We start from the raw sequence: 144,179 nt of genomic DNA, 5'->3' as shown, positions 1-144,179 counted from the left end.
GCGGTTCACATGTCTGTAGGCTGTGCTACGAGTTATTTTTAACAGTTTACAATTAGCAAGCGTGTGTCTAGAACATTATAAATGAGTTATGTATTAGTGTTTTTCAGGTCTGTATGATGTGGGACATGTTGGTGTGATACATATACTCCATTCCTAAATAATGTAAATTCGTTCCTGCATCCATGGACCCAGTGCAGGGTGAGTCCATTTACCGGAAATGTGTACGAAGAGGTTGAGTGCTGGTGGCTTAGTTTGAAACAGTTTTCTTAGGTTGGTGGTGGAAGCGCAAGTGAGCTTTGTTTATTGGCAGATTTCAAACTTGGCGCTGGTTCCTAGGAGGAGGAGGTGGCGGTCTGGTCCTCGAAAAGTAGTTGAAATTAGGGAGTTGAACACGTTTGCATACGTATATGATATTGTAAATTCAATTATTTAATATAGCGGGGTGGTGAGAGTGTAGTAGCGAGCATTTCACGACGAGCAAACGCACTGTTATACGGTCATGGTGGAGTCCACTGTTGGTCAAACTCTAGCGCCAAACGTATCCTTTGTCTGGCACGCGGTCGACAGGTTCCATCGTTCCGGCGTTAAGTGCTCGCGGTCGCAGAAAGATGTTTACGTAGTCGGACTCTTGAGACGAGCGCAGCTGACCGTTTGTGGCTGGACCCTGAGGCGCTGCTCGTCACCTACCTTTCGCGCTGGCCAAGGGGGTGTGCGGGCACCGCTGGTCGCTTGACGTCAGCCGGCCAGGGAGCTGCCGATGGAGTGGGCTCAGCCTGCTGCGTGTACGTCAGCTGCGCTCTGGAGTTTCGGTTTGGAGCATGGAGAAGTCAGTTGGAACACACCTGTATGACCATAATGTCTGAAATAGTCATTTTCCAGATATTTACAGAAGGCTATGTCCGTCACATGTATGGAGCATGTGTGACGTAAGCGGGGCGGTGGAACAGCAATTGTACAGTTATTACGCACGTGCGAGAGTGAGTCATTTAGCAGGCATTCTAGTGCGATCCAGACGTGCTGTTATATAGTCATGGCAGATTCCACTGTCGAGCAAACTTTGCTGCCGAAAGTGTAGCACTGCGTTCTCGCTCGCACAGGGACACGTGGTGGATGGTGAGCGGTCGACATCGACGGGTTCGAACATGCCGCCAAAGGTGTGGCAGCGAACGGACGACCGTTGTGTGATTCAGCTCAAACAATTTTGGCGGGAAACATGCGGAGACAACGAATACACGTGTTGAGCGGACAAGGGGCCGCTGTGACGTCAAACTCGGCAAGTTCCAGCGTGTCCAGCGAAAACATGTTCACGACGTGGGAGCGATCGCTGGGCTCGCCACCCGCGCTAGTGGCCGACCGCCTCACGTGACAGGCGTAGGCAGTGTCTCCGCGCGCTGGCCAAGGGGTGGCAAGGATTTGAACTAATTCACTTGGAGCGCAGACGTCGTGGTGACTGCACTGCGATATCAAAGATGTGTGTGCTGACTGTGTTGGAGAACAAGTGATGACCATACTGCTTGAAATAAAGTCTTCAGTCCCTTCCCCCCTGCAAAATCAAAGGACGTGACTTATGTTACTACAAGAGCAGTTTATTATTTGATGTGATTATGATAGGCTACCAGTGGAAAAAGATAAGTGAGGGAGAAAGTTCGTACCTGTGATCAATTATGGTGTTGGGATTTGAACTTGTGATAGATTTTTGTTATGGATGTAAGGAAAATGGCTTTCTCGCCAAGAAAATCGGACATCTTGAATAAATAATAAATGATAATAATAGATAGAAGCGCAGTTTTCGAGACATTATCGTGTTGGAATTTGAATTTGGCGTAATTTTCTGGTGGATGTAGGCCTATAATAAATAATAATAATAATAATAATACAATGATAATGAATGTTAATAAACAATAATGAATAATAATGAACAAAAGTAAGGTTTTGCAGCCATCATCAAGTTGGAATTTGAATTTGGAGGGAATTTTCTAGTGGAGGCAGGTCAATAATATTAAATAATAATAATAAATGATAATAAATAATAATAAACGATAATAAATGATAATAAATGACATTGAATGATAATGAATGTTAATATATGATAATCAATAATAATAAAGATGAGTACGGTCTTTGCATGCATTATCCTGCTGGAATTCAAACTTCCCGCCATTTTTTCTTCTGGAGGCTTAGGTTAGTAGACGTAGCACAACTGGCCTATTTTCCCGCCAAAATTCAAACTTCCCACCATTTTTTCTTGAGGTTAGGTTAGTGGACGTAGCACAATTGGACTATTTTCCCGCCAAAAGCCGCCATCTTGGATGACATCATGTGATGTTGCCAAGTCTACATGCCGCCATCTTGGATGACGTCATCGCCGCCATCTTGAAAAATTTGGCAACAATGGAGAGTGGGGTGGCACAGACTTTGTCCCCCTACTCTTGCTTTAGTCATAACAGGCTCACTAAAAGCAATATTTACCATTTCTAAAAAATTCATACACTTTATTCCATTCTTATAACAAAATTTAATATGGATTCTCTAACTTATTTTTATACAAACAAATAATCGCTGATGCTACCAAAACACATGTAAACTTTCTGACAGCTGACAACAGAGCAAATACCTAATATGCATAACATTGAACACACTTTTGAGGCTTGTTTACGAGGACAGTGACAAAAAAGTAGTAAAGTTGGACTAATGCAACACACATAATTATAAATTTCTGCTTGCTTGTTAAACACTCTCTGTGTTGCAAGAATCGTTAAGTTTCAATGCAGTCCATCAAAGAAAACTTCTACCTTTTAGTAGAAACTCAAAATAAGAACAAGCCTTATATTCTACACACTGATTGCATTATATGTGGTTCGTTTTAGAAATAACAATAGAGGAACATACATTCGCATGAACAGGCATTTGGTTCTATGTTTGTAGTAGAATCCTGACTTCCGTTCTTATGTTGATATTATTTACTCTATAATGTTGTGTTTCGGAAGAAGCTATCGTTTTCTGTATTCGTTATGGTCTTAATGCATTTGTATAAAAATAAACGCAGCTGAGACATATCTGTACACGGCTTCACCACAGATTTGAAGTGCCCTCTGCGGCAGGGTCGGTACTGCATTGTGGAACAGCCTGCAGAAGAGCCCCGTGAAGTAGCTGGGTTGGCAGAGTGGGGACTCGCTCGCTCTTCCGTTTATCGACAGACTATACCTCACGTCAATCACGTATACGAGCACTGCTGGCTGCACTCCATCTCCCCGGGTAGGAACAAGTCACCGCCGCATAAAGGTTTACAAAGTATACATAGTCGCTTTTCGAAGCCTCCATCAGACGTTTCCACTGGATTTTTGGGTAGGGCATTGCAACACCAAGAGCAAAGCGGTACCATTTCCACATAAATCGGAAAACATATGAGATTCACTGTCAGTTCTTGAAACACGTGACTGGATGTTGAATAGCATATTGAATACAACACAAAGTCGATTCTCTGTTATACAATGATGAAATCAACGAATAATATATCGAAATCAATGTTGTTCTTGTTGTGGTCTTCACTCCAGAGATTGGTTTGATGCAGCTTCCCATGCTACTCTATCCTGTGCAAGCCTCTTCATCTCCAAATAACTACTGCAACCTACAGCCTTCTGAATCTGCTTAGTGTATTCATCTCTTGGTCTCCCTCTACGATTTTTACTCTCCCCACTTCCCTCCAATGCTAAATTGGTGATCCCTTGATGCCTCAGATCGTGTCCTGCCAACCGATCCCTTCTTATAGTGCCACAACTTCCTCTTCTCCTCAATCCTATTCAATACCTCCTCATTAGTTATGTGATCTACCGGTCCAATCTTCACCATTCTTATGTAGCATCAGAATTCAAAAGCTTCTATTCTCTTCTTATCTACATTAGCTACCGTCCATGTTTCACTTCCATACATGGCTGCACTCCCCACAAATACTTTCAATAAAGACTTCGTGACACTTAAATGTATATCAATGTTAACAAATTCAGCTCCTCAGAAAGGCTTTCCTTGCCATAGCCAGTTTACATTTTATATCCTCCCTACTCGACAGTCTTTAGTTATTTTGCTTCCAAAATAATAAAATTCATTTACTACTTCAAGAGCCTCATTTCCAAATCTAATTTCCTCAGCATCACTTGATTTAATTCGACTACATTCCACTATCCTCGTTTTGCTTTTGTTGATCTTCATCTTATATTCTGTTCAGTTGCTCTTCCAGGTCCTTTGCTGTCTCTGGCAGAATTACAATGTCCTCAAAGTTTTTATTTCTTCTCCATGAATTTTAACTCCTACTCCAAATTTTCTTTTGTTTCCTTTACTGCTTGCTCAGTAAACAGATCGAATAACATCTGACATAGGCTGCAATTCTGTCTCACACTCTTCTCAGCCACTGCTTCCCTTTCGTGCCTCTTGACTCTTATAACTGCCATCTAGTTTCTGTACAAATTGTAAACAGCCGTTCCTGTATTTTACCCCTGCCATCTTCAGAATTTAAAAAAGATTATTCCAGTCAATATTGCTAAAAGCTTCTCCTAATCCACAAATGCTAGAAACATGGATTTGCCTTTCCTTAACCTGTCCTCTAAGGTAAGTCGTACTGTCAGTACTGTTTCACGTTTTCCAACATTTCTATGGAATCCAAACTGATACTTCGGCAATTTTCACATCTGTCAGCACCTGCTTTCTTTGGGATTGGAATTATTATATCCTTCTTGAAGTCTGAGGGTATATCGCCTTCCTCGTGCATCTTGCTCACCAGATGGAAGAGTTTTGCCGTGGCTGCCTCTCCCAAGGCTATCAGTAGTTCTAATGGAATGTTGTCTACTCCCAGGACCTTATTATTACTTAAGTCTCTCAGTACTCTGCCAAATTCTTCACCCAGTATCATATCTTCCATTTCATTTTCTACATCCTCTTCCATTTCAATAATATTGCTCTCAAGTACATAGCCCTTGTATAGACACTCTACACAGTGTGTTACAAAAAGGACATGTGTCCAAAAACGCTTAATTTCCATGTTAGAGCTCATTTTAGTTTCTTCCACCTACGCTTAATGGAGCACGTTATCATGATTTCATACGGGAACTGTACCTGTGCTGCTAGAACATGTGCCTTTACAAGTACGACACAACATGTGGTTCATGCACGATGGAGCTCCTGCACATTTCAGTAGAAGTGTTCGTATGCTCCTCAACAACAGATTCGGTTACCGATGGATTGGTAGAGGCGGACCAATTCCATGGCCTCCACGCTCTTCTGACCTCAACCCTCTTGACTTTCGTTAATGGGACCATTTGAAAACTCTTGTCTACGCAACCCCGGTACCAAATGTAGAGACCCTTTGTGCTCGTATTGTGGACAGCTGTGATACAATACGCCATTCTCCAGGGCTGCATCAGCGCATCAGGGATTCCATGCGATGGAGGGTGGATGCATGTATCCTCGCTAATGGAGGACATTTTGAACATTTCTGTAACAAAGTGTTTGAAGTCACGCTGGTACGTTCTGTTGCTGTGTGTTTCCATTCCATGATTAATGTGATTTTAAGAGATGTAATAAAATGAGCTCTAACATGGAAAGTAAGCTTTTCCGGACACATGTCCACGTAACACATTTTCTTTCTTTGTGTGTGAGGATGTTTCCTGAAAGTTTGGCCGTACCTTTTTGTAACACTTTGTATACTCCTTCCATCTTTCTGCTTTCCCTTCTTTGTGTAGGAGTGGTTTTCCATCTGAGCTCTTGATATTCATACAGGTCTTTTCTCCAAAGGTCTCTAATTTTCTTGCAGTTTCTATCTTACCCCTAGTGATACATGCCTCTACATGTGGTCTATCGGCTAATAGTCATCAAAAGGTCAAGACAAACTGCAAAACGAATTAGAAGAAACATCGGTGTGGTGCGAAAAGTGGCAGTTGACCCTAAATAACGAAAAGCGTGAGGTGATGCACATGAGTGCTAAAAGGAACTCGTTAAACTTCGGTTACATGATAAATCAGTCTAATCTAAAAGCCGTAAATTCAACTAAATACCTAGATATTACAGTAACGAATAACTTAAATTGGAAGGAACACATAGAAAATGTTGTGGGGAAGGCTAACAAAAGACTACGTTTTATTGGCAGGACACTTAGAAAATGTAACAGACCTACTAAGGAGACTGCCTACACTACACTTGTCTGTCCTCTTTTAGAATAGTGCTGCACGGTGTGGAAACCTTACCAGATAGGTCTGGCGGAGTACATCGAAAAAGTTCAAAGAAGGGCAACATGAGAATGAGATTTTCACTCTGCAGCGGAGTGTGCGCTGATATGAAACTTCCTGGCAGATTAAAACTGTGTGCCCGACCGAGACTCGAACTCGGGACCCTTGCCTTTCGCGGGCAAGTGCTCTACCAACTGAGCCACCGAAGCACGACCCACGCCCGGTACCCACAGCTTTACTTCTGCCAGTATCTCGTCTCCTACCTTCCAAACTTTACAGAAGCTCTCCTGCAAACCTTTCAGAACTAGCAACTTGCTAGTTCTGCAAGGTTCGCAGGAGAGCTTCTGTAAAGTTTGGAAGGTAGGAGACGAGATACTGGCAGAAGTAAAGCTGTGGGTACCGGGCGTGGGTCGTGCTTCGGTGGCTCAGTTGGTAGAGCACTTGCCCGCGAAAGGCAAGGGTCCCGAGTTCGAGTCTCGGTCGGGCACACAGTTTTAATCTGCCAGGAAGTTTCAAGGGCAACACGTTTTGTGTTATCGCGAAATATGGGAGAGAGTGTCACAGAGATGATACAGGATTTGGGCTGCACGTCATTAAAAGAAAGACGTTTTTCGTTGCGACGGAATCTTCTCACGAAATTCAAATCACAATCTTTCTCCTCCGAATGGGAAAATATTTTGTTGACACCGACCTACATAGGGAGGAACAATCACCACGATAAAATAAGGAAAATCAGAGCTTGTACAGAAAGATATAGATGTTTGTTCTTTCCGCGCGCTATACGAGATTGAAATAATAGAGGATTGTAACAGTGGTTCGATGAACCCTCTCCCAGGCACTTAAATGTGATTTGCAGAGTATCCCTGTAGATGTACATGATTACATTTGTCCTCCAGCCATCCCCGCTTACCCATTTTGCACTACCTGTCGATCTCATTTTTCAGACATTTGTATTCCTCTTCGCCTGCTTCATTTACTGCATTTTTCACATTTTCTCCTTTCATCAGTTGAATTCAATGTGTCTTCTGTTACCCATGAATTTCTACTATCACTCGTCTCTTTACTTACTTTATACTCTGCTGCCTTCACTTTTTCATCTCTCAAAGCTACCCATTCTTCTTCTATTGTTTCTCTTTCCCCCCTTCTTGTCAATCGTTCACTAATGCTTTCTCTGAAACTCGCTATACCTTCTGGTTCTTTTAGTTTATCCAGATCCCATGTCCTTAAATTCCTACCTTTTTGCAGTTTCTTCAGTTTTAGTCTACAGTTCATAACCAATAAATTGCGGTCAAATGTCTTAAAATTTAAAACCTGGTTCCTAAATCTCTGTCTTACCATTACATAATCTATCTAAAACCTTCCAGTGTCTCCAGGCCTCTTCCACGTACACAATCTTCTTTCACTGCTCTTAAACCAAGTGTTAACTATGATTAAGTTACGATCTGTGCAAAATTCGATCAGGTGGCTTCCTCTTTCATTCCTTACCTCCAGCCCAAATTCACCTACTTTTCCTTCTCTTCCTTTTCTTGCCGTCAAATTGCATTCCCTCATGACTATTAAATTTTCGTCTCCCTTACTATCTGAATAATTCCTTTTATCGCATTATACACTAACGGAAAAAACTCACAACACAAGGAATGAGTTGTGCGACATAAACGAAAGTTGGTAAGCGTGGTTCTATATCTGAAACAGTGTGTCAAATTTCGCGACAGTCACATAAGAGTGAAGCTAGTAGCCCCACTATAAGGATGCAAATCAAGTTTGCATTAAAGATACATTGTAACGGTTATAAGCGTTAGTTACCTTTGAGACTGTGTAGTGGTGAGTTGATGTTAGTCAAGAATGCCTTTAAGGGGATAAATATGCCATTATCAGCACCTCACTGAGGTTGGACGCGGTCATTTAATAGGGCTACAACCTGCTGAATGATCCTTCTGTGATATTTCAGGAAGACTTTGGAGGAATGTAGTCACCGTACATGATTGCTGGCAGCGGTTGTCACGATAGCAGCAGTTGGGGTGTTGTTTTTTTTGTTTTTTTGTTTTTTTTTTAGGTTGGAAAATTACCCAATTACTATATCCAAAAATTCATCTAATGAGTAGAAGGAGTTGTCATTAAGAAATTCTTTTAATTTCCTTTTAAATGCTATATGGCTATCTGTCAGACTTTTAATGCTATTAGGTAAGTGACCAAAGACTTTTGTGGCAGCATAATTTACCCCCTTCTGAGCCAAAGTTAGATTTAACCTTGAGTAGTGAAGATCATCCTTTCTCCTAGTGTTGTAGCCATGTGTGTACATGGCTATTACTTTTGAATTCGTTCGGATTGTTAATAACAAATTTCATAAGAGAATATATATATTGTGAGGCTACAGTGAAGATTTCTAGCTCTTTAAATAAGTGTCTGTAGGATGATCTTGAATGAGCTCCAGCAATTATTCTGATTACACGCTTTTGTGCAATGAACACTCTTTTACTCAATGATGAGTTACCTGAGAATATGATGCCATACGAAAGCAGAGAATGAAAATAGCCGTGGTAAGCTAATTTACTCAGATGTATATCGCCAAAATTTGCAATGATCCTAATAGCATAAGTAGCTGAACTCAAACGCTTCAGCAGATCCTCAGTGTGTTCTTTCCAGTTCAACCCCTCATCAATGCATACACCTAGAAATTTTGAATATTCTACCTTAGCTACCGATTTCTGATCGAAGTCTATATTTATTAAAGGGGTCATTCCATTTACTGTGTGGAACTGTATGTACTGTGTTTTGTCAAAGTTTAATGAGAGCCCATTTGCAGAGAACCACTTAATGATTTTCTGAAAAACATCGTTTACAGTTTCACCAGTTACTTCTTGTCTGTCGGGTGTGATAGCTATACTTGTATCATCGGCTAAAAGTACCAGCTTTGCATCTTCGTGAATATAGAATGGCAAGTCATTAATATATATTAAGAACAGCAGAGGACCCAAAACCGAACCTTGCGGCACCCCATACTTGATTGTTCCCCAGTTTGAGAAATCACCAGTTTTTTGCATATTATGTGAACTGTTTATTTAAACTTTCTGCACTCTTTCAGTTAGGTATGATTTAAACCATTTGAGCACTGTCCCATTCATACCATAGTACTTGAGCTTATCTAGAAGTATTCCATGATTTACTCAATGAAAAGCTGTTGATAGATCACAAAAAATCCCAATGGGTGACTTCCGGTTACTCAGAGCATTTAATATTTCATTAGTGAAAGTATATATAGCATTTTCCGTTGAAAAACCCTTCTGGAAACCAAACTGACATTTTGTTAAAACTTTATTCATACAAAGGTGTGAAGCTACTCTACAATACATTACTTTTCAAGAATTTTTGATAAGGCAGTCAGAAGAGAGATTGGGCAGTAGTTGTTGACATCAGACGTATCCCCTTTTTTATGCAGTGGTTTAACACTGGCATACTTCAGCCTATCTGGGAAAATACCCTGCTTCAGAGAGCTATTGCATATGTGGCTAAGAATCCCACTTATTTCTTGGGAACAAGCTTTTATTATCCTGCTGGAAATGCCATCAATCCCATGCAAGCTTTTATTCTTGAGAGAGTTTATTATCTTCCTAATTTCAGCTGGAGAGGTGGGTGGAATTTCAATTGTATCAAATGGTGTGGTAAGGCCTCTTCCATTAACTGCCTTGCTTCTTCTAATGAACATTTTGATCCTATTTTCTGTACAACATTTAAAAAATGATTATTCAAAATGTTTTCGACTTCCGGCTTGTTGTTTATCAAGTTTCCATTTGCTTTGATGGTGATGCCGTCATCCTGTACTCTTGGTTGTCCTGTCTCCCTTGTAATAATATTCCAAATTGTTTTGATTTTGTTATCAGATTGCTGGCAGTGGTTGTCACGATAGCAGCAGTTGGCATAGTAACACAACGAACCGTTACAAATCAGTTACTTCAAGGACAGCTTCGAGCCGAGCACTGACCCCAAATCACCACCATTTGCAACTTCAGTGATGTCAAGTGAGAGCACATTGGAGGGCAGAGTGAAGGTCTGTTATGTTTTCTGGTGAAAGCTGGTTCTGCCTCGGTGCCAGTGATGGCCGTGTGTTGGTTAGAAGGAGGCGACTTGAGGGCCTGCAAACAACTTGTCTGAGTGCCGGACACTCTGGAGCTACAACTGGAGTCACGGTCTGTGACAGCAAGAGCCCGCTGCTGGTTATCTCTCACACCCTGACTGCAAATTTGTACATCAGTCTGATGATTCGACCTGTTGTGCTGCCATTCACGAACAGTATTCCAGGCGGTATTTCCCAACAGGATAACGCTCGCCCACATACTGCTGTTGTAAACCTATGTGCTCCACTGAGTGTCAACATGTTGCCTTGGCCTGCTCGATTACCAGACCTGTCTCCAATCGACTGCATATGGGACATCATCAGACAACATGTCAGCATCATCCACAACCAGCATTAAACTGCCCCTGTACTGACCAGCCAAGTGCAACAGGGATGTAACACCATCCCACAAACTGACATCTGGCACCTGTACAACACAATGCCTGCAGGTTTTCATGCTTCCATTAAACATTTTGGTGCTTTTACCGGTTATTAATGTATCAGCATTTCACATTTGCAGTGGCTTACCTCACATTTACATTAACCTGTAATCTTGTAATGTTAATCACTTAAATATGTTGCCTAGACAAACTTATTCCTGAAATTGTATTACTCTACATCAATTATTTTTGCTGTTGCGATTTTTTCCTGACAGTACAGTTTGTACATAAACGTCACTTCCATTTCCAGGTGTTGTCTTACGCTTTTAAAACGAATGTTGTACCCACAATACTTAATTTAGCCATACTGGTCCACCTCTTTTCGTGCCCAGTACAGCGTCATGATTCTGTGTTACATCGACAAGTTCTCGATAGGTTGAAAGGTGTGGAATACTTGTTGTTGTTATTCTGCCTCCTAAAAGAGCATTGGACGTTTTCTAAAAATGAGCTGCCGACTGGTGATATACCTAGACCTTTAGTTGTGTCCGCCAATTCAATGATACTTTGCACAGTATATTTTACATTCCTACTACATCTTTGAAACCAAAGAACATTTGGTAGTGCTATCCATTGAGTTAGCATGTAAAGATACTTGCATTTCTGCCACAGTCCCGAAACTACTATAATTTGGAAGGTGAATGTTTCACACACATTTCTGATGAGTAGTGCAATTTTTTAGTTGGTGGACCATTTTTCATCTCTCTTCAGAGTCAGACGTATGCACACAAGGTTGGAGTATAGAACACACACAATGTCTACATGCTGATGGTGATTTAAAACCATCCAAAAGTCCATAAACATACATTCAGCTTGCAGGTTCTACTCACTATGGTCAAAAACTGTAAGATTATTAAGTTACTACCTTTGACACGAAATTCAACATTTATCAAGTCTGACACAAGCCATTTACAGATTTCTGGATGTGTATAACATCAACTTTCTACACAGAATGTATTCCACACAATCCAGTGGGAGCATTACTAGTCTTGAGAATGCCATCCGCAAACTCTGCTTGTATGGAATTTCTGGTTATAGGAGTAATATTAGCAGACTTAGGTATAGCAGACATATACACACCTATACACACATCTAACCCATCGTCTTCATTACAAACTTCATGTTCCAATAGATACCTGCCAGTGTGATTGAACAGTGGTTTAACATCTCTTTACCACAGATCAAGTCTCTGTACAGTGATCTGTATTGCATTCTACAGGTTTGGGCCACTTGGATGTTTAAATATACATATTGTGTCAGATCTTGAGATGTGAACTCCATCATCTCACCCTCAAACATGTTGATGATAGGTGCACTGTTGTTGCTGAAGATACTAATCTCTCGAGATACTGATGTAGAACGTACTCAGTTGTCGTGTAATCCTCGACATATTTCAGCTTAATGCACAGTTAGTAGATTCCGTGCCACATCGCTGAACTGCACCTTCATAGCCCCCTGGACATTCTCCATTTCCAATATAACTTCAAAACCTGTATCAGGTGTTAAACAAACATTAACACACTTTGATCCATTGACAATCAACTGATAAGTAGTGTTGAATAACAGCATTCTGCAATGACACAGCTGAGTCTGGAAACAATTCTGTGTCTTGGTCCAATATGTCAGATGCACTTCTCTATATTCTGGCTTACTGGTGCCAGTGATGGATATAGTGGAAACCCAAAGTCTGGAAACAGTTCTCCACGCTGACTTGATTTACACTCCAGTATGCCAGGATCTGCATCAGGGAGCTTGTCTGCATGCTGATTTGACTTCTGCTTCTTCTGCTGCTCAAATACTCCTTGTTTTGTACTCCAATGTGTCGGGAGCTGGAAGGGGAAGAATGCTAGCTTCATATCTGCTGCTGCTACTGCTACTCGTCACATGTATCAGGCACTGCATAGTCCGCATCATGGAGCTGTTGATCTGAGGGAGAAATAAAAGAAAACTGTGAAAAACAAATACATACACACATACAGCTAACAAATAATAAACAATGAGAGAGAGAGGAATGGTTTAATAATTACAATCCAGTGTGCGAGTCAGTTTCAGAAGGTGGTAGATTTTTGTTGACGCTGCAATATGATGATGATCAGTGGCCTTTCTCTATGGAGTACAGAGCACAAGTCATCGGTTCAGCCGCCTGCACTGCGGATGAGTGGTAGTGGTGGACAACTGTAGTGCCAAGGGAATTGGAACAACTATTTTGGACTGCATATTGGAGTCTGACATCATCAAAGACATTGTGGATTCCGAACTTAAGAACCGTGCAAGTTAGTACCTGCAGGGTGACATGATAGAAATAGCATTAACCAGCTCAGTAGTTTACTGTGTTAAAAAGTCAGATGTGAATATAATAGAAATTCATAGCAGAGGTTTCATTCTCAACTGGTATTAAGCCTGGATGCTACAGGCAAGTAGTGGATAGAAGTCTGCCGGAAATCTCACATGTCCTATGTAGAACACAGTGAAAATAAGTGTTAGTTAAATAGTTATACTGCTATCCATCAAAAGATTGTGTGGGTCGCAGTGTGTGTCTCGATGGGAATCATGTAGTTGCAATGGAATTCGCCATGGGGCCAACTGTTTGAATCTATTGAATCTTCTACTGTTACTACTACAAACGGTAGTACTGCACTGTACCAACTGAGCCAAAGTGACTCACAAATCTGTACGAACTATTATAGCGCATTCTCTTGTACAAACACCAGTACAGTTCATCAGAAATGAGAGGTGTGTGTTTTATGTGGTGTTAAAGACTTCAATGCCACTTCTGTTAAGCCTCAGCCTTAGGAAGACAATTACGTATACTATGCAACCCTGGACACAACACATAGAGGAGAATAGCTTATATCACTGATAGTCGATCCATTTTGTTATTCGAACTGTATTTGAAGCAGTGGAAGAACAAATATGTGTCTCTGTCAAGTGACTTCAAGCATTCAAGTGTGCTGAACCCATGCAACCCGTACACTGCAATATGGGTCACTGTGCAGAGAGTACCTATGGCAGACATTCCTTAACTACTCCTCGATTGTGTTGTCAAATATTTGTTGGAATGCAAAGCTAGCGACCCTGGCCTCTGGTTGGTGTCAAATACAGAGACCACTGTGGTCCAGCATCTGGCACTGATGGCTGTCATGTTGAAATGTAGTGTATAAGAAGGGAACAGGGTCACCATCAAGAGGATGAATGAGCATCTCTTGATTTTCTTTACATGCACATTGAGAGAGACAGAGAAAGGAGGGGGGGGGGCGGCAAGTGAGGGAGGGAGGGAGGGAGGGAGGGTGGAAGGGTGAATGGTTTGGCCCCTTTTGCTCTTCCACCTGCATATGGAGCAATGGAGGAATGATTATCTGCGTATGACAAGTAACTTTAAGCATTCAATTATGGTGAACCTGTATGAGTTGGACTCTGCAATATGGTGAGAGTCAGTCTCTGGTGGGCATATCAAAAACTACTCTTCGATTTTGTTGTCAAGTATGTGCTGGAATATAAAGTTAGTGTTCCTGACACCTAAATGGTGTTAAATACAACATGCACTGCATGGTGATCTCAACATGCAGTGTTTGTTTGGATAAATAAATGTTCCTACTCTGTTCTGTCCTACAACATGCTGATGAATGGTCTAACACATCACACAGCAAAGTGGATGTTCTCATCATTTGAATCGATGGTAGCTGTGTGGAGTAGTAAATTGTTTCAACTGTACTGTCAGAGGGAGTGTGGAGAGTTGTTGCAGCACAGCACAAGTAAACTAGGGGTGGGGGAAGCTTGTTGGCATGTGTACTGAAACTTATGCTGGTTTACCTATATAGTTATATGTTTTTTCTGTCTATTTTCATCCATTCATTCCCCTAAGTAAGGCAAAAATTAAAAAATGGTATGCCAGAGCAATAAAGTCTCTGCCACTAGTGAGGAAAGATGAGGAACTAATTAAGTGATATAAAACAAGTGTAACATTGTATTGCACTAATTGTTTTTTATTTGTTTTGTTTCATGATTGGAATAACATTTCCAGTAGAAAACCAAGGGCAAACACCACATGGTATGCATAAATTACAAATGGTTAACTGGAGAACTGTGCCAACAACATTTAAAAAGATCATATATAAGGTGGAAAAAAAAACTCCAACTTATAGCTCGCATGGCTCCACTTGGTAACACCCCTATCAATAGTAGTATCAGTACCTCAACCTGTTAGTCACAAATTTAAAGAATTTTTTTAAGCATCAGAGATATGGGTTAACATTATTTTGGTTTTTTGGAAAGTGGATACAAAAATTGTAAATGACAACAATAAGCTAAAATATTGGTATAGAATATATCATGTACTGATTGGGAAAATTCTTGCAATAGGTTTTGAGATTAAAATTTAATTTTATTTCATATTTACAACTATAAAAAACATTTACAAAATGGAACCAGTTAAAAATGTTGTGCCGACTAATGAAAATAGTGTAGATGCCCCTGCAATGGGCACGAAGACATATGACAGTGATACTGAAAATGTCGATCATATCGACAACAGCTGAGATATTACACAAATTCAATTTATGCTGATGACATCATGATGGTACCACACTCATGGTAGAACAAGGCTAATTCCAAAATCTCACCGAGAAGCATTTACTCACATGAGACCAGTGAAAGACATGCTAGTGTGGAATCAGTAAATTTCAGTTTCTCCATGTCACGAAAACTTGTTTAAAACATGATGGAACAAGACAGTAAGTATACTATATGCTAATGAATCGTTAATGCATTCAATGCAGGACACATATAAAGGTCTCAATGACCTAATGTCCACTTCCATACCTGAGTGGTCAGCGCGGCAGAATGACATGCGTGGGGCCCGGGTTTGATTCTGGCTGGGTCAGAGATTTTCTCCATTCTGGGACTGGATGATGTGTTATCATCATCATATCATCCTCATTGACATGCAAGTCACCGAAGTGGCATCAACGGAAAAGACATGCACCAGACGACCGATCTACCTGACAGGAGACCCTTGCCACACATTTCATTTCGCTGACCTAATGAGGAATTTATGTAACAATTTTTCTACACGACAAACCAAAGAACTTGATGAAAAATTTCGTGATTTTAAAAATAAACAAGAAAAAACGTTTGATGATTTTAAAAATGACCTATCACGGAGGTTCGATAATTTAAGCCAAAATCTATGCACTGACCTTTCTAATGATTTAACCCGCAAACTTGCAGATACGGAGAAGAAAATAAAGGTGGAATTATTCACTGATTTGTATCAGAAGTTAAACAGCCTAGATCAAAAGGAGTCATCTTTAAATGAGGCACGAGAGGAAATGGCAGGTAAGCTAAGGATCGTCACTGATGTTCAGATTCAGATGCAAGGGGCTCAGTTGGAAATTTGCAAAATTTAGAAAGTATGACAGGTACTGTTAATGAGTTGCAATCTTTATGTAAAGATTTGCTGGAAGAAGTACAGGAGTTGTCAGTAAAATTGAGTGTTTAGATTTAGGCACTAAGTCCATAAAGCCCAACAAAAAATCAAAAAGGAGGTACAGAATTTAAAGGACAAAGCTGAAGTAGGAATGCTAAATAAGGGTCCAATCCTTGCACAGAGGGTCATACGAGAGCATAAGACCTATGTCAAAGCAGTTGAAGAGGTAGTAAAGGAAAGGGTGAACAAATTGATTGCTAGGATTGAGCTAGGCTTAAAGGCACAAGAAGAGAAGTTGCATAGCAGTCTAATTAGTGTTGCAGGTTTCACAAGAGAGACACAAATAGCAATAATCAGGTGTCAGGCAGGATAGATAGAGGTAGTACTTACCGACCATTTGCTACCAACACTTCAAATGGAGAAGAAAGGAATTACAAAATGCAACACGCGCTGCCAATGTCAATACCAGTTGCGCAAACATATGCAGAGAATAATCATCTGCATCCAAACAATGCCATGGCAGCAACAGACAAACTGCATGTTTGTCTACTTTATTAGCAGATGAGGGTCTGTTCCGTCATAGACAATTTCGGATTTTTTCAACAGAGGGTAAGAGAATGAACCCCATAGTGTTTATGAGAGCTTTTTGCAACATGTTACCCCACAACTGGACAGAAACACAGAATATTTGGTTCACTTGGGGTACGCACAGAACGATGTTTTATTGTGGGCAACAGCCATGGCTGAGAAATGTCATACCTATGAGCAATTTGAACAGACATTCTTGGACAAATATTGATCAACAGCAGTCCAAAACAAGCTACATTGAGAGGTGTTCTATCCATCACCATTCAGTAGAAAACGTGGGGGACTGAAGTAGTATTTTGAAAATTCTTAAACAAAACAAGGTATTGGACAAACCTAGTTCCCCAAGTGACTGTACTGAAAACACTGATAAGTCGTCGGCTCACTTGTATCAGGGAAAAGCTGATCACTACAACATACTGCACCAAAACTTGAATAGTTTTCTATCAGGTACAGAATTATATCAGTCAACTTCAAACCAAATTTGAAATACTTGCTGGGTAGTAATCACAGAACCACCATTACGAATACGCTCCTCCACAACAAACTCATGATCTCGCCTACCCGAGACATTGTGCCTACTCAAAATGGCAGGTATGCCACTATTGATCAATATCCCCTCCACATTAGTATCCCCACCACAACTCACACAGCAGCTTCTTCAAATACAAGAGGTATTTTGGCCAAACCCTGTACTATCCTAAAGTTCATACTGGTTGCATTGTACAATATCATCACTGCAAATTCTAGGTTATTTAATTTATTTGCCAGGAACTGTGTTCCTGAGATCTATGATCAGTTTTTATCCAAGTGTATTTCTAGGTATTTCACACAGAATTTCCTGCAAATTCTGGTTTTTGTGATGCATTAGAACATCATTTACCTTTGCTTCTTCTGTTTATCCAATTTAAATGCTTGCAAGAAGTGGCTCACACTATCAAACACCTGAATTAAGGGAGGTTAACAATACAATGTGTGATGTATGCCCACCCCCTCCCCCATTAACAATGGGCTTCATCAAGGTTGAGTGGCCCAAGTGCCTCAATGATACTGATGGTGATACTGTTGATGCAACCACAATAGAGGGGTATCTGTGGAGAAAACATAGAAACATGTGATTCCTCAAGAGTGGCAGATTTTTCAGTAGATGGTGGCACAACAGTCTGGATGGCTGATTGATATGGTTTTGTAATGTTAGCCCACATGGCCTTGCTGTGCTGGTATTGTGAATGGCTGAAAGCAAGGCGAAACTGCAGTAATTACTTTCCCCTGAGGGTAAGCCGCTCTTCTGTATGGTTAAATAATGGCATCCTCTAGGGCAAAATATTCTGAAGGAAAAGTGGGTGTCCAGGAAAAACAAAACTAGCATGCTACAGGTTGTAGTATCGAATGTTAGGTCTCTTAACTGGGCAGTGAGGTATGAGAATTTAAAAAGAGAAATGAGTGTGTTTGAAATTAGATATAATGCAGTGTTGTGGCAGGAAGAAAAGGACTCTTAGTCAGTTGAGTGCAGGGTTATAATTACAAAATGAAATATTTGTAATGCCAGAGTATATCTAATAATGAATATGAAAACAAGAATGCAGTAATCTACTATGAACAGCATTGTGAATGTATTATCATAGCCAAAACAGACATGATGCCAATATCCACCACATAGTACAAGTCTATTTGCCAAATAGCCCTGCAGATGATGAAGAAATTGAAGGAATGTACAGGTATGATGAGATAAAAGAAATTGTTCGTACAGTTAAAGGAGATGAAATTTTAATTGTGATGAGTGTATGGAATTTGACTGGGAGGAGAGGAAAAAATAGTAAGACAACGTGGACTGGGGGAAAGGCATAAAATTGCCTGGTAGAATTTTGGTTTAGTAATCATAAAAGAGGTATATGTGAAAACATTTGGAAGATTTGAGATAAATTATACATTGGTAAGACAGAATTTTGAAACCAGATTTCAAACTGCAAAATATTTCTGGGAGCAGGTGTGGACTTGGCATGTAATGTAATGGTTATAACCTGTAAGCCAAACTTAAGAAATTGCAGACATGTAGGAAATTAAGGAGATGGGATCTGGAGAAGTTGAAAGAACTAGAGATTATTGATGGTTTCAGACAGATCAGTATGCAACATTTGACTGGAACAGGGGAAAGGAATACTGAAAAAGTATGTGTGTATCTTTGAGAGATAAAATAGTGAAGGCAGCACAGTATGAAATAGGTAAAGAGACAAGGCCAAACAGAAATCCTTGGATAACATAGGGGATATTGAATTCAATCAACGAATTTTTAAAATGCAGCAAATGAAGCAGGTGAATGGGGTTACAGATGTCTAAATAATGTAATTGGCAGAAAGTGCTAAACAGCTCTGCAGGAATGGCTACAGGACAAATTCACACCTGTAGAAGCTTGTATAGCAAGGGGGAACATAGATACCATCTATAAAAAGATTAAAGTGACCTTTGGAAAAAAATGAAACAACTGTACAAATGTCAAGGCTCAGATGGAAAACCAATATTAAGCAAAGAAGGAAAAGCTGAAAGGAGGAGGTAGTGTATTGAAGGACTCTAAATGAGAAATGAGCTTGAAAGCAGTATTATAGAAATGGGGGAGGAAGTATATGAACATGAGATAGGAAATATAATGTGAACAAAGAGATAGAGGGGCTGGCCAGTACTTACCTCAGCTCAGTACAGCCGATAGATACACATAAAACAGAACCGAAAATTTACATTCCTAGCTTTCGGAACAAATGTTCCTTCATCAGGGAGGAGAGAGGGGAAAGAAAGGGAAGAAGGGAAAGGAGATTCAGTTACTCACAACCTAGGCTATGAAGCAACAGGGAAAGGAAAATAGGGAGGGTAGCAAGGATGGAGGCATGGTTGTCAGAGGGAAGCCAAAGATATTCTACTGTAAGTACTGTGCCAGCTTCAAACCAAAGAGGATGCATACAGAAGTAAAGAGGTATATAGTATAAAGATAAACACAACTATGTAGGATGAAAAGATGCGTGAATGGCTAAAGAGGAAAGGGAAAGAGGAGAAGACTGAAGAGTAAATGGGAGTGAGGTTGTTTAACGTAGGTTCAGTCCAGGGGGATGGCGGGATGAAAGGATGTGTTGGAGTGCAAGTTCCCATCTCCGCAGTTCAGAGGGACTGGTGTTGGGTGGGAGAAGCCAAATGGCACATACGGTGTAGCAGGTTCCTAGGTCCCTAGAATTATGCTGGAGGGCATGCTCTGCTACTGGGTATTGGGCATCTCCTAGGCGGACAGTTCGTCTGTGTCCGTTCATGCGCTCAGCCAGTTTAGTTGTTGTCATGCCGATGTAAAAGGCTGTGCAGTGCAGGCATGTCAGTTGATAAATGACATGTGTAGTTTCACACGTGGCCCTGCCTTGAATTGTGTATGTTTTACCAGTAGCGGGGCTGGAGTAGGTGGTTGTGGGGGGATGCATGGGGCAGGTTTTGCAGCGGGGTCGGTTACAGGGGTAGGAACCGCTGGGTAGAGACGGTAGTCTGGGAATATTGTAGGGTTTAACAAGGATGTTACGGAGGTTAGGGGGGCAACGAAAGGCAACTCTGGGTGGTGTGGGGAGAATTTTGTCAAGGGATGATCTCATTTCAGGGGTTGACTTGAGAAAGTCATATCCCTGGCGGAGTAATTTGTTGATGTTTTCGAGGCCAGGATAATATTGGGTGACAAGGGGGATGCTCCTGTGTGGTCTGGGGCTAGGAACATTGTTGTTGGACGGGGAGGAATGTATTGTTCGGGAGATCTGTTTGTGGACAAGGTCTGCAGGATAGTTGCGGGAGAGGAAAGCACTGGTCAGGTTATTGGTGTAATTGTTGAGGGATTCATCACTGGAGCAGATGCGTTTGCCACGAATACCTAGGCTGTAGGGAAGGGAGCGTTTGATGTGGTTCTCTTTGTGGATTTTGGGTCCCATTGGCCGTCCCATTGTAGCAGGCTTCAAAGCCCCAACCGAACGTATCTCAGCTCTGGTAGACCAGCACCTCCAACCTATCACCCGCAGACTCCCATCCTACATGAAAGACACAAACCACTTCCTAGAACGCCTCAAATCCATTCCCACTCCTCTCCCACCTGAAACCTTTCTTGTCACCATAGATGCTACATCCCTTTACACAAACATCCCACATACCCATGGTCTCTCTGCCCTTGAGCACTACCTCTCCCAACGCCCACCTGAAGATCTTCCAAAAACCTCGTTCCTTATCACACTTACCAACTTCATCCTCACCCATAACTACTTCACTTTTGAAGGCCAGACCTACAAACAAATCAGGGGAACGGCCATGGGAACCAGGATGGCTCCGTCCTATGCCAACCTCTTCATGGGCCGCATGGAGGAGGCTTTCCTGAAGACCCAACAGCTGCTTCCCCTGGCCTGGTATAGGTTTATAGATGACATCTTTGTGGTCTGGACTCATGGTGAAGAAACACTCCTTAATTTCCTCCATAACCTCAACTCCTTTTCGAATCTGAATTTCACCTGGTCCTTCTCCAAAACCCAAGCCACCTTCCTGGATGTTGACCTTCATCTTGTTGAAGCTCACATCCACACCTCTGTCCATATCAAACCCACAAACAAACAACAGTACCTTCACTTCGATAGCTGCCATCCATTCCACATCAAACGCTCCCTTCCCTACAGCCTAGGTATTCGTGGCAAACGCATCTGCTCCAGTGATGAATCCCTCAACAATTACACCAATAACCTGACCAGTGCTTTCCTCTCCCGCAACTATCCTGCAGACCTTGTCCACAAACAGATCTCCCGAACAATACATTCCTCCCCGTCCAACAACAATGTTCCTAGCCCCAGACCACACAGGAGCATCCCCCTTGTCACCCAATATTATCCTGGCCTCGAAAACATCAACAAATTACTCCGCCAGGGATATGACTTTCTCAAGTCAACCCCTGAAATGAGATCATCCCTTGACAAAATTCTCCCCACACCACCCAGAGTTGCCTTTCGTTGCCCCCCTAACCTCCGTAACATCCTTGTTAAACCCTACAATATTCCCAGACTACCGTCTCTACCCAGCGGTTCCTACCCCTGTAACCGACCCCGCTGCAAAACCTGCCCCATGCATCCCCCCACAACCACCTACTCCAGCCCCGCTACTGGTAAAACATACACAATTCAAGGCAGGGCCACGTGTGAAACTACACATGTCATTTATCAACTGACATGCCTGCACTGCACAGCCTTTTACATCGGCATGACAACAACTAAACTGGCTGAGCGCATGAACGGACACAGACGAACTGTCCGCCTAGGAGATGCCCAATACCCAGTAGCAGAGCATGCCCTCCAGCATAATTCTAGGGACCTAGGAACCTGCTACACCGTATGTGCCATTTGGCTTCTCCCACCCAACACCAGTCCCTCTGAACTGCGGAGATGGGAACTTGCACTCCAACACATCCTTTCATCCCGCCATCCCCCTGGACTGAACCTACGTTAAACAACCTCACTCCCATTTACTCTTCAGTCTTCTCCTCTTTCCCTTTCCTCTTTAGCCATTCACGCATCTTTTCATCCTACATAGTTGTGTTTATCTTTATACTATATACCTCTTTACTTCTGTATGCATCCTCTTTGGTTTGAAGCTGGCACAGTACTTACAGTAGAATATCTTTGGCTTCCCTCTGACAACCATGCCTCCATCCTTGCTACCCTCCCTATTTTCCTTTCCCTGTTGCTTCATAGCCTAGGTTGTGAGTAACTGAATCTCCTTTCCCTTCTTCCCTTTCTTTCCCCTCTCTCCTCCCTGATGAAGGAACATTTGTTCCGAAAGCTAGGAATGTAAATTTTCGGTTCTGTTTTATGTGTATCTATCGGCTGTACTGAGCTGAGGTAAGTACTGGCCAGCCCCTCTATCTCTTTGTTAGTATTTGTTTCACATCTTTATATGAGATTTTCCATTAATCATTGAAATATAATGTGAGAAGAATTTGATAGAGCACTGAAAAATCTAAGTCAAACCAAGGCCTATGGAGTTGGCAATTCTATCAGAATTGTTGACACCCATAGGAGAGCCAGCCATGACACAACTGTGCATGATATCTGAGACACGTGAGATACCCTCACACTTGAAGAAGAATATATTAATTCCAATTACAAAGAAACAGGTGCTGACTGCTGTGAACATTACTGAATTATCAGTTTACTACACCATAGTTGCAAAATAATGGCATGAATTATTTACAGATGAATGGAAAAATGCCAGAAGCCCACCTTTGGAAAGATCAGTTTGGATTCTGGAGTAGTGTAGTAACAAACAAGGTAATAGTGACCCTATGACTCATCTTAGAAGGTAAGTTTAAAAAATTTAAACCTATATTTATAACATTTGTAGACTAACAGAAGCTATTGACAATGGTGAATTGATATGTCTTTGAAATTCTGAGAGCAGCAGGAATAAAATACCAGGAGCAAAAGGTTATATACATCTTACACAGAAACAAGAATGCAATTGTAACATTCAATGAACATGAAGAGAAAGTAGTAGTTGAGAAGGGAGTGAGATGGGGTTGTAGCCCATCTCAACATTATTCAATACATTGAGCAAGCTGTAAGGGACACCAGACAAAAATTTGGAGAAGGAATTAAAGTTCAGAGAGAAGAAACCAAAATAAGTCACACTGCAAAGGGCTGAGAAGAGGAGTTGAATAGAACTGATAGTGGCCTGTAAAGAGGTTACAAGTGCCAACAAAAGTAAAACAAAGGTAATGGAATGCAGTTGAATTAAATCAGGTGATTATCAAGGAATGAGATTAGGAAATCAGACACTTAAAGTTGCAGATCAGTTTTGCTATTTTGGTAGCGAAGTAACTGATGATGCCCAAAGAACAGAAGACTGAGTATAACAAGGAAAGCATATCTGAAGAAAGAGGAATTTGTTAAAACCGAATATAAATTTAAGTGTTAGGGAGATTTTTCAGAAGGTATTTGTCTGGAGAGTAGCCTTGTATCAAAGTGACACTTGGATGCTAAGCAGTTTATATAAGAAGAGAACACAAGTTTTTGAAACGTGGTGCTATAGTAGTATGCTGAAGACTAAAAGGGTGGATCATGTAACTAATGAGAAGGTACTGAATCAAACTGTAGAAAAAAGGAAATTTATGGTACAACCTGAGTAAAAGAAGGAATCAGTTGATAGAACACATTCTGAGACATCAAGGAACTGTCAATTTGACAATGGCAGGAAGTGTGGAGAGTAAAACTTGTAACAACAGATCAGGAGATAAATATAGGAAGCAGGTTCAAGTATATCTAGGTTGCAGTAGTTATTCAGAGTTGAAGAGGCCTGCACAGGATAGAATACTGCAAGTTGCATCAAACCAGTCTTTGGACTAAAGACCACAACAACGATATTATTGATTTCCATTATCACTTCATCATTTTATTGAACAACTAGCAAACCCAGTAATGCATCATGATTGCTAAATATTTACAGGAATTGCATATACATCCTAAATTCCTTGCCCCCCCCTCCCCCAATCTCTCTCTGCCCAACTCCTCACCCCCCCCCCTTTCTCCCTGTACATCTCCTTCTCCCCTAGTTTTCTGTGCATCTCCTTCTAGCCCCTCCCTACGTTCATTTCCATCTGAATGTTCATTAGAGCCTCATGTAAAAATTTGAAGTAAATCAGTCCAGAAGTTTTCGACATTTGTGGCAACTACACTTCCCCTTTATATCTTACATATAAATCTATGAGGGTGGTTTGAAAAGTTCTCGGAATAAAATATAAAAAAGATACTTACATCACAGAAACTTTTTTATTTTTCAATGTAGTGTTCTTGTAGATCAGAGCACTTGGTCCAACGATTTTCCAGTGCCTTGATCCCTTATTGAGAATGAGTTTCCTCCAGGCCAGCAAAATAGTTCTCAACTCCAGCTATCAATACTTCGTTTGAAGTGAATCTTTCTCCACCAAGAAAAATTTTTAGTTTTGGAAAGAGAAGGAAGTCTGATGGAGCCATATCAGGTGAATAGGGTGGGTGTGGCAACAACTCATACCTTAGTTCATGCAATTTTGCCATGGCGACGGCACATGTGTGCGGGTACGCATTGTCTTGATGGGAGCTGACTTCCTTCCTTGTTAAACCTAGCCTTTCTTTCGTTGTAGTTTGACTAAGAGTTTAGCATAGTATTCTCCAGTAATTGTTTGAGGGGTATAATCTACAAACAGTATCACCTTCACATCCCAGAACACTGAGGCCATGGCCTTTCCCACCGAAGGAATTGTCTTTGCTTTCTTTGGTGGCAGAGAATCAGCATGTTTCCACTGCTTTGACTGTTGTTTTGTCTCTGGGGTATAGTAGTGCACCCAATTTTCATCTGTGGCCACAAACTGGTGCAAAAAAATCTTGTTTGTTTCTCCTAAATCGGGCCAAACATTGTTCTGATACATCGATTTTCATGCATTTCTGATCCAGCATCAAGAGTCGCAGCACCCATCTTGTAGATAACTTTTTCATTCCTAATACTTCAGTTAAAATATGATACATCCTTTCAGAAAACATCTGGCAAGCTTGAGCAATTTCACGCACTTTCAATCCGTGATAATCCATGAGCATTTTGTGCACTTTTGCAATGATTTCTGGAGTAGTGAAACACCTTGGCCGACCACTACGTGGATCATCATCTAAGCTCTCACGACCAAATTTAAATTCATTTGTCCACTTGGCAACATTTGAATACGAAGGAGCAGAGTGCCCCAGTCTATTCTGGAAATCGGCATGAATGTCCTTTGCTTTCATACCTTTCTTAACGAAGTACTTAATCACTGCTCGAATCTTGATTTTTTTCCATCTTAACAAAACACTATGCAGGAACAACATCAGAGCCACATCAGAGTACTGACATGGCATGTGTTTACAGGCAACAGTCCAATGAATATCACATGAACAATTCGTTGTACTAGCACTGACCTCATGTGGTGATTCTGAGAACTTTTCAAACCATCCTCATATATATTACACAAATTACAATAACATAGAGCCTATGTCCATTTGAACGTTCATTAGAGTGTTTTGTTAAAATCTGTAGTAAATAAGTCAGGAATTTTTGAGATTTTTGGTAAAAATGTTGCCTCTTCATATTTTACATTACATGTATACATAACCCTCAAATTATTATTTTTTTTTTATGAAAATATGTGACAGTAGAACAGTCAAACTGAACGCATTTTTTTATTTCCTTTCATACCCAAAATACCATTACCATCCACAATCATGAAAACGAGAAAAATCATATATATCGGTCGAGCCATTCTCAAGTGATGATCTTTCACAAATCATTTTAACTTCTGAATTTTTCCTGTTGATTCCCCAAAAATTTTCTTTCATACAAACCTTGTCCTGACAATAACTAACACAAAAATTAAAAAATCAACTAAATTGGTCTTGCCATTCTCAGGTGATGTGGCAATTGATTTTTATTTATATAGATGAGTATAAATGAAAATAAATTACTTAAAAATAACTGATATATAAAAATAGTAATGCAAGACTGAAAAACGAAATAAAGTTTAAAAGATAAAAAAACAAATATGAAACAAACATGTCTATTGTGTTTTTTATTTATTGTTTGTATCATATTCATCAGTACCATGCAACATTGGCAGCAACACTACAAGTCTTTCTGTCCGAGATAACTCATCATGTTAGAGCTCAGAATATGTCCTGAAATTCTACCAACTGGTGGGTGTCAATAATACTGGATAATAGTTCTGTGAAAGACTTTTACTATCCTTCATGTAGATGGATGAGACCTGTAAATTCTTCCAACTATTGGGCAAGTTATTTGTCCAAGGGATCTACGAAATTTTGTAAATAAAAGAAGGTCTAAGTGAGTTACAAATTCTGTTAAGAATGTGGTACAGATTCCATCAGATTCTTGTTCAGTTTTAATAATTTCAGTTGTTAATCAACACCACTCACTCTAGTATCTACAGCACACATATTTTCAGTGGTGCACGAATTGAACTGAGGCAGTACTCCTGTTCCTTCTTTTGTAAAGAAACATTTTAAAATGGAGTTCAGTGCTTCTGCTTTTGCTTTGTTACCATGAATTTTAGTTCTTGTATCATCCATAATAGTCTGGACATTTACCATTAGTGACAATGACAGCCCTTTGCTTTGCTCTACATCTACTGTATGGTAGTCACTGCACCTCCAGATTTACTGTGTATGGACGGTTTCTTTCATCATGAACTGTTCTACTAAGTACACATTGTGAGCTCGGTCTGATATTTTTCTACACTTCACCATAGGTGCTACACATGCTCAAGCCTAGAGCTAAGAGTATGGTGTTCTTCATTTTTCAGTCTTTCAGGAAAGGCATCTATTTCAATTATATTGTTGACAGCTGGTGCATAAAGTTACACAAATACTTTTTAAGATGTTACTGCAGAGAGAGATTATTTTAAAGGTCAAATGATGTTTCTCTGCTATGGGTGGAAAAACTGTATATGCTGTGCTCAGCTGGATTGCCTTGAAACCATACGGAAAATTTTTATATATTTCACTGATAATGTTACCAACTGAGGAGAAACTGCCACTGAAAATATTAAGAGTTTTACATTGTTCACGTTTACATTTCCCATTATGATTAATGATGAAGTTACTACAGCATTTGTTATTTGTTGATGTGAAGCTGTTACTTGCGTATCATATACAAATAGCTCAGTTATTTGCATTTTGGAGCTCGCAAGCAGCACAATTGCTTCTGGTTTATTTTTAAAAATCCTTTATATTACAGTACAAACCAAAGGCAGCATTATGTCTGAGATTCTTCTTTTATGGTCATAGCATGTAGTTAAAGGCTCTTAGACACAGCTGCCCCAAAAGATACATTAAAATACTCAATAAGTAATGCATCACTTTTTTTCTGAAAGCAGGTTGGTTTTATTCAGAATTCCAATACACCATATGCTTTGGTTATAAAAACCTATTTTTCAACGCAATCTCCATTCAATGCACTGGCGTTACGCCACCTTACTGGGAGTGCCCGTATGCCTGCAAGGTACCACTTTACTGGTTGACATCGCAGGCAAAGTCTTTCTGCATTAATAATCTCCCCATCACCCACGTACTGCTTTCCACGGAGTTCATCCTTCAGTCGATCGAGCAGACGGAAGTCGGAAGTCGGAAGGTGCAAGAATCCGGCTGTAGGTTATACGAGGAAGAACAGTCCGATGAAGTTTTGGGAGCTCCTCTCTGGTGTGCAGCATTGTATGTGAGGCCTCGCATTGTCATGGAGAAGGAGAAGTTTGCTAGCATTTTTGTGGCAACAAATTGCTGAAGTAGTTTCTTCAATTTCTTATGGGTGTCACAACACACTTCAGATTTGATAGTTGCAGCACGTGGGAGGAGATCAAACAGAATAACCCCTTCAGAGCCACAGAAGACCATTCTCATTACTTCACCAGCTTTGAACTTTTTCATTAGAGACATGGAATGGCACCACTCCACAGATAGTCATTTTGTTTCCGGTATGAAGTGAGGAACCCACGTTTCATCACCTGTGACAAGGTTCGACAAAAAACTGTCACGGTCAGCTTTGTAATGTGCAAGAAATTCTGCACGAGGTCCTTCGAGCTCTTTACAGTCTTCTGCTAGAACGCGAGAAACCCAGTTGGCTCACACCTTTGATTACCCTAACCAGTGGACAAGTATGTCAGCGCTACTGACAGAGATGTCCTGTTGTGCAGCTAAGTGTTTGCTTGTGTTCCATCGATCACCTCAAACGAGAGTCTCCACACGTTATAACATTGCAGGAGTCACAGCTGACTGTTGCCAGCTGGCACACAGGTGATCAGACAGGTTCGTGCAACCTCGCCGTGATGATGACGACATGCCTCGCCCAATGACTCCCTGTACTTTTGTTCACTGCCAGGTCTCCATAGACATTCTGCAAGCACCTGTGAATATCTACGATGCTCTGGTTTTCTGCCAAAATAAACTCAATGACAGTTCTCCGCTCAGAATGTGCCTATGTTACAGGTGCTGTTTTGAAGGCTATGTATAGCGCCTCCACGTATCGAAACTTCATGAAACTATAGGGGCTGAAATGGGAATATTCCATGATTACCCACAACACATTCAGCATTTTTCAACTAAGATTGGCTGAGAAATATGTGTTGCATTACTTACTGCGTATTTTCAGAAATGTAGTATGAAATTTAAATTATCAGAAAGTATTTCAGTTATTTCCCACACAGATTTAGATCATTACAGTCATCTTGATTTATAACTGTTGATATCAAATGATGTTTTCTTAAACAGATAGTGTCTGCCCCTGGTAGCTGAGTGGTCAGCGTGACGGAATGTTGTACCTAACGGCCCGAGTTCGATTCCAGGCTGCGTCAGAGATTTTCTCCGCTCAGGGACTGGGTGTCGTGTTGTCCTTATTGGCGTCATTTCATCCCCATTGACACGCAAGTCACCAAAGTGGCGTCAACTTGAAAGACTTGCACCAGGCGAACAGTCTACCCGACAGGAGGCCCTATCCACACAGAAAACAGCTAGTAGCATGTCCTGAGGCTGTACCCCGAGATGTTGAAATGCCAGTTTGCAGTCTGGCTTCTGCAGAATTCAGCTCTTGTTGATTGCCAGAAGTTTCAACCAACTCAGCGTAGGGGAGTCATGCCAGCCACCACACGGTTTTCACATTCCACTGATTACAATGAAAGGGAATCACTAGAGTGGCCAAACTTTCACTCTCATACCCTTGTCTTTGTATCTTTCTATTATACTTTGTTGGATCATTAATCAATGTGTAATATTAATATTTTGATATTGTTAATTATATGTTTTGATTCCTGGCATTAGAAATTCTACCCACTATGATAAACAGATACTAAGTTCATAAATGTTGTACTTCAGTGGACTACAATGTGCTGACATAATTGTCACCACCTAGCAAGAGCTTCACAAATGAATAGACAAACCAAGAGCATGTAATATGTGTCATTCCTTTCAGTTGCTAACAAATCCCTTGCCGACACTTCCTTGATAAAGTGCATCTTTTGCAAGTTTCTTTTGTTACTTGGAGGTGCCTTTGCTTATTTTTCACTAAGTGTATCTTTGGTAGATTGGTGGAAAACAAATATTTTGAGACATATTTGAAGGAGACAAAGATATCAGTAAGACTCTCTGAAAGTTCATAATTTAACCTCAATGGTAACAGACACAGAGCCTTCCCTAGTACTGAAACCGATAACTGTCTAGTCTCTTTACAATTGCAGTCTGGAATAATAGTAGCACCCCTCCTGAGAAATAATGCAGTTGTTTATCCAGCTACCTTTCTCCATGTGACTTACAATTGTAACTTCTGTTGTTGTTGTAGTTGTGGTCTTCCTGTTCTGAGGCAGCTCTCCATGCCCCTCTATCCTGTGCATGCAACTTCATCTCTGTGCTACTACTGAAACCTACATCCATTTGAATGTGCTTACTGTAGTCAAGGCTAGGTGTCCCTCAACAATTTTATTTCATTGCTCAAATAACAAACTCATCTACAACTTTTAGAGTGTCTCTTTCTAACGTATTTCTGTCAGCATCAACTTCTGTAGCCACTAGGAGAGTGACATCAAAGCTCTAACAGAAATCAGTGCCATAGTTGTTACATGCAGAACAGTCTTGGTAAACCATGATGAGGATTCTAACACGATCTTACAGCTATTTGTGCTATGATTACACACACTGACAAGCCAAAACATTATGACCACCTGTTTAATAGTGTGTTATTCCACTTTTCAAATACAGTACAACAGAGATTCTGGGTGGTATGGATTCTAAAAGTCCTTGACAGGATTCCAGAAATGTGAAAAGATTAGTAAGTAGCTCTTGTAGAAGAAACAAGTCACGTGGAGGCTCAAGTATACTTCTACATAATGATATAAATTATAAGACCAGAAACTGTTTTAATTATTTAAATGAAGAATGTGTGTTCAAGAGCTGTTGTGTAGAAATAGTGGACTCACTAGCAAATGTTATAATAATCTCAATATACAGAATTCCAGGGACATCAACAACAGGACTATTCTTATCTAAGCTTCAAATTATGCTGGAAGACCTTTGCAGAGAAAAAAAGAAAAAAGTAGTAATAGCTGCTGATTTAGTATTGATATCACATGTGATAGTAGCCATGCTTCAAGTTTCATTGACTTAGTAAAGAAATATGGTTTCAAATTGAATTTTTTTGAATCTACCAGTGACAATGGGCAATCAGCAACATGCATTGACAATATTCTAACTAATTATGTATATGAATATGTGTATACATTTTGTCTAGATCTAGGTATTTCAGATCATTGTGCATTATTCATTGAGCTGTCACAGACAGACAGGAACATTTCATGTATGAGTACCCTTATGAGCAGGAACTTTAGCAACGAAAGCTTGCTAACATTTAGTGAGAAGCTAAGAGATAAAACATGACATTTTGATTATTGTAACTCAAGTGACAAAAACTCTGAGAAATTCCTAAATAGTTTTCTTGGAGACTTTAATGAAACATTTCCACCTAGACTCTGCACAGCAGTAAAACAACAAATACAGTAAAGTGGATTAACCAGGGCATAAAAATTTCCAGTGTAAGGAAAAGGCAACTGCACAGAGAACTAAAATATTATAAAAATATTGATTTCATTAAATATGTTAGACTCTATAAAACCATATTTAAGAGTTGTCAAGGCAGCAAAACAACTGGCAAATAACAGGCTAATTTTAAATCTTAAAAATAAGACAAATGCTGTGTGGTCTGTCATTAAATTTGAGTTAGGTGTCAAAGCCTGTAACCAAGAAATTCCAAAAGTTGACATTGAAGGAAATACTATTGCAAATCCAACTCAAATACCAGAGTACTTTAATGAATTTGAGGGAATATGGAATAGTTGTAGGTAAACAACTAGAATTCTCTCAGATACAGATTTATTCACACTTAGCTTCTACACAGATACCAGTCCGGAGGCTAACTGCCGTTAGTGTCCAAAATCCTGCCCCAAAGCCCTCTCCTCAAAGATAGCACACTTACGCACAGAACAAATATCGATATCTATGGCGCTCTATGCCACATAGCGCCCCCCCCCCCCCCCTCCCACCCGCACAGTATGGAGTACGTCCCTGTGAATGGGGGGGGGGTGAGAAGTTAGGAAGGTAATGCACAGTTCTTCTGCATCAGGCGGAAGCGGTCGACTGGTAGGAGACTGGGGGGTGAAACCCGGTACGTCGATGGTGAAGTCAGCAAGCGACGCCGGTGGCTGAAGACGATGTCCCATCCTGGAGTGGAGGTGTAGCACTTCGTCAGCCGGCAGGCGGAGAATCACCTTGCCAGAAGGCCTAACAAAGGCACGCAAATTGCCACACGCAGCACTTCTGCTCAATTTAAAGCGGCGCACCACACGAGATTCTGCACTTCCTCCCTCAGTATTGTCACACGCGAGTACCACACACACTGTATCGCCATCTACGACAACAGATAATTTATGTAAGTCATCAGGGTGCACATGTGTTTTGAATTCTTGGATGGCACCTGTACGAGCAATGGTAGGGAGGCAGGGAGGTGTGGGAAAGCCATGGCAGGGGGAAGCATCTGCTAAGAGGGGGGTGGCAGGTGCACTGGACTGCGCAGGAGACAACCTCGGGCGATCAGCTGACAGACGAGGGAGCGTGACCGAAGGCAACGAGGAGCCAGCGTGGATTGACCGGCGTGACAAAGAGCTGTCACACGAAGATGGTAACACAATGGTAGAATCCGAGTGGTTGGCAGTTCGACTGCGAGGGCTGTGAGGAGTGAAGCCCCGAAAAGATTGGCCACTTGAATTAGATGAACACGGAGAAGGAGCAGTGCTCGGCTGAGAAGCACGCTGTGGAGAATCAATACCCAAATGCATGGCGTGGGAAGATGGATGGCCGCTCGAAGCAGGAGCTGGAGAAATAGGGGCAGAATCAGGGAGGTTCACCTGAGGCTCAATGAAAGCTGGTTTCACTTGGTTGAGTGAGACCGTGGTTACAGAGTCTTTTACGAGGAGATCCATATTATTCTCAGAGCGTTTGATGACCTTGTAAGGACTTGTGTAGGGTGACTGAAGCGGGGCTTTGACTGAGTCATCTCTGAGAAACACGTACTCACAAGAGTCTAGCGTGCGCGGTACATATACATGCGGAGGTGTATGAGCAGCCGGAGGTGGCGGCTGAATTTTGCTGCAGTGCAAGCGCACCCACTCGAAGTGAAGGGAGTTCAGACGGCCGTGGAAATGGGGTCGGAGTGACTAATTCTCCATGCAAAACCAGAGGTTGGCCATACACAAACTCGGCTACGGAACCCTTGAGGTCTTCCTTGAAAGTCACACGAAGGCCAAGAAGCACGAAGGGCAGTGCCTCTGTCCATAGTGAGTCATGGCAACACAGGGCAGACTTTAAGGTGCGATGCCATCACTCGACAAGCCCATTGCTTTGGGGATGGTATGCAGAAGTATGAATTTTGACAATACCACACATTTTACATAGGTCAGAGAAAACTGAAGACTCGAATTGTCGCCCCTGGTCAGTGGTGAGGTAAACAGGTGAGCCAAATCTAGAGATCCACGAATCTAAGAATGCTCGACTTACTGTCTCAGAGGTAATGTTCGGAATAGGCACAGCCTCAGCCCACCAAGTCATCCTGTCAATAGCTGTAAACAAGTAATGGAAACCCTCGGAGGGGGGCAAAGGGCCTACGAGGTCGACATGAACATGGTGAAACCGGCCTGGCGGTTGGGCAAAACAGCCAAGGGGTGGAGAAGTGTGCCTGGAAACTTTGTTCTGTTGACACACCATGCATGCCCTTGCTCAAGACTGACAGTCATGGCGCATGTCTCTCCAGACAAACCGTTCAGTTACCAGACGGGTGGAAGCTTTGACACCGGGGTGTGCTAATGTGTGTAGTTTGTCGAAGACCTGGCGTTGAAGGGGCTTAGGAATGAATGGCCGCAACGTACCAGTCGATTCATCACACCATACTAAGTCAGATATGCCAGGGAAAGTAGAGCATACCAGTTGGAGAGGGGAGCTGTGGTCTGAAATTAACTGCATGGTATCGGGGTCTGCCGATTGCCACCGAGGCAGGTCCGTTAAGTCAATTAAGGTTGTGACAGCACCAACACGCGAGAGAAAATCAGCGACCACATTGTCCGCTCCTCAGATGTAGCGAATGTCATTTGTAAATTGCAAGATGTAATCGATGTGACGAAAGCGTCGTGGGGGCGGATCAGCCGCAGGATTTTTATGGCAGGAACCAACGGCTTGTGATCAGTGAGCACATAGAAATCTCGTCCCTCAACATCAGTTCTGAAGTGTCTTATGGCCTCATAAACTGCCAGTAATTCTCTGTCGAATTCTGAGTATCGTTGTTTAGCTTTTTTGAGAAAAACTGCAGGGGTGTCGTAACATCGTTGTATGTCTGACTCAGTACTGCGCCGATAGCATTGTCACTAGCGTCAGTAGTGATAAACATTGTGGCGTCTGCCCGTGGGTGAGCAATAGTGACAGTGGAGGTCAACAGCTGTTTGAGTTCATTAAATGCCTTGTCCATGTCTGGTGTCCATGGTACCTGGCGGGTGCCAGAAGTTTGTGGGCCAGCGAGAGCATCTGTGAGAGGAGCCTGCACCGCAGAAGCGGCTGTCAAATGTTTCCGGTAATAATTAACTGTTCCGATGAACCTGCATAATTCCCTATAGGTCTGAGGGCATAGCATCTCGAGAACAGGCTTGATCTTGTCCTGTGGTGGTGTCAGACCGTCCGATGACACAACATAACTTAGGAATGTGACGGATGACTGGTGCAATTGAGTCTTTTTATTGTTCAGTTCAATACCAGCAGCTGCTAAAACATCTGTCACGACTTGAACACGCTCCTTACTCTGTTCCAAAGTAGAAGCAAAAACCAATATGTCGTCCATGTATACAAAACATAAGTCTAGATTGGATAAAGTTTGATTGATGAAACGCTGCCACATTTGTGGGGCGTTTTTCAACCCAAACGGCATAAATTTGTATTGGAACAGCCCGAAGGGAGTGGTTATGGCAGTCTTTTCAATGTCCTCCGGAGCCATAGGAATCTGATGAAATGCGTGCTTACAGTCCAAAACAGAGAAGTACTTTGCACCAGCGAGTGCGTGATTGAAGTCTGCAATGTGTGGGACCGGATATTTATCAATGATGGTGCGGGCATTTAAACGCCTATAGTTTCCGACCATAAGCCAAGTACCGTCTTCCTTTTGGTCAAACAGGATAGGACTAGCCCAGCAACCGGAAGAAGGTTCAATTATTCCCTTTTGTAACAGATCGTCCAATTGTTCTTTTGCAATTTTCATAAATTCCGGCTTGAGGCGGCAAGGACGTTGCGATATGGGCAGCCCATCGGTTAGACGTAACCGATGCACTGTGCCATTAGTGACTACTGCAATACGTGGCGCGACACGGCAGTCAGATGTCCGTGAAGCAGAGCAGGCAGTGGCGGACGGGCCAAGCTGTGGCGCTGAGGGCACGGAAGTACAGGTGTGCCACCCGCTCGTAGGCTGCGTAAAGGCTGCATACATGTTAACATGAGCGAGGTTGGTACAATGGTTCTTGGTAGCGGGCCGTGCCGCTACGAGCGCTGTAGGCACGAGTCGGCGTGGCCGAACAGCAGATGGCTGTAGTTCATTGCCACGAGCTTGGCAAGTTAATTGTCCATTCGGAACGCAAGGAGCATGAGCACTCGGGCATACCCTATCATTACAAAAGGGGGTGCTGACACAGGTAGGAGACGAGGTACTGGCAGAAGTAAAGCTGTGAGTACCGGACGTGAGTCGTGCTTCGGTAGCTCAGTTGGTAGAGCACTTGCCCGCGAAAGGCAAAGGTCCCGAGTTCGAGTCTCGGTCGGGCACACAGTTTTAATCTGCCAGGAAGTTTCACAGTTTACAGAGTTCACAACATTGTCGTTAACGTGTGCGGGTACGGGAACACCAGATTGGCACGGACTGACCTTGTCTGTAGCCGACGAGTCGTCTGCTTGTAGTGCCACGAGGCGTTGTTGTGTGGAGGCCAACTCGTGGTGTATGTCGCGGAGATGCAGCAGCATTTCCATACGTTCCATCCGCAACTTCGAAGACTTGGCGCACTCCACTAGCCACTTGTTTGTCCAAGATTGCAGCTCCAAGGATAGGTTTACACACTTCTTAGCGCAGCACACATGTTTGGTGTTAGCTGAACTGTCACTCAGCGAAGCGAAAGGAATATGTTTGTTAAGGGGGGGGGGGGTAAAACACAGTATTTTGCACAAAATCTAGCAACAACTGATAGTGCTTGAGGAAATCAAATAGGTTCTTCAGTTGTTGACACTAGAAACGTCCGCTCCAGCTTGCACTCAGGCGAAAGTTTCACTGTATACAAAGTGGAACCCGAACACTGTAGGGTAGACAAGTTCACTGCACGAAGTACTGTTTTGTGTGGTTGCACTTTATTGGTTGCTAGGCGAACCGGCAGCAAAGAGACGTCTGCGCCAGTGTCTACCAGAAAACATACACCTGATCGTAAATAGCGAACATAGACTCGACCACACTTACTGTTATTGTCCAAAACGGAGTGCAACGTGGGATGGTGCCCGTTGTTTACATCGCAGGAGGTGGCACCGTAGCCTACCTGCGGTTGGAGTTTGGGTAAAAACACGGTGACTGGCATTTGCGAGCTTGCCCCAGAATCTTCCACAGAGGTCGATGTACTGTCGTTGCGGGGAGTTGAAGGTGCAGGCCGGGCGGCTAGTTTAACAAACTTGTTATTAGCAGCACCAGACAAGGGTGTGACATCAGAAAGCGTCTTAGTGCGGTCACGTCCAGAATGCAGTGCACGGAGCTCACATTGCCTGGCGGAGTATGCTCTGTCGGCGGCGCGTAAACGTTCATTTACTGGCCTATCTTCATACGCAGAGATTGCAGTCTGGACAGGCAAAGGCAGCTTTTCAGTCCAGATTTCTGCGAGCGTGTCATCAGGCATAACTTGCTCATCGACGAGAAGACAAATGCACCGCCACAGCTGGGACGGAGACCTGTCACCGAGACGCTCTTCGTAGATGCGCTGTCGCATATTTTCTCTCCTGGTTTTAGAGACGCGCTCCAGTATCATCTGTTTCGCCACAGCATACTTCCCTGCTAGGGGGGGGGGGGGGGGGTGCTTTGACCAGATCGTAAATTAAATCGACGCGGTCGTGAAGATGGTTCATGAGGCAGGCGAAGCGTGCGTCGTCGTCCAAAGCACAGACATTGAATGTTTGCTCAACCAGGTTAAACCAGAACTCCGGGTGAGCGGGTTTGAAGTCTGGTAATTTCGGCAGATTCGGCACTGCAGTCACTGCGGATGTGTGCCTATTACTTTGGACGGAAGTAGAGCATGCAGAAGATTGCGAGTCCGAATTATTGGCGTCCCGTAATGCGGGAATCGCGAAATTCACTTGACGCCGGGGGGGCAGCTGAGAAGCGACGGACGCTCGAACGGTGTGAGGATTGTAGTCAAAATGTGCATTCTCATTGACGTGGTAGCTCGGAGAGAAGCCACAAGTGCTTAAGTACGCCGGTGAATGTCCGTTATGCCCATAGTATTCACTCGACCGTGAGTGGTGGGGCTGGTTGTAGATGTCGGAGTAATTACTGTCCAGCACAGAATTGTTGACTTGATTAGAAGCAGCACAAGGATCCCACACACGTCCACTAGGATGCACACTCAGTGTGATATTTGCTGTTTGGCGAGCATTGAACACCTGTTGACTAGCTGGCGCGGAAGGATACACACGTGGCGGGAACTGATTCGAGTTTGAATTTAGTACTGGATTTTCCAAAGTAGCAAAACCTCGCTCGACGCCACGAACTGTATTGAATTGTGTGTTCGACACAGGAGTAGGAATGTTCCAACCAACACTCTGTGGAGAACACGTGGGAAGGTCCAGGCTAACAAAGCCAGAGTCCACGACCATTGGCGGTTGGAAGAAACTGGCGGCACTCGATGAATTCAAACTGCATGTTCTGGCTGAAGGATTCTGAAGATTCTTGCGGCATGTCCGCTATGACGGCAGGAGTGCTGGAGAGATGTTGCTGGAATCCGGGCGGCGGTGAATGCTGAAAGGCCATTGTCTGGAGCTGAACAAAGGCCCTCGCAATCGCAGAGAAACCCGACGCGGTAGGCGCGTAAATAACCTTTGGGCAGTAACTCGGACGTGTATTACACAAAAACGGGGTCACCAGTGAGGGAATATGGAATAGTTGTAGGTGAACAACTAGAAATCTCTCAGATACAGATTTATTCACACTTAGCTTCTACACAGATACCAGTCCGGAGGCTAACTGCCGTTAGCGTCCAACATCCTGCCCCAAAGCCCTCTCCTCAAAGATAGCACACTTACGCACAGAACAAATATCGATATTTATGGCGCTCTATGCCACAAATTCTTAATAAATGTAGCAAAGTCTGATGTAGATGTAACAGATTACCACAACAAAGTAAATCCCTTTGGCTTAGGTGAAAACTCTGCAGGTTGGGATGGAATACCCCCAAAGTTATTAAAGTGGTACACAATAGAATTGCAAACCCACTATCTCAGATAATAAATCAATGTTTTGAAGAGGACTGTTTCCTAGAGGTACTGAAATATGCTGAAGTCAAACCACTCTTCAAGAAGGGATCAAGAGAGATAATGGGAAATTATCATCCTATCTTGATTATCCCAGTCCTATCTAAAATATTAGAAAAACTTGCTGTTGCACAAATCCAAAACTTCATTGCAAAATATTCTGTTACTCTAAACAATCAATTTGGTTTTCAGCAGGGTACAAAACACCATAGATGCAGTAAACAGTTTCATTGAGAAAATAAGTACATCGTTAGACAAGAGAAATAAGGTGGCAGGAATTTCCTGTGACCTCACAAAGGCATTTGATTTTGTAATCCATGCATTGCTTGTTTACAAACTTGAAAAAGTATGGCATTAGCGGCAGTGCCCTACAATGGCTTAAATCCTACTTATCCAACAGAAAGCAAAGAGTTAGCATTTCTTCACATGGCACATATTATTTTTCTGACTGGAAAAAAATATGTCAGGGTGTTCCACAAGGCTCAATATTAGGCCCAGTCCTATTTCTCTTAAATATTTATGACTTACCGTTAAATATCAGCTCCCCATCAGTTCTGTTCACAGAAGATACTTTTGTCTTAGTTGAAGATCAGGACTCAGAAAAAATTCCCAAATCTGTGATCAGTACCCTCAGTACCTTAGAAACTTGGTACACGACAACCAAGGTATAGAAGAAGTTGACTCAGTCAAATTCTTAAGATTAAATGTAGATAAAAATTTGGGCTGGCACACACACATTGAATACCTGGCAAACAAACTGAGCACCTTTGCATTTGCAATGCAAATATTGTCAACTGCTACTAACATGGACACACGAAAAGTAGCATATACAAACTACTTCGAATCCATTATTACGTACGGTATTGTTTTTTGGGGTAACACGACAAACATAGTGCGGATACTAAAAATACAGAAAAAAATCATACAAAATATGTGCACTGCAAATCACGAAGAACCATGTCGACCATTATTTAGAAAATTTAAAATATTAACTCTGCTATCCTAATACATGTATGAGATTATTATATTTTTGTACACCAGACATCAATTATTTGAGGGAAGCCATTCTGTCCATTCACATGTTACCAGAAACAAAGAAAATTTTATGCTCCCCACCCACCGCCTCAGACTGTATGCCCAGGGACAATACATGGGAATGAAAATTTGTAATAAATTAAAAGGGAACAGATGAATTTAGGTTTGGGTGAATTCATGTGGGACAAACTAGAAATTTGAGCTGTGTACAATGTGTTATCCTTATAGTGTCGCTATTAATTATAGTGCTAATGTAAAAATCATTGTAATTATTTTATAAACTTTTGATATGTCTCCTGTACGCAAATCAAATGTACAGCAAATGTACGCGATGCGATGAATAAAACACAATTCACAAAAAGTGTGTGGTCCCATATGTCTATGCACAGGTCAAGCAATTCCCACAAATTATGGGATGGTGATCTACGGGCACACATCTGGCACATGAGATGTGTTCCAATGTGCACAGATCAAGCACATTTGCTGGCCAAGACATCAATGTGAGTTCACTTATCATGATTCTGACCTTGCAACATGGACAGTTATCCTGCTGGAAGATATCATAGTAGGTGGAGACTTCAAGTGTAAAGCAATGCAGGGGGCCCACAATAATGTTCACATAGTTGACTGCTGTCATGATGCCTTCGAATACCACCAGAGATCCCATGGAAGTCCAATGTACCGCATAGCATAATTCTGCCCTCACCGGCCTCCGTCTGTGGCACAGTGCGTGTTTTGTCGAGTCATTCGCCTGGATGATGGCATGTAAGGTGTAACAAGAAATCCAATTCATTCGACAGGTGACATGTTTCTATTGATCCACAGTGAAAATTCAGTGCTGCTGTTGAAAGGGATCTGTCATCCCACGAACATAGATATTAGTATCAGACACCCAGCTCGATAGCAGACAGGAGACGATTGTCGAGCGCTGCAGGAGGCAGTGAGATTAGTGTCGGGTGAAAGCAGTACCGGAAAGACTCATTAAGATAAAATAATGGCGATCGAGCTGAGTACGGTGTCAATGGCGGATGTGCCGAGTGAGGAGTAAATTGTAAATTCACTGGAATGAGCCAAATGTGCACGTCCCCTTATCATCGTGGGGTTGACCCTCAGCAATACTGATTTGCGAGTGATATAAAACCAGAAGTGACAAGTGCCGAATTACATTTTTCGCATCAACTGCGTCGGCCAGCAACAACCGTGGATTGCAGTGAGGATTGTCGTTAATGTTGTCCATCATCATTGCGTGTGACGAAGTACTTAAAATCAGAAACCAATAAAAGATATAACCATAAATAAATATGTAAGGTGAAGGTAACAACTGCCTCAGAATTTGTGTGTTAATAGAAAATACATATCAGTTTGTATATCGCAACCTTTGTGGTCTTCAATATAGAAAAACTTTCAATCAATAAATACTGTCTCAGAACAGCAGCACTCTGCTACTTGATTGAGAAGTAGCAGCTCCAATCTCAGAAACTGACATACGGCGGGGAGAGCGGTGTGCTGACCACATGTCCCTCCATATCCGCACTCAGTGACACCTATGGGCTGAGAGGATGACACGGCGACTGGTTGGTACCGTTGGGCCTTCATGGCCTGTTCAGGAGGAGTATTGTTTCCGACAAGCATAATTTTAAAAACTTCACTTGTGTGGAATTTCTTTAATTTTGTTTAAAACTAGCTAGATGTTTTGCACAGGATTAGTTCTGACTGTACTTGATGATCACATTTAACAATATATGTTCCACGATTTTAAGAAAATTTATACACTCTAAGAAAAGAAAATAAAAGGCGCACCATGAAGAAATTATCCGAATGGGACAGAAATTGGTAGACGTGATGCACGAGTACATGTACCGACAAACAAATGACTACAATTTCAGAAAATTTGGATGATTTACTCAAGAGAAAGTGCTTCAAAAATTGAGCAGGTCAATAACACTTTGGCCCATCTCTGGCCCTTATGGAAACAGTTATTTGGCTTGGCATCGATTGACAGAATTTTTGCATGTCCCCCTGAGGGACACTATGCCAAATTCTGTCCAAATGGTCCATTACATCATCAAAATCCCAAGCTGGCTCTTGGGCCCTGCCCATGATACTCCAGATGTTCTCAACTGAGGACAAATCTGGCAACCTTGCTGGCTAAGGTGGGATTTGGAAAGCAAAAACACAAACAGCAGAAACTCTCACTGCGTGCAGGCGAGCATTAGTTTGCTGCACTTTAATTTTTCTTTTTCGTGCCCACAGCTGTCAATTTTTCGGTCCAATACCAGGCCAAGTCAAAACCTTCAGACTTTCTTAGCCAGAAGTTATCTAGGGAGCAATATGCTGGGCAATTTTGGCATGTTAGAAGTTGTTCTGTGTTTCTTACTTCTCCACAGTTGCACTTATTGTCATCATGTTCTAATATGCCTCAGTTTATCAGATTAATTTTTACACCAACTATGCTGGTTCCGATAAGGTGTAACATTTTCCACAACTTGTACTTTAATTCAACACCGGTCAATAGATGTTCCAAAATAGGGTAGTCGATAGGGGGTTCATCCGATATGTAATTGAGGAATCGATATCCTGGTTTTAGTCTTTTTAATCCGTTGAGGCTGCCATATAATGGATGATGCTCATCAAACATCTTTCTGAACTACTCATGATGTTCGTGAGCTACCCTACGAGACTTGGGGACTGCTGAAACCTGAAGCTTGCTAGAGTTTTCAAGTGGAGTGAGCTTCATCCATCCTGCAACTAGCCCACAGGTTTCATTAAGGCTTACGTTGACCACCTCACATGCACCAATCTTGACCAGACAGGTCACGCATACTTAGCTGCAGAAAGGCAACATTCTAAAACAGAGGTTCTAAGCCCATTATGTTTGATGCCCCCACTTGCAGCCAATTAGCTTTCTAAAGCCTGGTCCACACGCAACGATCTGTCTGCGCAGATGTCTGTACGTGCAAAAGATCGCTGCAAATGTGGTGTGTTCACACAACACAAAGTCCAATCTACTACTCGCCCGCCATCTGTCAGTGTAGAAAAGAAATATCAGTGGCAAGCGACTACGCTCCCCGTAAATGTCAAAAATTTAATTCAGTTATTTTGAAATATAGAAATGGAGGAAGTTCTGTTGTGGTCTGTGTTTGCAACTTGTATTGCAAAAAACATTCAGACCAACCGCAGGAAACAGAGAAAGCGGTCAAAATGGTGTAGACAGTGGCTGCTAAAGCGAAAGCAGTTATCTCACGTAAATTTACTGCGAGAGTTGCAGGGCGAACCTAACGACTGGCGAAATTATTTGCGGATGGATGTCGAAACTAATAATTATCTCTTAAAGCTTGTAACCCCTCATATTATGAGATAAAATACTTGTATGAGAAGGGAAATTTCTCCTCATGAATGGCTGGCGCTAACATTAAGATTTTTAGCAACAGGAAGCAGCTACAAGGATTTGGAATTTTCAACTGCAATATCGAAACAAGCGTTGAGTGAAATAATACCCAACACATGGGAAGCTATTTACGCTGTCCTGAAGGATGAGTTCTTTTTATAACAGTAGTTAATTTTCTATTATGTTTGCACACAAATATATTCTTTTGAATAAACTTTTTATAAACGTATATGAAATATATTGTTTTACATTACCTCGTGTTCCATTTCCTCGCACATTGACACTCCAATTTCATCTTGAATTGTACTCCTGCTTGGTCTTGGCGTTTCTTGATCACTAAGAAAGCCAAGCAGATCAAAATACCATAACGTTGGCTGGTATACTTGATCTACTCCTATACCAGATCTTCTAGATTTCTGAACTTTGGATAACTCTTTTCGGTAAACAGTTTGCAACAATTTTTTTTTTTATTACTGTTTCTCTGTTTGCCGAGGCGTCAACTGCCCGCAATTTTTCAATTAGAGCATTGTATTCTGCTGTCTTTTTGTCTCGGTCACTATATTCTTTACTTTTAATCTTCCACAATCGTGGGTGGTTTCTATATATTTCAATGAATTCACTTACAACCTCTCGAGAACACTGATGAGTATCAGCCATTTCAATGCCCTGTGTGCACAAATACAAACACTAGACTGAGCAAACAGCTGTTTCGCGCCAGATTTGCGGCGATCTGCTGTCCACACGCTCCAACTTGTCTGCACAGATGTGGTTTGAACCCACAGATTTGAGAGGTTTCGTTCAAACCTCCAACTCCAACTTCCAGGTTTGCACACACCTCAGGTTGGTGCAAATCTTCTGTCCACACGCAAAGATCTGTCCATGCAGATGGGATGTGCGCAGACACATTGTTGCGTGTGGACGGGCCTCAAGGATATCGTTCCTTGCTGCTACCTTGTTTTGGGTTTTTTCACAGCGATATTTGTATGTAAGGCACCTGACAAGCAACACTCTGAGGTATGTTGGCTGGTCTATGTGCTCTAGGGTACATCCTGTCCAGTTGAAGTGCAGCTTTCTATTTGCTAGGCATGTGTGTGGGTGAAAAGCATGAATTTTCATTTTAGTGGGATTGGGTTTGAGAGAGTTGTCATCATCATATGTTGACATAGCTTCTAGGATATTCTCCAACTTGCTGAAATGCAGGCGAAGGATGGCTTGCCATTATGGGCTACTAAATGGGACATATAATATCATCGACATTAACTGAACATTAACTGAAAGGCTCCAGCTGTGAAAAGAAATGGCACCCTGACCACCACTCCTGGTTGTTGGGCATTATGGCAGGTGGCAGTCAGGTTCGTATCCCACTACTGTCTGGATGTCTTCACTGGTCATCGTGGCTCAATTTCAAGCAGGTCTCATCCCTGAAGACAATTCTATTCCAGCCAGTGAGATTCCAGGCCAAAGATATGTCTGGAGACACCCTGGACAATAGTGGGATAGCAACCTGACTGTCGTCCACCGTGAGGTCCAACAACCACGAGTGATGGCCTGGTGTGCCATTTCTTTTCATAGAAGGATCCCTTTGGCTGTCATCCATGGCACACAGTGCACAGTGGTATGTCGATGTATTCTGGGCTCCGTTTTGTTGCCCTGCATGGCTAGCCATCCTGAGTTTACATTTCGGCAAGATAATGCCCACCCACACATGGCAAGATGTTCTACTGCTTTGTCTTCGAGCTTTCCTAATCCTACTTTGGCCAGCAAGGTCACAGGATCCCTCCCCAAATTGAGAACATGTGGAACATTATGGGCAGGGCTCTCCCCAACAAGCTCAGGATTTTGACACACTAATGCACCAACTGGACATAATTTGGCAAAATATCCCTCAGGAGGACATCTAACTACTCCATCAATCAATGTGAAGCATTATCGACTTGTTCAATTTCTGAAGACATATATACCTGTGTATGTACAGTAATAGCATTTGTAACTTTATTTTCGCATTGACCAATAATGACCTTTATTTTTGTCACATGTCCTGTATTTTTTACCTATGTTTCCATAAACTACTCTGATAACTCCTGCTTAAAACAATTATCTTTCAGATACTGATTTTCCTACACCGCTCAGTGTTGTCATCTTGTTGTTGAGAACCAGGACAACTGAATCAAAAGATGCTTTAAGTTATTTTGTGTTTGTAACTCATAATTTTACTGACATGAGCAAGGTCAACAAAGTACAACTGAGGCATACCACAGTGTGTGCACACAGACAGTATTCTATAACTATTGATTCAGTAATGCAATAATTCACTCTGTAGTGAACAGTTAGGTTTATGTGCCATTAAGTAATACCATTATCACTAGGACTGAATATCAATGCTGAAAAAAAAAAAAGAAGCCAGTTACACATACACAATCCTCTACCTATCTCCTCTAATATATTATGATTATGTTTAGAGTAACTTGATTAACAGAAACAGTCACAATGACAGAAATGCAATTAGAAAAGGCAAAGGTAGTACAAATTGCACTTTAATTATTGCACTCAGGATTTGTGCAGGTTTTAATAAAAAATGAAGGTAGAAACAGAAATTTCATTTTTGTCCATTTATTTATTCTTCCAAGTATACAATCTTAAGTTGAAATCCAGCTAATATATAGCTATTTTCAATAAACAATCACAACAATGTTTTTTCATCAATAAGTTGGTAATGGTTCACCAATAACAAACACAAGAGACCATCACCATTGCATTTACTTCACTTGGCTGGAATATTAAATTGTTTTACCAAATACATTAAGGAGAAATCAGAATTAGAGCAATAAAGAACTGTATGGATTATACACAAAATATATAGATTTACTATGTTATTAGCTGCGAGCACATGTGAGCACATTCCTTTTAAAGTTTGCTTTAGTCAATGTCCACGAAACTGCTCACTAACGTAACCATTTTTGGCTGTCTATAGTCGTTATCAATAGCCCATACACACTCAATGGCAGATGTTTGCCTCAAAACATGCTTGTAGACAATATTCCATTCAGGCTCTTACTAGAGTTTTCAAGGCAGATCTTACATGCAGACATTTCTTTATCCAGTCCGTATTCTGCTACTTCTGCCTGTCCTCTTCTAGTTCTGTGGTTTCCTGTGGGATGAAAAAACCTAGCATTAGTACATTACACTGAAACAGAATGATGATAATGTGTCAAAGTGCTGAAACTTTCCACTGGTATGAGTGTGTCACTCCTGATTAATTAATTTTGTAAACAATGAGCAAGATTTAATTTCTCAGGACTTTTGTGCAATAGTTAACAGCTTTTTATGAGAATGGTAATAAGCAAGTAACCTCTAATTATTTTCATATAATTTCGTGAAGGTAGGTTATAACAGAATACTGAATCACCTTTCTGGTAATAATCTTTTGGCAATTGCTGAGTTGAATTCCTGTAAAGGCTTGTTAACAGAGAAAGCAATAAAAGATTCCACAAACTCAGTTCTGATAGAATTAAACGTGAAAAAACACCATTTTGGAATTTTCTGTGACCAGGCCACAACTATGATTGTGTAGGCAAAAAATTGCTAGAGAAAGTAAAACGTTATGGCCTCTTACTTCAGTGGTATCATACCTCACCAACCAAAGGCAGAGGGTTAGATTAACTAATGATAACACAGGACTAAGGTTTGATACTTGGCCCGTTCCTAATTGTGGCCAATATAAATGCTTTACTCAGAAAACTGAAGGACACTTCAAAAACAGTGGTGTTTGCTGAGATACATGTATGCTTATAAAGATGCCACAGCCATGAAAATTATAAAACATTGTTCCCGCTTCACTCCTGATCTTAAAAAAGTTGTAATTGGATTCTTACTCTCATGTGTCAATACATTTATCCCATTAAAGAATTTGTGGGTGCTAACCGGACTGAATTTCAGGATTAACTATTAAAGTCGCAACCATAATACTACAAACAAAAATAATTTCAATGTAGACCTCACTTGCCCAACTGAGGTTCAGTCTTATAATCTAGTGCATCAGTCTTTAACTCACTGACAGCAGGCATCACACAAGAAACTGAAAATACCCTGGTTTTGATCAGTTATGTGATACTAGGAACTTAAACTTTTCTTGAGTTGGTATTGCACCTCAACACATTGAACACTATTGTCATTTCTGTGTGCCACCTATTTAAGATACCCATCACAATTGAAATGTTTTTTATAGCTGAATAAGTCAATGTACAATAAATATTTTTTCACTAAAATTTTAATTTTTTAAATGAGCAGTGAACCAAATTGACAAAAATTTCAGCTCTTCATGCTCCAACCATAACTATTACAGTAATGGAAGATGATCAATATGACACCACAAGAAGAATCTGAGAGAGCACTGAAAGAACTAAGTCAAAACATCATCCCTGGCATAGCTGATATTCTGTCAGAACTACATATAGCTTTGGGAGAGCCAGCCATGACAAAACTCTTCCACCTGGTGAGCAGATCTATGAGGCAAGTGAAATACCCTCAGACTTCAAGCAGAATATACTTCCAATCCCAAAGAAAGCATGCACTGACAGGTGTGAATATTACCGAACTGCCAGTTTAACAAGTCATGGTTCCAAAATACTAACACGAATTCTTTACAGAAATTGGAAATACTAGTAGAACCCAACCTTGGTGAAGGTCAGTTTTGAACCCAGGGAAGTGTAGGAATATGCAAGGCAATAATGACTCTAGAGTCTTCCTAGAAGGAAGGTTAAGGAAAGACAACTATGTGCTAGCATTTGTAGACTTATATTTTAACAATGCGACTGGAATATTCTCTTTTAAATTCTAAAGGAAGTAAAAATAAAATACATGGAGTGAAAAGCTATTTACAATTTATATAGAAACCAGACAGCTGTTACGAGAGTTGAGACACATGACATTCAATCTGTACTGTAAGCAAGCAGTAAAGAAAACCAAAGAAAAATTTGCACTAGGAATTAAAGCAGAGGGAGAAGAAATAAAACCTTGGATGTCTGCCAAAGACACTGTAATTCTTTTGAAGACAGCAAAGGACTTTGAGGAGCAGCTGGACAGAAAGGACAGCGTCTTGAAAGGAAGATATAAGTGAGCATCCAGAAAAGCAAAACAAGGACATAGCAAATCAAGGATTAAATCAAGTGATTCTGAGGGAATTACATTATGAAATGAGACTATGAAAGTAGTAGCTGAGTTCTGGTATTTGGGCAGCAAAATAACTGATGATGGCCAAAGTAGAGAATATATAGAATGTAGACTGGCAATGGCAAGAAAAGTGTTTCTGAAGAAGAGAAATTTGTTAACATCAAATATTGGTTTAAGAGTTAGGAAATATTTTCGGGAAGTACTCGTATGGAGTGTAGCCATGTATAGAAGTGAAATAACAGTTTAGGATGGAGAAAATAGAAACACTTGAAATGTGGTGCTACAGAAGCATGCAGAAGTTTCAGTGGGTAGATCATGTAACTAATGAGGACAGACTGAACAGAACTGGGGAGAAAAGAAATTTGTGGTACAGACTCACTAGAAGAAGGAATTGGATCATAAGATACATTCTGAGACATCAAGGGATCACCAATTTAGAACTGGAAGTAAGTGTGGGAGGTAATAATCATATAGGAAGAGCAAGAGATGAATGCAGTAAGCAGGTTACAAGGATTTGAGTTGTAGTAGTTATTCAGAGGATTGCACAGGATAGTGCAGTATGGAAAGCTGCATCAAACCAGTCTTTGGACTGAAGACAACTACAACAACCATAACTTTATGACTAGCTGACTATCAGAACATTTTTAGTAAAGCATAAGGGGCATTCAAAAAGAAAGAAGCCAGAGGCATAATTACAGAAACCAGTACGATTATGTTAGAACTACTGACCCTGGGTGTTGAGACACTTGTCCCACTGTGACATAAGGTGATGAATGGCTGTGTCATAAAATTCCTGGGGCTGCAATGTTAACCAGTTCCGCACATACAGCTGGACGTCGTCATCTGAGGTGAATCAGAAAGGTTATGCTGACGTTCTTCTTTGATCAAGATGGCCCCCTTCTGATTCACTTCCTGTAGCACGGGACAACAGTGAATGCAAACCTTGACCACCATTCGGCAAACGATCAAATCAAAACGACCAGGCCATCTCACCCTTGGGATCATTTTGCTTCACGACAATGCAAAGCTTCATAAGGCCAACACAATCGTGGCATTCCTGCAGATATTCAAATGGGAGGTTCTTGGCCAACCTCCTTACAGTCTGGACCTCAAAGCCCTATGATTACACCATTTTTGGTTTCCTTAAAAAGGATCTGTGGGGCAAACGATTCACCTAAGATTACGATGTCCAGCTGTACATACGGAACTGGTTAACATTGCAGCCCCGGGAATTTTATGAGACAGCCATTCACAGTCTTGTGTCACAGTGGGAGAAGTATCTCAACAGCCAGGGTCAATACTTCTAACATACTGGTACTGGTTTCTGTAATTATGCCTCCAGCTCATTTCTTTTTGAATGCCCCTTATAATTTACAGCAAAACTACTGAGATTTATCACAAGAAATAAATCTGCCCTGGTTCTACTTGATGCCAATGGCCTTGCTGCCATGGTAACACTGGTTCCTGTCAGATCACCAAAGTTAGGTGCTGTCGGGCTTGACTACTTGGATAGGTCACCACCCGGGTCTGCCAGGTAATGTTGGCAAGCAGGGTGCATTGGCCTTTGTGGAGCCAATTGAGGAGCTACTCGATTGAGAAGTAGCGACGCTGGTCATGAAAACTGACAATGGCCAGGTGAATGGTCTGCTGACTACATGCCTCTACATATTCACATTCGGTGACACCTAAGGACTTGAGGACTACACGGTGGCCCGTTGATACTGTTGGACCTTCAAGGCCTGTTTGGATGGTGTTTGTTTGTTTTAGTTATACTTGACAAAACCTCTAGTAGAATAAAATCTTACACATGACTTAGGTTTCAAGAAATAATTCTCATCTTCTGTCTGTTCAATAGTTTTGCTAAGCATCCAGGACCTGTGGCAGGTTTGGCACTTATATGCTCCTGTCCACCAGATGTACTGATTGATTCAAAGGGTTTTTTTCATGCTTCATCCACATGGGCTCTCACATGATACTTGATAAATTTATTGGATTTTTTGTGTGACATACAATTTCTTGTGCGCAATCAATCATCTGAAGATGGGATTTCCATCCTGAAGTCCAGGTTTTTTTTTTTTTTTTTTTTTTTGCTCCAAATAAAGTTTTTGCGAAGTACAACTGGAATGGATTTATCTATCACGAAAAAAGTTCAGCAGCAGCTGTGGATGTCCACTGAAGAGTATATTATTAAGATGTAGCTGTACAGGAGCTTTTCTTCAATTGTTAAAGATCCAGAATATAGTACGATTTATATGAAGGTTTGCTTTGGTTCTTCATTGACAGTTAGTGCACCTTGAATTTCATATCAGTATTTGGCAGGGCAACTGAATGGAAAAGTATTCAGTAAAGCAAGCTAAACAACCTGCAGGAGTAGTAGGTAGTTGGTGATAAGTTTAGATTGCATTTTTCATGAAGGGAAAAGAAAGCAAGAACTTACTGAGCAACCACTGTTGAGTGAGATGCTTCAAGAGTGATATAATAGCTACCTGGAACAAATGTCACTTAATAATCATAAAAGCATTTTCCACACAGCCTGTGTTCTGTCAGTATTATACCTGAACTTCCTTAATGTTGTTCAGTCAAATGACGGTTACATCTTTCAGAAAGTTTTGTATGACTGTGGTCCCACACAGAAGTAAAATCATTTTTTAGTATAGTTTTCCCTGTGTGTTTGTGTAAACTTTCTCAGCTGAATAATATACATTGGCTGTGAGTGCAAAAAAGTAAGTATTATAACAAATAATGATCTGTATGTATCAGATCATTCTTTGCAGAAGTCTTTTTAGGGATTTTGGAATTATATTGCCAGCTACCAGTACATACATTTATTTCTTAATCATATTTGAAGCTTATCATAAAAAAAAAATAATTTGCCTATTTTTCATACATACAATGTATAAATAAATACACTATGTGATCAAAAGTATCCGGACATGCCCAAAAAAATGTTTTTCATATTACGTGCATTGTACTACCACTTACTGCCAGGTACTCCATATCAGTGACCCCAGTAGTTATTAGACATTGTGAAAGAGCAGAATGGGGTGCTCCACGGAACTCACGAACTTCGAACGTGGTCAGGTGATTGGGTGTAACTTGTCATATGTCTGTAAATGAGATATCCACACTCCTGCACATTCCTAGATCTACTGTTTCCAATGTTATAGTGAAGTGAAAACGTGAAGGGACATGTACAACACACAAGCATACAGGCAACCTCGTCTGTTGACTGACAGAGACCACCGACAGTTGATGAGAGTTGTAACGCGTAATAGACAGACATCTAACCAGACCAACACACAAGAATTCCAAGGTGCATCAGGATCCACTGAAAGTACTATGACAGTTAGGCACAAGGTGAGAAAAGTTGGATTTCATGGTTGAGCGGCTGCTCGTAAGTCACACATCACACTGGTAAATGCCAAACGACACCTTGCTTGGTGTAAATACTGTAAATATTGGACGACTGTACAGTGGAAAACGTTGTGTGGAGTGACGAATCACAATACAAAATGTGGCGATCCGATGGCAGAGTGTGGGTGTGGCGAATTCCCAGTGAACTTCATCTGCCAGTGTGTGTATTGCCAACAGCAAATTCAGAGGCGGTGATGTTATGGTGTGGTCATGTTTTTCATGGAGGGGGCTTGCAGCCTTGTTGTTTTGCATGGCAGTATCACAGCACAGGCCTACATTGATGTTTTAAGCACTTTCTTGCTTCCCACTGTTGGAGAGCAATTTGGGGATGGCGATTGCATTTTTGAACACAATTGAGCAGCTGTTCATAACACATGGCCTGTGGCATAGTGGTTACACGACAATAACATCTCTGTAATGGACTGGCCTGCACAGAGTCCTCACCTGAATCTTACAGAACACCTTTGGGATGTTTTGGAACGCCGACTTTGTGCCAGGCCTCACCTCTCCTCAGTGCAGCACTCCGTGAAGAATGGGCTGCCATTCCCCAAGAAACCTTCCAGCACATGACTGACCGTATGCCTGCGAGAGTGGACGCTGTCATCAAGGCTGAGAGTGGGCCAACACCATATTAAATTCCAGAAACACCAATGGAGGGCACCAAAAACTTGTAAGTCATTTTCAGCCAGGTGTGCAGATACTTTTGATCACATAGTGTATGCAGTATATGAAGTGAGAATGTTATTATCAAAAATCTTGAAAAATTTCTTGGTCTATTTACTTCAAATTTTACCCTAATTCTCTAATGGACTTTTGGATGGACAATCATATATTGTGGAACACTGTTAGCAAACAGGAAAGTTGTATTTATGGCTTATTGGCTTATGATTAAAACTAACTCCATCCAAACAGGCCTCCAAAGGCCCAATGATACTGACAGACTGCAATGTCATACTTGGGTGATAGGTGTAACTGGGTACGGATATGGAGGGGCGTGCGGTCAGCACACCACAGTCCCAGCCATTGTCAGTTTTTGTGACGTGAGCTGGTATATCTCCAACAAGTACCTCCTCAACTGGCCTCACAATAGCTGAATGCACCCCATTTGCCAACAGCTCTCAGCTGACCCAAATGGTCACCAATCCAACTGCTAGCCAAGCTCGACAGTGCTTAACTTTAGTGATGTGATGGGAACTTGTGTTACCACCACTTTGCCACTGGCAAAATACTGACCTCCTCCTCCCCCACATCCCTGTCTATTTCCTCCTCCTTTCCAATCTCTCTGTCTATCACCTCCTACCCCACTCTCTCTGCCTATCTTCTTCTCCCCCCTCTCTCGCTCCAGTCTCTGAATTTGGAATACCAGTAAACGAGGTTCAAGGTCAGAGAGGGGAATGGGGGACAGTCAGAGGAGTGGGAGGAAATGGGCACAGAAAGTGGAAAGGAGTAATGGGAGAGGGGGAGAAGGGGGGAGGGGAGAGGGAGAGAGAGGAGGAGAAGAAGAAGATAGAGAGAGGGGGGAGGAGGTGATGGATGGCGGGGGAAGGAGGACGAAATGGAGAGGGACATAGGGGAAAAGGAGATTTGGATAGATATCCAATACCCATATATATTAGAAATGTGTGCTTTCTCTATTCTTTCTTTTCCCTTGAACCTGACTGAGCAACAGCAATGTGTGACTGGGAACAGCCAGCCACAACATAGAATTTAAAAAAAAAAAATTGTGCTGGTACACACTTTGCCTGCTCGCCTACTTTTCAAACTGGAGTTGTGTACTTGGGTGCAAAGGCATTCTACAAACTCTCACCTAACATACAGGAAGGAAGTGGGAATACCTACTGAATGAAATGAAAATAAAAATCATAACTCATTAGCCACAAATTCTACCAATTATCTGATTGTCTACTTCAGTAACTGAAAATTCCTGTTAGCTACACAGCAAGCAGCAGAGTTCATAAACTGCATGACATGAAGTGCAGTGTTGTACACAGACCCCTGTTGTTGTAGATACAGGGAATTATTTTCTTTGAAAAATACCAGTGAAATCAAATAAACATTAACCTACCAAAAGAAGATAAACAGCAGCTATTGTACACAGCTTAGGAAGCAGAAGCAAGTACCAAAGTAGCAGCTTTTCTTCCGGCTCACAGGTCACACTGCGCAAACAGCACTATATAAGAATGAGATTCCAGCGGAGTGTGCGCTGATATGAAACTTCCTGGCAGATTAAAACTGTGTGCCCGACCAAGACTCGAACACGGGACCTTAATGCCTTTCGCGGGCAAGTGCTCTACCATCTGAGCTACCGAAGTTCAGATGTTGAATGATTGTTGATAAGCTGTAACTTCTCAAATTTTCTCATCGTGGTCATTTCACAAGATGTATGTGAGAGGGAATAATATGTTATCTGACTCTTCCCGTGAAGTGCTCTCTCAAAATATCAATTGTAAATATCTCTGTGATGGACAATGCCTCTCTTGTAGTGTCTGTTACTGAAGTGTATCAGCCCTACGAGGTAAGGATCCCACAGTGATGAACAATACTCAAGAATTCGTTGAAAAACTGCCATATAAGCCCCTTCCTTTGTTGATGAGTTACATTTCCTTAAGATTATTCCTAAGAATCTGAGTGTGGCATCTTTTTATCCTCTTCTTTGCTTTATGTTGTATTTCACATAAGATCACTCTGGTTAGTTACTCATTGATATTTTATGGTCAATACTGTTTCGAGTAAGTTGACGTCAACAAAGTGATTGTACAGTAGTGGATTTCTTCTCCTATGTATGCACAATATGTTATATTTATTTTCATTTAGGGTCAACTGTGAAAGCCAGCACCATTCATCAATCCTTTGCAGGTAGTTCTGCAAAATGATACTGCTTTCTGGCATTGCTAATTTCTTACAGACAACCATATCATCTGCAAACTGTCCAATGCTTTCTAATAGATAATTTATATACAATGTAAAGAGTAATGGTCCTATCATACTTCCTTGGGGAACTTCAGAAATTGCCTCTACATCTGTTGATTTCATTCCATTAAGAGCAACGTGTTGAGTTCTATCTGTAAGGAAGTTTTGAATCCAGTTGAAAATGTGGTCTAATACTTGGTAAGCTTGTAGTTTTTTTCACTAAATAGTAGTGCAGGATGGCATCAAATGCCTTCCTGAAGATAAGGAACACAGCATCAACTTGAGCACTGTTGTCTGCAGTGCTGTGGATCTCAAGAAGAAACAGAGTGAGCCGACTGTCGCAAGATCTCTGTTTGCAGAATTCATGTTGATTTTTATAGAGGGGATTTTCATTCTCCAAAAAGTCATAATTCTTGAATGTAAAAAATGTTCCACATTTCTACAACAGATTGACGTCAATGACTTAGGCCTATAATTATGTGCATCTGTCCTACGACCCTTCTTGAAAACAGGAATGACTTGCGTTTTCTTCCCGTCACCTGGTACCATGCATTCCTCCAGCAATCTACAATAAACTGCTGCTGGAAGGGGAGGAAGTTATTTCGCATAATCTTGGTAGAATCTTACAGGTATCTCATCTGGTCTTGATGTCTTTCCACTACTAAGTGACTGTAGCTGATTTTCTATTCCGTGATCAGTTATTTCAATATCTGCCATTTTGTTATTTGCACACTAATTCAGGGTGTATAAGTGGACAAGGAAAAAAATTACCGGATTTTTCCCAGATCTCCCGGTTAAAAATACATTTTCTCCCGGGTGAAAATACACTTTTTCCATATTAAGTGATAGTATACTTTCCGTCGGAACTGTAAAACTTATCAATCCTTTGAATAGATATGGTTTTATACAGCAGCATAGACTTTCTTGGCACTTTAGAAAACAAAACTCAGAGGGAAAAAACACATTTTGGAAAGATCTTTGATAAGCAGCAACATGTACGCTGCAAATTTTCGTATTACAGAAGTATGAATTCGAATTCCACCAACAGGGAAAGTTAATGATTTAAGTTACTGTACATAGTGTTGCTACAAGAAAAGCGAAGCTTTCGCATATAATATTTGTCTCTAAGATTAATAAGCTACAAGAGAAGCTAAGCTTTCACATATAATGTTGATCTGTTTAGCGCATGCTACACTTTAACATACATCATACAAATACACCAGCAAAATTTTTAATACCAACATAAATCTCTGATCTTCTGGGCTCAAAAAACTTCTACATGGCTCGTCATCAGAGAGTTGATTTTTAAATGAGCAACCGCTCTGTGATTTAAGAAATTCATCAAACATTTGTGCACATAGTTCATCTTGCATAAAAGAAAATCTACTTTGAAAATAACGCTTTTTGAACCACAATTCACAATATTTTCCCGCGACCTGTTAGAAATAGGTTCATTTCAGCAGTTGCCAGAGAGCACCAGATAAGAGGCATCACCACACTTGCGCAGTTACGGTGACGTAGGAAGCCAGTATGTTCGTACATGTAAAACATTAAAACATCTTTCTTGCATTATGTCAAAAAAAAAAAAAAAAAAAAAAATTTGTATGTCCAGATTCCCAATGACGTAGGCCTCGACCTGATATTAAGCTTTTCGGTATCGTTTTCGGGACGTAAATTTTCTTGGAGTACCAGTACTGTATTATCTCATGTTTGGTTCTTTATTATGGCATAATGTCATATGTGCTAGAAGATGAAAACGTGCACTTCAAATGCAGCGAACAGTTAAAAGGAGCCTATAGTGTGGAATTAAACACTTCGTTTCAAATAAATTTACTGCCTCAGAGGAAATCTTAATAAAGGCCAAATTTCTTTAGCAAACTGCCAAAAGTAACTTTATTGTTCTGCAAGGCAATTAATGCTTGACTGTCAGAAAGGTGGAAAAAAGATAAAATCTGAAACTAGTAACATATTTAAGCCTTCCGTAATTATGTGAATGTATTTTAATTCACTTGATAGCTCCCAGCCACAGAAATCCGTCTTGTTTTCATTTGACGTGAGAGCAGTAAACTAAGAGGAAACAGAAAAATCACTTAATGTAAACACAGATCACATGGAGACTACCCCCCACCCCCACCCGACCACACCCCACCCCACTATAACTCCGACTGCTCTGCGCACGTCTTTCTGAAGAGTCTGATACATAAAACATATATCTTCGAGGAAATGTAAGACATGTTATTTGGTCTTTAGTGAGCCGAAGTGCAGTGCCACGCCTCTTCAAACAATATTCTTATACCGCATGTCACGGTATTGTGCTCTGTGAAACTCAAACATGTATATTTTTCAATGCATGCCATCAAACTATTTCAGGACAGTGGAAATTAAAATGTCCTGTAGTGCCTCTCCTGCTCCCAGTCAGCCGGTTTGACATCTTGTCCCTCTAAAAAATAAAAAAATAAAAATAAACACAATTAATACTGGATGGGATTATTTGTAACTGGGAGAACAAGAACTCTTCAGAAAATCTGGTCTTTTTATTGCCTATTAGCTAACAACTTGCTCTTCTGTGTGACATAAAATTAAATGTAGGATACCTAAAACCAGTAAAGACAAGAGACAGGCAAGACAGTACACATTTCTTCAGTCCTTAGGTCCTAGCAATTTTTCTCGCTAATCTTGCTGCAGCTTTACATGGTGTGCTTTCCTTTCTGCGAAAGAACTATTACCTCATCAAAGTTCGTCAAATGTTTTGCTACATGAAAAATCAAAATGTCGTCATCTAATACTGAAAAAATATAATACCAAAGACTGGTGTGGTTGTTTCTCGATCTGATAACGTCTATTTTGTCACTGTGTGCTGGAAAAAACAAAATAGGCCTTTTTAATATTACACACATAATGACACACGCAAAATAAGCAAGACTGTTTTGGCAATAATGATCATTTTTATAGTACGACAATGTAATTCACAAAGTACCAATACGAAATACCTATTTGGCCTACTACAATCAAAAAGCTTTATGTTTGGAAATAGTTTCACATTTCATTCACACACTCCAATTTCTCATGAACGAGACTGACGAGGATTCCACTGGCAGAGACATCACATACACTATGCACGCATTCAAAAGTCAACTTATAATTCTTTCAGAAATCAACTTAGAATGTGTTCAAAAATGTCCAAAAACCAGCAAGGGTGCGTTTCAAAATTGTATAAATAATCGATAGACTGACATGTGCTGAATGCTATGTGCTTTGTGAAACAAAGTTTTCTTCCTCGAGAATATAAATTTGTCCCTTCCCCCTGAAACTGCTGCCCGGTACAGATACCCTGGTTTGTAGCCCCCCCCCCCCCCCCCCCCAGATCCATGCCTGCTGCGCACTTTGAAATCTGGCAGCTTGGGCGCCCCAGTAAAATTTTGCTGGGTACCCCATGAGGGTGGTTGCTGCTACTGTTGCTTACACAGCCAACAGGCACATTTCTGAAGCCAGAAGCAGGAGAAGGTATTACTCATACGCGACTCAACTGCACGTGTGCATGAGCTTGCTCGTAACTGCTTAAATGAATCTAATGTAAACAGGTGTAATGTCACACTCATCGGAGCAGTTCGTTGTTATGAAGCATTGCATAGACTTCCTAAAGCCTTCGACACATTTTGCTGTTGGCAGATGCTTGTACGTGCACTGTGTTATTTTATATGGCGCATTTCCTTTGCAATTTAAGTTTTATTTTTGTTTTTTTTTTCTCTAGTTCTTGTTTTAATGCCGCTGTACTATTCTGCAGCAGCAGGATACAGTAATATCCTTGGTTAGGGTATCAGTTCTTACCAGTCAAAATTACAAAAATTTAATTGAAAATTGCAACAACGAAAAATTCCCGGAATTCTAAAAAATTCCCGGGTTTTTCCCGGTTTTTTCTTAGATGAAAAAATTCTCGGGTTTTTCCCGGATCTCCCGGTTGTCGTACATACCCTGTAATTGAAAGAAGAGACCATGTTACGATGTTCTGCAGTGAAACAATTTCAAAAGACTGAATTAAGTATTTCGTCCTTCTCCCTGTTATCTTCAGTTTCAATGGCAGCGTGGTCACTGAGCGAATAAATAGTGGGTTTTGAACCTTTTTAAGATTTTCACTCAGATCGGTTGACAAAATTCTTCTTTCAAAGTCACTCAATGCATCTCTCATTGCTCTTCTTATGCTCATTTTCACTTTGTTCAGCTTTTGTTTTTCAGCTATGCTTTGACTTCTCTTGAATACGTGATTTTGTGTGTGTGTGTGTGTGTGTGTGTGTGTGTGTGTGTGTGTGTGTGTGAGAATTTCTAAGGGAGACCAAACTGCTGAGGTCATCGGTCCCTAGACTTACGCTTAGAACACAAACACACTCTCTCACACACACACACACACACACACACACACACACTCTGTTCACATGGCAGTTTTCTAACACAGCTATCAAATCACAGCGGGTGTTTCCAACCCTGACAACCTACATCGGGAAGTACTTGTCTAAGGCATACTGAATGATGCTTTTGATTTTTTTGCACTCCATATCTTTGTCCTCATCACTGAATATTTGATGCTCAATACCCAGATATTCTGCAACTTATATCCTGTCACATTTGCTAAGCAAAAATTTCTCTCATCATTCAGTATAAAATCCATAGTCATAGTTGCTGTCACAGCCTTATGATCAGTGATACTATGGTGTCACCGCCAGACACCACACCTGCTAGGTGGTAGCCTTTAAATCGGCCGCGGTCCGTTAGTATACGTCGGACCCACGTGTCGCCACTATCTGTGATTGCAGACCGAGCGCCGCCACACGGCAGGTCTAGAGAGACTTCCTAGCACTCGCCCCAGTTGTACAGCCGACTTTGCTAGTGATGGTTCACTGACAAAATACGCTCTCATTTGCCGAGACGATAGTTAGCATAGCCTTCAGCTACGTCATTTGCTACGACCTAGCAAGGCGCCATTACCAGTTACTATGGATACTGTAAATCATGTACCGTCAAGACCGACGTTCACCATTAATGGATTTAAGTTAAGTATTCCACCAGCTACGTCCGTTTTTTCTAAATTTTAATTTCCTTGTCCTGTTCCAGACCTCACTCCTGCCTGCGCAAGCTAAAACGCGTGCCTTTCAGCCTCCTCTAGTAACACGGTGTTGGCTCTCCTGCCAACCCACAACAGATACCTTCCCCTACATTAACTAATTCAATAAGTTCAGACCTGGTGACAAGGCAAAACCACGTTCTTATCGATATTGCCCTGATTTACTTGTGTAATGGCTTCGCCACCATCTCCAGATGTACTGTCCGAATTTTATCGCTTACAGAATCAGCAGATGCAGGCCTTACTGGATGCCCTTGGACAGCTCGTCCAGGGTCAACGCACGATGGAAAACGATGTGATGCGGCAGCCGCCGCTCCACCGCTAACGCAGCCACAACACGCAGTTGCACCACCTTTTCGTCCTTTTGATGCTGCACTGGAAAGCTGGACGGAGTGTCACACCAATTTGGACTCCATCTCGCCGCCTACAGAATTCAAGGTAACGAGCGGCAGCCATTTTTGCTGTCTTCGGTCGGCGTACAAACGTACCGTGTGATAGTCAAATTATTTCCCCGACGAGACGTAGCAACTCTGTCCTACGACAAAATTTTGTCTGCATTAGATGCATATTTCAAAGAATCAGTCAAAACGTACGGCAGGTCAGACTAATCGGGAGTGGGTTGCAACCTTGCAAGGCCTTACTAGGGATTGTGCTTTTGAGTGTCAATGTGGACTCCCTTATTCAGATACTATGGTACGTGATGCAATTGCACAGAACGTTTCTGTTGTTTGTATAAGGGAACAGATTTTGAAACTAGTCAATCCCTCCTTTCAACAAGTGATGGACATATTGGATGGGCAGGACACACTTGACTTTGCTCAGGAATCATTTGTAACTTCGCCACCCATGTGTCAGGTTAACCGGCCCGCCGGGCGAGCTGCACGGAACAGTAAACAGTCCTCGCGCCTGGCCGCGCTGCTGCCGCCAGACTCTCAGCCACGTGTACCGTGCCGGCAAGCACATGCCCGTGGTGTGCTGCTAGACATTCGCGTGAGAATTGCCCGTCACGCCAAGCTATTTGCTTTTATTGTAATAAAAAGGGACATGTTCAGAATGTTTGCCAGAAAAAGCTCAGAACAGAAGCTCAAAACCATTCCAGGCCCTTTGCTTCGCACCAGAATCGGAATTGAACCAAGGATACTCAGGCTCGCAAAACTTCGCCCATGGAAATTCATATAGTTCATTCCACTCCGCCCAGTGCCACTCTCTCTAACAGTGACTGTGTTTGTCCCAAAAATAGTGTGCGTCGACATCGCCGGCACTCCCGTCAAGTCGCAAGCGATTTTGTACCAGTGCCAGTGCAAGCTGCACGGGACAGTCACTCTTGCCGTCAGCAGGACAATAAACTTTTTGTCGACTTGGACATTAACGGCAAAGTGATACTATTCCAGCTCGATACCGGAGCTGCAGTTTCACTGATCAATCGAGACACTTACTAACAGCTGGGCACACCTCCGTTGCGTGCCACAAATGTTAAGTTAACTAGCTATTCAGGTCAAGACATCCGTGTGTTAGGACAGTGCAGCCTTCTTGCAACATACAAAGGACAAACAATACTTGTGTCATTTTACGTCCTTCGTTCCTCTTCTGCAGTGAACTTGTCTGGTTTCGATTTATTTCGGTTGTTTAACTTGTCTGTAGTAAATCAGGTCCTATCAGTGAACCAGGACATTTTTGCACCGGGCCTCGGTTGCGCTAAGAACTATAAAGCACATTTGGAACTGAAAGTAAACGCGCAACCGAAATTTTTCAGAGCGCGCAATGTTCCCCACGCATGAGGTTGCAAAAACATTACACGATTTGGAATCACAAGGTGTCATTGAACATGTGCAGGCTTCTCTCCAGGCATCACCCTTAGTAATTTTGCCAAAACCTTCGGGAAAATTGAGACTTTGTGTGGACTTCAAGGCAACAGTGAATCCACAACTGGTGATTGCAACTTTTCCTTTACCCCACCCACAAGATCTTTTTGACAAACTGTGCCCGGGTAAATATTTTTCGAAGTTGGACCTAGCAGATGCGTACTTGCAAATACTGGTGGAAGAAGAATCGCAGCGCATTTTGGTGGTTAACACGCATCATGGTTTGTATCGATTCACACGACTGCCATTCGGGTGTGCCTCTGCCCCTGCATTGTTTCAGCAATATCTACAAACTGTTTGTGCATCAGTCCCTACCGCAGCAAACTATCTGGACGATATTGTGATCTCCTGAAAGACGGAATAAGAACATTTAGCCAATCTCAGAACATTATTTCAGGACTTGTGACAAAATGGTCTTCGCTTGCAGAAGGACAAATGTGTGTTTTTTGCTTGTGACTTGCCCTACCTGGGACATGTACTCAATGCCCAAGGCATACATCCCAGTCCCGAGCACCTCCGTGCCATACAAGACTCGCCTTTGCCGCAGAATTGGAAGCAGCTACAGAGTGTGCTGGGAAAAATTAATTATTATAACAACTATGTTCCACACGCCCCTTCCATTTCAGCTCCACTTCATCGCTTACGCCGTAAAGGTGTTCTGTTCGTCTGGACGACGAAATGCGAACGCGCCTTTCGCCAGTTGAAATCGGCGTTGCTTTCTAATAGTTGCCTTATGCCATTCGACCCCAGAAGCCCCTTTTGTTGATGGTGGATGCATCGGATTTCGGGATCGGTGCTGTGCTTGCGCACAAAGATGGATCGCACGATCGCCCTATTGACTTTGCGTCCAAATTGCTCTCGTCTGCGCAAAGAAATTATTCACAGATCGAGAAAGAAGCATTGGCTCTCGTATTTGGTGTTAAAAAGTTTCATGATTTCTTGTATTGTCATCACTTTATCATCATCACAGACCACAAACCTTTGACATCGCTTTTTCATCCGACCAAGCCTGTACCTCCACGTACAGCGCAGAAATTCATTCGCTGGTCTATTTTCCTCTCGCAGTACCGCTACGATATCTTGTATCGGTCCACTGCTAAGCACGGAAACACCGATGCGTTGTCCCGTTTGCCTGTTGCTGAGGATAGAGCATTCGATTCCTCCGAACTTGCCTGCATGCTCATTGATTCGGAAACCGATGACGTGGTCGAATCGTTTCCGGATTTTCGTCGTGTAGCTACAGCCACAGCTCCCGACCCTGTCCTTGCTACAGTTCTGCGTTTTGTTGCTACGCAATGGCCCTTGTCAAAGTCACGGATCGGGGATCCGTTGGTTCGCCAATTTTTTGCTCACCAGGAGAGACTTTTTGTTTGACGTGGTGTTTTGCTGTTGCATTCTGATAATGATCAGTCCAGGGTCGTGGTTCCACGTTCGTTACAGTCCTCTGTCTTACAGCTTCTCCACCAAGGACATTGGGGTATAGTGAGAATGAAACAATTTGCTCGTCAGCACTGTACTTGGTCTGGAATCGATGCCGCGATTACGAACATGTGCTCTTCTTGCATGGTGTGTGCCGAACAACAATCAGCACCACCGCAGAAATTCTTTGCATGGCCCAAAGCCACTTCCCCTTGGCAACGCTTACACATCGATTTTGCTGGTCCATTCTGGAATGCTCGATAGTTTGTTGTGGTAGATTCATTCAGTAATTTTCCTTTTGTTGTCAGGATGTCTTCCACGACGTCATCTGCCACCATCCAAGCGTTATCTGCTATCTTTTGCATTGAAGGCCTTCCACAGACAATTGTTTCCGACAATGGCCCACAATTCATGTCCGCAGAATTTCAGTCATTCTGCAAGGCCAATGGTATTCAACATCTGACGTCCGTTCCGTTTTCGCCACAGTCAAACAGTGCCGCTGAATGATTGGTCAGGACTTTCAAGTCTCAGATGTTGCAGTTGAAAGAGTCGCATTCTCAGGAGGACGCGTTATTGCCCTTTTTGTCCTCGTATCGCTCTCAGCCCCAAGATGGTCGCTCGCCGGCTGAGTTGCTCCACGGTCGTCATCATCGAACCTTGATGTCTCTGCTACATCCGCCGCATCAGGTTCCTGTGCAGTGGCAGACACCTGCAGGGTGTATACGGGGACAAAGAAAAAAAATTCCCGGATTATTCCCGGATTTCTCCCGGATATCCCGTTTAAAAAATACGCTTTTTCCCGGGCGAAAATACACTTTTTCTGTGCTAAGTGACAGATTTTCCGTAGATTTTCCCTCGGAACTGTAAAACTTATCAATTCTTTGAATGGTTAACGTTTTATACAATCGCGTAGAACTTCCCGAAAAAAAAGAAAAAAAAAGACTGGCAGAGTTTTGGAGAGACTTTTAATAAAAAATAAAAAAAATAAAAGGAGAGAAGTGTTGGAAAGACCTTTGATTTGCAGCAACATATACGTTGCATATTTTCTTATTACAAAAGTATAAATTCGAATAGCACCAAACACAGCGCGTTAGTTTGCGGAGCGTTGAAACCGAGGTTGCGATGTCATTTTGTAAGCGAGTCATATCTCAAGCCACGAGATCTCGTCAGCCGATGACAGCAGCTATTCAGAGCATAGGACACGTGTTATAGTCAGCCAATAGCAAGATCACTGGTTAAATAGCGCGAACACGCAGGAGGAAAAGTTAACGGTTTACATTAATGTACACAGTACCGTATATCTACAATAAAAGCTAAGCTTTCACATATAATATTATGTATCTAAGATTAACACGCTACAACAGAAGCTTAGCTTTCACATGTAATATTGATCTTTTTTGCGTGTGTTATACTTTAAGATACATCACACAAATGTGCCAGTAAATTTAATATTATGACATAAATGTCTCGGCTCGAAATTCTTGTAAGTGGCTGGTCCTCAAACTGTTCAGTTTCGAACGCTCTGTGATTTAGATATCCAACCTACTTTCTCACACGTAACATAATTCATCTTGCGTAAAAAGAAATTTACTTTGAAAGTAAAGCTTTTCTAACCACCGTTCGCAATACTATCCGAAGACTGTTAGAAATAGGTTCGATTTACCAGTTTCCAGAGAGCGCCAGAAAACAGGCATTATTGTGCGTTCGCAACTGCAGTGGTGTAGGAAGCCCGTATGTTCGTGTGTATAAAGCACTAAAAGAGCTTACATTACACCATAAAAGAAACAGGGCATCAGAGGCTACTCCAAAGAGCATCGGGATTTCGTAAACCATACTAAAATGCATAATTCGGCTTGAAGTGCGAATTGGCTTTTTCCAGATTCACAATGAAGTATGTCCCATCTGATACTAAGCTTACCAGTGTGGCTTTTGGGATGTAAATTTTCTTGGAGTACCAGTACTCTACGATCTCATTTTTTGTTCTTTATTATGGCATAATGCCATGTATGGCAGAAGATGATAACGTGCACTTGAAATTCAGCGAAAAGTTGGAACTAGCCAATACTGTAGAATGAAACACTTCGTTTCAAATAAAATGATTGCCTCAGCGGAAAGATTAATAAAGCCAAATTTCTTTAGCAAACTTGCAAAAATAACTTCACTGTTCTGCAAGGCAATTAATGCTTGACTGCTACTAACTTGAAAATAAAATAAAATCAGAAAACTGAAATTAATAATATGTTTTTGCCCTCCATAATTATGTGAATGTATTTTAATTCACTTGATAGCTCCCGGCCACAGAAATCCGTTGTGTTTTCATTTGACTTGGGAGCTGTACACGAAGAGAAGCAGCGAAATCACTTAACGTAAACACGCGTCACGTGGAGGTTAACCCCCTCCCCACTACAACTCGGACAACTCAGTGCAAGCGTGAATCTGGCAGCTAGGGCGCGCGAGAAAAATTTTTCTCGTTTGCATCTGGCTGCTTGCTGCTGTGACCGACACAGCTAACAGCCGAACTTCAAGTAGCGGGAGAAGGTACTGCTTATACGCGAGTCAAATGCGCATGCGCAACAGACCGCTGGCAATTGGTCAAACGAACCTAATGTGAACAGTTGTGACGTCATGCTCATAGCAAGCAGTTTATTGTTACGAAGAATTACAGTCTGCGCCCTACGGCCTTTGACATGTTTTTGCTATTTGCAAACGCTTGTGCGTGCACGGTTTTTTGTTGTTGTAAATTGCACATTTCCTTTGTCACTAAAGTTTTATTTTTTTCCCCTCTCGTTTATATTTTAAGCAGTATCATTCTCCAGTAGCAGCATACAATAACATTCTTTGCTAGAGAATCAATTCTGCAGCCAAAATTAAAAAACTGAAAGCTAAAACAATGAAAAATTCCCGGAATTCCGAAAAATTCCCGGGTTTTTCCCGGTTTTCTCCCGGATGAAAAAATTCCCGGGTTTTTCCCAGATTTCCCGGTTGTCCCGGGTCGTATACACCCTGACCTGATTTTGCCCCAGGCGACGTTGTCTACTACCGCCACTATCGAAGTTCACGGCGTTGGCTCGAAGGGCACATTCTTCGCTGCCTCGGCCGCACTATGTATCTGGTTTTGGGGGCCTCTGGTGAGGTGCGTCGGCATCTCAATCAGCTGCGCCTCTATCGTCGCACGGGATCTGCCGCTCCCCGTCTGCTTTCAGCGATGGTGCCGTCCGGTCAGCGTCCTGGGGACCCATCTACTGGCTCGCCTCAGCTGCAGGTGGTACCGATGCTGCCTTCCATTTTGCCCCATGGCGATGCGCCGCCTTCGCCACCCGCAGTGGACGCGTTGCTGCAACCGCCGGGCGCCTCCCTGGATCACGTGCCGCCGATCGCTTCCCATGACCAGTTGTCCTCCAACATGGAACTCTTGCCCACTCCGGACCATATGTCGTCTTCGCCCGTCGGGTGCCCCGGCCCGATGGAGGTCGACCCTTCGGCCCCTCCCGTCTCTCTACGGGTGCACACAGCGCATGTTGGCGTGCGCCCTGAAGCAGGTTTTCAGGCATTTCCTAGCTCTCCGTGGTCCGAATGGCAGGGTGCGGGTGGCACAGCCTCGCCTGTTGTTAGGCTCCCCATCTCGTCGTATACGTCAACATGGGGTCCTCCCCACGGTGGGCGGAAGCCTTATGCCACAACCGTATGCCGATTTGCGGGGGAGGAATGTGGTGTCACCGCCAGACACCACACTTGCTAGGTGGTAGCCTTTAAATCGGCCGTGGTCCGTTAGTATACGTCGGACCCGTGTGTCGCCACTATCAGTGATTGCAGACCGAGCGCCGCCACATGGCCGGTCTAGATAGACTCCCTAGCACTCGAGCCAGTTGTACAACCGACTTTGCTAGCGATGGTTCACTGACAAAATACGCTCTCATTTGCCGAGACGATAGTTAGCATAGCCTTCAGTTACGTCATTTGCTACGACCTAGCAAGGCGCCATTACCAGTTACTATTGATACTGTAAATCATGTACCGTGAAGACCGACGTTCACCATTAATGGATTAAAGTTAGGTATTCCACCAGCTACATCCGTTTTTTCTAAATTCTAATTTCCTTGTCCTGTTCCAGACCTCACGCCAGCCCGCGTGAGCTAAAACGCGTGCCTTTCGGCCTCCTCTAGTAACACGGTGTTGGCTCTCGTGCCAACCCACAACAGATACCTTCCCCTACATTAACTAATTCAATGAGTTCAGACCTGTTTGTTGCTAGGAGGTCTAAGACATTATCTTCACGAGTTGGTTTAATAATTACCTGCCCAAAGTAATTTTCAGACGTGGCATCAGAAGAACCCCACACAAATCTCTGTCTCTGGCACCAGCATTGACAGCAAGACTCTCTCAATCTATACCTGGCGAGTTGTAGTCATCCTCTATTACAAAGGTGTGATCACGAAAATTATTGACGATATTCTTCAAGTTCTCTCTGAAGTGCACCACAACTTCGGCACCTTACCCTGGTGGTGGTTAAAAGCATCGAACTGCCATTTTTTACTTCACTCAGATTAATTCATATTCTAAATCCATGACAGCCTCACTGGATTTCATTATCGAATTCATTACTGCACTAAATATGCCAACACCGCTGGTAACTAACCTATCCCATGCAATAAATATTCCAATGTAAACTCAGGTTTTCATTTCTGTTCACTTCTGCTTTCAATCAACTTTCTGTTCCTAATACTATCTGAGCATTTTCTTTGATGCTCCAGAAGTTTACTAATACCATATTAACCTTTTCTATATCCAATCTGTGAGGACGAGAATTTTCCGAGATCACTGGCTGATGTAACTTTGATTTTGACAGACAATTCATCTCTCAACTCAAGTGGTTTTTCTCTAACCTACAAAAGACACCATATGCATGCCATATGTACTCTGCTACATTACTAGCCTCTCCCTCGATGCAGTGCATGCCTGACCTATTAAGGGGAACTTTACAACTCTCCACCTGATAGCAGAGGTTGAGAACTTCACATCCAGTACTGTTGCAGAGTCGTCTGAGACTCTAGTTTATACCTTACACTCTGCTCCAAACCTACATGAGGCTACTTGTACAAATAGTCAGGTTAGGCTGCAGCCCATGTGTGATGTTAGATGCCCTCACAAAATCAGCTACATGCCAACAGGAACTGAGGACGACCTCAGACCGCAGGCGGCTGGCATCAGTAGTGCCAACATGTCCCACTATTTGAGACTGGTTGCACCCAGTGCACTCGACAGCCACTGGCAGAGCCTCCATGGTGTCACAGACAAAACGTTTGCAGCTGACACAAGTATTGCAATAAATAGTATGTCGAGTGTAGTTCTAGAAAGATCTGCTAATGATATCTTCATAGATATTAATAAATGGTTTAAAGCCAACTCACTGACATTAAACTTCGAAAAGACTCACTATATGCAATTCAGAATCTGTAAGAGGTTTCCACCCAGCATATGCATAAAGTATGAAGAAGAGGTTGTGTTGTTGTTGTGGTCTTCAGTCCTGAGACTGGTTTGATGCAGCTCTCCATGCTACTCTATCCTGTGCAAGCTTCTTCATCTCCCAGTACCTACTGCAACCAACATCCTTCAGAATCTGCTTAGTGTATTCATCTCTTGGTCTCCCCCTACGATTTTTACCCTCCACACTGCCCTCCAATACTAAATTGGTGATCCCTTGATGCCTCAGAACATGTCCTACCAACCGATCCCTTCTTCTGGTCAAGTTGTGCCACAAACTTCTCTTCTCCCCAAACCTATTCAATTCTTCCTCATTAGTTATGTGCTCTACCCATCTAATCTTCAGCATTCTTCTGTAGCACCACATTTCGAAAGCTTCTATTCTCTTCTTGTCCAAACTATTTACCGTCCAGGTTTCACTTCCATACATGGCTACACTCCATACAAATACTTTCAGAAACGGCTTCCTGACATTTAAATCTATACTCGATGTTAACAAATTTACTCTTGTTGAGAAAGGCTTTCCTTGCCATTGGCAGTCTACATTTTATATCCTCTCTACTTCGACCATCATCAGTTATTTTGCTCCCCAAATAGCAAAACTCCTTTACTACTTTAAGTGTCTCATTTCCTAATCTAATTCCCTCAGCATCACCCGACTTAATTCCACTACATTCCATTATCCTCGTTTTGCTTTTGTTGATGTTCATCTTATATCCTCCCTTCAAGATACCATCCATTCCGTTCAACTGCTCTTCCAAGTCCTTTGCTGTCTCTGACAGAATTACAATGTCATCGGCAAACCTCAAAGTTTTTATTTCTTCTCCATGGATTTTAATACCTACTCCGAAATTTTCTTTTGTTTCCTTTACTGCTTGCTCAATATACAGATTGAATAACATCGGGGAGAGGCTACAACCCTGTCTTACTCCCTTCCCCACCGCTGCTTCCCTTTCATGTCCCTCGACTCTTATAACTGCCATCTGGTTTCTGTACAAATTGTAAATAGCCTTTTGCTCCCTGTATTTTACCCCTGCCACCTTTAGAATTTGAAAGAGAGTATTCCAGTCAACATTATCAAAAGCTTTCTCTAAGTCTACAAATGCTAGAAACGTAGGTTTGCCTTTCCTTAATCTTTCTTCTAAGATAAGTCATAAGGTCAGTATTGCCACACGTGTTCCAGTATTTCTACGGAATCCAAACTGATCTTCCCCGAGGTCGGCTTCTACTAGTTTTTCCATTCGTCTGTAAAGAATTCGTGTTAGTATTTTGCAGCTGTGACTTATTAAACTGATTGTTCGGTAATTTTCACATCTGTCAACACCTGCTTTCTTTGGGATTGGAATTATTATATTCTTCTTGAAGTCTGAGGGTATTTCACCTGTCTCATACATCTTGCTCACCAGATGATACAGTTTTGTCAGGACTGGCTCTCCCAAGGCCGTCAGTAGTTCCAATGGAATGTTGTCTACTCCGGGGGCCTTGTTTCGACTCAGGTCTTTCAGTGCTCTGTTAAACTCTTCACGCAGTATCGTATCTCCCATTTCATCTTCATCTACATCCTCTTCCATTTCCATAATATTGTCCACAAGTACATCGCCCTTGTATAGACCCTCAATATACTCCTTCCACCTTTCTGCTTTCCCTTCATTGGTTAGAACTGGGTTTCCATCAGAGCTCTTGATGTTCATACAAGTGGTTCTCTTATCTCCAAAGGTCTCTTTAATTTTCCTGTAGGCAGTATCTATCTTACCCCTAGTGATATAAGCCTCTACATCCTTACATTTGTCCTCTAGCCATCCCTGCTTAGCCATTTTGCACTTCCTGTCGATCTCATTTTTGAGACGTTTGTATTCCTTTTTGCCTCTTCATTTACTGCATTTTTATATTTTCTCCTTTCATCAATTAAATTCAATATTTCTTCTGTTACCCAAGGATTTCTACTAGCCCTCGTTTTTTACCTACTTGATGGTCTGCTGCCTTCACTACTTCATCCCTCAAAGCTACCCATTCCTCTTCTACTGTATTTCTTTCCCCCTTTCCTGTCAATTGTTCTCTTATGCTCTCCCTGAAACTCTGTACAACCTCTGGTTCTTTCAGTTTATCCAGGTCCCATCTCCTTAAATTCCCACCTTTTTGCAGTTTCTTCAGTTTTAATCTACAGGTCATAACCAATAGATTGTGGTCAGAGTCCACATCTGCCCCTGGAAATGTCTTACAATTTAAAACCTGGTTCCTAAATCTCTGTCTTACCATTATATAATCTATCTGATACCTTTTAGTATCTCCAGGGTTCTTCCATATATACAACCTTCTATCATGATTCTTAAACCAAGTGTTAGCTATGATTAAGTTGTGCTCTGTGCAAAATTCCACCAGGCGGCTTCCTCTTTCATTTCTTAGCCCCAATCCATATTCACCTACTACGTTTCCTTCTCTCCCTTTTCCTACACTCGAATTCCAGTCACCCATGACTATTAAATTTTCGTCTCCCTTCACAATCTGAATAATTTCTTTTATTTCATCATACATTTCTTCAATTTCGTCATCATCTGCAGATCTAGTTGGCATATAAACTTGTACTACTGTAGTAGGTGTGGGCTTCGTATCTATCTTGGCCACAATAATGCGTTCACTATGCTGTTTGTAGTAGCTTACCCGCATTCCTATTTTCCTATTCATTATTAAACCTACTCCTGCATTACCCCTATTTGACTTTGTGTTTATAACCCTGTAGTCACCTGACCAGAAGTCTTGTTCCTGCTGCCACCGAACTTCACTAATTCCCACTATATCTAACTTTAATCTATCCATTTCCCTTTTTAAATTTTCTAACCTACCTGCCCGATTAAGGGATCTGACATTCCACACTCCGATCCGTAGAACGCCAGTTTTCTTTCTCCTGATAACGACATCCTCTTGAGTAGGCCCCGCCCGGAGATTCGAATGGGGGACTATTTTACTTCCGGAATATTTTACCCAAGAGGACGCCATCATCATTTAATCATACAGTAAAGCTGCATGCCCTCGGGAAAAATTACGGCCGTAGTTTCCCCTTGCTTTCAGCCGTTCGCAGTACCAGCACAGCAAGGCCGTTTTGGTTATTGTTACAAGGCCAGATCAGTAATCATCCAGACTGTTGCCCTTGCAACTACTGAAAAGGCTGCTGCCCCTCTTCAGGAACCAAACGTTTGTCAGGCCTCTCAACAGATACCCCTCCGTTGTGGTTGTACCTACGGTACCTAGAAGAGGTTGACAGTCTTAAATTCCTGGGATTACAACTTGGTAATAAATTCAGTTGGGAGGAGCACACTACAGAACTGCAGAAACGCCTTAACAAATCTGTATTTGCAATTCGAGTGTTAGCAGACATAGGCAACATAAAAATGAAAAAGCTTGCATACTTCACCTACTTTCATTCCATAATGTCATATGGTATAATGTTTTGGGGTAACTCTTCAAGTCAAACAAAAGTTTTCACAGTCCAAAAGCATGTAATACGTATAATTTGTGGAGTAAATTCACGGATGTCCTGTAGAAACCTCTTCAAAGAACTGGGTATACTAACTACTGCCTCTCAGTATATTTACTCATTAATAAAATTTGTCCTAAATAATATATCTCTTTTTCCAACAAACAGCTCAGTTAATACATACAATACCAGGAACAAAAATGATCTGTACAAGGACGTAAAAGCACTTACTTTAGTTCAAAAAGGGGTCCACTACTCAGGAACACTCATCTTCAATAATTTGCCAGCAAACATAAAAAATTTAGTTACGAATAAAGACCAGTTTAAAAGGAGCCTGAAAGACTTATTAGTGGCCAACTGCTTCAACTCCATTGACAAATTTTTTAATAGAAACAAATGATGTATTGCATATATTCATACTATTAGCTTAAAAAAAAAAAAAAAAAAAAAAAAAAAAATTACATGTTCCACATCCACGAGGATCTCCTCAGCACGGATCTATGGAACAAAAACTAATCTAACCCCTCTGGCAAATACACCGAGAGCAAACTGGCATTCTTCCCTGCTCTGCATGCTATTCCCTGAGGGACTCCACTACCTGCCTAAAGTTGGAGCTCCCAATGACTAGCATACCTGCACTCTGCACTTGTCTGGACTGGCCAGGAAAATACGTCACTGACACAACAGGAGAGGCAGTCTGTGTTGGCTCAGAAGTATTATCAACACCAGGTAGCACCTCGTAACTGTTGCTAAGGAGTAAAGACTGTATGGGTCATTCCCTCTTTCGCCTTCTGCTCAGCGACACACACGCCTACTACTGCCCACCAGTCACTCTTGTGTGAAGACAAACCGGAAATATGTTGCATATCAGAAGACACACTGACAACCAGGTCACCAGGGTATTCCAATGGCACCACGGGTGTCGCAGGTCTTAGCACCAGTGCCCTGATGTCACTGCACCTTTGAGCAGCATCCAGAAGCCTGTCACCCATGGCCAACATATCCTCCAGCTGTTTACAGACATCAGCCAATTCTCCTTATGCCCAGTCACAACAAATGAAGACCATATCCAGTTCTTACTGGGTAAAACCTGAACAGATTTCAAAAATACACACAAAGCAGTGATGAGTAACTGAAAAAGTACAAAACGGAATCCACAGTAGATAAAATCACTCGACTGTAGCTTTCAGAGAATTCTCCTGTTATAATTCTATACAAATCAGTTCAGGTGCTGTCACACGCAGATGAGATTGGTATAATTGCAAGAACACCAAGAGCAATGAAAGAAGCCTTTACAAGTCTTCAAAGAGTTACTAGATAGATGACACTACAGATAAATAGAGGGAAAACTACATATATGCCTGTAACTGAGAAATATTATCCTAAAGATCCCCAATAAATAAAAATTGGTTCATACAAATTTCATGCTTTGTGTAGTTTTAACCACGGATCAGAAGTAAGCTTTAAGAACAATGTCCACTCTGAACTCCAAAAGTGAAAATTTTCTGCCAAAAAATGCTACCATGGCCACAAAAAACATCTCAAATCTAAGTTGTCGTTCAGGTAAAGTAAAGTTATGATGTGTAAAAGTTTTAGCAAGGCCAGTGCTAACATATGGTTCTGAAATGTGGACATAACAAAACCTGACGAAAAGCTACTGGACATATTTGAAAGGGAGAGCTTCAGGCAAATTCTTGAACCAGTGGAAGAAAATGGTGTCTGGAGACGAGGTTAAACTATGAGTAATATAATCTATATAATGAACCACACACTTTCATCAGTATTGAGAATAAAGAGGTTGGAATGGGCAGGACAAATGCTGAGAGCTAATGACACAAGATTAAGAAGACATTCAGAGCAGAGCCTGAAGGAACCAGGAGCGTTGGAAGACCAAAGCTAAGGGGGTGGGAGAGGACGGTTTCAGAGAGGATATAAGGAAAACCAGAATTCAGGATTGGAGGAGTTTGGCACAAACAGGGAAGAATGTAGTAATCTTCCACAGAAAGCCACGGCTCACAAAAGGCTGTCATGTCGATGCTGATGATGATACCTGATACTATGATTTAGTTAAGTATAAGATAACACTTTTTTAAATCGAAAACAAGAAACTACATTGATGTACGTAATGCACATATTTTAGAAAATGTTCTGAAAGTACGATGACCATTAGAATGTAAAAAACCATTGAAAATACTATTGTCACTATGAAAATTCTTTGGACTTGAGGATTGCAATTCAAGTTTGTGGGAACTAGTTGTTCACATATGTATTTCATGCACTCTGGGCATAAAACTTCTCCAACCAGAAGATTACACTTATAATAAGAGATGGCTCTCCTGTCAACGATGTCACGTAACCAAAACAGACTTGCTCCACATCATAACAACAGGTCGCAATTACAATCCATGGAACAATCCAACTACCTAACTACCCAACAATAACTAAACTGATATTTGGGCATTACATCTGTTTCAGTTTATCACCTAGCAGTAAATGATTGATACAGCTGTTAGTTTCACGAGCATCTCAGTCAGTATTAACGAACAAGTAAAGCATTATTAGTGGTCGCCTTGAATTTGATACCTGCTATAAAAGGGGATTTAATGGATCTAGCAAGCACCACCAGGAGTGTAGACTGACCTATACACCCACACTGTACTAGCTGGCTTTGGTTTGCATGTGCATAAATGGTAGCTGCATAAATCATGGCATATATTTTCAAGCTGAAAAAAGTGCCCGTCACATCTTGCAGACCATCCAACACGTTTTGCAGAAGTGTATTTTAGTATCATTTCCTGCCAGTGCAAAGGACTTTCAGACACACTCCAGATGCTGGTGACTGAACTAAGAAATTAAATTTAATATTATAAACTACTGTATCATTTATGTAAGATATTTGCATTCTGTTTTATCCATTTTACATTAGTTGCATTGTTTTATACCTATATAGTAATACAATGTTGTGTATTCTGCCACATGTTAAATAAAAATAAACAGAGGTTACTTTTACCAGGTACTAAATGATAAACACCTTTTTTGTTTATTAATTTTGCCAGACATGCTTTTCACATAATAATCACGTCATTAATTTAGTGCCGGGTGAAAAACCTGAAGGAGTTGTAATGCCCAAAAAGTCGCTGTATCCCATGAAAATGTGGTTGTAGCTATAAAATGTGTTGCTTGTAAACATGATTATAAAATATTGTGACCAAAGATTGCATATTACCAGTAAAAATATCTCAAACATAGAAGCTACAGACATGGAAAGACCACGATGAAATGTCTATCAATACATAAAGTTCCAATATAAAATGACGCAGCACTGACCTCTCACTGAATCAGTCCATCATCTTGCTAATATACTTTACAACGTCTGGATTTGTAGTTAGAATATTGTCCCATCCAGGAGTGTCTATCACCTTGCAGAGGTTATGTGTGATGTAAAGGACTGCATGGTCTAGCAGTACACCACAAGAGAATTTTTTGGCATTGGCAGCAGTTTCTGCAGCATTGTCCACAGACAAACAGCTGGCGATGTGATTCTCACATTGGCCCTTCAGCTGATGAAGTTGGTACATGTCAGCAGCAATCAGTAAGTCCCACGGCATGTCCTTGAGAGCTGGTGCCACACCTGTGTACAAGTAAAGCAAAACCTGCTTCAGTACTTCCGGCTTCACATCAGACAACTCCACGCGACCTTCCTTCGCTTCCTTCGTGTGTGGCTGCAGCATGGCAGCGAAGTAAGGACTCCGTACCGACAGGAGGGCCCTGTGTGCCTTCAGAACAGTGTCGCCTGCGTGTAGATCGAAGTCTGTCAGTACTTCCTCGTCAAACATCTTGCCTAAGCCTTTCATTACACCAATGTGTGGCTCCACTGCATCTGCTACAGGCAGTTTGTCCTGAATAATGCACTGGATGCAGATTTCACACTGCAATATTATCTCGTCTTCATTTTTTGCTGTATTCAAATTTCTGATGACCTTCGATTCAGATTTTTCTCCTTTTGACAGAGAACACCAAATGCTTGTGTATACTTCTCGTTTTACACCAAAAGGAATAATCTCATAAGCTTTTAGCATTGCTCTTAAAGACCTGTCAGTTTCACACTTTTTCAGCTTAAAACTTAGGCAAAGCCAATCTGAATTCTTAGTAAGGACCATGCACCACTCGCTGCCATTCTGGTGGGCGAATGGGATGGACTCAACACTGGTTGTTCCTGCAGGCAAAGTTGTCAATCCCCTCACAGTCCAGGCACTGAAAGTCGAGAAGTTCTCAAACCTTGTGCCTAATGCGTGCCTCAGGATGCTTGGTGTCCCTGCTGCTACTTCTGTAATATCACTTGTAATGAACCCTGATCCGGGTGCAGGAAATGCTGCAACAAAAATTGACAAATATGATATTGTGTCTGCTGCCACCACACATATATATTACTACACCTACTACATGCATCCCATGTAAGACTTATAGAATGGCTTATTCACATAATGCTATTACCACAAATGTGATGAAAGGCGGGGAAGCAATGACCTACTGCACATTCCTGATTGATATTAGGCTTCTATCCAGTGTGAAATCATTTTTCAGTATCTTGTCTCAGTGAAGTGAGGTCATTTGGAACAAACTATTATTGTGAATTCTGTGATTGCTTAAAATAAGCTGTCTGATAGAAAGTTCCATCAGCTCTGTGGTCTCACAAGTTAACTTCAAACCAACAGAAATTTTCTGGCAGAGTAAAGGGAACATATGATGATACAGTACTGAACATTCATTCATGAAATGTGCTATTGAAAAGTCCACGATGAAATATAAATAAATTAAGGCATAAAAGCAACTACATACTGAATAGTCGTACTGCTTAGTCATTTAGAGGCACGTAAACAAGACAGAGAACAAAATTTCCTTGCAGATTAAAACTGTGTGCAGGGCTAAGACTCAAACCTGGAACCTTTGCTAAACATGGGCAATGCGCTTACCAACTGTCTAGGCACCCTCCAACAGTATTTCATCTCCTACCTTCCACATGTCACAGAAGCTCTTCTGCATTCCAGCAGAACTAGCGCTTCTGGAAAAAAGGATACTGTCAAGAAATGGGTTAGCAACTGCCTATAAAAGGCACACATACGCACAAATTCATGCAGTTCATCAAATATTTATTTCTGAAGTGAAAATTCCATAAATAATGATTAAGCTGTGATCCTGTCACTTCCAAAATCAACTATCAGAAATGTTTTTTTTTATTTTATTATTTTTTGTCATTACAATAAAAAATTAAAATATTTCAAAATTATTATTTTATAAAATTAGTTTCTAATAAATGAGTTTATTGCAAAAACTACATGAAAAAGACTTAAAATGAAAATTATTACTGTTTGTCAACTCATAACGCTCATATTCCACTAACCTCAATGTAAATTACATCTTTGATTTGCTTTGTATCAAGAGTTTTTGGTGGCACTGGTTGTGATACAGTAACATCATTGCAATCTTTGTGTAAGGTTGTGGCTGAGCAAGTAGCGTTTAAACATGTTCTAGCATGCAGAAATACAGTTTCAAATGTTGTGTGTTCAAGAAAATGTGAGTAAATGGAGAAATTATTAAAACTGGGTCTTGAAATGAATTCAAAAATCAACAGTTCCACAAGTTGTATGCAAAATCTGGGCAATCTGTGGAATGAGTATGATCATTAAGAGCAAGGAACAAACTTCTTAATGGATAGGCAGTACCTGACTATGACATGGGACTTCTAAAGCTTGAGGATGGATGCGACAAATGCTTAAAAACACAGGTGATAGCATAGAGGAATAAAGTAAACTTCAGTCTTGTAAGTGACATGTTTTATATAGTAAAATATAAATCTTTAATAAATTAAAGATATCTAGTTGTTACTGGATTACCATTGTATTCCTGAAAAGAAATGTGTAATTGGTTCATTATTATCACAGGACGGAAAAAGCACATGAAATTCACACACACACAGTCAGTTCGTATAACAAAGGTAAACTTGTTAATTGCATCATGTGGACATTTTTCATATAGAAGAATCCCTATTTTTTCTATGAAATTGATAGTGCAGGTGAGTGGTTTTGTTCTGGCTTTCAAGGTAAGCTGTTTGCGAGGCACAGTTGCGCTCTGTGAGTACTGTCTGCCACTTTATAACCATCCCTAGTACAATATCACACACTACGGTATCTGCCTAAATCTGCACACAATCATGGTGGAAAAGGAGTTAAATAAGACCAACAAGATATGATAAGAGTTATCAAAAGAAATAAAAATCCACAGCCAACCAGAACTAAAAATTTATGTTTTACTGCAGAGAATAAGAGCTGGGAGGAAATTAAGGTGCAAACATAGTTGTAAACAAGTCTCACACAGAAAAGACTTGCTTTAAAAATAAACAGAACGTTTTTCATGGAAATCATTCAAGTCTATAAAGAAACGTGCTGAAACTGATGAAGACAGATCCTGTAATGAAACAGGCCATGTATCAGGCATCAATGCACTTTTCTAGGCTCACATACTGGGAAATAAGACCTGTAGATAATCATTAGATCACCATCCTTATACTCATAATATTAGGTAATGTTCACTTTACTTTCTTGTACATTAATGAAAGAAATGCTTATTTATTGCAAAAGATATTTGTGATCACCTAGATTTGAGAAGCAATTTAATTGTGACTAATACTTAATTTACTCTGACAATGACAGAATATGGTTCCACATATACTAAAGCTGCTGAGTTGGAACAAAATTCAAGTATTAAATACATAAATTGCAGCTCAAAACCAATTTTATAAATGTGCTTAATTCATACAAATACTGGTACTAAATCCACACTTGTATTTTTGTAACACTAAAACAATATATGAAACTTAAAAAATCATGTGCAGAGAACAGATAACATTAAACTGCAATGTTGTCTTTAAAAGTATCTTACTACCCTGATCAAATTACTTGGGCATTTGGAAATAAGAATGCTAAAATGTATTTATATATATTGTGATCATTACACAGAAGTTGAGGTATTATTTTAAAGTTAGCTACATCCTTTTGATATTTAGTCTACATTTAAATATTAATCACTGGTCTTCATAAATAAATAAAATTGTACTGACTCTGGAAAAGTGCATCATGTTAGGCACTGAAAAAATTGAGAGGGGAGCAGCTTGTCAGGAGTATTATTAGAAAGACATATTTGCAATAAATGATGCCAGTCACTGAAACTGATAGCCTTTCATAATTTGCTTTAGTTCATTTTTGGCTTCAAATAGATCATCAAGAAATAAAATAAGTAAATTGTGCCTCAAATTTTCTTGGGCATAAATGAATCTGTAGTGATGAAATAATGATGGCATACACAAATTCCACCGAGATTTCAAGACAAGATCACTAAGAACACCATGACATAAATAAATTGATAATAACACCAAATCCCATTACTAGATGATAATAGTAGACTGTAATGTGAAAGTACTACAAAAACTTAGGATCTGTTCTTCAGAAGGAAACTTTGGGTGAGACACAAGAAATGACATTAGTAGAATTTGCCAGGAAAGAACAACATGTCTATTGTCAACAGATCAACAGAGTCTTCCACAATAAAACAAATAAAAACTGGACTTGGCAAAATACACATACACTGAGAAATGGAAGTGGTTCTATTTTACCAACTACTTAATGGACAGTGTCTTGAAAGGAGGGTATAAGATGAACATCAACAAAAGCAAAACAAGGATAATGGAATGTAGTCGAATTAAGTCAGATGATGCTGTGGGAATTAGATTAGGAAATGAGACACTTAAAGTAGTAAAGGAGTTTTGCTATTTGGGGAGCAAAATAACTGATGATGGTCGAAGTAGAGAGGATGTAAAATGTAGACTGGCAATGGCAAGGACAGCGTTTCTGAAGAAGAGAAATCTGTTAACATCAAGTATAGATTTAAGTGTCAGGAAGTCGTTTCTGAAAGTATTTGTATGGAGTGTAGCCATGTACGGAAGTGAAACATGGACGATAAATAGTTTAGACAAGAAGAGATTAGAAGCTTTCGAAATGTGGTGCTACAGAAGAATCTGAAGATTAGATGGGTAGATCACATAACTAATGAGGAGATGTTGAATAGAATTGGGGAGAAGAGGAGTTTGTGGCACAACTTGACTAGAAGAAGGGATTGGTTGGTAGGACATGTTCTGAGGCATCAAGGGATCACCAATTTAGTACTGGAGAGCAGCATGGAGGGTAAAAATCGTAGAGGGAGACCAAGAGATGAATACACTAAGCAGATTCAGAAGGATGTAAGATGCAGTAGGTACTGGGAGATGAAGAGGCTGGCACAGGATAGAGTACCATGGAGAGCTGCATCAAACCAGTCTCAGGAGTGAAAACAACAACTACAACAAAGAAAATGTTCATGATGTCTTAAACCACTTTCCAAATTCAACTGACCACAGACGATTATGATGCTGAGTTAAAATAGATATTAAGCTAGAAAGAAATGGATCATCGAGCAGGAAATAATAAATTTAGATTATAAGAACCATATGTTATTAAGTAACTAGGTCAACACTGTAGTAAATTTTATGGAGACATACATGAAAGGAGCAATTACTTTAAAATATATTTCAGAGAAGGTGAGATGATAAAATTTTGGTATGAGACAACTGAAAACAATAAGAGTAGGTATGCAGAAACTGTTGCACTACAGTGATGGAAGCAACAAATACAAATTAGAAAATGTAATCACAGCAGTGACACACCACAATTTGGGTTTTATGTAGTACTTAATTTGAAAAACAAATTTACCAGATAGAATCCACAAATTTCATCTTTGAAACCTTACATACCATTATGTTCAAAAAACATGCCAAGACACAGAATAAAATTTTCACTCTGCAGCAGAGTTTACACTGGGATGAGGTACTGGCAGGATTAAAGCTGTGAAGACAGGTCACAAGTGGTGCTTTGGTGGCTCAGTCGGTACAGCACTTGCCTGAGGAAGGCATTTCTTGAATTTGAGTCTCTGTCTGGCACATAGTTTTAATCTGCCAGGATGTTTCACATGACAAGATGTTCTATATGTACTTTGCCATGAGATTACAGCCTGTAATATTTGTTTTCAACTCACTTCACCAGCAAATACACCCACATTATTCTTCAGGTGTGCCCAGTCACACATGGTCGTCCTCACTGTTGTCCACATTTGTTGGCTTTTAAAACACCACTTTCCAAATGTACTTTGAATGTAAACAAAAACAAAACAGTGTTTCTATTTTGTAGAAAACAGAATAGAGCTATAAAATTAAGTGCATGAATTATTTCAGTTGCCACTTTCAGAGAAGTGTGGTATTAAAAGCTTTAATGAACAGGCACTAGTATCTTCACAGAATGGAAAAAACAAGAATGCAAAATGTTATGATCATGTCTCATTTACTAAGCACTGGAAGAGACAGATTCTCAAATGAAAAATAAATCTGAAACATAATGATCATGTCTCATTTACTAAGCACTGGAAGAGACAGATTCGCAAATGAAAAATAAATCTGAAACATAACTATGGAAAAAGAAGTCTAAGCCCCATTGTAAATATGCAATATTCCTATCACAAGTAGTGTAAGTTAAAAATAAGTTGCTGGAAATACTCATGTTAAATATAAAAATGTGCAAACCACATAACCTTCTATATCTGCACCTACACACATCTGTGAGCCACTGTATGGTGCATGGCAGAGTCAAACCTTTCCTGCTCTACTTGAAAACAGAATAAGGGAAAACCACTGTCTATTAGCCTCCATATGAACCCTGATCTCATCATCTCTATGTGGACCTTAAGTGAAATGTATGTTGGCAGCAGTGGAACTGATCTGCAGTCGCCCTCTAAATTTCTGCAACTGTTCCTCCCAAATAGAGAGTAATTTTCCCTCCGAGGATTCCATTTGAGTTCACGAAGCATCCCCATAATACTTCCATGCTGATCAAACCTACCAGTAACAAACCTGACAGCCCAATGTCTTTCTTTAATCTGACCTGGTGCAGATTCCAAACATTTGAGCAGCACTCAAGAATGGGTTGAACTGGTGTTCTTCTTTACAGATGAGCTTCACTTCGCCAATATTCTCCCAGTAAAATGAAGCCGAGCATTCGCCTTCCCCACTGCCACCCTCACATGCTCATTCCATTTCATATCACTCTGCAATGTGACACCCAGATATTTAATTGATGTGACTATGTTAAGCAGTATGCTGTATTCAAATATTAGAGAATTGTTTTTCCTACTAATCCGCCTTGACTCACATTTTTCTACATTTAGAGCAAGCTACCATTCACCGCCTCTTAGGGTCTTTCCCATCCTTAACCCACTTACTTGGCACATACTTCTTCAGTGCACATTTACGACGCATTTGAACATTGCCCATAATTACTCTACATCCATCATACTGTAACTAAACGATGTACAGTCACTGTCTTAAGTGGGACGCTAACAATTGCTTATCTGGTTTATCTAGCCTAATTACTCTCCTGGCCTTCTTGATGGATTTATTAACTTCAGTAAAAATCATTGCTATGATGACATCATGATCTTGTGTCCATACTAACATTGTTGATAAGGTCAGACCTGTTTGTAACTACATGATCTAAAATATTTCCACTGCCCGTGAGATGTTTAATTCATTGTTCAAGACACTTTTTGGGAAGTCAGTCCAAAAGTACTTCACAAGTCTGTCTGTCCACAGATTTCCCAGTCTATACTCTGTAGATGGAAGTTGCCTCCAACTAATACTGCATAATCAGCATATTTCTGTACTACTGAGCATAGACTTTCCTTGAATGATTATACAGCTGTTAAAGCGGAATCAGGTGGCCGGTAAAAAATCCAATAATTAACTTGAGTCCACTAAGGCTTGCTACTTGTGTCCTGATAACTTCATAATCAGACCCAATTTTGATCTCATTAGATAATATTTCTGTCAACAGTAATGAATATTGATACATGTGTTCCATGCCTTTCTAAATATTTTGGAACTTGCTACTTTGGGTTTCTGCCAGCTCTTAGTCCTGAGTAGAATTTGAGCGTTACAACTTTCCTAGAGGAAAAATCCTTCATGCTCATAAAAATAAGACTAATAATGCTATTTTAAAACACTGGAAAATATAGCACATTAATGAAAATGCAAAGAAACTAAGGAACCACTCTTCACATACAGTAGTGTTTCGTACACAATTTCATAATACCAATGTAAAGAACAGTTAACATGCAAGTTTATAGCAGCTTTCCAATTTATCGCATGTAATAAATAACACATATTCAGTACCTGATGACCAACATTACTTACAATGATAGTTGTTTAAATTGTAGCTCATGATATCAACAAAAAGTTCAGGAGTTGTTTGTTTAAATGTGATCTTCTGCCCTGGAAACAGAACCCACATTTACTTTTTAACAACTCAGAAATACATTTCTAGTATATATGCATCACTCTCCTAAATATTTGCTGGCATTTACATTTATACAAACTGTTATCAATTTGAAAAACACACAAAATTTAGTGGCAAAATTAAATAAAAGCGTAAACGATTAACATGTTAAGTTTTGTGAGTTATCTGAACTATAACATTGCCAGGTCCCTTCATGCATAAGGACATATTCAAAAACAAGAAGCCAATACAAGCATGCAGCTATTCATTCATGAAACTTAGCTGTGAATTATAATCTTTTGTGCTCATTGAGCAAGTTTTTCTCCTGCCATTTATCCATATTGCATTAGTTTGTTTTATCAATCTTTTCGTCTCTTGCCAACAAAGAATTTCATTACAATTGCAACTCAGTATTTCAGTTCCATTTATTCCCTAATCCATTTAGTCTTTTGTTTGTCTTTCACTCCTAGTATTTCCCTACACAGATTTCTCAATTGCTTTATCAGCATTCCTCGGCTTTCACACGATTTTTGGATTATAAGTCCACGCGTCATTCATCGACTATGTTCCGCAGACTCCCTTACCGTGAACCTTCGGGGATGTGGAATGAGTCAAGGTATACATTCACACGAGACAAAAATATCATACAAGAGCACTTCAACAAGAAAGGCCTCTGAAGCATTGGGGATACTGAGAAAGTGTCCATGCAGTTGCGGGCCACACTGTTGTGATTGGTGCTTCCCCCACTCCAATACAGGCACATACAAGCAATGCCGAGACACTGAGCCTTGACTTCGCAGCCATAAGAAAATGGAGTTCCCATTGGACACTACCACCATCTACATCTACATCTACATCTACATCTACATCCATACTCCGCAAGCCACCTGACGGTGTGTGGCGGAGGGTACCTTGAGTACCTCTATCGGTTCTCCCTTCTATTCCAGTCTCGTATTGTTCGTGGAAAGAAGGATTGTCGGTATGCCTCTGTGTGGGCTCTAATCTCTCTGATTTTATCCTCATGGTCTCTTCACGAGATATACGTAGGAGGGAGCAATATACTGCTTGACTCTTCGGTGAAGGTATGTTTTCGAAACTTTGACAAAAGCCCGTACCGAGCTACTGAGCGTCTCTCCTGCAGAGTCTTCCACTGGAGTTTATCCATCATCTCCGTAATGCTTTCGCGATTACTAAATGATCCTGTAACGAAGCGCGCTGCTCTCCGTTGGATCTTCTCTATATCTTCTATCAACCCTATCTGGTACGGATCCCACACTGCTGAGCAGTATTCAAGCAGTGGGTGAACAAGCGTACTGTAAGCTACTTCCTTTGTTTTCGGATTGCATTTCCTTAGGATTCTTCCAATGAATCTCTGTCTGGCATCTGCTTTACCGACGATCAACATTATATGATCATTCCATTTTAAATCACTCCTAATGCTTACTCCCAGATAATTTATGGTATTAACTGCTTCCAGTTGCTGACCTGCTATTTTTTAGCTAAATGATAAAGGATCTATCTTTCTGTGTATTCGCAGCACACCACATGCCAAGTTTGTGCAGTTACTTAGGTTTTGAACACAAAAGACATTGAACCAACTGAATTTTATCACCAACTGACAGAAGTGTTTGGAAAGTCACGCATGACGAACATCAGAAACATTCACAAGTGGTATAAACTTTACCGCTGGTCACACTGAAATTGACAGCGAACAAAGGAGTGGGAGACAATCTATTTCTGATGAGATAGCCAGGGAGACTGAGCAATACATTTTGGTTCCTGAGGTTTGCTGAAGTACCCTTAGCAGGATTTTAATGGAAAAGTTCAAAATCGGAAGGTGTGCACAAGATGGATACTGTGAACGCAAACAGAAGACTGCAAACAGCAAGAAGATGATTCTTATAATAAGAGTCTTCACTGCCACACAGTCAGAAAGAACTACTTTTTCGACTATATTGTGGCCAAACAACAATCATTCAAGTGATGAAATTCCTCTTTGCCCAAGACAAAAAAAATTTTTAGAAGCAAAAAAAGCACAGTGTCTGTAAAGCAATGGTAACTGTGTTTTTGGTTCGAAAAGGCTATTATTGTTCAACTTTATGTCTGTTGGGACAACAACAAACACTGACAGATGCTGGATAACACTGGAAAAATGTCACGACAGGGTACTCGGAACCAGAGCAGAGAATGTCGAGCAAGGGCATAAGCATTCTCCTTGACAACAATCAACCACATGTCACCTGTCAACCCGTCACTCTACTGCAGAGGTTTGAGCGGAACATAATCACCTGCCCAACCAATAGTCTGGACTTGGTGGCCAGTAACTACCACCTCTTTCATAAATACAAAGTACATTTGGTTGGAAGGCAATTCATCTCTGATGATGAGGTGAAAAATGAGGTTTAATACTTTCTCCAGGACTTAGCAGCCAGCTGGAATGTCATACAGACATAAAAGCTGTCACAATACTTACAAAATGCATGAGCGTAATGATAGTTATGCAGTAAAGTAGATAAATGGTCAACCTTCAAAATGTTGCAAATCTTATACAAAAGTAATGGATGTTATATTTCTAAGAAAATAAGAGCACCTAACTTTTGGTATTACCCTCAAAGAAATTTAATTTGAATACTGTATAGCTGCAAACTATTGGTATCCTATTCAATGTTCTTTGCACCTATGCCATTTTCCAAAAACATTGCACGTAAAAAGCACCAACAGCAAACGTTTCATTTTTAGCACATTAGAAGCTCAGTTTTGAAAAGTGCACCAGGCCACTGTGGCATAGCGAACGTAACTGGCACCTGGGGCACAACAATTTATTGGCTATAGGTGCTCCCTCCCTTCGCAATCAGCGCATGGAGCACAACAATTTATTAGTGTGCCCCCCCCCCCCTCCTCCTCCTCGGCACCCAGGGTATGACAATAGTCTACTGGCACCCCCTCCCATCAGAAACACACATAGAAATGTAACTTATAGAACTTACTCTAATCATACTCTTGTTTGTCTTGAAGGCTGTTTCATGCTCCTCTGCAAGTGGTGCCTGAGGCATAATACACCTCCTTGCCCCTGACCTCCCTCACTACGCCACTGCCAGACCATTTTCATCCTTCTACTTTTTTTTCCTTCTGCTGTCAGCTAAGTTTTTGCCTTCAAATGACCTAAATATTAAAACTTCTTAACTGGTTCTATGATTTGTGTTATTTTCTTTTCGGTTTCTGGACTATAAGCTATTTTAGTCTGTTTACAACTCATTTTCAGGTCTACTTCAAACATGCTCACGAAGTTTCTCTACCAAATGCTGAAATTTATCTGCAATATAGACAAACTGTTAAGAATTGTTTTGATTATATGGAATATCCTTGGCTGCCTACTCATTCAATTCTGAACTTTTCATCATTTTGATGAAGTGATATGGAAGCTGTTGCATTGATATATATGTTCTTCAGGACACCAGCACAGCCAAATCAGTGCCATTTTTCTCATGTGATGTTAATACAGATTTGGTTGAAGTCGAGTCCAAAATTTTATCGAGGTCTAAAAGTTCCAAGAAGAACTCGTACTCACTGTCCCATTCTACAACTCATCAATGTTGTAAGTAGTTTGATGTGGCCCACGGCGAAATCCTCTCCTGTGCCAACCATTTCATCTCAGAGTAGCAGTTGAACCCTATGTCCTCAATTTATTTGCTGGATGTATTCCAATATCCGTCTTGCTCTTCAGTTTTTATCCTCTATAGCTCTCCCCAGTACCATGGAAGTTATACCCTGAAGCCTTAACAGATGTCCTATCATACTGTCCCCCCTTCTTACCGATTCTGCAGAGAACCTCTTCATTCATTAACTTAATGTCTACCTAATTTTCAACATTCAACACCATGTCTCAAAGGTTTTGACTCTTTTCTGTTCTGGTTTTCCCACAGACCATGTCTCACTATCATACAATGCTGTGTTCAAACAAATGTTCTACAAAAAAAAAAAAAAAGCTATATCTCTCCCTAAAGCGACTTTCTCCTATGCTTTATTGTAACCCAATGTGTTTGCAATGTATATACTATTCTATTTAGCATTAAAATGAAAAATAATTCTCAAAAAAGCAAGTAAGTTTTAGAACACCAACAGATTCAAAAACTAGATTACTTCAGGAATAAAAGTACCTTGTAAAAGAGAGTGGAGAATTTTCTTTTCCCACTGCAAGTAAACCAGGGAAAGTAACACCTCTAAAACTGCCTATCAGCAACATAAGTGTAACTACAGGCTTGTATCTATCATTAATGTTCGTTCCTTTTCTTTTTATTATTGAAAAGTTTTACCTTCATTACTGACTACATTCATTGATAAAACTAATATTGTTTCTTGGTGTCAAGATACCGTCAGGTAGCAGTACTCAGAAAACTAATCTCTATATAATAAACTGTGTCTTACATGTGGAGGGTCATTTTTAAACACAAAAAAGTTTTTGTTGTTAACGGTCATGCTGTTCTCCTCAGAGAGCTTGAAAGACCAATCAAATGAGCAGATCAAATCATATCTGAGATACCAACCTCAGGTAACTCAGGTAACATATGAAGGGCTTATTTCAATAGCAGTACAAGTCCATTTTTGTTCATTCTGAGATAAAGAGTCCTAAAGTTAAATGAACGCTGAAGAATCTGCAGTTGAGATATACTTGAATATTTCTGGTATCACAACTGCAGATTTTTCAGTGCTCATTTAACTTTAGGACTCTGTATCTCAGAACGAACAAAAATGGACTTTTACCACTATTGAAATAAGCCCTTCATATATATTGTACATAAAAAAGCACTCCGTCTTCAGGCCACAAGTGGCCCATCAGGACCATCCGACAGCCGTGTCATCCTCAGCTGAGGATGCAGATAGGAGGGGCGTGTGGTCAGCACACCGCTCTCCTGGTCATTATAATGGTTATCTTTGACCGGAGCTGCTACTATTCAGTCGAGTAGCTCCTCAATTGACACCACGAGGCTGAGTGCACCCCGAAAAATGGCAACAGCGCGTGGCAGCCTGGATTGTCACCCATCCAATGCTGGCCACGCCCGACAGTGCTTAACTTTGGTGATCTGACGGGGCACTGTGACAAGGCCGTTGCCATATATAATGTACATGAAAGAAAACAAATTCCAAGTTAACCTTCCAGAACCATTTATATTATGTCATGGTGTCCCACACGGGTAAATTTAGGTCAATTTCTCTTTTTGGTACATGTAAAATTAGTTAATTGCACAGTCCAACACCAGATATCAAATTTATCAAATAACAATGATGATGATAACAACAATAACAAATCTGTTGGTGAGATCACAAAAACCTTTACTAAAAAGCTGTAGCTCCTCTATGATAGTATTTCAATCACAGTACTAAAATTTGTGTATATTTGGTAATGTGCCCCTTGCTTTATCTTTATAACCATTCAATGAATCAAGGTATATTATCTGAAAGACTTAAGATCACAACAGCAACAAACATTTATATGAGCAGAAACAAGCAGCTGAGCACTAATTATAGACCCACCTCCCTCCTTCCAGATGGCAATGTACACTAGAATAATGAACCAGCTCTCTGATAAGTAAGAAAAATTATCCTTTTGGTACTTTCTGTGGTCTTTGCTAGGCCTTCATTTGTGTATCATAAAATCAACTAGGGAAAATAAAGTTGTATGCCTTTAAAAGCATTCTGTATGCATGGATAGAGCCTTGCCTTAACAACAGAATACATTTATAAATCCTAAAATAGAAAATTCAGAGTGAGGAAACACTGAATGTGAGGTCCAACAAAGTTTGGCACATGACCTGCTATAGTTATTCACATGCATGATTTATTTACCTGAGACACTGAAGGTTTGTATGAACTAGATTTGCTGGTGTCCAAAGTATACTGATAAAGGGCTCAAGGAATCCATACAACGGTCAGGTGAACAATGACACAGGCTTACAACTGGTTCATTGAAAACAGATTAATCTTTAATTAAAAAAGGATAAACATATTATACATAAGCAGAAACCAGTTGACATACAAACAGGTAATAAACTGAGGCGGCACCAGCACATGGATCAATTAATCTTGTCACAGTTGATGGGAGACAGACATCGCACTAAAGCAGTACACAGTTTTGGGCATGGGGACATGACAATCTTACACCACCTTACTGGGAGTACCTGTACGCCCACACGGTACCATTTTGGTGGTCGACATCAGAGCCAATGTCTTTCTGCATCAATAGCCTTTCCATCATCCACATACTGCTTCCTGCAGAGCACATACTTCACTGGGCCAAACAGATTGAATTTGGTGGGTGCGAGATGAGGGCTGGAGGGTGGATGAGGAAGAACAGTCCAGTTAAGTTTTGTGAACTCCTCTCAAGTGTGTAGACTTACATGAAGCCTTGTGTTGTCATGGAGAAGGAGAAGTTCATTTGCATTTTTATGGCAACAAACACACAGAAGGTGTTTCTTCAGTTTCCTGACAGTAGCACAGTACACTTCAGAGTTGATCGTTGCACCTCTTCAGAGCCCCTGAAGACCATCGCCGTGACCCTACTGGCTGAGCGTGAAGCTTCAAACTTTTTCTATGGAGGAGAAGTGGTCTGGCAGCACTCCATGAATTGCCATCTCATTTCCAGTTTGAAGTTATGAATCCTCATTTCATCACGTGTGATAATGTTCAACAAAAAATTGTCACAATCAGCCTCGTAATGTACCAGCAATTCCACACAGATGGTTCTTAGTTCCCCTTTATGGTGAGGACCCCCGTGGTCACAAACCTTTGAGTGCCCCAACTGTTGCACAAGTGTGTCAGCATTACCAACAGAGATGTCCATTTGAGCAGTGATGTGTTTGGTTGTGATCCACCCATCACCTCAAATGAGTGTGTCCACAAGTTTCAACACTGCAGGATTCACAGTTCTGTGTAGCCGGCCGGCATGCAGGAGATTGGGGAGGCTTGCGCTACATCACCCCATGACTCGCCGTGCTTTTGTTCGGCAATAGGTCCCTGTAGAAATTCTGCAAGCACCTATAAATAGCTGCAATGCTCTGGTTTTCCACCAAAAGAAACTCAATTATAGCCCTCTGCTTGGAACACGCCTTCATTAGAGACTCCACTTTGAAGACTATGTAGAGTTCTGCCGCTTATTAACTTATTGGAACTTTGCGAGACTATAGGTGCTGAAGCAGCAATATTTCACAATGTCGCACAACAAATTCTGCATTTTTTTCAACCACAATTGTCTGAGGGAAAAAAAGGTGCATTACTTAGCATACGCCCCTCGTAGAAGGCTCAGAGAGGTAAAAAGGGTGGGGTGTGTTTATAGCTGGTACAGTGCATGTGTTTCATGAATTTTTCTACAGGATTAGCAATTTCATCTGCGTAAGATGGTCCTTGTTCAACACTCGTTTGAATGTATGGCAGTCCTTTGAGGTCATGTGTAAACATCCTCTAAAATTTGCCTGAAGATACTGTGGTCCTCTTCAGTGATGAAGGACATTTTCACTTACCTGGATGTGTTTCATCATCATAATTTCTTGAGTACACAATCTTCGTGAACTTTACAAGGAGGGGGGGGGGGGGGGGAAGAAGAAGAAGAAGAAGAGAATAATGCTAGTCTGACAGTCAACTTTCAACGAACATTTGCATCATCAACACCTGTTTTGCACCAAGACTCAATACACAGCAGATAGACCAGGTGTTTCACCAAAGAAGAGTCATCATGTAATTTATGGAATTCTGGTTTATTCATCTCAAGACATACATTTGCAACCCATCTGGTTTGCATACAGGAGAGATGTCAAATATTTATAATACAGTTACAATGATTTTTACACTAATAAATAATAGTACTAAAATAAATAACATAACAACACTATAATGATATTTCTTGGGATATGTAACATACTGTATCCAGTTCATCCTGCATGAATTCATAGACAGACTGATAGTATTTCAGTATCAGTGCCTCCTGTAGCTTTCTTTTAAGCTTGTTACCTTTCAGTTTGCTAGTTTGGGGTGATCGGTAGGAGGCACGAAATTGTATTTGTTTCTTGTACCGTGTGACATATAGGGATGGTGGATTTAATGATTTAAGTTTGCTAAATAATAGACAATGTGATTCTCTATGATTAACAGTGCACACATTTCGAATGATTCTCTTCTGTATTTTTTTTTTTTTTTTTTTTTTTTTTTTTTTGTTGAGTTACCCCAAAAAACAATACCATACCTAATAATGGATTCAAAGTAGCTCGTATACGCTACTTTTTGTGTGTTTATGTCAGCTGCAGTTGATAATATTTGCATCGCAAATGTAAAGCTGCTGTTTTTTTGCTAGGTACTCAACATGTGCCTGCCAGTTCAAATTTTTATCCAGATTTAATACTACGATTTTGACTGCATCAACTTCTTCTTCATCTTGGATGTTATGAATAATCTTAATCTGCTCACATTTTGACTGTTTGGTGTTGAATTAAATCATGTGAGTCTTAGATACGTTCAGGTTCAACTCATTTAGCTGAAAACAAGTTTCTAAGGTACTGAGAATAGTGATCACATATTTGGGAAATTTATCCAAATCCTGATTTTTGGGGATTTTTTAAGTTTTTCCCTATTTAAAGAATGCTAACTTTTTGCTTCCTGTTTTATAAGTAGGATTTAAGCCACTGTGGGGCACTGCCCCTAATGCCATACTTTTCAAGTTCTACATCTACATCTACATACATACTCCGCAATCCACCATACGGTGCTTGGCGGAGGGTACCTCGTACCACAACTAGCTTCTTCTGTCCCTGTTCCACTCCCAAACAGAACGAGGGAAAAATGACTGCCTATATGCCTCTGTACAAGCCCTATATCTCGTATCTTATCTTTGTGGTCTTTCCACGAAATAATAGTTGGCGGCAGTAAAATTGTACTGCAGTCAGCCTGAAATGTGGGTTCTCTAAATTTCCTCAGTAGCGATTCACGAAAAGAATGCTTCCTTTCCTCCAGAGGCTTCCACCCGAGTTCCTGAAGCATTTCCGTAACACTCGTGTGATGATCAAACCTACCAGTAACAAATCTAGCAGCCCGCCTCTGAATTGCTTCTATGTCCTCCCTCAATCCGACCTGATAGGGATACCAAATGCTCGAGCAGTACTCAAGAATAGGTCGTATTGGTGTTTTATAAGCAGTCTCCTTACAGATGAACCACATCTTCCCAAAATTCTTGACTGTGTCAAGCGCTACACTACTAATGGAGTATTCAAACATTACAGGATTCTTTTTCCTATTCATCTGCATTAATTTACATTTATCTATATTTCGAGTTAGCTGCCATTCTTTACATCAATCACAAATCTTGTCCAAGTCATCTTGTATCCTCCTACAATCACTCAACAGCAACACCTTCCTGTACACCACAGCATCATCAGCAAACAGCCACACATTGCTATCCACCATATCCAAAAGATCATTTATGTAGATAGAAAACAACAGCGGAACTACCACACTTCCCTGGGGCACTCCAGATGATACCCTCACCTCTGATGAACACTCACCATCGAGGACAACATACTGGGTTCTATTACTTAAGAAGTCTTTGAGCCACTCACATATTTGGGAACCAATCCCATATGCTCGTATCTCAGTTAGGAGACTGCAGTGGGGCGCCGAGTCAAACGCTTTCCGGAAGTCAAGGAATATGGCATCCGTCTGATACCCTTCATCCATGGTTCGCAAGATAGCATAAGAAAAAAGGGCGAGTTGCGTTTCACAGGAGCGATGCTTTTTAAAGCTGTGCTGATGCATGGACAGCAACTTCTCTGTCTCAAGGAAATTCATTACATTCGAACTGAGAATATGTTCGAGAATCCTGCAACGAACCAATGTTAATGATATTGGTCTGTAATTTTGAGGATCCGTCCTTCTACCCTTCTTACACACAGGCGTCACCTGCGCTTTTTTCCAGTTGCTCGGGACTTTACGTTGGGCAAGAGATTCGCGATAAATGCAAGCTAAGGAGCCAATGCAGTGGAGTACTCTCTGTAAAACCGAATTGGAATCCCATCAGGACCTGGTGATTTATTTATTTTCAACACATTCAGCTGCTTCACAACCCCAGGGATGTCTATCACACAAAGATTGTTGAGGTTTATAGAATATTTTGCAGCAAAGTTTTGGATTTGAGCAACAGCAACTTTTTCAAATGTTTTAGGCATGACTGGGAGAACTGAGACAGGGCAATTATTTCCTATGAAAGTGCTTTGACTTCAAGAGTACTTTAGTACCTCTGGGAAACAGCCCTCTTCAAAACATTGATATTTTATTTGAGCTAGTGGTTTTGCAATTTTGTTGTGTATTGGTTTAATAATTTTTGTGGTATTCTAGCCCAACCTACAAAGAATTTGTTTTTCAATGCTAGGATTGCATTTTCTACATCCTTAAGAGAAACTTTTAGAAACTTTATAAGGTGTTTAGAGTTCTCATTTAGGACAAAGGGATTTACTTTGTTGAGATAATCTGTTACATTTACGTCAGACACTGCAGCATTTATAAATAATTCATTAAAGCACACTGGTATTTGAGTTGGACTTACGATAGTGTTTCCCTCAATGTTAATTTTTGAAATTCTTTGGTTACAACCTTTAACACCTAACTTAAATGTAACGACTGACCACAGAGTCTTTGTCTTATTTTTACAGTTTAAAATTGGCCTGTTATTTACCAACTGCTGCCTCGACAACTCTTTGAAATACAATTTATAGTATCTAATATATTCAATGAAATCAGCATCTTTATTGTATATTAATTCTCTCTGCAAATTTTTTCACTGTCATCATCACTACTTATCAGTTTCCCTAATTTTTTATAACCTGGAAAGTGTGTGTGAAATATTGTCTAAGCTATTCAGATGTAGACCATCTTGGCAAAACACTTTACACTTAGAAATTTGTTGGGATCAATGGAAACAACTCATAGTTTATTGTATTGTTCTTTAATATTGCTGTTTATTCTTTGCACATAGCTCTCACTCACCAATCTCCCGTACACCATGCCCTGATTGGTATTCTGTGTCATGTACAAGCTTCTGGCCATAAGGTTCCTTGTATGGTTTACAATTTCTTCTTCACTCAGATTTCTCTCCAAGATGTTTCCTGGTGCATTACTTCTTCACACTGTGATGTCCTCTAGCAAGCACAATCACTACATGTCCTTTAGCAAGCACAATCACAAGACCTTACACTCTGTACAATGCATCTTAAGGCTGATGTGTTCGAACATTGGCCAAGGACTTTCCCAGCCATAAGAAATGCCACAAAGGAAGAAACTGATCTCATTCCTCAAGAAATGTTCGTCATAGTGATTTCCAAAGTTCTAGTGTACCACTTGAGTGACACATTGTTTAAAAAATAAAAGATATAGACACACACACACATATATATCATTTCCAGTTTTATGCAAATATATATAATTCAGTAAATTCAAACTTTGTAGCTGATGTTTGAGTTTGAAAGAGTTTACTTACTGATACAACATGACGAAATAAATGTAGCAAATAAATATGACGTCTACAAACTGACTTATTTTACTAACTTCTTACTTTTGTATCCAATCACAGTCATATTCCTCCACTGAGGAATATACAGCTTAAAAATGTTTATAAATCTTACATCTTACAACTGATTTCATCTTTATAATGTACCATGGTAGATTTGTTATACAGCTTTATCCATTGGTAGGAAAGACTGCAAGGTTTTACTTCTGGTTTTTCTTGGAATGTGAAACCCTTCCATAAATCTAGTATTATGTTTATGAACTGAGCTGTTTGTAGCTTATACTGTAATACTACATTATACATCATGTTTTTGAAGCTGCAAGTAGGAAAACTTGAGCTGCCAAACATTTTAAAAAGGTTAGTACAATGTGTGTTTATTTTACTTCTTGTTGTGACTTTTATTGCTTGTTTTTGAACCTTGAATCTGCTAAAAAAATTTAAAGAATTTTTCCCCTAAAGAAGAACACCATATATTAGAATTTTAACGAATGTGTGCAAAATGTATGGTGACTGTGTGCTCATTCTACTTCAACTAATAATCAATAGTCTTACCTAGAAAATCTGTTTCTTACTGCATTCAATTTATTGTTTCTCTCATACAGTTTCAGTCTAGTTTTTGGATAACATAAAAGTTAACATTCCCCGTCTCTTTAGTTCTGAATGATAATTTATTAGAAATTATCCATCTATGAAGATGCTAAGTTAGTAACTGTCTGCTGTTCTTGACATTTTGCAGTGATCATGCCATTACCTCATTTCCTAATGATATTTTTATGGCACAGTACATAGTATTTGAGGCAACACGGTTATTCCTAAGATAATGCCTTGCACAAAACATATTTAAAGTATTTTAGCATAAGATAAATACTTGTTAATTTTTAAATCTTTTGAACATCCTGAAATATTAACTTTTTGGACAAAGACGGCCAAGTTGGATACAAGCCATGAATTGTTTATACCTATTACTTCTAGTTCAAACAGTTTCTTTGATGAGATGCCATGATCAACTGCCTTTGATAAATCTTAGAACATGTGATTGGTTGGTCTTCCCAGTACAATGTCTCAATTTGATTTGTAAAGTTTACAATTGCATCATCTGTGCTTTTACCTCTTCTGGGTCCATACTAGAATTTATAGAGAATGTTTCTAATCAGAATGAGATTTTCACTCTGCAGCGGAGTGTGCGCTGATATGAAACTTCCTGGCAGATTAAAACTGTGTGCCCGACCGAGACTCGAACTCGGGACCTTTGCCTTTCGCGGGCAAGTGCTCTACCACTGAGCTACCGAAGCACGACTCACGCCCGGTACCCACAGCTTTACTTCTGCCAGTACCTCGTCTCCTACCTTCCAAACTTTACAGAAGCTCTCCTGCGAACCTTCTGTAAAGTTTGGAAGGTAGGAGACGAGGTACTGGCAGAAGTAAAGCTGTGGGTACCGGGCGTGAGTCGTGCTTCGGTAGCTCAGTGGTAGAGCACTTGCCCGCGAAAGGCAAAGGTCCCGAGTTCGAGTCTCGGTCGGGCACACAGTTTTAATCTGCCAGGAAGTTTCAATGTTTCTAATACTTGTTCTGCTGACTATGGTTTAAGGAAACGAAACATCTAAGATCACCAGTCTCCTTTCCACATCCCATGAGGGAATCAGTTTTGCCATCTACTTTTCTCTAGGGTAAATCATATGTGCAAGAATGAGGTCTTCTGAATGTTTGTGCTGAATGTATTTGAGATGGAATGAGAGCACCAGGGCAATATTCACCTAGGGGGGAATGGAAAACCTCCTAAAATCCACAATGGAGTGCACAAACACCATGAAAATTTACTCACAATTACCTATGATTCCCCAAAATGTACAGTCCATTAAAAATAAAGTACACCAGCTTGAAGTTTAATTACAGTCTTTGAACCACACAGCAGTATTCATTACAGAGCACAGGTGTAACGTGATGAATTACAACATATAATTTTACTGTCATATGAATGTGTAAGTTGCTGCAGTACAGCCACATTTAAGGGCAGGGGATTATGTACTTATATCAGAGATGGCACACATTTTAAAGCTAGAGAAGATCTGACCAAAATTAGTGTAGATAAACATTTTGATTTGGCAGCTGTTCTGTGTATTTACTACCCTGGTAGCTGAGTGGTCAGTGCGAAGGAATCTCACAGCTAACGGCCTGGGTTCGATTCCCAGCTGGGTTGGAGATTCTCTCCACTCATGGACTGGATGTTGTGTTATCCTTATCATCATCATTTCATACCCATCAACACGCGAGTCACAGAAGTGGAGTCAACTCGAAAGATTTGTACCAGGTGAACGGTCTACCCAATGGGAGGCCCTAGCCACAGGGCATTTCCATTTTTACTACCCACTTAGTGGTAATGTGAACACTTTAATAAATTAACTGAAGTTTTGGAAAGACTCTCGGCCCTCAAATCTCACATAACATGGGGATACATGAATATTAACACAGTTTTGAGGGAGAAATTACTAATAACTTCCATAACATTTTGAGCACTTTTGGTGTGGCCTTAATGGTAAACGCTGCTATGAGAGTATGAGAAAGTTCAGCATCAATTTTAGGTACTGTACTTACAGATATCAACAGAGAAAACTGGAAAGTATTTATAAAACATCTGGCCTTTTCCATCATTACTGTCAGGCAATAAAGCTAAAGAATGGCTTAGTAAAACTCACAAAAAATGCAGCCTAAAAGGATTTTCTCTGAATGTAAGGTACATATTTTTTCAAGGGCAATGGCAAACCGTATCTGGGATTAAAAGTATATGGAAAACAACATAGGTGCCAAGTTCTCTAAATTCTCCACATTGTTGATATCAGTTTTTGAGGAGTCATTTCAAAAGTAGTCGTTTCTACTGCAGCGTCTCAGGTGAAGTACACAGATAACTGTGGGTATCAGAAAGTCCTTCAAGATGCTCCGGTTTCTCAGTTCTTTGCATAAGCTGTTTGCTAATTCATAGTTCCCAAATCACTAACATAGGTATAAAAAATGCATAGGAAGTTACTGCTTGATGCTAAAACTCATTCAGTGATAATATATAACACAGAGAATAAAGTGAATGTAGTGTGGGATGCTATAACACAAGAAACTTGAAAACACAGACAAGTTTGATAACAATAAATCAAAGATATGGTAGAATAATAGTGCTTTCTTAGGAATTAGCAAATTTTGTAAATACTCATTTTTCTAATAGTGCAGAGTATGTGCAGCAAAATCTTCATAAAATACCTGTAGCACCCACAGTGATTTACACAGCAAGCACAATGATTATATTTTCCACTACAGAGCTTGAAGTTAGGAAGATGAGGTAACATTCCGGTACCATACATGGGTGATATTAAATACTGACATCACACATAAAACACTAACTGTCATCAATTTTCAAAACCTGTTAAGATCCAACAATTCATACTGTGTGAATGACAAACCAACCTGATTAGGTAACAATCTCCAATTTGACGAAAGATAAATATCAGTATGGAGTATGGTTATCTGACCACCACAGTGTATGACTCATAGTCAACCATAAAAACTATCTTATTCAGCAACCTAATCACATTAAGAGGATCAAAGGCTGTTATATCCAGACAATATTACACAGCAAAGAATAAAATTATCAGAATTTGAGGGGGTAGAGTATACAATGCTTTAAACTAATTAAAATACAAACGAGCTTAGTTCAAAACCGTTGCTCACAAGTTAACTAAAAATGTGAAAATAGATGGTGCACCAAATAAGAAAAAAGGTTACTTGCCAAACTGTATTCAAAAGTGGTAACAAACCTATGTAGGACTTACAGTACAGATCTCTATGGTGTCGCAAATGCCATCCTGACAAAAAAAATTGACATTATTGTTGTCCCTCTTACCTTTCTGATAAATAATACTTCTATGATTGGAAAATTTCCTGAGGTCCTAAAGGTTAATATATTTTATCCCTATTTATAACAAAGGGGGATAAAAACAGACCACGCAGTTACTGTCCACTACCCCCATACCTCTAATACCCAAAGTAACAGAACGTTGCATTACATTACAACTTTGAAGTTATTTTGAAATCTGCTTTCCTCATTGCTCTTTGGTTTTAGGCCAGGTTTGTCTACAGTAAATGTAGTAGAAACTCTTGTAACAGATATTCATTCACTTGTGCCTTACTACTACATCCAAACCAAGCATTTTACGCTGTGTCACACAAAATACTCAAATAATACTAGGCCTAAAACTTTGCTTCTTCCATTTTTTCTAAATGTTCGGGGCATTATTCATATGATTGGAAGTGCTGGTCAGCCATACTGTATGCCACTGAACGAAAAAGGTGGTAGTCAGAGAAAGCAACACTTGGATAATACGGCAGGAGGGATAGGACTTCTCATTTCAATGTTTCCATGTATATTTTGACATGTTTTGCAACATGGGTTCGAACACTGACCTGCTGCAAAATTACCTTTACATGTCTATCACTGTATTGTGGCCGATTGTGTTTCAGTGCTGGGCTCAAACACATCAATTGCTTTCGATAATGATGTCCTGTGACTGCCTTCATCTGTTGTAGTTGCTACGAAAATGTTCCGTCTTCCACCGTCATGCTTGTCTTCGACATCAAAATCACCATTCTTAAGGCGTTCTCTGCAAATTCTTCCACTAATAGTTCCCTCACCATTGGTCTTACCCAGCATTTTAAGAGCCACAGCCTCAGATTTTTTCATGTTAAAGCAGAAAATTAAAACTTCCCTCAAAGGCAAGGAATGGGTACTTAAGTTGACATACTTAATCAAGAATAACCTTATTATGCAATCACAAATTGACTAATATTTTTATGGCATCATGTTTACAGATGCCTAAGATTATTGTATTACACCTATGACCAACCACCTGAACCCCACTTGCCGCTACTGCCGCCTATTGCAAAACAGCGGAAGCAAAGTTGTAGACCTAATAATAATGAACGGATACTTATCAGACTATACTTGACTAACAGAACTCAGGTGGTCATGGTAAACAATCATCAATCAAATATCCCAAGAGCTGATAGAGGCATGCCACAAGGCTCAATACTTTGAGTGGTAGAACCTTCCCTTTCCTAGTGTACATGAATGATTTGCCCACTTTCTTGCCTCACAGGTCCACAACATATACTGATGGCACTATCCTGATTACTGAGGATAATGAAGCGGTGAAGATGAGGAAAAAGGAAGCAATGCATCAAGTCTGCCATACTACTCCACAATGACTAGGTTATTCTAAACAATAGCAAGACAAGCTATGTATGTCTTCTTGTATAAGCTAAATGAAAAAGTGAATGAGTGACTTTGTTGGACTTCTCAGAATCAATCTGAATCCTGTAATGAAACTGGTCTGACTTCATCATGTTCAATGTACAAAGTGTAATTTCCGATACAGGATTTTTTCACACACTGTGATACCCTTTTTTAATTGTCATAAATTTTGCATATATTTCTTCTAAAAAAAGTCTTCATTATTTTGATGAATGTTAATGTCAGAGATATGTAAGCATGGAGAAATTTAATAATCTTTGACTAATGTGTTGCTACCTCTGTATTTAACAATCTATTGACTATCAGTGGGTAAAGTATAACAATGAAAGTAATCAATTATTGATGACATGATATAAACAGGAAGAGAAAAAAATCTACTCTCCAAGTGGCAGCAGTAGAACAAGCACACAACAGGATTTACTTTCACAAGCTTTTGGAGCCAGTGGCTCCTTCTTCTTGCAGAAGAGTTGAAGAGGAAGGAAGAGGGTGAAGGAAAAGGACTGGAAGGTTTAGGAAAAGGGGCAAAGTTCAGAAAAATCACCTGGGACACTCCGTCAGGGGAGACTTACCGGACAGGACAAGAAGGAAGACTGATTGTTGGGGACTGCAACGAACGAGATTTGAAAATCCGAGAGCTTAAAGGTGGAAGACAGGGTAATATGCAAGACAGACATTACTACTAAAACATTGTGCATGAGTTAATAAGAGTGAAAACATTGTGCATGAGTTAATAAGAGTGAAAACTGTTATTTAGACAGTGTTTACATAACAGCTGGTATATGACGTGTTGATCCCTTTGATAGTGGGTAAAGTAAGTTGGTTGCTGGTGAGTAGTTTATGGGGAGAGGTCATGTATGGCCATGTATGGTCAACATTAGGTGCATGTTACCCATGCAGTGAATTGCATAACAACGGGGACAGTGAAATGTTTAATAACAGGGAGCTAAATGTAACACTGACAGATGAAAATTTTCATTTGCAGAACCTGACTTTGTTGAGAAAGACTGTGTAATGGAGAGATATGAACAACCGTGACATGGTAGTAGCGAGATAGCCAATTTAAAACAATTAATGCTAGATATAGGCTGGTTGTTAAAACTGAACAATCAAAAGGTGGACCATAATAATGAACAACTGAATTAAAAATTAGATCAAATAACTACTAAATGGAACACAGCTGAGATACGGGTGAATGTTCTTGATACACTAGTGGAGGAATTTGATTGGAGCCTTACTAAACAATAAACAGATGAACTTGCCAGTGATAGTCAGAAAAATAAAAGTGCCATTGATGATGTGCATTTGAAAATCACTGCTGTCAATGAAAATCTAGACAGAAATATTAACATTATTGAGGAAAACATGAATGTGAAACTAGTTACTATTACAAGTAGCCTAGAACAGAAAGTAAAACACGTAGATGAGAAAGTTGAACTACACACGTATTCATCAAAAATTACATGAACAACTTAAAAAGTAATTTTCCTGACCTACCTAAGAAAAAAGGAACTCTCAATGTAGACACTGTCTATAGAAACCTAATTATTAATACTGGTGTGATTACGCGCACTGCCTACGGGGGTGCTCCGCTGCTCGAGCACCCACATAAATAATGATATAGGTGCAGCACACCCACAAGATTATTAGTTTGACAAAAACAAAGTAAAACCAACATTTCTCACTTTCTAACATCTAAAATGTAATTGTTTGTTTCAGAAGTGTGCAATGGCAACAAAGCAATACAGTCCCCCCTTTCCAGCCTGTTTCTGACCAAGTGAAAGGCAGTCCCCACACTACCAATGGAAATATATTGTGATTAGAATCATGTCTTTATGGCTTGGTTTGATGTTTCCTTACAAATGAAATGTAACAATATGCCCACTCCATCAACAATTTTTTTTTTAAATAACTACTTGCTGACATTGAGCACTAACAAAGAATAAAATGAAACACAAGGAAGCGGTTGTGACCAACTACCTCAGTACTATAGCTTTTTTTTCCTTATCTTGTTGTAATCACACAGAGCAGCATGGTTTATGATTTCAGTGAAGTTATCTTCATGTAATCTGGATTGTTATCATTTCGTTTGTTCTCCAAGCCAGAATGGCTTAGATTGTAGACGGGTTCTCATTTTCAGAAGGAATGGATGTTGCCATATTAATAGTATGAAGAAAGAGGGCTTACTGAATGGATGTGTGGAGACAAAGCTCTTCCATGGGCAAAAATTTTCACAATTTTCAAACACTGCACAAGAACTGGACATGCATGGAAAGCTGCAACACAATACTGAATATTGCTTCTTTATATGCTTTCGAAATCAAACAGTACATTTGCCAGCCACTATTGTTAAATTCGCTGTATGTTTGTTGTCATGATCACAGGTAGATACTACTGACACTGAACATAGTGACAGCATGTTCGGTCAAAAAATAAGGGACCCAAGAATGTGCCTTCTGCCAGTTCCTGTAGCACACGAGCAACAAATGAATGATAGGTAATTATTTTAAAAAATAAAAAAAATATCAAGACCAACTTGAAAACATTTACCAGGTTTCATCATCAGTATGCATCCACAGAAATTTTGGGAAGTTGGCACCCACACATATGATGTGGTGGTGTAGTACTCCAATGAAAAACTTTTCTAATGAAGATTTTATGCAGCGCTGTAAAGCTAATTTTGTGCCAAACATTACCAATTGCATGTTGAAGTCAGAGGGTGAAGCATTGTCATGGGCAAACCAAAAATTTTGTAGTGACACTTCATCTGCAGCTTTAGAAAAAACATTTTTTTAGAGAAATTTTGGTTGGAAACAGAGCAGGCATGAATCAAAAGTGAATTTTTGAATGGACCAAGGTACAGGGAGGAGAGAGACACTATAAAACAATTTTGTAGGAAACAGATATGCAAATTAGCACACACTAGTGAGCCTTTTGATGAACTGAAAATGATTGATGCTGTAAGACGTAGATTACCAGCTGAAGTTCAGTGAGATTAAGTTAATGGATGCATGACAACATTGAACATGAAGTAGAAATTAATTTAGTAGATTTTTATGAACTGGCAGAAAACAATACCTTATCAGAACATGTAACTGAAGTATGTACTGAATTTGGGATCAGTCAATTTTAGGAGGAACCAGGTAAGTCAGAAGCACACACTGTGTTAAGTGAAAGTGACTCATGAATCTGGATATGAAAATGATGCTATGTTTCAGTGTGACTTGAAAGGTAATGATTTTTGTAGTGATGTTTGTGTCAGTAAATGTCATGGTGTTGATTATGATAAAGATGACCTTGTGGGGAAGAATGATTTTTATGATATAGTGTAGTAGAAATACCCAAAGACATAGTTAAGAAAATGAGCTATTCTAATGATAGCGTAAAAGCCAATGAGTTCCTGAGTTTAATTTCCAACAAAAAGTTATGTCCCAATGGCAAAGATACTTCAGTTTTTGGCTGACTAGTGAAGATGTGTTCTTTTATAGCTTTTGGTTACAAATTGAGGCAGTTCAGAATGGTGAAAATTTTAGCAAAAATCTTAATCTATGTATATTCAACTTTGTGTCCAAACTGGTGGTACAGAATTGCGTATGATATCTGTAAACAACTAAGAAGTAGGTAAATGAGTGAAGATCACTGTCACTCAAATGAAATTTCTTGGATGAGTGACATTCTAGGTGTGGATAGTACTAGTAATGATTTTTCTGTTAGTATGATGAAATTTTGTAATCCAGATAAGACCAGTAAAAGTAAAATACAAAACATTGGTGACAGTTACAAAGAAACTGAAGATGGTTTCTTACATGTAAATATTAACCACGGTGATCATTGCGGAATTTGTAATACATTCATTAAAAGTAAAGATGTAATCATGGAAAGCCAGGTACCTTATCGACACATCCAGTTGTTAGGAGTTTCTGATGCCTCAAGGCAGAAAATAAAGGGAGGAACTGATTATGATGAATTACCAGTGATTGGAGTTAAAATCAGACAGGCTACAAGTAGATATAGTAAAAAAGAGAAGAATCAGGCTCTGATAACTTTTTATACTGAAGTAGTACAGTTTACTCAAGGATATCTTATAACTGCATAACTTTCAAACAGTTTTTTACTGGTTTTATACTGGGGATAAATTGGATAGGAAAAGTCAGTGTAGGTTTTGATTGGGGAGGACAGAAGCTTCCTATTCCAAGACCAGATGGAAGTTCTGTTGTAACCAATTTTCTCGGGTCAGATTTCAACAGTACTAGTACAGATCATCGTATTCAGTTTTTGGAAGGAGGAGGAGGTATGAACTATGACACTCTTGGTATTGACACAAATTGAAGTATCTGTGCTAGCAGAATAGAAATGCAGAAAACGTAAGTCCAAAAACAGTTTATTGGACGCACCCAAAACGAAACAATAATGTTGTTGTTGTTGTTGTGATCTTCAGTCCTGAGACTGGTTTGATGCAGCTCTCCATGCTACTCTATCCTGTGCAAGCTTCTTCATCTCCCAGTATTTACTGCAACCTACATCCTTCTGAATCTGCTTAGTGTATTCATCTCTTGGTCTCCCTCTACAATTTTTACCCTCCACGCTGCCCTCCAATACTAAATTCGTGATCCCTCGATGTCTCAGACCATGTCCTACCAACCGCCCCCTTCTTCTTGTCAAGTTGTGCCACAAACTCCTCTTCTCCCCAATTCTATTCAATACCTCCTCATTAGTTATGCGATCTACCCATCTAATCTTCAGCATTCTTCTGGAGCACCACATTTCGAAAGCTTCTATTCTCTTCTTGTTCATTTCGAAAGCTTCTATTCTCTTCTTGTCCAAACTATTTATCGTCCATGTTTCACTTCCGTACATGGCTACACTCCATACAAATACTTTCAGAAACGGCTTCCTGAACTTAAATCTATACTCGATGTTAACAAATTTCTCTTCTTCAGAGACGCTGTCCTTGCCATTGCCAGTCTACAGTTTATATCCTCTCTACTTCGACCATCATCAGTTATTTTGCTCCCCAAATAGCAAAACTCCTTTACTACTTTAAGTGTCTCATTTCCTAATCTAATTCCCTCAGCATCACCCGACTTAATTCGACTACATTCCATTATCCTTGTTTTTCTTTTGTTGATCTTCATCTTACAGCCACCTTTCAAGACACTGTCCATTCCGTTCAACTGCTCTTCCAGGTTCTTCGCTGTCTCTGACAGAATTACAATGTCATCAGCGAACCTCAAAGTTTTTATTTCTTCTCCATGGATTTTAATTCCTACTCCGAATTTTTCTTTTGTTTCCTTTACTGCTTGCTCAATATTCAGATTGAATAACATCAAGGGAGGCTACAACCCTGTCTCAATCCCTTCCCAACCACTGCTTCCCTCTCATGCCCCTCGACTCTTATAACTGCCATCTGGTTTCTGTACAAATTGTAACTAGCCTTTCACTCCCTGTATTTTACCCCTGCCACCTTTAGAATTTGAAAGAGAGTATTCCAGTCAACATTGTCAAAAGCTTTCTCTAAGTCTACAAATGCTAGAAATGTAGGTTTGCCTTTCCTTAATCTTTCTTGTAAGATAAGTCATAGGATCAGTATTGCCTCACGTGTTCCAATATTTCTACGGAATCCAAACTGATCTTCCTCAAGGTCAGCTTCTACCAGTTTCTCCATTTGTCTGTAAAGAATTCATGTTAGTATTTTGCAGCTGTGACTTATTAAGCTGATAGTTCGGTAATTTTCACATCTGTCAACACCTGCTTTCCTTGGGGTTGGAATTGTTATATTCTTCTTGAAGTCTGAGGGTATTTCGCTTGTCTCATACAGCTTGCTCACCAGATGGTAGAGTTTTGTCAGGACTGGCTCTCCAGTAGTTCTAATGGAATGTTATCTACTCATGGGGCCTTGTTTCGGCTCAGGTCTTTCTGTGCTCTGACGAACTCTTCACGCAGTATCATATCTCCCATTTCATCTTCATCTACATCCTCTTCCATTTCCATAATATTGTCTTCAAGTACATCGCCCTTGTGTAGACCCTCTATATACTCCCTTCCACCTTTCTGCTTTCCCTTCTTTGCTTAGAACTGGGTTTCCATCTGAGCTTTTGATATTCATACAAGTGGCTCTCTTTTCTCGAAAGGTCTCTTTAATCTATCTCTTTTATCTGTCTTAACCCCTAGTGAGATATGCCTCTACAGCTTTACATTTGTTCTCTAGCCATCCCTGCTTAGCCATTTTGCACTTCCTGTCGATCTCATTTTTGAGACGTTTGTATTCCTTTTTTCCTGCTTCATTTACTGCATTTTTATATTTTCTCCTTTCATCAATTAAATTCAATATTTCTTCAGTTATCCAAGGATTTCTACTAGCCCTCGTCTTTTTACCTACTTGATGGTCTGCTGCCTTCACTACTTCATCCCTCAGAGCTACCCATTCTTCTTCTACTGTTTTTCTTTCGCTGTTTCCTGTCAATTGTCCCCTTATGATCTCCCTGAAACTCTCTACAACCTCTGGTTCTTTCAGTTTATCCATCTCCTTAAATTCCCATCTTTTTGCAGTTTCTTCGGTTTTAATCTACAGTTCCTAAGCAATAGATTGTGGTCAGAGTCCACATCTGCCCCTGGAACTGTGTTACAATTTAAAACCTGTTTCTTAAATCTCTGTCTTACCATTATATAAATCTATCTGACACCTAGTATCTCCAGGATTGTTCCATGTATGCAACCTTCTGTTATGATTCTTGAAACAAGTGTTAGCTATGACTAAGTTATGCTCTGTGCAAAATTCTACCAGATGGCTTCCTCTTTCATTTCTTACCCCCATTCCATATTCACCTACTATGTTTCCTTTTCTCCCTTTTCCTACTCTCAAATTCCAGTAACCCATGACTATTAAATTTTTGTCTCCCTTCACTACCTGAATAATTTCTTTGATCTCATCATACATTTCATCAATTTCTTCATCATCTGCAGAGGTAGTTGGCATATAGACTTACACTACTGTAGTAGGCGTGGGCTTCGTTTCTATCTTGGCCGCAATAATGCGTTCACTATGCTGTTTGTAGTAGCTTACCTGCACTCCTATTTTTTTATTTATTATTAAACCTACTCCTGCATTACCCCTATTTGATTTTGTATTTATAACCCTGTATTCACCTGACCAAAAGTCTTGTTCCTCCTGCCACCAAACTTCACTAATTCCCACTATATCTAACTTTAACCTATCCATTTCCCTTTTTAAATTTTCTAACCTACCTGCCCGATTAAGGGATCTGACATTCCACGCTCTGATCCGTAGAACGCCAGTTTTCTTTTTCCTGATAACGACATCCTCTTGAGTAGTCCCCGCCTGGAGATCCGAATGAGGGACTATTTTACCTCCGGAATATTTTACCCAAGAGGATCCCATCATCATCTAACCATACAGTAAAGTTGCATGCCCTCAGGAAAAAATTACGGCTGTAGTTTCCCCTTGCTTTCAGCCGTTCGCAGTATCAGCACAGCAAGGCCGTTTTGGTTAGTGTTACAAGGCCAGATCAGTCAATCATCCAGACTGTTGCCCCTGCAACTACTGAAAAGGCTGCTGCCCCTATTTTCAGGAACCACATGTTTGTCTGGCCTCTCAACAGATACCCCTCCGTTGTGGTTGCACCTACGGTGCATCCATCTGTATCACTGAGGCATGCAAGCCTCCCCACCCGAACAGCAAGGTCCATGGTTCATGAGTGGGGTGGGGTGGGTGGGTGGGCGAATAATTGTGTGGATATTGAAACAATAATACAATATCCAAAAGAACAACCGACTCTTTCCCAACTGTGGATTGACACAAACACAGAATGACAAATAACAATAATAATAAAAAAGACCTGTCTCTTCATGGGGAGCAAACGCAAACAGTTCTACAATGTCCAGAGGTTTGTCGACTATACCAAGAGATCGGCCAGCTAGAAGAGGCAGCTGACTGTGGCTGTCGAGGCGGCAGCTCTGTATCCTTCTGAGCAGTGCGTCGAACTGCCTTTTGCCGGCAGAGCACCGCCTTATAAAGCCTGTTGGCAGATGTATCTGCCGGATCTATTTGCAATCACATGCCTGCCATAGCAAAGTAGTCCCTAGGCTAGCTGCGACCTCTGGTGAAGCTGTTCTGCAGGCTCCGCAAATGGGTTGCGGTCCCTGGCAGCCGCTGGTGGAGACCTGATGGTGTGTTGTGTTGTGACCGCCGGTAAGTCATTGTTTTGACAACACAGACAACATAGGTTTTCCTGGTGAATATACACCCTGTGATGCAGGCATCCTGTGATGGTTGGTCGTAAAGTGAGAGGCCGATGCATTAGGCACTACAATGTCTGAAGTGTGCAGCCACAGTACAAATGAGACATTGTTGGTAGAACTTCTTAACCCTAAAGTAGGATACGCTCTTATCAAAAACAGGAATTAAGATCTTTACTTTGGGAATACAGTGACGTCTTTAGTAATGTGCCAGGAAGAGTAAAAGGTTACCCGTGTACTTTATATGGGAAACTGCATGAACCACTTTTTATGAGCCCGTGAAGTGTACCAATTGGCACAACACCAGCAGTAGAGAAAGAATTACAGAAAATGAAAGTATGTGGTGGTACTCATGAAGCTGTACCCGAGGCAGACGCCACCACCGCATCTCTATGGCCTCCCAAAGGTCTACAAAGAAGGTGTCCCATTATGACCTATTTTAAACACTATTAACTTGCCGACTTATGATATTGTTAAGCATTTGTCACAGATGCTAAAACCCTTGGTGGGTTACGGTCCACACCATGTGAAAAACTCAGCTGAGTTTGTGAAAGTACTACAGGGAATGCGGCTGGAAAATGAAGACCACCTAGTCAGCTTCGATGTGACATCCTTATTCACACGAGTACCAACAGAAGACTCCCTGGTTTTACTCGGAGAACACTTTGAGGAGGATATCATCAAGCTCTTTCGCCATGTTCTAACTTTTGTGGCGGCGTTCGTAGCGACAAACACTTCGCTGGAGAAACAGCTTACGAAGTCACCACCACACTTTTAATAGCGGGCCGACCGGTCCGCTGGAACAGTGAACAGAAAGATGAAAACCCAAACACTCTGATTAAATAAAAGTCGGTACTTATCTTTATTAACGAAGATACAGAAACACAGTAGTGAACTCCGTGTCTACAGAAATCTGTCTAGTTCGAGTCGGAGCGGCTAGGTCAGCGTCGGCTGACGACAAACAACAACTCTGCTGCGATGAACACACAACTGACTAGCAAGTACACAAATCGGTGGCGAGTATACCACTGAGCGGCGAATACAGAACTGTCCTAGCGCTCGCGACTCCAGCGCTTAAGAAGCCAGACGCCAGCGGTGGCGTGCGCAGACGTGCGGCGATTTCCTGTATCGCTGGCGCTGCTTATGCGGACGGCGTCCGGACTTTGATGCTGCCAACCTTTTGGCAGTGGGCTCGGTTGGCATCACAGGCTAGGATATAACACTAACCACCACCTAATTCAAGTGTGGTGGGGAGTTCTACGAACAGATAGATGGTGTAGCTATGGGCTCCCCCCTAGCACCAGGCATAGCCGACCTATACGTGGAACACTTCGAAAAGCAAGCACTGGACACAGCTAAACACAAGCCAAAAGCCTTCTACGGGTATGTTGACGATACCGTTGTAGTTTGGCCACATGTCAGGGACAAACTGCTTGAGTTCCATCAACACCTCAATAGCATACATGGAAATATCAAATTTACCATTGAGATAGAAGAGAACAGAAGCTTACCCTTTCTGGATATCCTGATCACAAGAAACATGAATGGCATGCTGGGACACACAGTGTATAGAAAGAAAACACACACGGACCTCTATCTTAACGCCAATACCTGCCACCACCACCCTGCGCAACGCAATGCTGTACTCAACACCTTAGTGTACAGGACCAGGTTCATCTGCGATAAGGAAAGTTTGCCAGGAGAATTGCAACACCTAAAGGACACCTTCAAGAAAAATGGATACAATGAGACACAAATAAGGAGAACTCTGAAGATCGAACACAAGAAGAGAGAAGAGAGACCGGATGAAGACGGAAGCAATGGGCTGTGCGTTCTTGCCATACATGGGTCCTCCGACATCCACGATCGCGAGAATTCTCAAGAAACATAAAGTGAAGGCCATTTTCCGCGCAGCAGGAAAAATCAAAGACCTTCTTGGTTCATCCAAAGTTCCACTAGGACTGACGGCACCAGGTGTGTACAAGATCAGATGCGGATGTGGGATGCATTATATAGGACATTATATAGGGCATCTCACAGTAACGCAGTGAACACATTAGGCATGTATGCTTAGGTCAGACCAACAAATCTGCTGTGGCGGAACATTGTATTTACGAGAAGCACACCTTCGATTTTGAGGACACAAAGGAAATATGCAGTACAAACGGGTTTTGGGACTCAGTAATCAAAGAGTCCATAGAAATACAGTTACACGACAACCTAACCAACCTCGACAGTGGCTACCATCTCAGTACAGCCTGGGAGCCTGCAATCAGGAAAATCAGAGAAGAACGTTCCGTTCCACCAAGGGCCGCGGATGGAGCAGACAGAGACGGACACCGGGACTCTAACCCCGCGCACACGTTCCCCCCACCACCGGCCGATCCAGGCACATCGGGCGATTCCGCGGGCGCGTGATTGGCCGGCCGCAGCAAGCGGAGAGCGAGCCAACAAAGATAGAAGCCTGCGACCGATGATATCCCGACACTTCGCCTGAAGATGATTGAGACGTATTCCATTGAACGTTGCTAGGAGACAACGATGCTACTCGGCTGACAACCCGTGAAGACTTCATATATGAAATTCGCTGAGAAAGCCTGCACTCGCATATAACATTTCTGAACGTTCCACCCTGTTTCCTTAGTAAGGTATGAAAAACAAAGTGTATGTTCTCAAAATCAGCAGAGACAGAATTTAAATAATTACTTTCTATCAGTAATTATCTGGTGGGGCACCAGAATCCCAAATGACTTGGAGCAGCCACAATGTGCGCTAATGTACAAAACTATCTTGAGCATTTTCAAATAAAAAGGTAGTCTCTATTGCATGTATTTTATTTTAAAACTGATGTGTTTTGCATTAGTAGCACATCTTCAGAATTTCACTAAGTTGACATCAATGTATGAATTACACTGAATGACAAACAGCAGTCGTGCTGGTGGTTACACAGCCACAGAGGAACCTCTTAATGAAATTTTTGTAAAGCTGTCACTGTAATGTCGTAAAAAATTTTATTCTCAGTATAAGGTGCTCAGGCTTTAGTACAGTTAACTTTCTACCCTTAGGTGTCATGTGAAGGATTTATAACGAATCTATTGTTGGTTCAACAGACTCGCTAACCTTTATGTGCTCTGCAAATTAAGAACGTTTCCTTCGTGATTTCATGAGTGCGACAGTCTAAAAATTCCCACTTAAGTTCTTCGTGCCCATAGATCCATCCCAATAGTTATCTGTTATACAAAGAATTTTTTAAAAATTTATTTAACTTTTAAGGCTTCTGGTTTCATATTTGATCATTGTGGTTCTGCTCTATTCTGGCTAATGTGGTTTATGCTGTATAGGGCAAGCTTTTTTTATAAGTTACTTACATCAATAGTTACTTAGCACAGGTGGGATAGGCTTGTGGTTACACTGGAAGTAATACATATTGGTTGGTTGGTTGTGGGGTTTGATGGGGGCTAAACATCGAGGTCATCAGTCCCCTGTTCCAAATGGACATACTTGTAAAAGGCCTATACAGTAAAAGTGTAACCTCTGCACCCACAGGGAGGGAACACCAAGGGGTACAGAGCTAAAATGAACACCGCAATAACACAAACTAGAGCAAATAGTTGACTAGAGTAAAACAGACTACAGTGGTTGATGGATCAGGTAAAAGGTCAACCACACAACTACAAACGAAGAACCTCCAGCTGGAAAGCATTGATAGAGGTACCAACACAACTTGTTACCATAAAGGACACTATTTTGGTATCCACGTCACAATTAAAAGTCGCTGGAGTGGGTGTAGCCTGAGAAATCGTGCGAGAGCGCCCACACTAGAGTCAGTGATAAAACCCAGCTGCACAGATAAAATGTAAAACTGAGTCAACTATAGAGGCATCATCACCTAGAATTAAAGGAAGTGCAGCTGGTAAATTAAAGGACTGCCGCAATGGGGATAAAAGGGGGCAGTCCATCAGAAGATGGACCACTGTCAGCCCTGCATCACAGTGACACTTGGGCGGGTTCTCACGGCGAAGGAGATAGCTGTGGGTCAACCGTGTATGTCAAATTCGGAGACGGCAGAGAACAACTGAGTCCCTACGCGTGCTCCTCAAGGATGAGTTCCATACGGCTGTGGAAGACTTTACCATGCAGAGCTTATTTGGCTTAGTCAAGACAGAGCATTCAGAGCTCCAGACATCGCAGACCTTGCAATGTAGGGCTGACCGGAGGTCTCTTTCCACGAGACCAAGCTCCAGGGGTGGCAAAGTGGTGGCCTGTTTGGCCAACCGATCGACACGTTCGTTTCCTGGAATGCCGATGTGGCCCGGGGTCCACACAAACATCGCTGAACGACTACACTCGGCGAGAGCAAAAACAGCATCTCGAATACCGCGCACAAAAGGGTCCGGAGAAAAACACTGGTCGAGTGCTTGCAAATCCACTCAGGGAGTCACTGCATACGACAAATGACTCCCCAGGGCAGGAGGAAAGGTGAGCGAGAGCACTATAAAGAGCAACAGTAATACATATGTTACTGTTAATTTACAGAAATTCTTAAGATCTAAACATCTTGCCTCTATCCTCCTTTTATATTAAAATGTGTTATTTCCACACAAAATATGTTACCTTGCATAACAGGTATCAATTCCCATGAAACTAGAAATAGAAATAATCTAAATGTAAAATTTACAAGACTGTCCATGATCTACAGTACTAGTTTCACACACATTAGAATGAAACTATACAACAGGCTACCACCATCAGTGAGAGACACCTACTACTATTTTTAACAAGCATTTTTATAAATTGTAAGTTGATAAATATGTTTATAGTGTCAAGAAATTCGGGAGTACATAGTTGTAAATCTCCTCATCCCCATGTATTGTTCAAACCCATCATTTACTGTAAACATTAAGCTAAGAAGGAAATAAAAATTCAATATTATGTATTTGTCAAAAAGTGTATGCAAAAACTTCAGATTTGTGTACATAGTGCGTGTACACTCACGTGACGAAAGTCATGGTGTAGCAATATGCATATATACAGGTGGTAGCAGCATCATGTACAGGAGGCATAAATGGGCAGGGCATTCGCACAGCTGGCATATGTATTCGGGTGATTCATGTGAAAAGGTTTTTCAAGATAATTATGGCCAAATTACCAGAATTAACAGACTCTGAACACGGAATGGTGGTTAGAGCTCAACAAATGGGACATTCAGTTTCAGAAATCATTAGGGAATTCAATATTCTGAGACCCACAGTGCCAATAGTACCGAATTTTAGGCACTATCTTTCACCACACACAACACAGTGCCTTCACTTACCGAGCAAGAGGAGCAGCGTTTATGTAGAGTTGTCAGTGCTACGAGACAAGAAACACTGCGTGAAATAACTGCAGACATCATTGTGGAACGGACAAAAAATGTATCCATTAGGACAGTGTAGTGAAATTTAGCATTAATGGACTACAGCAAAAGACAACAAATGGAAGTGCATTTGCTACAGCATGACATTGCTGAAGTGCCTCACCTGGACTCGTGACTATATCGGTCGGGCTGCAGACGACTGGACAATCGAGGCCTGGTCAGATGAGTCCTGATTTCAGTTGGAAAGAGCCTAGTGTAGGGTTCGATGTGGCACAGATCACAGTCCTAGTTGTCAACAACCACTGAGCAAGCTGGTGGTGGCTCCACAATGGCGTGGGCTATGATTCCATGGAATGGAGTGGGTCCTCTGGTCCAAATGACTGGTAGATGTTATGTTCAGCTACTTGGGATTTACAGATATTCGTGGACTTCATCATCCCTATGGATTCCAATCCGCCACGTCACTGGGTCACAATTGTTCGTGACTGGTTTGAAGAACATTCTGGACAATTCGAGCAAAAGATTTGGTCACCCAAATCACCCAACATGAATCCCATCAAATATTTTATAGTGCTGCCGGCCGTGGCAAGACTTCACGTGTGCAGTATTGCGGGCGGTGTGCAGCTGAGGCCCGGCCTGTCACTCAGCTTTGCTCGGTCCTTTTTTCTCGGAGGTACTCAGAGCAGCGCGACATTTCGTTTAGCATTGCGGTGCGGCATTTTGCAGTCAGCACAACTGAGTTCAACAGAATCGTGGTGTCCGTGCTGTTTACCCTTCGCTATTTGTTTGTGGTATGAAGGACATTAACCTGTACAGTGGCTATTTGCACAAAAGGGGGCAGCCTAATGATCTATCATCACAATCCTTTAAAATTAATGGGAATGGCAGAAGAGAGAGAGATGAGAATTCTCAATTCGCACAAGAGACAGGCACTGCTTGTTTGCTATGAAAGAAATTATAATACCACGCAGAATGAATTTAAACTTTTAGGTGGTGATGAACGAGAAAAAAATTACAATAATTGACAGACATGATTCATTGTTCTGTACATCAAGAAGCCCTTTCTGGTACATTTGCAGACATGGAGCACTTGAAGAAACTGGCAGTACAAATAGTAAAATTTCTATGTCACACTAATTATTCCATTTTCAGTTGCAACAGCTCTCAAAATGGAAATGAATGAAGAGCACAGAGACTTCATATATTACTGTAAAGTATGCGGGTTAAGTCAATGGATACACCAGAAATGATTTTTTGCATCATATTGATGATGGAAAAAGGAGTGCAGGATCGAAAATTAGAACATCAGGAATGGATTGCATTTAAAAAGAAAATTTAGCCATAGAAGGGACTCATTCTGACACAGACAATCCAGTTCCATAAGCTCACTAGCGTTAAAGAAAGTGTAAAGTCTGAAGAATTCACTGTGACCTTGCAAGAATTACAATGATAGTTTTATAACGGTTATGAGGACACTGTCAATCTTACATCTGTTTTTGAGATGTTTTTGAGAGATGAGTCGTGCATGCCTCGTGTTCTTGCCATATCTCATTTGACATCCTGTTTTTATTGTACTACCACCTCGTTATGTTAATTTCAGTTACCGGTGCCACTGTGTTGCCGCCTTGCCTGCCCGTGAGCGGCAGCAACGGTGCTTATCGATATAAACCCTGGCGTATTATCTTTGCTGACTGCTATTACTTCCCGGTTGTCGTGGGTTTGAGGTTAGTTCGGATCTGCCAGTGATTTGGGAGGCGCTAGCAGTGCAGTTCTGACCTGGCAGTGTTTGATTTAGGACACGGCAGAAGTTCAGGCAGGGTGTGACTGCAGTGAGGTCCGGTTGCCAATGCATATCACTTGAGTGCGGACCACCTCGGTCGGTCATTGGTCGGTCGTCTTGTCGGACGACGTGTATGTTGGCCGGCGATCGCTTATGGGTTGGCAGCATGTGCCGCCTCTTGATTCGTCCTTGTTATTGCACAGTCACTGCCATTAGTATTGTCTAGTCCTTCGTGCAAGTGTTCGTGAAACTGTGTGTAGCTTGTGATATCAACTGCTTACCGTATTTACTCGAATCTAAGCCGCACTCGAATCTAAGCCGCACCTGAAAAATGAGACTCGAAATAAAGGGAAAAAAAATTTCCCGAATCTAAGCCGCACCTGAAATTTGAGACTCGAAATTCAAGGGGAGAGAAACGTTTTAGGCCACACCTCCAAATTGAAACAAAGTTGGTCCATTGTAATATGAGACACAATTTAGGTCGAATGAATGACGATACTGCTACAGTAGTTTGGTTCGAGTCGTAAGCTTAGCAGTTAAGCTTTACTACGTAGCCATTGCTATGCGTCAGGCGCTCCGTCCGTATTTATACGGGTGCCCTTCCTTTTTCACGTGCTTCGTCTGGTTTGAATCGATTGCTTATTTTGCTTTGAGCTGACAAGTGCCGTTTTCTTTGTTATAGGTATTTGCGTCACTCTTAAGCTGAAAATGCATTACTGCACTGTCATGCATTGTTTGTCGCATTCTGATAGTGCGTGTTTACGGCCTGTCGCGGCTCACGGCATGGCTTCCTTTTGTGCGCGCTACCGCCACGTACAATTAAAAGAAAAAGTGAGGAATCGTCTCATTAGCGAAACAATGGCAAGAGACTGCTATTTGTTGTTACTTACACTGCTGCTTTCTTTGATAATGATCAACAAGAATCAAATAATAGACTGCGTATGATAGAACATGTTCTGAACGAGAGTTAGGCGAAAATTTTTCTCCGTTTCAAAATCTTTGCGGCCGCTTCTTTATTACATCAAATTCTGCACAGAAATTAGAGTCATCTTAGATTTAAAAATCTAGTCACTTGCCGTGCTTCATTTCTGACTGTATCGCTGTTAGGCATAAGAATAATACGAATATAAACATGACACGATACGTATATTCTTCCGCGTTTGCTGTTGTCTCACTCTAGTTTCGTAGTTTATTAGGCAGACAGGATTTAAATGAGAGAGCAGCAAACACGAAAGAATACATGGCAAAATGTTTATATCCGTATTATTCTTATGGTGAAGAGAATACTGTATGTGATTCAAATTTCATCAGGTTCCTATTAGCAACCATCTCTTCTCACAGATAGGAAAAAATTCAGAACGTAGAGTTGGCCATATTGACAAACATCCCAAACAGTCTTGCCAGTCAGATTTTCGTAGTACACTGAAATTGTGCTACATTCGAAGATGAACAATACGGAATTTGTATTTACTTCGTTGGATAATGTATGAAAATGCAGTGGTCGAAACTCGCGGCGGAGAAAAAAAACTCGTCTTCCACTTTTTTTTTTAAATTTATTTACTGACGCAGAGGTTTTGCCGCCAGTATTTATCTTTGTGCCTACAGAGCATGCGTGCGTAGCGCTACATATATTCGACGGCAGAAGTTAGTTGTGGCGGCACGTACCAATATTTTTCATAACTTCCGCTTGCTTTGCACTCGATTCTAAGCCGCAGGCGGTTTTTTGGATAACGAAAACCGGAAAAAAAGTGCGGCTTAGATTCGAGTAAATACGGTAGTTATTTTAGTGCTGTCTCCGTGCTGACGTGTGGCAGTCGGTTGGTTGGCGTGGAGTAGTGAGGAAATCTCTGTGGAGCATAGTTTGTCTGGGCCCGCTGGCAGTCTCTACACAGTGTCAATCTGTGTAGGGCCGTTCCCACTGCTACGAGGTCCGTGGGTCACCGACCCTGGGCACAAAAGTTGAGTTTGGATTTAATTTATCAGCAAGTCAAGAATAGTCAGGCTGTGCCGTCTGGTTCTCGTTGTTGGCTGTTGGGACATTCCCGCGAGCAACAACGTGTGTGTTCGAGTTGGCGCAGGTTTAGCCACCGTCTGGTGGAGTCTGACTGTATTTGGTTATTTGCAATTGAAGTGCACCAGCGGAATTTTCTGCCTTGTGACCGTTAACGTTCTGGTTATCTGCCCTGGCCGTTGACGTAAATTCAGGCAGTGTCTTTTCCTCACTGTGTTGTCCAGCACAGTATGTAGTTTGAAAGCTTAATGTATGCTCGGTTGTGGGCGTCCATGCCTTTTTTACCTTTTGCATTTAAACTCCCGGATGTGTGCTGGTCAAGTGGAGTGCAAGTGACTTTGTCAATGGGTCCGTTGACTGTCTGTCGGTTGGGTTGTCGTCGGATCGAGAATGGTTGGGCCGAATGCCTGTCTCACCTAAGTGATACTTAGTATTTCAAGTGCTGGCTGACCCCCAAAACTTCTGAGCGCCGTTAGCTGCATCGCCTTTTCTTATTTTCTGTTGTGTGTATTTTTATGGCTCCTAGCCGATGGTTTTGAATTGAAGTTGAATTGTTTTTAGTGGTGTTTTAAGTCATGGGCCTTCAGCCGCTTTTAAAATTAAAGTTCCTTTCTTGTGAAGTATTAGATTATTTGGGGCCTTCGGTGTAATTTAAGATAAGTCTTTGTTGTTTAAATTTGAAGAGTCCAAGGGAAAAACCTGATAAGTCGAAAATTTCTGTTTTTTTCCCCCTAGTTTAATAGACCAGCCAGTGTAGTTTTAGCTGGTTTTACAGAACTAGTCAAAAACCAGATGAGTCAAGAGATATTCTGATATGTTGTAAGCATGTGCAGGCGAAAAACACTGTAAGTCCACGCAAAACAAGGGGAATATCCTGACAAGTCCAGAGAACGCAACGATAAAATTTTATGATTTAATGATTCCCAGGTTGCACAGGTCTGTTTTCACTAATGTTGTTGTTGTTTTATCATTGTTGCCACAGTCATTATTGTGTATACGTTGACCATTGTTGTTGGCTTTGTGCTTTTTTTTTTTTTTTTTTTTTTTTTTTTTGCGCACAACTACAGTGGTCATTAGCGCCCAGACTAAGTTATGAATGTACTGCAAGGCACAAGGTTAAAACAGCAACTAAAAAGGACAACACTACAAAAGGCACATTAACAGACAAGGGACTAAAAGAAAACAGCATAATCAAATGTCCTTAGACAGGTTTGTCAAGTGGATAAAACGAAGAACGCAAGCAGCTGCTCCTGGGTCATCCGCTAAAATTTCATCCAGAGTACATGGCAGGTTAAGATCAATGCGCAGTGTATTAAAATTCGGGCAGGACGTTAAAATGTGGCATACCGTCAGCAGTTGCCCACACTGGCGGAACGGCGCCGTCGCAGCCGTCAGCAGATGGCGGTGGCTAAACCGGCAGTGTCCAATCTGTAACCAGGCCAAAATGACCTCCTCCTGCCGAGAGGGGTGAGAAGATGTCGTCCAAGCCGTGGGGAGAGGTTTCAAGGCCCGAAGCTTGTTTTCAGTAAGTGTAGACCAATTGGCATGCCACAGCGATAAAATGCGCTGACAAATGACCCTGCTAAAATCAGATCAAGGCACACAACAAGAAGCTGTCCGAGGCTGGAGGACCGCAGCCTGGACCGCGGCATCTGCAGCTTCATTCCCAGGGATATCGACATGACCAGGAACCCACATAAAGGTAACCGGAGAAGCATCGTCCACCAACTGCTGAAGAGACCGTTGGATCCGGTGCACGAAAGGGTGAACTGGATACGGATCACTGAGGCACTGGATGGCGCTCAGGGAATCAGAGCAGATGACATAAGCAGAATGTCAGCAGCGGCGGATGTAAAGAACAGCCTGGTAGAGGGCAAAGAGCTCAACTGTGAAGACCAAACAATGGTCATGGAGCCGGTATTTGATACTGTGTGCCCCGACAATAAAAGAACACCCGACACCATCATTGGTCTTGGAGCCATCTGTATAAATGAAGATCGTATTAATGAACTTCGAATGAAGTTTGACAAACCGCGAGCGGTACACCGAAGCCGGGTAACCTCCTTTGAGAGCAAGCTGAGGTCAAGGTGAACGCGAACCTGAGCCTGGAGCCAAGGTGGCATTTGGCTCTCGCCCACTCGAAAGGTTGCAGGGAGTGAAAAATCAAGGTGCTGAAGGAGGCGACGAAAGCGAACTCCAGGGAGTAGCAGGGCAGATACATACAACCCATATTGACGCTCAAGAGAGTCGTCAAAAAAGGAACGATAAGACGGGTGGTCGGGCACTGACAATAGCTGACAGGCATACCGACAAAGCAGTATATCGCGCCGGTAGGTTAGTGGCAATTCACCGGCTTCAGCATGAAGACTCTCGACGGGACTAGTATAGAACTCTCCGATCGCAAGACGTCGGCGCAGGCAACCCCAGACAACAGAAGAAGGAGTGAAACTGTTGAAGGAGCTTGTGAAAGCAGCCCAGCTGGCTTTCTTGCTTTCTTTAATAACACGACGACACTGCGCACGTAATCGTTTATAATTAATACAATTCGCCATCATAGGAAGGCGTTGAAAGGTGCGTAAAGTACGTTGACGAGCACATATAGCATCTCTACATGCTGCGGTCCACCAGGGGACCAGTACGTGACGTGGAGAAGAAGTAGTATGAAGGATGGAATATTCAACAGCGGTGAGAATGACTTCCGTGAGTTGTGCGACCTGACTATCGCAGCTTGCGAAGTTTTGATTCCGAAACGTCGCCCTGGAAGAGAAGAGCCCTCAGTCTGCGTTGGAGATGTTCCAATTAGTTGAGCATGGAGATGGTGTATGATGAAGGAGATGAATAACACAAGGGAAGTGGTCGCTCGAATACGTATCAGAAAGAGCGTACCACTCAAACCGACGTGCAAGTTGGATAGTACATATAGAGAGGTCTAAATGGGAACAGGAGTGAGTTGTGTCCGAAAGAAAAGTAGGGGCGCCAGTATTGAGGCAGACAAGATTGAGGTGGTTGAAAAGGTCTGCTAACAGGGAGCCTCTCGGGCAGGATGCTTGAGAGCCCCAAAGGGGATGGTGGGCATTGAAGTCTCTAGTCAACAAAAATGGTGCAGGTAGCTGAGCAATAATTTGCATCACGTCTGCCCTAGTAACGGCAGACGACGATGGAGTGTAAACGGTACAAATGGAAAATGTGAAAGTGGAGAGAGTAATTCGGATGGCAACTGCCTGCAGATCGGTATGCAATATGATGGGGTCGTAGTAGATATCATCCCGGACCAGCAACATAGCCCCTCTATGAGCTGGAATACCAGCCACACGGAGTAGGTCAAAACGCACAGAGGTTTAGTGTGACAAGTCAATACGATCACATGGGCGTAGTTTCGTTTCCTGGAGAACTACTACGAGCGGACAGTGCAAGCATAGCAGCAACTTTAAGTCCTCTTGGTTGGAGCGAATGCCGCGAATATTCCAATGGAGAAGTGCCATCGTGAGAAGAAAAAGAAAAAGGAGAAGCAAGAAGGGGTCACCTCGAAGGCCGCTGAGGGCCCGGCTTCGAGCAAGCACTGCTGCCACTATCAACAGGTGCAGAGCCATCGTACATTTTTTCAATAGGTTCGTCGGCCACCATGTTAAGATGGTCAGGAGGGGGAGCGTCCTCCGCCAGTGAACGGCCAGATGTTCAGCTACCAGCGGTGCGGCCAGGCAAAAAAGATGATGGCCTGGGGCGGCAACCGCTGGGTGGAGCGCGAGAAGAAACGTGCCACCGTGGAGAAGGAGAACTTTTTTTCCTATGAACCTTCTTGTAATGTCGTTTAGTCGAAGTACTGGTCGATGGCTAGGAGGTCAGAGCACGTAAGAAGTGATCACGGGACAGTTCCTTCTTGAAGACCCATGCATCTGACTTCTGGGTCTTAGTCTTGGCAGAAACTGATGAAGGTGCTTGTGTCTTAGGGGTGACGGGAGGAAGAGGAGACATTGACCGGGCAATCTTAGCACTGGCCGAACAGACGACCGTAGCGCTAAAGGTCAGATCGCATGTCTGCGTCGATACCTCCCTGGTAGGCCGAATAGAGGCAAGGACGGTACTGTATATCCCCGCTGGGAGCAGCATGGGCTTCCTACTAGCAATAAGCTTGCAAGCAGCTGAGGTGAACACATTCTCTTTGACCTGAATTTCCAGTATACAGTGTTCATCCTTGTAGACGGGACAGTCGCGAGAGGACACTGCATGGTCACCCTGACAGTACACGCAATGAGGAGACGGAGGTGGACAGTACCCTCATGGGCGGCCCTGCCACAAGTGACACATTTAGCCGCATTAGAACAAGACTGGTGGGTGTGGTTACAACGCTGACACTGGTAGCAGCACGTAGGTGTCGGGACATAGGGGCGAACAGAAATAACCTCATAGCCCGCTTTGATGAGCAACGGCAGCTGAACACTATCAAAGGTCAAGAAAAGTGTCCGGGTCGGTACAAGGTCATTGTCAACCTTTTTCATGACCCTAAGGACAGCCATGACACCCTGCTCAGCGAGGAAAGACTGAATTACCTCGTCAGTCAATCCGTCGAGTGATCTAGTATATACCACACCACGTGATGAATTCAGAGTGTGGTGAGCCTCCACCCAGACAGAAAACGTGTACAGGAGTGTGGCCCGAAGGTGTTTTTGCGCCTGAAAGGCGCTCTCAGTTTCCAACAACAAGTTACCGTAACACATCCTGGTACAAGACTTGACAGGTCTGGCTATGGCATCTACACCCTTCTGAATAATGAAATGGTTGACAAATGAAAAACCCTTTCTGTCCTCAGAAACTACGAGGAACTTTGGGGCAGGCGGCAGTACTTTTGTCACTGGCGGCTGGTCAAGTTTCCGTTTTTGGGCAGAAGTCAAGAGAGAAGAAGAAGAGAAATCCATTGCGGATGAATCCCCCACGATTGGCAGCGGCTCCGATGGTGCACTCCTTCCTTGTGGGGACCCTCTCAGGGGGCGCTCCCACCTTACGTGAATGTTTGCACCTCAGGTCACACCTCCCGAGAAACGGACAGAGGGACCAGACGGCATGGTCGAAAGGTGTCAGCTCGGTCAATCACCCCTCCCCGGGCCTGGCCTTTACCAGGGGGTACGCACGGGCCCTACTTGTCTACCCAGGGCGGGGGATTACGCTTTATCCCGTCACCAGCTACACGTGCGAATGCATGGGTCGGCCTTCAGGCATGCACAGGGAGGAAAGAAGAATAGGAAAAAAGGGGAAAGAGGGAGAGAAAGGATAGACTGTCTCAAATGCCGAGGCGGAGACCATATTGTGGACAAGAAGGCAAGGAGAAGAAGGCAAGCTAAAAAGTAAGGAAGAAAGTGAGAGAGGGAGAAGCTCAAAGAAAGGAAACAAACAAAGGAAGGAAGAAACCAGTACAAGCGAAAAACCAAAATGACCACAAATGTAAGTTGTTGAACTGTCCGTTTCTGGACGCAGGCGCAAACGACCCCCTTGAGGGGGAGAGACTCCCTTTTAGTCGCCTCTTACGACAGGCAGGAATACCTCTTGCCTATTCTTACCCCGGACCCGCAGGGGGATTGTGGAGTTTGTGAAGGAAGTTAGATCTAGCATTGTATTCTGCCAGTGTAAAATGAATCAAGAAGACAGTGACTCATCTACTTGCGAAGAAAACTATAGAATGCCACCAAAGAAGCTGACGAAGAAAAGGAAGAAGCATGGTCGCGTTAGAGATGTCTCCAAACATTTAAGATTTCAGTCACATGAAACAGGAGAACCATGTAAGTGCAAAAAAAATTTTTTTTGGTATTGTCAATGATGAAAATAAAGGGAATATTATTAATAACATGAACCACTTTCACAATCATGATGAAATAAACCTCTATTTAAGTGGTTTAATCACGGTGGTCGCTGTACAGCACAGGCGTCCTAGAAGAGAAGAGCAGGAGGCAAAGTTTCGTGATGCACCATATAAATTCAGTGTTGGTATTGCCATTAAGGAAGAGTCCAAGAAGTACATGTGTGCAAGCAAGCATTTATGTTATTACATGGAATAAAGAAGGACAAGATAGATCATTTATTGAAGAAACTTAAATCTGGAGACCAACCACTAAGGGACAGCCGAGAGAAACACAGATCCTGCCCACAGCATTTGAAAGATGAAACACGTGCAATAATAAGAGGGCACAAAAAGCATTTAAAGGTCGCAACAGCCACTACAGTTTGATGACGTCAGAAAAAATTTACCTACCAGAATCTTTGACTATTAAAAAAATGTTCCATATGTTTAAGGAGAAGTTTCAGGATCAGAACGTGAAGTTTCAGGATCAGAACGTGTCATATGAAACATACCACACTATATTCAGTTCAGATTTCAATGTAAGTTTTGGATATCCATGATCTGATACTTGTGGCTCCTGTGATGAACATCTAGCCAAGAAGAAAATTTTTGAGAAGGAACTGACTTTAACATCATCTGTCGAAAATAAAGAAAGATTTCATTCTGAACTTTGATCCATTGAAATAGCCCATGAATTGCATCTCAGACCACAAAAAGTGTTCTATGACAAGAAAAAATAGGCAAAGATGAAACGTCAAAAAATCCATGAAAGGTTGCAATTACAATGGACTATAGCAAAAACTTTCCTTGTCCAAATATAAAGACAAATGAAGTTTATAATAAACAACAGCTTTCTGTATTTATATTCAATGTTCATGTTTTGGCGACAGGGGGCAGCTATTTTTACATGCATCCAGAGAGCACAGGCCGAAAAGGAGCAGACGAGGTTTCATCGTTCCTTCATCATTTTGTACAAAATTTTCTAAATCCAGATGTCTGACATCTGGAGATCATCTGTGACTCCCGCGGAGGGCAAACAAGAATGCTACTGTGTTCGGATTCCTTCACCATCTGGTCCATACAGAAAAGTGATTCAACTATGTAAAGACGACATTCCCCATAAGAGGTCATTCGTATCTCGAATGTGATATAAATAATGGTACCATAGACCAAACTCAGGAACGTCAAATTCCAAAGTACTGGTGTCGGGTTTTTCAGAATTCACGCACACACCCTCCGCCATTTGTCATCATCGATGTTGAAGAGCAACCAGAGATAATCAAATGCTGGGCAGTAATGGTTGGTCAAATAAATAAAGTTATGTGTGTTCGAGTGTAACTAACAGCCGCTCATTTTGGCCCCTTTTCACAATTCCAACTACCTGTCCTGTCCTGTGGGTTTAGCAGGGCACCTCAAGATGGTCTGCCATTTCAGTTGCAAGTGTGCTTCTGCATCTGCAGATGTAACTGACTGACCTGCAAGATAATTCCAGCATTAATTACAAATCTTGCATAAAAATTTTCCATGATGTCTACATCAGGTAGATTTTCCGAGTCACCATAATGAGGTTGCAAATGTGCTACAATATTTCGAGTGACATATATGTGTGAAAGACCCTTTGTCAATTATGAAACTAAATAAGTCATGATTATGTGGCAACTTAAATATAAAACTCTGTGAAATTTTCTGTATCTGTCCATATGCCCAGAGCTCATACCAGATAGAAATTATGTTTTCAGCGTGATAAGAATAATTAATTAATACTGAAAAATTCTTTTGTTTGTGATCTACATTACTGAGAAACATGAAATATAAAACCAAGCCATATCCAGTATGACTGTAGAGCCATTCAAATGTGACGTGTTCGCTGTTTTCCCCTCTTCCCCTCCACGTGTTCAGACAGTGTGGCGTGTGTAATGTAATTAACTGTCGGAGATAAAGTTTATCTCATGTGAAAAATACGATGCCCACACTAAAGAGTTAAGGTAACTTCATTATGTTGCCATACAATGTATTCAATTTATTTATTTATGAATATTTTCTTTTATGATAAATAATGGATTTGTTTGAGATGTTAAATGTTGTATATTTATATGTATTTATTTATATGTGTCTTTGGAGTCAGGAGACCAAAGAATCTGGAATGCAGGAATGTCTGCAACTTCTGGGCACATGTTGGCTTGCCCGCCACTTCTTTGTCAGTATTGGAGGGACATGGACGTGTTTACGTGACCAGTACAGTATAATGCATTTTTAGAGTATCAATGTTCGTAGTGAAAATATTGTAGTGACTAAACAAAAAGTACGAATAAATATTAATTTTAGCCGAAAGTAATTCGAATCCGGTAGTGTTTATTTCAAACAAGAAGAAAACCCAGACCATGCTTGTTAGAGTAATGATTTTGCAGACAAAACTTCTCAGCAGCTACTAATAAATAAGCCTTGCTGAAATTGTGCTGGAACTACTCATACTATTCTCAATTACATACACATGGTGCGAATGTGGTCCTACCACAATATACCGCGAAAGATTCCACATCATTCAGTTATCAAGAAATGAGATAGGTAACAACCAGTACACGTGGCAGTGCGGAAATGTGAAGCCAGGCTGAGCGCTTTGGCACTTGGGAACTGGCACAGCCCATGAGCCAAAATCTTGGACCTCCCTGATTTATAGGCCATAATCGAGAGGCCTGCACATGCACAAAATCCTTCGCTGGCAGCATTTTCACAATTATGGATGACTATAGAGCCACCATGGCTCAATATTTCTTCAGGGGCTTCCAATGGCTTTAGTCCATGCTGTGTCAAGCTGCTGCACTATGCTCGACAAAAGGAGGGCTGACACGATATTGGAAGGTATCCCATGACCTGTCACCTCATTGCAGTGTTACGTACCAGTTCCAAGTGCAACACATCAATCTGACAGTTGTAAAGTAAATTTCTAGTAATAAGATAGTAAACTGTTGAAAACGATGCACAAGCTGACTTTTAAATTGCCTATTTCAAAATCTTGACTAACAACAAATAAATAAACAACACAACAATCAAAAGGCACATATGAGATTCCTCTCTCTCTCTCTCTCTCTCTCTCTCTCTCTCTCTCTCTCTCTCTCTCTCTCCCCCCCCCCCCCCCCCCACTCTCCTGAATGCACGCATAGTAGCACAAAAGCCCTGATAACAAACTTGATACATGAGTCCTTTAGTTCACGTATTTTCCCAGAGTAGCTGAAGCATGCACCATTCATGCCCTTACTAAAGAAAAGTAATGCAAAAAGCACTGAAAACTATGGCCAGTATCGCTACTGTCTGCATTCTTAAAAATAACTGACTCAGTTATGAAAGAGAGACTAATAAGTTATGTGAAGAAATACAACATTTTTAACAAAGCCCCAGTTTCATTTCCGAAGTGGGAGAAGTTCAATATGGCCATCACAGAGTTCACAAAAGTGGTACTTGAAGCCCCTGGCAAGGATGATTGCGTTACTGGCATTTTGTTAGACTTATCCAAGGCTTTTGACACTCTCGGTCAAAAAATACTACTAAACAAACCAGAAGCACTACATATATGGGGCGAAGCAAATGAAAGGTTCCAGTCTTACTCTGGATGCATGATAGTAATGTCTCGTCATTCTCCTGAGTTCCACACCTCACTCATTGTGGGCGATGCTGACTCAGTTTTTCGGGTGTACTGAGCGAAGTGTATGAAACCATCCAGGAAGCAAGATATTTTTTCTGGTAAGACTGGAATGGGTTCTACAGGGCATAGCAGGGTCTTCACAGTCCAGGAGTCACCAACAGGTGTACTTAGCGTATACAGTAAAAAAGAGCAAGGCTGTATTCTATGCAATGAGTTATCAGAAAAAAAGTGCATGTAATCTGACAGCAGTGTACAATATGGACCAACTGAATGAGGTAGAACAGCTGTTAAGAAACTGACCTAATATTTGGGAGGATTGAGTTGCTCTGTCCAGCCATCCTGATTTCGGCTTTCCTAAATCACTTAGGCTAAGGCTCAGATGGGTTCTTCACCTAGGTCATCGCCAATCACCTGTCCTATCTTCGTTAAGCATGTTATGTATTCTGCAAGTTATATTTTTTGATCTTCTGATTTGCAGTGTATTACCCTGACAAATCCTACACCACTGTGAGATGACTCTGGGTGAATAAAGGTAAATAAATAAGCAATTAAATCCATGCTGGCCAGCAAAGTGGCCCTCATTGTTAATCCAATGGGCAGATTCTAACTGAGACCATCGCACCTCTCGGTCATGGAAGCAGACGCTTTAACACACATAGCTATCTGGGCAGTTCAGATCCTATAGTTCTGAAAAAATGACAGTAGCAAAACTGGCCTTTAAAAATACAGGTACTTTTCAGGAGCTTGTTTCTTGAAGAGTGGGAAGATTCCTACAAGTTTTAGATAGACTGTTAAAATTCTAGTTGTTAATGATTAATTGATCATGTGGGTTACATTTCCTTTCACACTATTATTTCTTTCAGTGTAAAAACAGAGATGTTATCTACCCCTGTTGTCCTTTTATTTTTCAGTTTCTGTACTATGGTTAGTAGCTCTGATTCATGTACTGCAAATAATGACATGAGGTGTACATTATACCACCTTGTATCATTTCAATATTACGAAAAGGATAGTTGCTACTCACCATATAGTGGAGATGCTGAGTCGCACCTAGACACAACAAAAAGACTATCACACAATAAGCTTTCTGCCATCAAGGACTCTGTCAAAAATACGCAAACACACACACACACACACACACACACACACACACACACACACACACACACACACACACACGCGCGCGCGACCATAGTCTCTGGCGGCTGAAGCCATTCATTTTATTTACTCTGTGGCTAATTATTTGGTCATTATCATTTTTTATGATACAAACATAATTATTTAATTTGCCTGATCTGGTAACCTCCTTTTAAATGCTCCATTAAAATTTTTCCAGAGTTTTCAGTAATCTGGTCATAACAGGAAGAAATTATTTTTTGTGTTGTTGTTGTTGACATGATCTTCAAAGAAAAGTTAGATTCTGACATAGCCTGTAAGAACCTTCCTTCTCCAGGTAACTACTGCGGTGTACATCCTTTTGCACCTGTTTTACTGTATTCAGCCCTTGGTCTCTCACTACAAATTTTACCCCCTCCCTCTTTCATCCCCATACTTCCTGCCTTATCAAAGCAACAATGCTTCAGGATGTGGATGTGTGTTAATAACCAATCACTTCCTTTACTCCTATTCTGCCACTGAATTATTCTTCCCCAAATCGATTCAGTAGCTCATCACCAGTTACTCACTCTACTTTGGCCAACATTAGCTATTTTGTTGCCTACATGGCAAAACTCATCTACCACATTCAGTGTCTCATTTACAAATCCAACACCTTTTCAGCATCATCTTCTTTCATACATCTACATTCCATTACCTATGTTTTACTGTTGTTGGTGTTCATTTCACTGTCTTAACCCTTTTTCCAGATGCTGTCAATTCCATTCACCTGCTCTTCTGAGTCCTTCTGTAACTCGGGCAGAATTACAATCTCAATGGCAAACCTAAAACTATTTATTTCTTGTCCCTGAATTTTAACTGCCTCCCAAAATTTTTCCCTGGTTTCCTTGACTGGCTGCTCAGTCTTCAGATTGGAATTCACTGAAGATAGGTTACAGCTCTACCTCACTTCCTTCTCAACTAATGCTTCCCGACCATGTCTGTCAAAGCTTATCACTGTAGTCTCCATAGATGTTGCGAATAACCTTGTATTCCCTGTATTTTACCCATGCTATCCTCAGAATTTCAGACTGTTTATTCCAGTCAACTCTGCCAAAAGCTTTTTCAAAATCTACAAATGCTATGCACCTAAGTTTGCCTTTTTCTAGCCTAAGAGGGGCGTTCAACAAGTAAAGCATCACTTTTTTTCTGAAAGCAGGTTGTATCATTCCCCACCCTTTTGGCTACAAAATTCTATTTTTCAACATAATCTCCATTCAATACAAGGGTCTGTATGCTTGCATGGTACCACTACTGTTCGACATGTCTTGCAGGATCAATAACCTGCCTATCATCCTCATACTGCTTCCAGAGGAGTGCATACTTCATTGGGCCAAACAGGTGGAAGTCAGAAGGAATGAGATCTGGCCTTTAGGCTGGATGATGGAAGACAGTCTAGTGAAGTTTTTGAGCTCCTCTTTGGTGTGTAAACTTGTGTGAGACCTTGTGTTGTCATGGAGAAGGAGAAGTTCCTATGCATTTTTGTGGCGGTGAACACTGTAATAAAACTGATTGTAGTGAGATAAATGTACTAACCGATTTTGGGTCATATGAAGTGAATGATACCGCAGTGAAGATGAAAAAAACCAAAGACCCATTACTACAATGCTATGTGAATATGTTTAAATGTCAACATTTATAAATACTTAATATAATTACATCAATGATTGTGGACTTCTCAAAAACGAGAGACAATTAATTGTATTTTATTTATGATATGTATGCCCCAAAGATTATTTTGCATAAGTAGATTGATTTATGATAGTAATTTCTTTGCTAGACGTTGTTAGAGGAAAATCTTTGTTCTTGTGAGTAGTTGGTTGTACAGTATAGAAGTATGAGGATGGAGAATGAGTTGTGTGTATTTTATTGATTTGTGTGGTGAAGTGAAATGTCTGTAAATATATGTGTGATTCCACAGAAAGTCCACTAGATTTCATATGGTTATTGAAGTAGTGAGCCAATAATCCTCTAGACAATTATAGAAAGTTGACCCACAGAAGAGAACAATGAGCTATGAACATACAACAAAGAAGAGCAACAAAAAAGATGAGTATTTTTATTGTTAACAGAACTGGTTATTAAAATTTGTCAGTCCGTGTCACTCACTGCAGTGTGTCACTATCTCAGTGTAACAAGTTCTGTGAAAATATGACCAGCCACCCAAGTTATTAACTTACTCCAAACGTCACTAAGTTCATCACTGGGCAACAGGAAGGCAGGGATGGTCAGAAAATGCTGAAGTCATTTCTTTGATTTCACGAGGGTAGCACTGCAAGTCACAGATGTGTGCATCCAGCCACTAACCAGGAGCTAGGACAGGTTTGTGCAAACTTGTTGTGATGTCTCACAACAATGCAGCATACTTTTGTTCACTGCAAGGTCCTCGTAGACATTCTCTAAGTGCCTATGAATATCTGTGATGCTCTGATTTTCCACTACAAGAAATTAAATGATAGCTCTCTTCTTGGAATACATCTACATTACACACGTTATTTTGAAGGCTATGTATAGCACTGCCACCTATAAGAACTTCATGAAACTATGGTGACTGATGCAGGAATATTCCACTATGTCCTGCAACACCTTGCACACTTTTTCACCCAAAATTGGCTGAAAAAAAAGAAGTGTTGTCTTACTTATTGAACTTCCCTTGTGTCCCCTAGGATATGCTCTAGGGTCCGTACTGTCTTCAATCTTCCTAAATTTCTCTGGAGCCCAAACTGTCTTCCCCCAAGATTGTCTTCTACCAGTTTTTCCATCCTTCTATGATTAATTCAAGTCAGTATTTTTCAAGCATGACTTAGTAAACTGGCAGTTAAGTAATCTTCACAGCTATCAACCTGCTTTATTTGGAATTTGAATTATTATATCCTTCTTAACATCTGAAGGTATTTCACCTGTCTCATACATTTTTGCACTCCAGATTGAATAGTTTTATCATGGCTGGCTCCCCCAAGGAGGGGTGTCCTGTACTCCTGGGGTCTCCTTTTGACTTAGGCCTTTCAGTGCTCTGTCAATTCTCGTAACGTAATATCTCCCAACTCACCTTTATCTACTTTTTCTTTCCCTTCTATAATATTACCTACAAGTTTATTTCCCCTGTATATCCCTTCTGTATTCTCCTTCCACATTTCCCATCTTTACTTATTACTGGCTTGCCATCTGCGCTCTTGCAGTGCCTCAAGAACACAACCGAGTCAATCATTGAAATATTGTGCACATAAAGGGACCAACAACTTGCCTGTATACCCAGAAGCATACTGTTACACATGTAAAAACATTATGTTCAACTTCTTTTACACCACATACGGACAGAAAACTGGAAGCAAATGTTCTACAAAGTAGTACATTATTCCACTGTAAAATGGTAAGTGTAACAGGTGCATATTCATATTGTGTTATATACACTACCCTCTGCCTAAAACCCAAACATTTTCTTTTGTTTTGTTACCCAGCACATTTCAGTACAAACAGGCATTATTCAGGTCTCATTTTATTTCTACATAAATATAATAATTGGTTCACTGAGTTCCTTTATTGTTATGTTAGTCCTAAAAACTGCAACGTGTGAAAGATATGATATTGCAGTGCCTATATTATTAAGAAGCATGACGCAATGTACCATCCGGTAATGTGATATTAGTGTAGTATGATATCTGAAGTCTTTATTTCTTCAATGTGGGTTCCACACTGTGATCATTTTTATTACTATGTCATCTATTGTTTCCTTTGAAGTGTTCTTGTTCTGCTTCCTACTTTTACATTTTGACAGTAACAAACAATAACTTGAAAAGGACTCTTCTTGACAACTCCTGTACCGCAGAAGAATTTTTATTATAGCAATGAGTAAAAGGTGACTTCTGGGAATTAGAGAGAGAGAGAGAGAGAGAGAGAGAGAGAGAGAGAGAAGAGAGAGAGCTTACAGAAGTTAAGCATGTAGCCATATTTAAAAATTAACTTAGGGTCATTCCATGTAAACGAGGAATCATCATCAAAAAATTAATTTTTCTGTGGGAATATTTTCCTGCCAGGTCACTCTTATTCATCAGAATATACAGTCACTTAGGAAATCTTGCTATCAAGCAAACTTAGATACATTAACATGATTTGCTTCACTGAACACTGGCTGAAAGAAAATTAGTTAAAGACAGTGAAAATAATGGATTATGTGTTAGCAGCACAAACTTGTAGAAATCAGTTTACACATAGAGGGAACAGCATATACACATACAAAGACATCAAATTCAATAACTTAGACAATGTTGAATCCTTAAACACTGAGAAAGGTTTTGAAATATCAGGCATAGAAATTCCAGCATTCAAAGTTAAAGGCATAGAAATTCCAGCATTCAAAGTTAATTGTAATATGTTTATATAGATCTCCAGATACCCACTTTAAAAAATTCAACACTAGGCTTCATACTTTACTAACTAAAGTAGGCCTAGTAACAAATTGATAAACAGTTCTTATACGTGGAGATCTAAATGTAGACTTTAATAAGCGAAGCAATTAAAAATCCGAACTGATGAACATATTAACAGCCAATAATTTGGAAATTACAATCCACTCCCCTACACATGAAACGAATCATTCTAGTACTACTATAGACCAAATAATAATTAGCTCCAAAACAAAATATAAATCAGTTGTAATTAAAGTTGGACTGGCAGACCATCATGCACAGGCTATAAGATTTTGTGTAAACACTAATCCATCCAAGAAATATATGAGGAAGACTACACACATGGGCAGAACTTTCAGTAATACTGCAGTACAAACATTCCAGAATTATCTCCAACTAACATAGTGAGTGAGGCAAATATAGGTATGGCTGGGGATATGCCCGCTGACTACATAACAACTCCGAACCGCTTCGACAATTCTCACAACATAATAACTGGAAGTAGGGAGCAGTGGGAGAAAACAGTTCGACATTGTATGGGGGACATCATTTGGTTCACCGATGGGTCAAAAACAGATCAAGGCGTTGGGGCAGGGTTGTAGGGGGTTCAGTCAAGACTGGAGAGCAGCATCTCTCTAGGGAAACTGGCCTCTGTATTCCAAGCCGAAATTACTGCAATCAGGGCATCTGTGGAGGAGAATATGAGTAGGTGTTACAATGACCGTAGCATCAACATCTATTCAGACAGCCAGGCAGCCCTGAAATCATTGGCAGCTCCTGCAACAAGATCTAATATTGTTGCAGATTGCCATAGGTCTCTGATGGAGCTAGGGGGAAGCAATAGGGTGTACCTAGTGTTGGTCCCTGGCCACTCCGGGATCTGTGGCAATGAACAAGCCGATAGATTGGCTAGGAAGGGGGCAACAACTCAATTTATTGAACCAGAACCTGTCTTGACAATCACCAAGACTATGATCAAATTATAACTACGGAACTGGCTTAGGAAACAGCGTGCAGGATATTGGTCCAAGGTCCACAAACAAAAACATGATAAGGTAATGATGCCCAAGACATGTTTCAAAAGAAGCTCTGTAATCCTGGAATTGAACAGGAAAGGGATCAAACTCATGACTGGACTGATGACCGGCCATGGGAACTTCAAAACAACACCTACACACAATGGGTATAACGGAAGAGGACCCTAAATGTAGGATCTGTGATGAGGGTGAAGAAACTGCAACACGCCTAATCTTTGAATGCATGGCATTGGAGAGTAATATACAGAATCTTCGGGACAACTAGACCTGAAGAAATTGTGTCTAACAAAAAACTGGTAGAGGGACTCCTTGCACTGTTAAAGGACACTGGTTGGCTTTACTAGATATACAGGGAGCGATACTGCACAATAAACCTAGTTTCGGTGCGGGCAGTGGCAGGTTGGACCTAAGCTGTTTTAACTCTCCTGTAAAAATCAATCAATCAATACTGTGTTCAGTACGTGCTTCAGATTTCCCTGTACTCTTTTCTGTCTCAATTCCACGGCCGTTGCCTGCCGAATGACGCGTGTTTTCACACTGTTTGCGCTGCAATAATTTTATTGACCTAATATGTTCAAAATTGTTGTCATTGGTATTACGGTACTGTCTGACTTGTTACGAAGGTTTTGCATCGTGGCCTGACTGTTTTGTGCTGTAAGACACGTGTTTTTACTCTGTCTGGGATCACTTGCTTCATTGACCTAACATGTTCATCATTGTTGTCATTAGTAATACCGTCTAGGTGGCCACAAACTGGCTTAGCATCATTCGTTAAGCATTTTAGAACATTGTTCACACATTTCACATCGGACTAGAGAAGTCAATACACTTTCCGTTTGTCCACGCTAGCGAACATTTCAGTTGCAGACTGACATTTACATATAAACACTACACGCACAATTCGAGTAATTTAATCACCAAAATACTCTGTATGGTACTATTTTTGCAATGTAGAACAAATTCGGATTCCATTATGAACAATTTTACGAGATAATATGCACTTTACAGGCACCAAGAAATTAGTTTTCGCTGAACAATTTATACACATTTCAATACCGGATGCCATATTGTTCATTGATAGGATAGGACCTAAGTCGTACGCCTGGTGAGAGACAATTCCAAGATCTTCAAAAGGCATAAAATGACTTCATGCATTCGGTACGGCAAGTTAATTGTTAACACAGTGATCAGATTGTTCTTTGACACTGTATCACGCAACAGTGAGCCATTAATAAAAACAGATCCATTTCATACGATTAAAATCTAAAGGCTTTGGAATATGTGCCATAAAAGAGAAACTCATAACGGATTGGCGCCTATAAAACATTACATATATTCGGTAATAAAACGCCTATTCGTAATAAGAAACCAAACATTTTCACTCGGTGGCTACGTGTAATACAGAATGTATTTTTCTAAAGTCTATGTCCTAATACGATTTATACAACAATCTCATGTCAAATAACTTACCACCATATTAAGAAATCAAACATTTGCACTTAATTTAATAAATTAATAACGAATGTGATATTGTGGATACGTTATCCTACTCACTTCGAGCAGAATCACGAGGAATGTAGTCAAAACTTTATGATTACTGGTAGCACAATTTTCTGCCGTCCTTTAACGTGGTCGCAACTTCGTGTGGTCCCAACGTGCAATCGACAGTGGCTTCACAACACACTCACAGTTCGCAGTTTAGTCTATCGATACTATGTCATGCTCATCTCCACCTCGCAGCCTTAACGGTTAATCCCCGCAGTCATGCCAACTAAGAAGCACGCTTTCGCAGGATTCCTGTGAAACTAATTTCGATACAGAGTCACATTCATTATGGCGTAGGCCTACTGCTCATCATTATATTTTTCACCGATCACTGAAATATAAATCACCTCCGTATTGTCAGCTTGGGAAGATATTTGCAAGTCCTGCACAAATGAACTGGCATTCAACATCAATTTATTTCTCGACAGATATATGTGGTGTGGACGCATTTTTTTTTTTTATAAAATCGCGAGTGCTTTAGTTCTACAAAAATAAATGTAAACAGTGAAAAACCTGTGTAATATATAGAAATCACTATTTATCTCTATACGGTCTTAGGAACAGTGATATAATGACCAGACACGTGTTACTCGAATACAGCCAAATTGAAAAATGCGAATGAAATCATCATAAGATCCAAAGCAAAAACTCGAAATGTAACTAATGCATCAACGAGTGCAAAACAAAAAACAAAAAAATGAATTCAGTGTGTAAATTTATGTAGTGAAATGGAAACATGGACGGCGGAGATCAATGATCCGAACACGGAGAGGTCCCTAGCAGTGGAACAAGTTTTTGGAACCAACTGTACTATGATATAGGTTAAGAACCCAGGTATCATACCCTACAGCCATTCACCCTGGTGGGCCTCCTTTGTAAGTACAGTAGAGCGTTTATTATCCAAAGTAATTGGGGGACATGGGTGTTCGGAAAACTGGTTTGTTCAGATAATCGAACTGTACATGTTTATTTGCCCAAAAGAAGTACTGTACAGTAAATTTATTCACAAAAACAGGCATCTCTTTTAGTATTACAAAGTAACATACAAAAGCAACTTCAGTTGGAATATATAGTATGTGGCACAGTTTATTAAACATACGCATTTTGCATGAACAATACACACAGTATACAAAATTAACGTTTAAAAAAATCCTTTATTTTGATCTGTCTAAGCAAGCCTACACGCTTACGAGCAGCTAAGTCACGTACTTTTTTCATTACAGATATCTGAAACTGGTCACTTTCATCTTGGGCTTCAAACCATCGCCGACATAAGTGTGCTGATTGTTGAAACACGGCGACTGGCGGCTTAGCCGGTCAGCAGCGCCTTGTGAAGGCCCCATTAGAAGCAATGTTCCGCCAGCAGTGGCCCAGTGCGGCGACTACTGTGGGAAACTTGGTTTGGGAGTGAGGGGATGATGGACAGTAGGGTGGGAGAGTAACAGGTGCGAGCGAGTACACAGTTCGGTTAAGCAGTCGTTCGGTTGACCGACTTTCGGATAGTCGACGCTCTACTGTAACTGACAAAAACAAATTTCAAAACTTTGAATGGTAGTCAATAAATAATAAGAGCAACATCCTGCAGTGTACTTATGAGGTGTAATGATTAGTGTAATGCACACATGTGCAGAAGGATGAGGGTTCAAGTCTCATGAAGTGCTATTTTTTCATTTTCAAATCTTTATCGAGATGACTTTAAACATTATTTGTATTTAGTTAATTGGTTGAAATGTAACTTTTTTATTTCTAATCTTCCATCACATCCTTTTCATCACCATGTGAACCATATTATTTGATCTAATTTTTTTAGCTCATTCTTTTTAACACTCTGAATTTCTGTGAATGTGAATTTAGTTATGAATGTGAATTTAGTTATCATTATTTATTAGAATATTTAAATATTTGTAAATGCCGATTATTGTATTCAACTAAGAACTTTCATTTGAACAATTATCATCCTAAGAATTATTATTGGGGCAATAGGCGGTTTAAATCAAACATCTCTACGCCAACTTCTAGCATATTCTTCAATTAGACATTTAGGGTGAATAATTAGATCCCTAACAGTCAGAGAAAACATCTGAGAACTATATTTTATTATTAACTCACTATTAAGATTAATTATGGTTTTATTATTTAAGCAAATAAACCTATTTTTTATAAACCAAATTTATTCGGCCAGAAATATAAAAACTGAAATTAAATTCATAATATTTTTATCTCTCCTATCCCTAGGTGGTTTACCGCCGTTTCTTGGATTTCTACCAAAATGAATTGTAATACAATCATTAATAGAAAACAACATAACAACTATTATAACCATTATGGTTGTATTAACTACAATTACACTTTATTATTACATACGTATTAGATTCTCAGCCCTAATTATGCCATACACAGAAAATTCATGATCTATAAAGATAAAGTCTCAAAAATCAAGAATTATTCTTCCTATAACAGTAATAATTTCAACAATAGGGTTGATCTCAACATCAAACTTAATCTCATTATACTAACGACTTAAGTTAATTAAACTAATAACCTTCAAAGTTATAATTAAAAGAATAATCTTTTAGGCCTTAGTAAAATTTTACACCTCTAGAATTGCAGTCTAGAATCATAATTGAATATAAGACCTAAAACATGGTAAGAGAGAGAACATCCCATAAGTAGATTTACAGTCTACCACCTAAAATTCAGCCATCTTACCGTAAAAATGATTATTCTCAACAAACCATAAGGATATTGGTACTTTATACTTCCTATTTGGAGCCTGAGCAGGAATAGTAGGAACATCAATAAGAATACTTATTCGTGCTGAACTTGGTCAACCAGTATCTTTAATTGGAGATGACCAAATTTATAATGTTATTATTACAGCCCACGCATTTGTAATAATTTTCTTTATAGTAATACCTATTATAATCGGTGGATTTGGTAATTGACTTGTACCATTAATAATTGGTGCACCAGATATAGCATTCCCACGAATAAATAATATACGTTTTTGATTATTACCACCTTCATTAACCCTTCTTCTTACATCTTCCATAGTAGATAACGGTGCTGGTACAGGATGAACAGTTTACCCCCCTCTAGCAGGAGCTATCCCACACGGGGATGCATCTGTAGACCTAGCTATCTTCTCACTCCACTTAGCAGGTGTATCATCTACTCTTGGTGCAGTAAACTTCATTACAACAGCAATTAATATACGATCAGAAAGTATAACTTTAGATCAAACACCTTTATTTGTATGATCTGTAGCTATTACAGCCCTTCTCCTCCTTCTTTCACTTCCAGTATTAGCAGGGGCTATTCCTATACTATTAACAGATCGAAATTTAAATACATCATTCTTCGACCCTGCGGGAGGGGGTGACCCAATTTTATATCAACACCTATTTTGATTCTTTGAACACCCAGAAGTTTACATTTTAATTCTACCAGGATTTGGGATTATCTCTCACCTTGTATGTCAAGAAAGAGGAAAAATTGAATCATTTGGAACATTAGGTATAATTTATGCTATATTATCAATTGAACAAATAGGATTTATTGTATGAGCACATCACATATTCACAGTAGGAATGGATGTTGACACACGAGCATACTTTACATCAGCAACAATAATTATTGCTGTACCTACAGGAATTACGGTATTCAGATGATTAGCTACACTATATGGAACTAAATTCAAGTTCAATCCACCGCTATTATGAGCTTTAGGATTTATTTTTCTATTCACAATTGGTGGACTAACAGGATTATTATTAGCAAATTCATCACTTGATATTGTCTTACATGATACATATTATGTAGTAGCCCACTTCCATTATGTATTATCTATAGGAGAATTATTCGCAATTATAGGAGGTGTTATTCAATGATACCCACTATTTACAGGATTAACTATAAATAATACATGATTAAAAATCCAATTTACAATTATATTTATTGGAGTAAACTTAACATTCTTCCCTCAACACTTCTTAGGGTTAGCAGGAATACCACGACGATATTCAGACTACCCAGATGCATATACATCATGAAATGTAGTGTCAAGAATTGGGTCTACAATTTCTATTGTAGGAATCATTATATTCATCGTAATTATATGAGAAAGAATGGTTACAAACCGAGCAATCATATTTAGAGCTAATATAAGAAGATCAACAGAATGATTACAAAATAACCCACCTGCAGAACACAGTTACTCAGAATTAACATTAATTTCTAGATTCTAATATGGCATATTAGTGCAGTAGATTTAAGCTCTACAAATAAAGGTTTGACCTTTTATTAGAAAAATTCATTAATGGCAACATGATCAAATTTATCCCTTCAAGATGGAGCTTCACCATTAATGGAGCAACTATCTTTCTTCCATGATCATACTATGGTCATATTATTATTAATTACAGTAATTGTAGGTTATGCCCTAAGTTAAATATTATTTATTGCCTATACAAACCGAAACATACTTCACGGACACTTAATTGATACAATCTGAACAGCATTACCAGCAATTACGCTAATTTTTATTGCACTTCCATCATTACGACTATTATGTTTACTTGATGATTCAGTGGATGCAATAATCACAATCAAAATCATTGGACGACAATGATACTGAAGATACGAATATTCAGACTTTATAGACGTAGAATTTGACACTTATATAACACCAGAACAAGACCTAGAAAACGACGGATTTCGACTTCTAGATATAGATATCCGAACAATTCTACCAATAAATACGGAAGTACGAGTATTAACAAGAGCATCAGACGTTTTACACTCATGAGCAGTCCCTGCGTTAGGAGTTAAAATTGATGCAACGCCAGGTCGACTAAACCAAGGATTATTTACAATAAACCGACCTGGACTGTTCTTTGGACAATGCTCAGAAATCTGTGGAGCAAACCACAGATTCATACCAATTGTAATTGAAAGAACTTCAGTAAACTTATTTATCAAGTGATTATCTAAGATAATCTCAGGAGTTAGTTAAAATATATAACATTAGAGTGTCAATCTAAAATAACTAAACAATTAGTACACCTTGAAATGCATCAGATGACTGAAAGTAAGTAATGGTCTCTTAAACCAAACAATAGTAAATTAACGACTACTTCTGATGGGGAAATTTAATCCAAATCCCTCAAATACCCCCTCTCATATGATTCTCCCTATTCATCATATTTTCGGCTACATTAATTCTATTTAATCAAATAAACTTTTTCTCATTTAAGCCAAACCTTATTAAAAGAGCAGAAAAAAGAACAATTGAGATATAAAACTAAAATTGAAAATGATAACAAACTTATTTTCAACATTTGACCCATCAACTAACATCTTCAATTTATCACTAAATTGAACTAGAACATTCTTAGGGCTATTATTAATCCCATCAATGTTTTGACTTACACCATCATGAATTAATATTATTTGAAATAAACTAAACTTAACCTTACACAATGAATTTAAAACATTACTAGGACCAAAATCATTTAATGGAACAACATTCATCTTTGTCTCAATTTTTATTATAATACTATTTAATAATTTTATAGGATTATTCCCTTACATCTTTACTAGAACAAGACATTTAGCATTAACATTTGCAATCGCTCTACCTATATGATTAAGATTCATGTTATTTGGATGAATTAATCATACCAATCACATATTTACACACCTTGTTCCTCAAGGAACACCTCCTGCATTAATATCATTTATAGTATTAATTGAAACAATTAGAAATGTCATTCAACCAGGTGCACTAGCAGTACGACTAGCAGCAAATATAATTGCAGGACACGTACTATTAACATTACTAGGAAATACAGGACCATCTATAGCAATAAACTTAATTTCACTATTAATTATTGGACAAATACTTCTATTAATCCTAGAATCAGCAGTAGCAATAATTCAAGCTTATGTTTTCTCAATTTTAAGAACTTTATATTCTAGAGAAGTATACTAAACCTATGTTAACAACCCACTCAAATCATCCATTCCACTTAGTAGATTATAGACCTTGACCATTAACAGCAGCAATTGGAGCAATAGTTCTAGTATCAGGATTAGCAAAATGATTTCATCTATTTAATATTAACTTATTTATAATTGGATTCGGAATTACACTATTAACTATAATTCAATGATGACGAGATGTAGTACGAGAAGGGACCTACCAAGGACTACATACGGGATTTGTATCAATTGGATTACGATGAGGAATAATTTTATTTATTGCATCAGAAGTATTATTCTTTGTTTCATTTTTCTGAGCATTTTTTAGAAGAAGACTAGCACCTACTATTGAACTAGGAATACTATAACCTCCAATAGGAATTCAACCTTTTAATCGTATACAAATTCCATTACTTAATACAGCTATTCTTTTAGCATCAGGAGTAACAGTAACATGAGCGCATCATAGTTTAATAGAATCTAATCATACTCAAGCATTACAAGGACTATTCTTCACAGTATTACTAGGACTATATTTCACTATACTTCAAGCATATGAATATTGAGAAGCACCTTTCACCATTGCAGACGCAGTTTATGGGTCAACATTCTTTGTTGCAACAGGATTCCATGGTCTACATGTAATTATTGGAACTATTTTCTTATCAACATGTCTACTTCAACATTCAATAAATTCTCACCAAGACACCACTTTGGATTTGAAGCAGCAGCATGATACTGACACTTTGTAGATGTAGTATGATTATTCCTATACATCTCTATTTATTGATGAGGTAGATAACTGTTTTTCTAGTATAAATAGTACATTTGACTTCCAATCAGAAAGCTTGATATAAAGTAAGAAAAACAATCCTAATTCTATCTACAAGAATTTTTATTAGATTTATTACTCCAATAATTGTTATAATCCTTGCAACAACATTATCAAAAAAATTAATTAATGGCCGAGAAAAAAGATCACCATTTGAATGTGGGTTTGACCCAAAAAGATCAGCACGAATACAATTCTCACTACGATTCTTCTTAATCGCAGTAATTTTCTTAATTTTTGATGTAGAAATCGCACTAATCCTTCCAATTGTAATTATTTTTAAAACCTCAGACATTATAATCTGAACAGTATCAACAATATTTTTTATCCTAGTATTATTAGGTGGACTATACCATGAATGAAATCAAGGAGCCTTACAATGAGCAGAATAAAGGGTTGTAGTTAACTATAACATTTGGGTTGCATTCAAAAGGTATTGATATAATCAATCAACCTTAAATAGAATAAGAAGCGAAATATTGCAGTCAGTTTCGACCTGGAAGATTGGTAAATAAAATACCCTTATTCTTATTAATTGAAGACAAAAAGAGGCGTATTACTGTTAATAATATAATTGAACTATAAAGTTCCAATTAAGGAAATGTAAAGCCAATAGGAAAGCTGCTAACTTTTTATATTAGCGGTTAAACTCCGTTAACATTTCTGAAATTTATATAGTTTAAATAAAACATTACATTTTCACTGTAAAAATAATATATTTATATTTATAAATACCTAAAAGTAAAAATACTTCCTTAACATCTTCAGTGTCATGCCCTAATTATAAGCTATTTAAGTAAACGAAAAATAATATCACCAAAATAAATATTCAAAAAATAAAAGTTAAAAGATAAATCTTAAAATTAGAATCATATCAACCCTGTATATAACCAATTAAATAAATAAATAGTCTATATAAGCCTTGACCACCAAATAATTCACCTCAACCATAATCAAATGATTTAGATGAATAATAACCTAATTTTAAAGGAATATATTTAATAAACTTAGTTGAAAGAAAAGGTATAAACCATATAGAACCAGCAAATCTGACAAAAGAAAGTATACTTATAGAAAATAAATTTTGAGAAAAATCAAAATTAGAAATAAGATAACCCAAATAAGCACCTAAAACAACTACATTAATAGTCAAAAACTTTAAATAATAAGGTAAAGCAATCACATGAGGAACAGGAAAAATTAACCAAGACAAAAGGCTACCACCAAAAACAGCAACAAACAATAAACCAATTATACCAAACGAAATATAATAACCCTTATCATCAAAAGAAAATCTAGAATAAAAATTATTATCACCAGATATTGAATAATAAAAAAGATGAAAAGAATAAGAAGCAGTTAAACCAGTAGAAAAGAAATAAAGAAAAAAAATCAAACAATTAATTCATCTTAAACAAACCATTTCAAGAATTAAATCCTTTGAATAAAACCCTGCTAAAAAAGGCATACCACACAAAGACAAACTAGAAACATTCTGGCAGTCTGGAACTGCAAGACCGCTACGGTCGCAGGTTCGAATCCTGCCTCGGGCATGGATGTTTGTGATGTCCTTAGGTTAGTTAGGTTTAACTAGTTCTAAGTTCTAGGGGGCTAATGACCTCAGCAGTTGAGTCCCATAGTGCTCAGAGCCATTTGAACCATTTTTTGAAGTTAAAGGTATAAAATTAACAATTGAACCTATAAAACGAATATCCTGAGAATCCTTTAAATTATGAATTATTGAACCTGCACACATAAACAATAACGCCTTAAAGAAAGCATGAGCTAATAAATGAAGAAATGCAAGTTTTGGATAACCTATAGCCAAATTTCTTATTATTAAACCAAGTTGTCTTAAAGTAGAAAAAGCAATAATCTTCTTCAAATCAAATTCAAAATTAGCCCCCAACCCAGCCATAAATATAGTTATACAACCAATTAAAACTAAAAATCAACCGCAATTATAACACGGCTGCTTATATTGACTGTGCAATGGTGTCAAAAATGTATGTGCACTTTTTTATGGTAGTCATCTTACAAACATTTAAAACATAGCCTAAATTTGCATGTCATTATGGACAAAATAACACAAATGAAGATTTGAATAAAAGAAGAGATTATAAGTAAAACGAAATTCAAGTAAAGTCAGGAATGTTGTTGTGGTCTTCAGTCCTGAGACTGGTTTGATGCAGCTCTCCATGCTTGTCTAGCCTGTGCAAGCTTCTTCATCTCCCAGTACCTACTACAACCTACATCCTTCTCAATCAGCTTGGTGTATTCATCTCTTGGTCTCCCTCTACGATTTTTACCCTCCAAGCTGCCTTCCAATACTAAATTGGTGATCCCTTGATGCCTCAGTACATGTCCTACCAACCGATCCCTTCTTC

General features: G+C 40.5%; 1 protein-coding gene across 1 annotated transcript; it reads right to left on the bottom strand.

The window, feature by feature from the left end:
- Window positions 1-45,941: 45,941 nt before the first annotated feature.
- Window positions 45,942-135,121, bottom strand: LOC126106758 (speckle-type POZ protein-like). The gene is made up of 4 exons (XM_049913131.1): window positions 134,988-135,121; window positions 83,049-83,126; window positions 75,047-76,091; window positions 45,942-46,024 (listed from the first exon to the last, which is right to left on the bottom strand). Exons 2-3 carry the CDS (start codon window positions 83,074-83,076, stop codon window positions 75,058-75,060), a joined length of 1,062 nt encoding a protein of 353 aa, XP_049769088.1. The 5' UTR covers window positions 83,077-83,126; window positions 134,988-135,121; the 3' UTR covers window positions 45,942-46,024; window positions 75,047-75,057.
- Window positions 135,122-144,179: the final 9,058 nt, after the last annotated feature.

This window comes from Schistocerca cancellata, chromosome 10 (genome assembly GCF_023864275.1).
Source record: "Schistocerca cancellata isolate TAMUIC-IGC-003103 chromosome 10, iqSchCanc2.1, whole genome shotgun sequence".
Taxonomy (NCBI): Eukaryota; Metazoa; Arthropoda; class Insecta; order Orthoptera; family Acrididae; genus Schistocerca; species Schistocerca cancellata.
The sequence above is the reverse complement of the archived record's forward strand: the minus strand, read 5'-3'. Positions and strand labels throughout refer to the sequence as shown.

Bases quoted from the DNA above. Each gene is read 5' to 3' on its own strand.
- LOC126106758 (XM_049913131.1), bottom strand. From the start codon at position 83,076: ATGAGCTACAATTTAAACAACTATCATT. The intron at 76,092-83,048 runs GTAAGTAATGTT...TTTTTGTTGCAG, and splicing joins CAATTTAAACAACTATCATT to CATTTCCTGCACCCGGATCA.